This window comes from Anguilla anguilla, chromosome 13 (assembly GCF_013347855.1).
Source record: "Anguilla anguilla isolate fAngAng1 chromosome 13, fAngAng1.pri, whole genome shotgun sequence".
NCBI classification, from domain to species: domain Eukaryota; kingdom Metazoa; phylum Chordata; class Actinopteri; order Anguilliformes; family Anguillidae; genus Anguilla; species Anguilla anguilla.
This window is the reverse complement of record NC_049213.1, coordinates 23,041,581-23,163,476: the sequence shown is the minus strand read 5'-3', so window position 1 is coordinate 23,163,476 and position 121,896 is coordinate 23,041,581. Positions and strand designations below refer to the sequence as shown.

Below are 121,896 nucleotides of genomic sequence, written 5' to 3'. Positions count from 1 at the left end.
TCTTATCGCCTCCAAACAAAATATGGCCCCTCACCAAATTCTGTATGCAAGGAATGTGTACTTCCCCCAGCTTTGGTTAATGCAAGCATAAATAACAGAAAAGTATTTGTGCTATCCAGGGAGAGAGTCCTTAGCACTGGTGAACTTTAAAAGCAGCAAGTTCCGACGCATTGTGACCTTATCGTCGTCGCCATTTTGTAAAACTACGCATGTGAGAAACAATGCCCATCTTACCCCTGCCACTTACTGTGAGGAACATCATCACCTGCTGGCACAAAACCAAACCCGACACAGACGCGTCTCCCGGGCCAGCTCTCCTCCCCCCGTGGCTTTCGGCTAGCCAAGCAACAGCGACATGTCAGGGGCGCGACACCTGGCTTCCATTTCAGCCTTGAAAAAAGTTTTGAAAATAAATAATGAGCGGGCAAATTAGAAGCTAAGAAAAACAGGCAGAACAAAGCCCAGGGATCATTAAAGCACGCGGTGAACTCTGACACACTGCTCTTCTGAAACAAAAGCCAGTGCTACAGCTAAAGGAGAAAAATGCATCCAGATGTTATCGCTAGAAGAGGCAGAAAATGTGGAGCCCCCCCCCAACCTACAAGCCTCATGGGCCACACGTGCTGTGAAAGTCAGAGGATCTCTCTCTGTTTCTTACACACACACAGGCCTGCCAGCACTGGGGGAGGGCAAGCTCAAGAATGCCGGTTATTGAAACCAGTCTTTACAAGCCCCTCCAAACTCCCCCGCCCCCACCCGCCAGCAATCCCTGGCTCCTAAGCCCAAAAGAGGGGGGGTTTGTTTTCTCTGCGAATGAAGCACAGCCTAGTCCAGTCCAGTCCAGCCCAAGCTCAGGGCCCCAGACAGGAAGGAAAAGAGTGGGCCAAGCTCAAGAATTTTGGTTGTGTTCTCCCCCCCCTTTCTCTCTCCCACTCTCTCTCTCTCGCTCTGTCTCTCTCCCTCCAAGAGTTGCACTCAACAAACTCTGCACTAAGGAGGCAGTGTAGAATTCACTCTCTGTGGCTCACTGGCACACACAACCACGCCCCCTCCCCCCTGGGATCAATCAGAGCACACAAGAGCCTCTCGCACACACTTCAGTGAGGTCATCTGTCTGGCAACTTTAATGACAACAAACCCCTTGATTTGTTCACTATTTTTCCCCTTCCTTTAAACAAGAAGTTGGCAAAGAGCTTCACTGTGGGATTTGAAGAGGGATTAAAAAATGTTTTGGAGCACTTCTGATCGTTAACCATTAAGAGTCGACTCTTCCAAGTTCTATTTCTTTCCTGAGCAAGAAAAACAAAACTGTCCCTAGGAGAGGTGTGATCTGGTCATTTTCCAAAGGTCCTCTTCATGAGTCTGCTATTTAAATGTGTCTCTGTAGTCTGTTAGCCACGACCCTGATTTCCCCTCCTAATGTTCCAGATATGAATACACAGTACATTATAGAGTGATCTATGAAATAGCACATTAAATGAAAACCCACTTACACAGGCTTGTATAAAGTGAACTACGAGAGGTTTCAGTGAATTCCATGCAAAGCAGTAAATCTCTTCAGAGGGATGCCTAGTACCTTTAAGGAAATATTCTACACACAAAAGTAAAGCTATATGCACTCACTGATTTTAAGATCCTCCCAGAGGAGGAACTTTTTAAAGACTTTAAAGATCTGCCTCAACGTTACTCTGTTGTCATGTTGCTTTTCCAGCTTTGTGGGCATCAGCTTTTGGCTGTGGGATAGGGCTGGTCTATGATGTAAATTTTAATGAAGTATTTACATGTTTAGTTTCAAAAAATCTGCTGATTCCATGTCTGTTGTGAAGACTCGCCGTTGGGCTGTTGGGATGGGTTTTTGTGAGCCTCCGCTTTGCTTCACTGCCCTCGTCCGCAGGGTGAGCGGACGTCCTGGGACACGGGGCTCAGACACCATGCAAAGGAAATATTCCACGCTGCCTTTAAATTAAAGCCGCACTCTAACTGCAATACAGTCAAAAAGCAGCCAATCTTTTTCCCTTTTAAAGGAAAGGCCCTTACAGTATTCCAACATACAATATCAATGTGTGGGGCATTGAAAAAATTCTGACCTCTGGAAATACTGACAATAAAATTTAATTAAATTATAAAAAAAACAGTATAAAAACAGACTGAATCAAGCATATCAACACACATTACTTATGAGAAATGACAGAAAACTCATAAAATCATATTTTAAAATGGGACCAGAGAAACCACTTAATTTATCGCACAGCCTCTAAAAATGAAGTTAAAAATATCACAGATGATTTGAGCAGTTAAAAATGACATTAATCTAGTGGATTTACTGCTTTACTACTCAAACTATGAAGGCACATGAAGGCTTTTCCCCCCTCGTTTTCCACGGATGTCGTCTTCGTTGGGACCTCACACCCGTGTGGTGTGGTGGTATCTCCCAGGCGTGATCGCTCCTGGGCCTGCGTCATCCAGAGACTCTCCGGGGGAAACTTATTACATACTTACTCAGCGAAAAAATGACCCGCTCTCAGCAAAAATGCTAGTTCAAAACCGCTGTTTAACTTTACGTAAATCCATATGCATCAGAAGCACTTCCACGAGCCTACAACTCTACTGACTGACAAACACTCCATCACACCCCCCCCCCAGTTCTAGTTACCAGGAAACACACAAAACTTGGACAATGTTCTTCACCAGAGCTTCAGGACCCCGCCCCCCCCCCCCCCCCAACTCTTGCCACTTGATCATGTTAACTTCATGTGAAGCTCATGGGTGTAAGAGAATAAAGTATAGGGGAGCACAGCACACAGCATGGATCCTAACTCAGACCCCAACAGTGTGCTGGAGAAAATGAATCACAGGGGCTGGTGGTTGGTTGTGGCTGAGGGTCGGCTCAGTTCATTGGGATAAAACATATGAGACAGAGATAAACAGAAACAGAGGGAGAAGGAGAGAGAAAGAAAGACGGGGGAGGGAGTGAGAGAGAGAGAGAGAAAGAAAGAGAGGGAGGGAGAGGTAGGGAGAGAGAGGGAAAGGGAGGGAGGGAAGGAGAGACAGAAAGAGTGGGAAGGGGAGAGAGAGTAAGAGAGAGAGCGAGAGCGGCAGGGAGAGAGAGAGGGAGAGGGCGGGCCAGGCGCCAGGTCTTCCCCCTCAGGAGCAGGGCCCTGGGTCTCTGTGCTGTAGCTGCAGGCTGATCTTGTGCTGGTTGTCAATGCACTCCTTCAGCTTGTCCTCCGTCAGTGTCAGCCTCTGTTCCAGAATGGCCACTGTCTGCAGAGGGAGGGGTGACAACACAGCGTCACGTCAGAGAAAAAGAGCGCCAGAGAAATCCATGAATGCGTCTATTTTAGTGGCCCAACAGATGTTCCGTTATCTGCGCGGACAATCCCCCCGATTATGAGCGCCCAATCTGAAGCGCTCTCGTGGCGCTCGCCGAGCGTAAACACGGCGTCCTCTATTTGGGACAGGCACACGCACGCGCGCCCGAGAGCCTCTTAAGAAAGCCCCCTCTTTGTGAGCACGGCGGGGGGGTGGAGGGACGGCGGGGGGGACGGGGGGGGCGGTGTGGACCGAGCCCTCGTCCGCGCTGACGATCGCGGCTCACCCCGAGGCACCCCTCTCCGTGCCAGCCCGCGCCGCGGACCGGGCTGGGGGGGGGGGGGGGTTCTGCGTAACCCCTGGAAACCACACACGGAGGGAGGGGGGCTACCCCGCCATGACGAAACGCAGATGCGTCCCAGCCACGCGACCCCGTACACGACAGCGCCGCTCTCGCGAACGGAACGCAGCGCCACAATAAAATATCGATAGCAGACCCGCGTCACAACACGGCAGCCGCATAAAGAGCTGATCTCATTCTGTGTTCAGGCTGCACGAAGTAATCCCAGGCAGAGACACAGCCGAAGGAACGAGCTGGCAGCACGGTGACGTTCTGAGAAACTAAACCCACTAAACCCGTGTGCAAGCAGAGACCCTCGCTTCCGGCAGGTTCTACAGGCTCATTCAGCTTGTCCACCTGAGACGCTGCGTTCTGGAGACGAGGCGGTTAAACACCAGGGCAGCGTGAAGACCGAGGCGGCGGTGCTCCAGGTGCAGGGGTCCAGAGGCCCCGTACCAGCAGCAGTGCTCTGGGTGCGGAGGTCCAGAGGCCCCGTACCAGCAGCAGTGCTCTGGGTGTGGGGGTCCAGAGGCCCCGTACCAGCAGCGGTGCTCTGGGTGCAGGGGTCCAGAGGCCCCGTACCAGCAGCAGTGCTCTGGGTGCAGGGGTCCAGAGGCCCCGTACCAGCAGCAGTGCTCTGGGTGTGGGGGTCCAGAGGCCCCGTACCAGCAGCAGTGCTCTGGGTGCGGGGGTCCAGAGGCCCTGTACCAGCAGCGGTGCTCTGGGTGCGGGGGTCCAGAAGCCCCGTAGCAGCAGCAGTGCTCTGGGTGCGGGGGTCCAGAGGCCCTGTACCAGCAGCAGTGCTCTGGGTGCGGGGGTCCAGAAGCCCCGTAGCAGCAGCAGTGCTCTGGGTGCGGGGGTCCAGAGGCCCCGTAGCAGCAGCAGTGCTCTGGGTGCGGGGGTCCAGAGGCCCCGTAGCAGCAGCAGTGCTCTGGGTGTGGGGGTCCAGAGGCCCCGTAGCAGCAGCAGTGCTCTGGGTGCGGGGGTCCAGAGGCCCCGTAGCAGCAGCAGTGCTCTGGGTGCGGGGGTCCAGAGGCCCCGTAGCAGCAGCAGTGCTCTGGGTGCGGGGGTCCAGAGGCCCCGTAGCAGCAGCAGTGCTCTGGGTGTGGGGGTCCAGAGGCCCCGTACCAGCAGCAGTGCTCTGGGTGCAGCGGGTCCAGAGGCCCCGTACCAGCAGCAGTGCTCCGGGTGCAGCGGGACCAGAGGCCCCGTACCAGCAGCAGTGTGCGTCTGCTCGCTCGGACACGGCTCGCTCTGGATAAGAGCATCTGTTAAGAACATGACGGCTCCTGTCCTTTCCCCATCACTAAAACACACAGGACGGCGCAGGAAACGGGCTTCGATGGTTTCCACAACAGCGTGCGGCATTCTTTCATGCTGAATCACCGGACACGGTGGGTCGGGGGGGGGGGGGGGGGGGGGGTTTACCGGTCGAACCCGCAGACGCGGTGATGCAGGCTGAATTACGATGAGACGGTCGCTGTGACTGATGTCACTGTCCGTTACTCCCCCCTGAACACGGCGCTCAGGAGACGAGCGAAAGGCACGCAGGGAGCTGCAGGAGACAGGGGCAGAGGACTCTGAACACCGCCTCAAAAACGAACAAAAAAATATTAAGAAAAAAAATGATCACTCTTCTGATTTCAAATTTGTAGACAATACCTATTATTACCTCGTTAAAATGAAAAATACATATATAATACTGCCTGGAAAGGAGCAAGAATTAGAACCTTTTGTACAATCTATTTGAATAAGTCCTAAACTAACTTCACGCAGAAAGGCACGACTTCTTCCTCAACAGAGTAACGTCTGAACGAGGGGAAAATGGCCTGAACAAGTGAGCTGAGCAAACCGGGTGTGAGCAGATACATAAGGCAAATAAGTGAGTCAAATTTTAGATCAAGTCTGAAAAACGCAATGTTGTGAGCCGGAAGTGGCCGGACGTCAGCAGATGGGAATGTGGGCACTTATGGGGTAATCTCCATAAGAGGCTTCAGTTTCCTCTGTGGTGCGGGTGGGGGGGGGGTCATCTGAGGTCCAACTCCAACACACAGTGAGAGAAGCACACCAGGACTATTACAGTTTAGTACAAACAGAGAAAGAACATTACAGAAAAGCATGTGTGTGTGTGTGTGTGTGTGTGTGTGTGTGTGTGTGCGGGTAAATTTCTTGCATACAACTCTGTTTTCATGAAGTCCCTGAGTGGTGTTATTTTTGCCGTATTGTAACATGAGTCACAAACTGTGCATATTTTTTTTTTTAAATAGTTGTGTTCTCAAACAGAAAGGAATAAAAAGTGCTCCAATGCGAGCGGACGCTGAGCTTTTAATTACATGAATAAGAGCATCTTCAGCGCGTTTACCCGTTACTGTCAAAAACCCGTGGGTGTAAAAGAGCTGCGTGGGCCTGCCAAGCCTATCTATTCATGCCAGACAGGCAGGTAGGGATCTCTGAAAACAGGGGAAATAAGTTCAGTCTGTTCAACCAGAAAAAAGAACAAAAAAAAGGCAAAATGGAGAGTTCAATGAGATGACATTAACAATCAGCCCCGCATCCAGTACTCAGAATTGCTCTGCAGACAAGTGTTACTTGCAATGTAAGCAGGTAGCAGAAAAAGAAGAAAAGTTATTTTAATTGTATTTTTTAAGTGCAATTTTCCCTGACCCAGTAACTGAGTGGTTTGTGCCTTTAGAACACAGCCAGGCGGGCAGCTCTGGGTTATCACAACCTCGGAATGATCCGGAGCGAACGCAGAGCTGGGAACGCAGAGCGCGAACGCAGTGCTGGGAATGCAGAGCTGGGAACACAGAGCTGGGAACGCAGAGCTGGGAACACAGAGCTGGGAACACAGAGCTGGGAACACAGAGCTCGAACGCAGAGCTGGGAACACAGAGCTCGAACGCAGAGCTGGGAACACAGAGCTCGAATGCAGAGCTGGGAACGCAGAGCTTGAACGGAGACGCGGGAGAGCAGTCCGAGGTGAGCAGGCTTCCGGAACCTTCCCCCCAGGGACCCGGGAGCCAGAGCAGGATAACATCTGCTGGTATACTCTGGGGGGGGGGGGCAGGGGGTTTGTTTCCTTCCTTTTGCAGTGTGCTTTTCCAATCAATACACAGTGTTTATCACGCCACTCGGAAAGAGTACCGAACAAAGCCCGCCACCAGCAACACAACTTTCTCTGCTGCCACCAACCTGCCCGGCTGCAGTGAAAGCAGTCACTGAAGTAGGCTGACTGCTCTTACTATTATACATCTTTTTAAAAAGGGAAAACATCTGGAAACTGCGACGTCTCTGAGCCGGCATGGCTGTACTGGGGGGCCGTACTGCACTGGCAGACATCAAATGCATTCTGGGAATCCATCACACTGACCTGCTAAGAATTCAATCTGTTCTACTGCCATTGTTCAGAAGGGCTCTACCCTGGCACAGCCCAATGCATGCTGGGTAACTGTCCCTACCCAGAATCCATTAACACCATTTCCAGATAAATACTTAAAGAAGCACCTTTTTCGACAGTGTTTTATTTAAGTTTCAACGGAGGGTAAATTATCTGGAAAGTCTTTGCCTGGCTCCATCACAAAATCACCCAAAAGGAATGCAGCACACTTCACGTGTGAAAAACAGAAATGAGAACTGAACCGTTCTGAAGGATGAGTTTATCTGGAATCATCTGTTTCCCTGCCAGCGAGTGGCCGTCTGCTGAGGAGGGAGGCGCGGGATTGGCCAGGTGTTCCAGGGCGCGTGGAGCCCTGCGGTCGAGCGCACCGCCGGACGCCGCACGCGCCCCCCGACTCCCGAGCCAAACACCGCACGCGCCCCCGACCCCCAAACACAGACGGAAAACAGCGTCACCGGAGGAACAGGAACCAGGGAAAAAAGGGCTGGTATACACGAGGGAAGAGAACTGGAGAGAGAGAGAGAGAGACTCCTACACACTGATGGACAAAACAGAGAGAAGAAAAGAACAAATTACACACTAGAGCCGACCGAAGCAGGGCAAGGGGGAGGGGAAGAGAAAAAGTTTAAGTTGAAGAGAGAATTTGCAGGATGTACCCGAAACACTACAGTTTACACAGAGCAGCGCTCATGAAAGCGTTGTTAATATCTCCCCCCGCTGCTCGATTTTCCCTTTAAAGCCCGTGTTATGGGGCCGCTAAAGCCTCGCCGGGCTTGATCCTGCGCTATTTCTGCCCGGCTGGCAGCTGGGTTTGGCTCTCCGCTTTGCGGTCTGGTGTTGGGAGCTGGCGCTGGACGTCTGTCTGGCGACCGCCGCGCTCGTTGAGGGATGCTCTGAACTTCAGAGCGCCTTTTAATGCGCTGCGTATTAAAGACTGGAAGACGGCGCAGCGAAACGAGCTCGCAGAGAATGCTTCTCATAATAAAGCCCATTATCTGCGTGAGGAGGGCGCGGTGGGCTCGGCTACACAGCTCTGTGGGACGAAGAAGTAAGAAATACAGGCTGGCGTGCTTACACACTCTCACACACAATCTCTCACTAACTCTCACACACACACACACACACAGCCTCTCTCACTAACTCACACACACACACACACACACACACACACACACACACACACACACACACACAATCTCTCACTAACTCTCACACACACACACAATCTCTCACTAACTCTCACACACACACACACAATCTCTCACTAACTCTCACACACACACACAGCCTCTCACTAACTCACACACACACACACACACACACACACACAGCCTCTCTCACTAACTCTCACACACACACACACACACACACAATCTCTCACTAACTCACACACACACACACACACAATCTCTCACTAACTCACACACACACACACACAATCTCTCACTAACTCTCACACACACACACAATCTCTCACTAACTCACACACACACACACACACACACACACACACACAATCTCTCACTAACTCACACACACACACACACACACACACACACAGCCTCTCTCACTAACTCTCACACACACACACACACACACACACAGTCTCTTTCACTAACTCACATGCCGGCCTGCTCTCTCTCTCTCTCTCTCTCTCTCTCTCTCTCTCTCTCTCTCTCTCTCTCTCTCACACACACACACACACACACACACACACACAATCTCTCACTAACTCACATGCCTGCCTGCTCTCTGTCTCTCTTTCTCTCTCTCACACACACATACACACCATCTTTCACTAACTCAAATGCCTGCTCTCCATCTCTCTCTCACACACACTCATACACACACACTCACACAGTATCTCACTAACTCACATGCCTTCTCTCTCTCTCTCTCACACACACACACCCACCCACACACACACACACACACACACAGAAAGTGGTTGCTTACACAGCAGAATCCCCAGCATCAGGTTCAAATGTGAATTATTCATTCCTGCCTCCAAGCTACTTGATACATGGGTGAGTTCAATAAAAGGTGTAAGGCAGTTTTGTGTGTGTAGCAGAATATTCATTTCCAGGGACAACATAATTTGAGACCAGTAATGCACACGTGTAATCACAGCAAAGACATGTGATATAGTGCCCAGGGTCCTGGACCCCTTACTGATGAGGGTTACGGGTTCCAACCCCCCTTTTATAAAGATAAATGGGGGAAATCCATTCATAGTTACACAAAATAACATATCGAGAGTAAAAATACTGAAAAAACATCTTGAAAATTGTTGTTGACCAGTTTTGAAACAAAATTGAAGTTTATGTCTAAAGTCTAAGTTGTTTCACGTGGTAGATACAGTATAGGAAGCTATCCTCCCCAGAATAAAACAAATAAATAAAAACGTGCACTTAGATTACCATTAGAGGATGCCAAGAGACGATAACTCATCCAGATAAATTCAGAATACACACTCAGTTGAATGAAACCTTCACTTTGAAGCCTTGACTTGAGAGAGCGGAGAATTGTAGGCAGTGGAAACTGTTGGCAGTTGCACCTTTAAGAGGGCCTTTATGTACAATTCATTACAAATCACTTGACATTTCCACTCGCGTGTCCAGCGCTGGGGGTGTCTGAAGTCTGGAGGCGGCTGACTTCACAGCGGTGAGCGGCGACCGCGTGGCAGCTGCCGGCTGCGGTGAGAGGGCCAGATCAGGGCCCGAGGCGGGATTAGTCTGCAGGCAGACACCCTGGACTCAGGATCAGTCTGCAGGCAGACACCTTGGACTCACCATTAGTCAGAGCCAATGATGCACTCAGTATTAAACTGACGATCGGGTCCCTATTGTAACTGTTGAACTGCAATGACTACACCAGCGGTTTAGACCGTCATTTTCCAGCTGGACGTTATTTACTTTTTGAACCATCAGAGCCTCCATCCAATGGGATCCCCCCGTTTCTGTCAGGGCCCAGGACTGCGGCCGGTGTGTCCAATGGGGAAAAAGAGACTGAAAGCAGTTACATAATACGTTCATACTACACAGAACAGCCTGGATCCTCCTTTAATTATCGACGAAGTGCGCTCTTGCAAAAAAAAAGATTCATTCGATAATGTGAGAAACGTAATGGAGGTGTGGCTTCACCCTGCCCCACCCGCACAGGCCCAGTCTCTCAGGGTTGTTTTCACAGAGCCGTGTGTTGATTGGTTTGTAGGGAGGCTTGGTTTGGCTTCTATCATCGATCAGCATGACGTCAGGCTGACAGAGCTGCCCAAAATGGAGGAGGCAGCGGGTCTAATCGCAGCTTTGCAGAACCAGCGGGAAAGTGCCAAGGCTGACCAGACGGCACTCTGGGGTTAAAGGTCGCCGTTCCTCCGAAGCGGGGGGGGGGGCGGAGGGGGGCTGGCAGGCCTTGAACGTCAGTAAACGCTCCCAGGTGGGCCCGGGCCTGAGTGGAAGCCGGCTCCCGCCAAGGACAGAGTTATTTAGCACATGCCCCTGGAGGAGCGCTGGGGCGGCGGGACTTCCTCCGCCGTGGAAACCATCTGCTCGCCTTGGCCCCCGAGGCAGCGCGCCGACACCGCCATCCGCCGGCGCCGCTCAAAACGCGCGGAAAGAGGAAACGCGCTGGCACGCCGCTGGAGAACATGGCCGCCGGCCGCGTGCGGAAGCGTGGGGAAGCGTGCGGAAGCGTGCGCGTCCCCCGGGGCAGGGAGAGGGCACGCGGCGGACCTGCCCCAGCATTCCGCACCACAGCTCTACTCCACACAGGTCTGCAGAACAGCGCGCGTCCTGCAGACTGCGCCACACCGTGTCTCACATAAGCCCCAGACTGCTTAGCCTCAAGTTAAACAATGCATACTTCACATTTTCCACTAATTAGGGTCTGCAAATTAAAGCCCGTTTTTTTTTTTCCATTGGGGTTATTAAGAGAGTTTACTTCAGAGATGTCGGGCTGTGAAACGTTAGCTCCAGTGTTCCCACCGAGCTGGAGCTCATTTTCTGAATGAGAAAGTGAAGGAGTCTTCAGCGGTAACCTCGGGGAGAGCCGCTGCAGACGGACAGCTGCAGTAACCCGGACAGAGCGGGTTTTACGCAGGTCACAGCCAATCGTCTGACTCTTCTCCCCCTCCCGCCCCCCAGCATCAAACCTTTGCTTTTCCTTTTCTGCTTGCGGGACATTAAATATGAATGGGCTCAGTGAGCACTGTGAAAGCATTGTGTCGGCGCTAATAGAGGAATGATGCGTTTCCCTACGAGCCCAATCTGCTCTCTGCTCCCGACTGACAATAAAACCAGGCCTGCCGGGGCGGAAGAAAAAAATAACAGCGTTATTTAGGAATTAAGATTTCAGGGTCGATGTGCCGCTCGGGCTGAAAGATCAATGGCTGCTCTGGTTTGCAGAAGAACACGGCAGCGCTAATGACCTGTTACACGCAGCACAGAGCGCGTAGCGCAGTGATCACCCTGCAGCTCCGCCCCGGAGGGAAGCCAGCAGCCGCGCCGCGCCGCGCGCTCAGGACCGGCATTCCGCCCGCCGCGTTCCTGACAGGACGGAAGCCGCGAGACGCCGCCGCTAACCACCGACCCCCGACGCCGCTCCTCAGAGCGCGGGCTAGGCGGGCTAGGCGGTGTCGGCGTCCTCGTCTCTCGTCCCTAATGGATGCTGCTCCAGAACGCCGTCTTCGGGGCTAACAGGATTAGCATAAAAGCCTTCTCCGCGGAGCACGGCCTGTGTGGTTTCGCATTAATGAACGACGGCCGCCGCAGTCATTACCGTCATTATCGGGCCTGTTCTTATTTGTAATCGTTATTATCACACTAAAAGCCTGGCTGTGTTACATCATCGCTTCGCTCCCGAACGCCTCGGCTAACCCTGCTCGCATAATAATATCCACGGCATGAAGAGCTGGCACACCCGCGCTCTGTCCCGCCCGCTATTTTTAGAGACCTCAAGACCCTGATGGCCTTCTGAAGTACCTCCGTGACCTGAAAGAATAATAATAGAAAAGACGCAACATACACATGCAGCTCTTATCGACCGTTCTGCCGGTACTGAGGAGTTCTACCGCTGGCGTGGACACAGAGATTACACGGTCGCTACTGTAGCCCCACCAGTGTCAGCTTTTGCGTCTTTGCATTTCTAGTACTGGTCGAGCTGAATGGAATCACAGCAAATAATACGGTTTAGTTTGACATTTGCATCATGATAACATTCATCTCTAACATAAAATCACAATATATCCATTTCCTTTAGCACTGGGGAAACACCTTTCCTGAACAGTCAGGACATTGGTTTTAACGTTTAATCCCAAAGACGAAATCTCCTACAGCACAGCGTCCCTATCACTGCACTGGGGCATTGGGGATTATTTCACCAGAGGGAAAATCGCCCCCTACCCACCCACCAACATCACTTCCAGCAGCAACCTAGCTTTCCCAGCACTCCCATCCAAATACAAAGCAAGCCCGCTCTTACTTAGTTTCAGCCATTCAGCAGGAGCAGGGTGCATGATGGTACGGCTGCTGGCTGGTTCACTTAATCATTAAAAGTGAACTGAGGTACTGCATTGTCCTCAGTGCTTCAGAAACGAGCCACAATGTATAAGGTCACCTCTGCCTATTTCTATTCTTAAAGTCAGTAGCTGAGATAAATTAGCCTGTGAACATCATCAGGGTATGTTTTGATCACTGCAATGATCCGCCGTTAATGCAAGCCGTGGCATGTTTAAGGAGTTTCAATTCAGCTTCTTTACATTTTCATACGTAGGCTATTCTTAAACAACTGTACTTTGCCAGGTTAATGTGTATGTTGGGTCAACACATGCTATCTACAGAACGCCCATCAAACCCGGGAAAGGTTTGCAGCGATTTTTACATTCCAAAATTGTAAACTGTCTCTGAATGCGATGAGCGGGCTCTGGTCGGGCTCGGGCTGAAGGGAACGTGGGCTCAGGTAGGGTCGGGCTGACAGTTTTGGGCCTGCTTAAAGCTGTACACCAGAGGACAAGGCGCAGTCACCTTCTTATCTCCTCCACCTGCAGGCTCCTGAGTTGCCCAATCCCGTCTCAACGGCACACGCTAATGCCCTTTCAGACCCAAGATTAAACAGAAAAGCAACGCGATAGACAGCAGTTACTATCTGCCCTTGAGCGAAGCAGAAGTTCAGGATTAGAGGAGGGCGGGGCCACGCTGGTGGCAGCGGCTGTGCCTAAAAAGGCCTGTAGCACCTCTGCCACCAGAAGGGGCTCTAAAGGGGGAAAAAAAGTCTCATTTACTTCCATTCATTTGAAAATGTCCAGATCTAAAATGCCTGAACCCGAGACCTGAACAATCGAGTCTTACAGCTAAGCCCAGTTATTATTTCGCTATTCATTCATACGGGGCAGGACCATTTCCCCCGCACTACGGCAGCACTGACCCACTCTGAGCCCATTCACGGCACGGCAAAATGGCCAAAGCAAAAGCAGGGAGACGGCGCTCCGAAAGGCTAATCGAGCTCACCGGTCTCATCAGCTGCGCCACACAGACTCTGCATGGACCGCCTCAATCACAGGCACACAACGGCATCCACGGCTTTCCAAGGAGCAAACGAGGAAAGCGCTCCGTACTTCGAGTGGGCCAAACACACAGCGCCTGCCATGTTCCTGAGGCCAAGGCCGCTCCCCGTACGCTGTGCACAGCTGAACGGGAGTGCCAGGACGGACATGTCGACACGCTGTCGATGAGCTGTTCCCGTGTAATAGGAAAGGGACCGTGAGCTGAGGAGCTTTAACGGTTTACTTACATCTGAGACGTTCTCAGTTCAATAAGGCAATTACCAGGGCCTGCAGACCTATAAATCTATGCATGCGTTTCCTTCTCAACCGAAAAAACACGAGCGACTAAGTAGGAAACAGCAGAGCAATGTCAAAGGATTAAGGGACCCTGTCCTGAAACAGGAAGGACTCCGTTTGGCTCGATACGCCTGTAGCTAACGAGCGGGAGGAAACGCAGGACGCTTCTCTGAAAGGCACAGCAAACACGCCCGCCCTGCGTTCAGCGAGGCCGCGCTTCGGGCGCTGTCGATCCGAGCATGCTCAGTCTGCGCCCTCTGGAAGTAAACAAGAATGAATAATTCAGGAAAGGACTGATCCGCCCTTCGCTGAGAGCCGGGGAATCTGACGGGAAATTATCCGAGGTCACAGGGAAGATGGCACATCGTTACCCTCGGAATCGATCGCAAAATGGAGGCCGCAGCTCGAGCGAGACAGGAAACTCAGCGCCAGATCTAAGGTCAGCGGCGGGTCATCTGAGGGTAAACGGTTTAGCTACTCTCCTTTTCTCATTTTTTTAAATGGATCGTGTCCATTAAGCATTTTCTCTATCTTTAATGTACGGGTTCTTAATAGTATTTTCTGAGGGATGATCTCATTTTAAGGGAGTGCGCTTCCTTTCCCAGGGGGCTCGGGGCAGAGAGTGAGAGGGCTGTCAGAGGTCCAGCGACGCTTCACTTAAAGGTGGTGAACCAAAAAAAAAAAAAAACACAAAGTAACTTCATTAGGGCGAGCTCTCCGTACGCTCCCTGTCTTGCAGCGCCTGGAATCCTGCAAGACGAAAGCGACACCGCTCCTCCGTTAGAAAGTCGATAAACTCCAGCTCGGTGGATGGAAACGTGGTTTCAGGCACGGTTCCAGAGCGCCTCATAAAAGCCCGATCGGGTTCAGGCGGTGAAACTCGGGTAACGTCAGCGTCACGCTCCTCAGACTGTTACTGCACTGGGCTCCTGCTCTGTGGGGGAGGGAAAGGCAGCCCACTCCTGCAGCGAAGCAGTGTTTTAAAGCCAGGGCAGGATGATCACTCGGTATCATTAACACACTGACACTGTGTGACACTGGCCTTGTTCTATAAGGTTAAGAGGGCGCCTGAACAAACTCAGGAGAACAGGCCTCAGTGCTCACAGAAGCACTGCGGGTATGAGGGGCGGGGCAGGCGTGTGCTTACCTGTGTGAGGACGTCCAGCTGGCTCACGATGTGCTCCAGGGTGCTGGCCAGGGCGGGGGGCATGCCCTGCTCCGGGGACCGCCGGTCGGGCTGCGGCTCGGGGCCCTGCTGCGGGTGGCGCTGGGCGGAGGAGGGGGGTCCGGCGCTGGGGCCCCTGGAGGCCTGCGAGGGCCCGCTCAGGCTCCGGCTCCGGCTCCGCCCCGGCCGCGACTCCCGGCCGTCCCACAGCTCCGCCGGGTTCGCCGCCTGCGGAGAGAGGGACGCCGCGGTACTTACACGCTACGGGCGAAAGAGACGAGAGGCCCTTCTGCAGAACAGACCAACTCCTCTCACTCAGACTCACCGATACGCAGATGGGCCTCTGCCATGTAAAAGCTAAGAGGACCCAGTGCTTCAGCATTACATTACATTATTACATTTAGCAGTTCAGTTACATCTGATCACAGTCCAATAAGACAAGTACCAGGGCGGAAAACCTAAAAATATCATAAAACATTATTTTTAAACACAAGCTTCAAAGTAGGAAACAGCTGTGAGTGGAGTGAGAAAACAACAGTGCCCTGTCACAGAATAAAGTAGGGATGGTGACTTTGCAATTATTTTACAGATCGAGGGATCGCATAATGTGCTCGATTTCAAATCGATTCCCACCATGGGGAAGAATGTTTAGAACGCATCTTGGCCGGGCGGTAATACTGGCCGTATAGAAAATGCATGAACGCATAACAACGCACACTAGTAGCCAAGTTTTTCCATCATAATAAAGTCTTAATCTTTAGTTTATTGTGTCAATAAACACAGTCAGTGTCAGATATGACACAAGGAATTTTATTTTCAACTCACAAATGTAGCACACCCACAAAACCAATACACAACAGCCTGGCTAAACATTTGATTCTGATTGGCTGGGACAGGCGTATTATTTCCCCACATACGCCCAAGTATGGAGTAGCGCCAGCAGAAGTTCCGTCGCCGTTCTAAATGAATGCGCAGAAAGAGGAAATGTGTAAGAGAGAGCAAGCCAACAGTTACGATATCACACTTGCAACACAGTCATATTAATGTCCATGAATGACGGTATAAAGGGCAGCTAGTCTAGTTAAAGCTTGACTACATTTATAATTTAGTCCGTTGCAAACCTAATTCAGTAGTTCACTAGCTAGCTACCCGTGATAAAAATAAATAAATAATAAAAAATGCTGTGGAACCATTTTGACTTATGACCAAACTGAATTTTATCATTAAGTAACCCGACTGAGGTAGTCTACTGGAAAGATGCAGGGAACTCAGTTTGGCTCAATGCACCTGTAATTAATAAGCGAAGGAACAGGACTGGACATACATGTGAAACGCACAGTGAAACACACCCGCCATGAGCGGCTCGATAAGACACAGCCTGCAAGGCAGGTTTAAGCAAAAGAGAAAAAAGGAACAGGCTATCCGGGAAAGCAGACAGACTCAGCTGACAGAGCTGAGTTTAGCCATTCAAGACACTTTGCTTACATGTCTGCCATGGACTTAAACAGTTATTCAGCAGTCGTGTGGGAGAGGCAGAGACCTGTTCCAGGTGTTCGAGTCCAGGCCAGGGCAGTGCTGGCTACCCTCTGTAATGCGCAGTAAGACCAGCTCAGATGGGCCGAATGGCCTGCTCTCCTCATCGTGTGTTCTCACACTGCAGCTAACGTTACGGCTTGATTAATGAGGAGAGCCTAAGGAGAGGTGATGATGTTTACTCTCCATATTTCGGTTTACTACCCTGCCTGAGTGCAGAAATAGGCGCGGGGGTCGGCTGGTGCGGGGGGTTGGCTGGCGCGGGGGTTGGCTGGCTGGCGTGGGGGCGCTCGGGGGAACATGTGGCCGGCAGGTGTGGCGCGGGCCGGCTCCCCGGTCGCCAGGTGGAGGGCGTAAATATTTGCAGTGCATCCCCTGGCGCTTTCCGGGCAAACAAGAGGAGGCGGACACTTCAGGTACGATCCTGCGTACCACCTGGCGCCCGGGTTTCACTGGTTAACACACTACCCCCGGGCCCTGTGTCTGCAGGGGACCCCTCTCTCTCTCTCCACGGGCCGCCCCGGGGTCCATGAGCGGTCCTGCGGCCGGCGGAACCCGGCTTCAGAAGCCCGACGACAGCAAAGCCACGCGGGGAACAGCCTGCCTTCGTTCTCCGCCGGGCGGACTTTGGTCCGGCGGCAGGGCTACTGTACCGTACAGTAGCTTCCTGCAGGTGAGGGGGCTGGGAGGGGGGGGGGAGGTTCCAGATCATCACGAGAAGAAAGCAAACATTTCACACTCTTCGCCGAGTGAATCATTAATACACGGGGAGCTGAGATCATACCCTTTTCACCCACGCAACCTGGATGACTAACCCCAGTGTTCTTAAAGACAAATCCATTTGAGACCACAGAGAGAGGGAGTGTTGGGGAGGGGGGGGTGTATCATTTATCAAAACCAGGTTCCAGCACATTCAAAGGGAGGGGAAAACCCCCCCCCAAACCTGCAGTCACTTGTCATTTCCCAATAAACACTTCCCGAATCTCTATTGGCCCTTCAGCAATGGCGCGATGTGGACGGAGGACAATGCCCACTTGCACCGCGCGGTACAGGCGCTGCCTTGCCAGTTTAAATATTTACTTTCGGGGAGATATACCCTTACATAAACCCTGTGCAGCCAGCGCAGAACCCCGCGCGGCTATATTTATCCAGCCGGGGACCTGCCAGAGAGCACAGGGCCACCGCGGGATTCCTTTCACACGGAACAATGGCGCACTGTTGGCCCGCCGTCCAATCGCAAAGTCAACAGCGAGAGCGGCCGGTCACCTACAGGAAAGGGCATCGGCTCCCGAGGATAAGGCCTCCGGCGGATCCGGTCCCCTGAGGCACTGAACCGCAGGTCCCCACACTGAGGCCGGCCCCATGAGTCTGTCCCCAGACCCCTCCAGCCTCGCTTCCCTTCAACAGCCTTTCTCCAGAAACAAAATGGCCGGAGCTGGACGAGAGCAACGTGGATCTTATTGTTAAATTCCCTGAAGGGGAGAGGCTTTAAAGAGGCGCTGAAAACTGAACCCAACTAAACGATGACAATAGCGAGTTTACGTGTGCATTTCAGAAGAGCTTCTTCCAACATCCCTGCACAATAAAATGCAGAGTCTTCAGCTTCAGCAAGCCTAATTACTATGAGTGTGACAAAAAACGCGCCCACCATGACACCAGCTGAATAAGGAGCGCACACACACACATACACACACACACACACACACACAGTGTCCTCTCACACAGAGCAGGGCTCCGACAGAGCTTTGAGATGTCATAGCGTTACTTCACACGCATCCGAATTTCAGACATCAGGGAGAGTAGGGTACGGATGTAACGCTCTCTCACATCCATCCAGGTTTTAAACAGAAGCCAGAGAGTGTGATAACAGAAGTAATGCCAGCAATCTAACATAGGAGTTTGAAAAGGTGAAGTCAAAAGAGGGGTAAAAACAGTTGCTTCACATCTAGCCAGTTATGTCAGTTAGAGTAGGGTTATAACAGTGTTCTTTCATCCCAGTTATGGACAGTTATGTCAGTTAGAGTAGGGTTATAACAGTGCTCTCACATCCCAGTTATGAACAGTTATGTCACGTAGAGTAGGGTGGCATCTCAAAGGAGCATTTTCCTCTATACGGTGTTGAGGGCAAAGAGCTCTAAACAGAAATGTCAGCCACTGCTCTTAGACCAGGAGGCAAATTCATTAGAGCAACAGCATCTACCCAAAAAAACACCAGTCATGTTTCTTTCTCAACCGAAGAAAACATGACTAAATTGTTTAGTTTTTTTTGACAGAAATTCGGCGCCCATCTCACAGAGGATCCGTTTGTAGCTCATGTACGCGTTTCAGTTGGGCTGAGTCTTGTTGCGGGGGCTGAACGTGGAAGAAGAAAAACCCGTGAAAGCTGTGGAGCTTGTGCTGAGCCAACAGGCTCCAATGAGGAAGGATTAACTCCTGGTCTGTAGAGGAGCTATTTGCAGGTCAGCAGTGAAACATCTGCTATGACACACACACACACACGCACGCACGCACGCACACACACACACACTCACTCACTCACACACACACACACACACACACGCACGCACGCACGCACTCACACACGCACACGCACACACTCACACACACACACACACACACACACACACGCACGCACGCACGCACGCACGCACGCACGCACGCACGCACACACGTACACTCACACACACACACACACACACACACACACATACATACATACATATGCATGCACACACACACACACCACTCCTTAACACCCTCCAATTCAGAGAGACTCACACTCCGATTAAACAGCGCCAATGAATCACCTGGACTGGAAAAAACAACAGTGGAAAATTTCCTGGGGCCCAAATGAAACTCAGAATCACACAGGCTTGACAGAGCCATCAATACCCCCCTCCCCGCACGCAAAGCCATTCATCAGCCTAACACGCGCTTTCAAAGAACAGGAAGATGTCCGGTACACTGCACACACACCGGAGGGCACGCGAGCGTTGGGGGGGGGAGGGGGGGGCGGAGTCATCTCCCTCATAGTGCTTTCATGGCGGGAAACGCCATTTTCACCCTTCAGAAATACTGGATCAAACACTGCCTGTTAAAGACCTCACAAACAGTGAGCGTAACATCAGATCTTTTTTTTTGTTTTTAAAGTTAGTAGGAGGGGACACGTAAAGACATGGTGCATGAGGCCATCTGAATAACCAGACCGCATAACCCCGAGCAACGTCACAGGGCTCCAGCATGGAGCTGGATCAGTGTAAACTGCACAGAGCCACACACAGAAACACACAGTTCCCTTCCAGGTTTCATGAAGTCCATCTATCTACAGGGCCAGAGTGGTGACATTGTGGAGGAGCAGAAAAGGCTCTGTCTGAGTTGGACACACAGTACACGCCGAGAGCTTTTCTTCAGTTTGGCGGAGGAAGGATACCTTCGTAAAGCGAGCGTTTTGATCATTTCAAATTCCTGCGCCCGTGGCAGGTTCCCTCTCCTCTCCTGCAGGGGTGTGACGGGGGGACGGGGGGACGGAGGGGGGCTGGACGCAGGACCCAGGGAGGCTCCAGGAATGTACGCCTCTGATCGGCGTAATAAAAAGGCCCGAGTTTGAAGGACCGTCGGAGCGCCCGCGTTTGTCAGCTGTTCAGCTTATCTGGGGAAGGGGGGGGGCTGCAGTGGATTGGCCTGCCGCACCTTCACTCACCCTCACCCCCCCACCCCCCCCCCCCGGGACTTTGAGGTGCGGGCCTGCCACCCTGTCCCTTTCAGCATGTCCTTATCAACGCCAACACAGCTGCCCTCCAGGAGAGACCCACACACCCAGAGACAGAGAAGTAGTGGCCACAGTTCGCTGCCTGTCGACCAGGAAGGCAAGTCTTTGCAGTATTTTCATGGCTTCACGCATTTTGGGCTTGTAATCTATGTAACCTGTATATATTCAGGATTGCATTTTGGCTCTTGATTTGAAGTTTATTGGCATTAGTGCATTAGCGATGCTGCATGTACTTGCTGGTTTGTGAACGTTGTTAGCCAGATCTGACCCTGTTGCTCGTATCAACCGGATGGATGCGCTGCAAGTCTCTCTGAATGAAAGCCTCTGCTAAATGAATGTAGGGTAGAACAACGTAACCAAGGCTTGCTACTGAGCGCGCTCTGTCCTCAGAGGTGGAGTGGAAGAGCGCCCACCATAACCGGCCCCAAAAGGGACAAAAGGGTCACACCGGAATTCAACACGAGACCCGACCAATCAGGGTTCAGGGCCGGTTTCCACACCAAACTCAAGGCCCTCACAAAAGGACCAATGGAGGCCTCCAAAACAGCCCCAACCATGAAAACTGCGGTCAGGTTTTGCATGCAATATCCATGATTTATATATTTATGACAGATAATATTACGCCAAGTATTTCTAAATTACTTTAAGATGCAATCAACACTGCCTCAGTGACAACCCCTCAAGCATATTAACCCTTTAAGGTGTAAGATCACAAATGTGTGAATAGAAATATGTTCTTAAGTGAACATTCTAATGGTGATGTAACAATCACTACTGGTAACTGAAAGCAATGGAGTTCTAGAACACTGATTTAAAATTTAAAAAAACATTCCAAAATAACCTACTCTTCAAAGGGTTCACCAACGGATCCAATAGGCATGTTGAAAAACAGGAACAGTACATATCACGTACTTCCTGTTTTTGATGGGTAACAAATCATATATCAGTGGTCTTAGAAATGTGTTTTCCCAGCTTCCCCCTGTTAAAATCTTACCTTCCCCCACCCAACGAAAACAAGCGCAGAAAGTACACGCAGCACTAATGAGATAAAAATAGCACAGCATAATAACTGGCAGAACATTATAAAAATACAAACACATTAAATGAGCTCTCATGCTAATTACTCCTCATAGCAAAACAAACACACCACCCGACCTAACAACAACTGCATACTCACAAACACAAAACATTTTTACTTTTAAAAAATCTATTTTAATTATTTTATGCAGCTATAGTTTGACCTTTAATTACAGCAGTAGGTATCCTACTAACAGCAGATCTAAAGCACTATTTTCTGTTCTGCAAGAATATGAATCATTCAATTATGGTGATGGTTATATTCTTTTTTTTATTTTAAAAAGAGGAATTGGAAACCTTACCTAGGGTTTTTGGTTCAAGGTTCACAAGATGGCATCCAATTGTTTACTGAATACAGGTTTTGTTTCATCAAATCTAACCACAGAGCTTCGGAGGTTTTGACCTTCGTCGTGTCCACACTAGCATCGCTACTTCCTGTTCCTGCACACGAGGCACTTTGCGGGCCACCCGTACTTGTGGGCCAGGGGAGGGGGCCACGTGATGTTTCAGGGGCCGATGCCTTCGTGCCGAGAGCAGCGGGGGGTGGGGGGTGGGGGAGTGACCAGCTGACTGTGAACGCACACCCCCCCGTCTAAACCCTCGCAGGAAATAAAGGGCTGAATTTATACATCAAGCACAACTTAAACGGCTGAAAGAACCGCGGCGCTAAGCAGACCTGGCTGCACATTCAGCCTCTCGCACTCTCCCTTTCATCAAAACCCAATTTCAAAGCCCATTACAGCCCCAATATTGTAAAATGAATAATACATTCAGTCCCAGAGAACCTCACATGAACATAAAAGCAAAAAAAGCAAAAAAAAAAAAAGCTAAATCACCTGCCTTTAGTTAGCAAGCATGACCTGAAATTTTCAGAAAGCCAGCTTGCTCAGGGCTCTACAGCGCATCCGTTTTAGGAGCATTTGCTCCTGAAAGTTGATGTGCTCTATCTGTAAGAATAATTTAGGAGCACCTGTACTAATCGGGATACATTAGCACGCTCCTGAATCTTTCAACTGAAGAGCTCATGTGCTCCTTGGAAAAAATGTACGCGTACAGCTCTGCTACTGCAAGCCGAAGAAGATGCATCTGTTTTCACAAGGACCATTTTGAAAAGATTCACTGAAAACTAACTTTTGAACAATAACTGTGAACACAATTTTTAGAGTAATTATGTATATTATCTTCCTTGCACTGTACCTTCAGGGATTATGAGTACAGCATAACCTGTGTTCATAGTACTGGCACTGTGAACACAGCTGCCGCTGTTGCTGGTGAAGGGGTTTAAGATCCCAGCATGCACTGCACACCCCACAGTTTGAAGACTCTGATGTGTAAGAGCTTCTTAAGATGCATAACTTCTGGTGTGCAGCGGATACCGCTGCATGAAAATCATTGGAGCAGGGTTGCTAGGGGGAAGGAAAGGGGGTTTTTTTTCCAAAGGAGGGGAGGGATTAGTGATGGAGCCGCAGCACTCTCACATCGTTTCACAGCTCCTTCTCCGAGTTTAGTGTGACGAGGCTAAACAGATGTCTGCTAATGCCTCACAAGATCCCTCTCATGCTCACACGCTGCTTCACTTTCAGTCCTCTCTCTCTCTCTCTCTCTCTCTCTCTCTAACACTCTCATACTCTCACCCTCTTCCTCTCAATCTCTCACCCTCTCTCTCACCCTTGGAACACAAAGACCCCCCCCACCCCCCACTACAGCAGGTATTGTGAAAATCCATCTTTAAAACAAGACTGAAGACTGTTTTATTAGGGAGAAGATTGCAGTGACAATGATAACAAGCGTAATTCCTCAATCCCACCCCCTTACACACACGCACGGGCGGGCGGGCAGGCGGGCACACACACACACACACGCACACACGCACACACACACACACGCACACACGCCCTCCCCCCAGCAGTGTGCGGTGGGAAGCCTGGCGTGCAGCTCGTCTGTCTGTGCACGTGAGCGGGAGGGAGACGCAGATGTGGAGCGGGGGGATTAGAGGGGGATGTGATCAGGGAGCTCAGCTGTCTGTCAGGCTCTGGGTGCCTGGTCACCCAGCCTCCCCTCACCTCCCTGCGCCTCCCCCTGCCCTCCCTCCCTTCCCCAGCCTGCCTGCCCGCCCATCTGCACTCAGCAAGCACAAACCTGCCTTCCCCTTTCCCCCACCTCTCCATTCAACAGCCCCTCACCAGCACCGGGCACCGCTGACCTGACGGCCAGGCAGGGGGGCTATCAACTGTCAATAAAATAGTGAAACAAACAAAAAGCAATCAGGCCAAAATTCAGGATGTGAAATTAGACACCACTGAAAAGAACCCATTCTTTTTTTGCATCTACAATCAAATTCTAATCCTAATTTGAAGATCGGCCATTTGCATTATGCTGCAATAAATCCTTATGCCCCTCTGGGTTTGGTAACGGTTCAAAGTCACTGCAAAATCAGAGTAGGGCATATGCAGTATGCATGTGCAGCTTATGGGTCTGGTCATCATCTAAACCATTTCATATCCCCTGATTGCCAAGCTTGTGAGTTTGGCTAAAATAAAAAAAAACTGAAACACAAGGAATCTGAATGTTTTCCAGATGTGCAGGCTTCAGGCTTTCTATCCACATCAAAACAATCCCGCTTTCAGATTTCGTTACGCTGTGGCTGTAACTGAAGTAATGCCCCAGTGACGACGCGCTCCGTGTCCCTTACGCCGCCTGTGGAGGCGTAGAACACTCCCGGACCTCCTGCCAGGAGGTCCGGGAGTGTTCTACTACCCCTACTACTGAGGAGGCAGCAAAAAGGAGACACAAAATCTCGGTGTACTGAAAATCCAGAAGAATAAATCAGATTGATTTCTTAAACATGTTGGTCCCAGTTGCAGGAGCGATGGAAGAGCATCACAAGGCTGAGAGACGAGTGCGGGAGCAGAAAATAGCCGCGCAGAGTGGATTTCTCCCTGCCGGCGGCACGCGGGCTTCACACAAGGCCTTTCATAAGCGGCGGATCACAGGCCTCGCGTTAATAATACACGTGAAACGCTGCATGAAACGACGGCCAGAGAAGTCCGCATTTCCAGGTGACTGCATAGTCCTACCGGGAAGGATCCAGGTTTTTTTTTTTAAAGGAGGGTGTTCACACAAATAAATCACCCACTGCCGAAAATAAAGCAAATGCATTCAAAACTCCACCCCTCCCCCATCCTCCCCACCCCAGTATTAGTTATTATATTATTAATGAATTTAAAAAAGCAAAATCAGAGCAGCATCTCATCTCATCTCTCAGCCCACAAAGGTCTGTCTGAAGATCTCTAGTGCAGTACACAAGTTTCAAAGCCCTGGGCTTCTTCATAGCCAGTGAGTTTAAGGGAGTTTTATATCTACAGTAATTCATGTTTTAAAATGGCACAGATGTGAAAAGCAGATAGGTGGACAGGACACCCGGAGCCCTATTTTAAAGAATGCGAATGCTAGCACAGACAGAGAAAACTCATATCTGAATCAGTACTGACACTCTGGCCATGCGAATGCACGCGCTGCATACGGCACACGGTCAAGCTGGGCGGGGTTCATCTCCATATAGAGTTTGAAGGTGTGGCTGACAACTGGCCAATCAAGACGTTTTCCACACTCAAATGAAAAAATGGTGTTGCTTCACAGGTGCTTGTTTTCCTTTGTTCACGTAGCAATGCTCTTTCCTCTGCTTATGCTTGGTGCAATACTCAATAACACAGCTTCTGCTAATGAATCCATAATTACTAATAAAAGCCACTCATTATGTTTTATTTATTTTGAAAATGTATGCTGGATTTAATTAATGCAGCTACTCAATAACCTATACGGTCATTTCGTTTTTTTAAATAGTGTTTAGTACTGCTCATCAGGGTTAAGACTGTTTCCTGTTCTTGGGGTCATCTGTAAAATGGCTGTAGAGAGGTCAGTTTGCCATGACATTAAAGGTACAAGTAGACCCAACATAGTCCAAATTCATCTGAAAACTGACAGAATAAATGCTTTAGAATCTAGCATTTAGAACCTACCCCCATCTATTGCTGCTTTAGTACACATGCAGGTTTACTTTGAAAACCTGCATTTGAAAAGATACTCCCTTAAATGGGAGGTTTGCACAACTTCTTTCTCTTAATTACCTTCAGTAAATAAATATTCATTATATTCAAGGATTTGAGCTGAATAACGCCTTTGGCAGTTGTAAATGATCAGCCACATCCTAGCAGACTGCTTTCACCCAAACAGACTCAATGGCAGGGAGAGGAGCATGGAACACAGGTAGCAGCAGAGCTGTGTGTGCGTGCTTCAGCGTGTGTGTGCCTGTGTGCGTGAGTACATGTGCGCGCATGTGTGTGTGTGCCTGTGTGTACATGTGCGTGTGTGTGTGCGTGTGAGCGCATGTGTGTGTACGGGCGCGTGTGTGTGCCTGTGTGTACATGTGCGTGTGTGTGTACGTGTGAGCGCATGTGTGTGTACGGGCGCATGCGCGCATGTGTGTGTGTCTGTGTGTACATGTGCGTGTGTGTGTGTGTATATGCGTGTATGTGTGTGTGTGCGCATGTGTGTGTGTGTGTGTATGAGTGTATGTGCATGTGCGTGTATGCGCGTGTGTGTGGTGTGTGTGTGTGTGCCTGTGAGTGTGTGATGCCAGGGTGAGAAAAACCTCAGCAGATAATGCTTTATTTAGCCGGATGCTTGAGGAAAGGGCAGGCCGGGCTCCCACGCTGGTCTCCCACACGCAGGCCGGGCGCTCTGCCAGGCTGCAGGGAAGCGCCACGCAGCGGGCAGACACCCAGCGCCGCCAGGAACGCCCCGACCAGGAAGGGGCATCAGCTATCTACCATCTCCAATTACCACCCCCCAAACCAGGAAGTGAGCTCTCCACAACACGCATAACCCAGAAAGGACCTTCTACACAGTAACCTTCAGAACCAATTATGGCTGCCCCCAGCTCAGCCAACACTCTCTGTTTCCAAGGCCTAAATTGGCTGTTGATTGACAGGAAATCACAAAACCAGCAGAGACCGCGGCCCTCCCTCCAGGACCTGCAGTTTGAGGTCCCTGCTGTAGACTGTCAGGCAGAAAAACTGTCCTCTTCTAATTGCACAACCGTTTCCATTTCCATTCCCTTCTAACAGTCCGATATCAAGTTATCAATACATACATACGGTCAAAATAAATCATAGCAAACACAACAATGGAAAGTGCGGGCTGCCGGACAGTTGGTGAAACTGTTAACCAAAGTGCCCCCCCCCCCCCCCAGGCCTTGCTTTGCTGTGACGAGCAGGAGCCCGCAGCTGCGACAGCTGCGCATAGAGTGCAGCACTTCAAAGCAGCGACTGCGCAGCTCAGGTGATGATAAGAACTGCCAACAGGGCAGTGCCCGCGCTAGTCCGCACCGAGGCTGACAAACATGTATTGACTTTAAACTTTAAAAAATATGGGGAAAATTTTTTATATAAAAAAAACTGCGTAATCCTCCATATACAGAATATAAGAAGCCCATTCAAAAACGCTGGGCCCTTTAAACAGAGAAAAGCACCAAATCCACCTGATATGAACAGAATGGCATCAACCCAGCTGGCCTACTTAAGTAACTCCCCCCCCAACGTCAATTACGAGAGGCGCTTTACTCTGACATATTAGCCCTGCTCTGACAAAGAAGAGAACTCCTGGCAGCGTGAAAGAGGGACAGGTAACTTCATATCATCATCACATTAAAATCCCCCGAGCCGGCAGTGCTTAGTTCTGTAATGACCTGGGTCCACACTTCAGGCAGCTGTAATTACTGCTGACAAATATAAACCTATTAGAAACCATTAGAGAGCGCTGGCAAATGTGAAAGGGAATTACAGTCGGCATAAGACCTTGCGACGGGCATTCAGAGACCGGTCTGTGCTTTTCAGGACCATTCTTTCCGTGACACCGACCAAAATTACACTTACAAGTTTTCTGGAGAGGATTATGAGATACAACCCTGGCTTTCTCACTGAGCTGCTCTGCTAATGTGTGAAGGTGTTCCAACACTGGGATTTGTACTTGTTCCAGTACCTGTGTGCTTGCCACACACTAGAGGCCGTTCAGTCGGGTGTAATACCTGGAAATCCTTTCAAACACTACGGCAGCCAAGGCCGTCAAGCATAAAATACACCAACTACTCTGCTGCTTTGAAATATATGGAGTTGCCCATTGGTGATTTTTCCCTTAAATGTGAGTACTCAACACCCACATTTGGAAAAGCTGCATCGCAAAAAAATAAATAAAACTAGTAAACAGATCCAAGGTAAACTGTCGGGCACAGTCAAAATAACGTCTCTTTCAATTAACATAATTTGGCTGCCAATTCTGTCCATTTACTTTGTGTAATCCCCTAATGTGGGACCGTTTGCCCTTTGCTAAGACTGAAAAGTGTATGTGAGAAGTCCGTACTCTGTTCACTGCACTCTATCACTTTCCTCATCATCAACCATAAGTGCATGTACAGATCTCCCGGTATAGTTTTAATGATGTAGGTAGAGAGAGACACGTGATCCATGATGGGGGCCTGGGGCGCTTCAGAGCTTCACTCACAGCCGGTTTAGCAGGGGGCGCAAGCTCTCACTTGAGCTGCACCGCCACTTAGCTCAGAAACGGGTGGTCCTCGCCGGGCTGCGCTGAATCTAATCAAATTAGCTCGTCCTAACCCACGCAGACAGATGGAAAAACTACTCCATTGGTTTTTCCTTTATAAAAACCCATTATCCAGTGCCACTAGGCATGGGTGACTTTAATTATGAAATAGTTGGCAGGATGTACATTCAAAGGGGTCTTGTTTCCATACTTCAAGCGCCCAAATCCCAAAATGAATAAGGGTTAAACAAGGAGGCATGCACACATAAATGCACATGTAACAGGCCACTATTTCATTTGGGCATTAAAGGGGAAGAAAACTAAATTAAGCAATGTTCACTGGAACTAGAAGACACGGCAGAGTTTCCAAAAAGTTCTGCCTTCGCAATTACTACAGCGATTGTGCTCAGTTCAACTGAAAATTGCTAAAACAAATAAGAGAAATATGAGACCGTGTGAGAAAAACATGGATGATCTGCCAAACACCTTTGTACTTAAGAGCTGCACGTTAGATGTTGGTAAAAAAATTAAGCAACACACCCCATGCTTATTCAGTTGTTTTATATATATATTTGTGTGTAAAAAAAGGTACATGCATGTGTGACAAAAAGAGGAAGAAGAAAATGCCACAGAATTGCTGGTGTGAACAGTAATTACACACTGAACTCTGCTGAACTCTGCTAGCTTACGCTGGGCTCGGCACTGCTCCCATTTTACAAGCATTTGCTCCTGAAAATTTGTGTGCGCCGTCCGAAAAAATGATTTAGGAGAATATCTACTAATTGGGATGCATTAGTGTGCGCCTAAATTTTCCAACTTAAGAACTGGAAAACATAATAGTGTAGAGCCCTGTTATACAATGGCCCAAGCCGTGCATATTTAAAACAAGTCTGCCAATGCATAGATTAAATTCTAGGTATTAATTATAGAGGCATACAATATTTAATGTCCTTATTAGCCTAACAGGCTACCAAATGTGGTTACATTCAAATATTTATTTAAGTGTTTATGGCGATCTGCATATTATTGTTTTTCAACATAAATGTCAAAACTCATAACTCAAATGGACTGAATCAATTTTATGAGTATTGCATGCAAAACCATTTTTGGCTACTTGGAAAGAAATGTTGCTGTAATTCCATATGCTGACCAATAGGTTTGCCCTATGTCTTTCCACCTTTCCAAATCACAAGCCAGGATGGGTGAAACTCAAAATTCCATAGAACAAACCTTCAATGAGATTCCAGCCCAAGTGCACATCGCCGTCTACAGCACTCGAGGCACTGAACTGAACCTGTGCAGAAATTCAAGTTAAGTATGTGCATCACAAACCGCAATAGGGTCCTTAACGTTCAAAATGTAGGAACTGTATGTATCATAGTGCATTGCCCCGTTATGTTGCCAAACAAACGCCTCAGCCTTTTTAAAGGCAAATGACAAAGGTCAGCAATTTGGAAGCAGGAATCAAAAGAGAGCTATTCTTTAGTTACCATTCTCTGCATTTTCGGTTCATGTTTTTTAGGTTCCCTTAAAAAGCAGGCAAACCTGGGTGCATATCAAAGCATGTGTGCGTACGCACGCACACACACACACACACACACACACACACACACACACACACACACACACACACACACACACACACACACACACACACACACACACACACACACACACACACACACACACACACACACACACACACACACAGACGCCTCAGAAGAACGTCCCTCACACAGTGACAGGAATAGCGCAGCAGTTTCTTTTTGCGTTTGGTCGATGAAAGGCACGGTTTGAAAGCTGGCCGTTATCGATCGGTGAAAGAGGAGAAGGGAGCGGGCGAGGGACGCCGTGCGCGCTGTGTGAGAGAGAGAGGCCCTGGAACCTTGGCGGTGCCCTTGTTGTTGTAAAGCAACACGGCTGGGGTAACCGCGCTGAAACGGTACACCTGCAGTCCCGCGCGCCCCGTCCCGTCAGCCCGCCCGCCCGCCAAAACTGCTCTTTTCACGCCGCCGACACCCGAGCAGCGTGTTTAATATTTAAGCGCCGCTAATGGCCCTGTTCCGTCCGTCTGCGCTCTCACCCGAACGCCACCAATATCCAGCGCTCTGTGAAAGGGACGCCGAACGGCACGCAGCACTACGCTAAGGCGAATAAACTCGTTTCGGTTTGTTCTTGCTTTATAATCAAATACACAAATAAAATCTTAACAGCTTTAAGTACCTCCTCCCCTTGCCATTTACTCTACACAGGTCCAGAGAGGACGCCGAAATGACCAATCATCTGGAATTTGACATAAAGTCAGTTTATGTATCTTCTCAACCCCATCTGAAGCCATGTTGACAAACACAACGGGACATGTATCATTCATATTAAGCTTTGAAACATACATAATGTTGTGAAATTAAACAGTTACGCTTGCATCTGTGAATTGTAATATGTTGGCGCGTGGGTCATTGCTGAGATCCAGGTCTGGGCCCACCGGCTCACAGTCCCTACACTGCGGTGGGAGAGGAAGAGGAAGCCCAAGCCTGACTCTGTCCTCAGCTACCTCACCAGCGCTGACAAACTCAAGCCGCCATGCGCAGATGGCGCCCGGCGCTCACCCGCTAGCGTGTAAGCCATCGCCAATTACACAGGTCACAGGCCCCGCCTCCCAGTGCTCGCTCGCCCACTCTCCCCACGAGAGCCTACTCTCCCGCCTGCCAAAATGTACAGCTCACCCCTTTTGGCCTGACAGAAGGGGGCCATGCTCCCATTGCAGTAGGTTTCCCCTTCTTTGACAAGTTTTTCTTTTTACCTTTTGCCCTTGAAATGCATTTGGCAGCAATGGGTGAATGGTAGAGAATGGTTTGAACCAATCATTGTGTTTTGTTGTAAAGAGTAAACGCAAAAAATTTGACTGGTTCGAACAAGTCAGTGATTGACAGCTAACTGTAGCTCCACACAAGTGTCTCCGTACCTCACTCTCCCACCACCACTTATCAGGCAGTGGTATCCGGTGGATGCCCCACTTCCCTCATCACCTCTAAGCAACTCCAAATCCCCCCCCCCCCAATAAGTCCAAAAAAAGAGCTTAACAGCTGGAGCCACCCAAGAGCTAGGCTACATGCTTGTCTTTGATAATGCCCTTGATACAGACACTGTATCCCTGAGAACAGCACCAGGGTGCGTTGCTCCAGACTCTCGGCTGTTGGGCTGCAGGCACAGGCTGCAGCAGGCTGACTCACTGCAGACCTGAGACAGAATCTTGGAATGAATAATCGGTTACGCAAGAATCTCGGCCAGATGGCTCCCCCTTCGCTAGATGCAGCATGGAGACGGTCACATGACCCGCCGCTCTGACACGCTTGTTTTGCCGTTCCAGTGTGTTTTTTCGCTTCTAAGGGACAACAGACCGAGAGCACCCACCGCCACGTTCGGCAAGCTTCCGCCATTACCGCCGCCGTGGTCTTCTTTCCGACGGCGGAGCTGCAAGACTGCAAGGGATTCACTTTTTCATACAAATGTAACCATAATACATCTCAATGAGCTTCTTACCATTAAAATGAGTAAACTGACGGCTACACCCACGTCCTCCCCGTCAAGGTTACATGCACTCCGGAGAAATTTCAACATAAAACCATATTATGTCCCAATGGGACATTACTGTCGATGCATCAACCCATTCGCCTTAAGAAAATCACTGTGGTTCTATGATATTATACAGTATTCATCATTATTTGCATGTCTGGTGTGAGCACCGCCCACACAGAGGGATAGCAAGGTCTGCTTCAGAGCTCTGAATCTTACACTAAACGCAGGTCTGAGAACACACAGCAGTAGAAAAATATAGCAAAGCAAAAACAAAAACATATGCTTAATTATAAAAACCTCCAGGCTGGAAAAGCCCTTGTGACTGAGGAGGCTTGAGGCGGCAAGCATCTGTCCTGACACTGCGAGTCTCACATCAATTCACCAGCTGAATCACACAGTCTGAATTACAAATCCCAGGCACTGGACAGATCTGGGTTTCCAAAGTCCACACTGTGTCATCATAGTTCTTGATTTGGTGCACAACGTGGGGCTGGGCATGTTCAATTCCCACCCTAATCTGGAACGGCCGACTGTGAGCAACTGCAGCCGCGCTCATGCACAAGCCCCATTGGCGATTTGGATTGGGGGTAGACAACCGCAGTTCTCCTCCGAAACACAGTGTTGCCAGTCCGCTTCTTTTCAGACCACAGACTACAGCTAAGCACATGTAGAGTGGAGTCAGAGGAAGACCTTTCACAAGTCACTTTAACATGCAGCCCACGGGGGCCCAATAGACCAGCAATGAAACGTAGACCCCTAACCGACTGAACCCTTTATGCCCTGACGCAATCACCAACTGCGCCGTGCACTATGGAGCCAACGGCCACAGTCAGCGCTGGCGCGGTCCAGACTCGATCCGAGACCATGGCGCTCAACCACAGTGTGGTGCTTTAACCGATGAGCCACCCAGCAGCCTCATCGTCAGTAGTAATTTATATGACTTTGAAAAACACTATCCTACAAAGCAGGCCATTGGACTGGAGAAGAAGTGGCGACTGGCACACATTCAAATGCACACCAGCCTGAGCTCTCCTGAATGCATGGAGGGTGCTGTAGTGACGGGATGTGCCAAAAATACAGACAACAGTGACACGGAATTCAAATGTTTAATCTACCACTGCTCAGTGACACCTGGGACACAAACTGAATAATGTTATAACCAGCATTGAAATGAAAAGGTTTTTAAAAGGTGAAAACTTGCTCTAAAAAGGACCATTTGCAGCACAGCACAACCATGCATCTATGCAAATCCACTCACTGAATAAAATCTTCAGTTCTGTATCGTGGAAACAGTGAATGGTTAACAAAAGGAATGTGCATGCGTCCAAGTGAAGAGAGTACATACACACTGTATGTAGATTTTTTTAAAAATTTTATGCAGTAACACTGGTTAGAGTTTTATAGAGCAGTATCTGTACAAAACTACGTGAATCTATTTTTGAATTAGCTGTTAAAAAGAATTTTTTAAAACTGAATATAAATAATTAAAACTGAGTTTGTTTACGAGTTTGTTTTCCTTAAAGATTAACCAATTTACTTGTGATCATTTTGCTAAATTATAATACACCACAGCACTTTAAATACCAATCATTAGTATGATTAGTTCTGAATGTCAAGGGCTGTTGATAACTAATTCAGTGCAACAGTGGAAAATTAATTGGGCTGTCAAATGAGCGTGATGTATACTGCAGACTGTAGAAACATCCACGTGCCGCTTACGACATACCATCCAACGCATGACCGCGAAAACAGGCTAACACAACGGATTATAATGTTTTCTGTTATTAGCTGGTGAATATTCATTTCAAGGGACACCTTACTGAATGCAATGCAGCTTATCCCAGAGGGAAAGAGACAGAGAGAGAAAGAGAGAGAGAGACCAGTATGAAATGCAGGGAAAAGGCCAGACTGTTTGGAAAAGTTGTGCCTCTGGTCCACAGCAGTGGCGTCAGGTCCCTGGCTGATACTGATCTACGTAGGCTTTTCCTCTCTCTCTCTCTCTCTCCCTCCCTCCTCCCTCCCTCCCTCCCTCCCTCTCACCACATGCCCTCCGTCCTTCCCGCTCGTCAGCGCCACGGGGGCAGCGCTGGCAGGCTTGTGTTTGGGTTAGCGCTGAGCCCGGGTCGAGGGCCAGGGTCCACCGTGAGGAGAGTTCCCTTTTCCGCTCAGCTCCAGTGACGGCGCACGCTTATGGGGAGAGCAGAGCCACGGAGAGCCGGCCCGCCTCTGCCTGCTGGTCTGAGGCCCGCAGCGGCCTCTGTCCAAAAACCACCTCACACCCTCCACTGAGTCCCCCTCACGGCCTCCACTGAGTCTCCCTCACACCCTCCACTGAGTCCCCCTCACACCCTCCACTGAGTCCCCCTCACACCCTCCACTGAGTCCCCCTCACAACCTCCACTGAGTCCCCCTCACAACCTCCACTGACTCACCCTCACACCCTCCACTGAGTCCCCCTCACAACCTCCACTGACTCACCCTCACACCCTCCACTGAGTCCCCCTCACAACCTCCACTGACTCACCCTCACACCCTCCACTGAGTCTCCCTCACACCCTCCACTGACTCACCCTCACACCCTCCACTGACTCACCCTCACAACCTCCACTGACTCACCCTCATGGCCTCCACTGAGTCCCCCTCACAACCTCCACTGACTCACCCTCACACCCTCCACTGAGTCCCCCTCACAACCTCCACTGAGTCCCCCTCACAACCCCCACTGAGTCCCCCTCACACCCTCCACTGAGTCCCCCTCACACCCTCCACTGAGTCCCCCTCACCACCTCCACTGAGTCCCCCTCACAACCTCCACTGACTCACCCTCACACCCTCCACTGAGTCCCCCTCACCACCTCCACTGAGTCCCCCTCACAGCCTCCACTGAGTCCCCCTCACGACCTCCACTGAGTCCCCCTCACACCCTCCACTGAGTCCCCCTCATGGCCTCCACTGAGTCCCCCTCATGGCCTCCACTGAGTCACCCTCACGACCTCCACTGAGTCCCCCTCACACCCTCCACTGAGTCCCCCTCACACCCTCCACTGACTCACCCTCACACCCTCCACTGAGTCCCCCTCACACCCTCCACTGACTCACCCTCACAACCGCCACTGACTCACCCTCACACCCTCCACTGAGTCCCCCTCACACCCTCCACTGAGTCCCCCTCACAACCTCCACTGAGTCCCCCTCACACCCTCCACTGAGTCCCCCTCACACCCTCCACTGAGTCCCCCTCACAACCTCCACTGAGTCCCCCTCACACCCTCCACTGAGTCCCCCTCACAACCTCCACTGAGTCCCCCTCACACCCTCCACTGAGTCCCCCTCACAACCTCCACTGACTCACCCTCACACCCTCCACTGACTCACCCTCATGGCCTCCACTGACTCACCCTCACAACCTCCACTGACTCACCCTCACGGCCTCCACTGAGTCCCCCTCACACCCTCCACTGACTCACCCTCATGGCCTCCACTGACTCACCCTCACAACCTCCACTGACTCACCCTCATGGCCTCCACTGACTCACCCTCATGGCCTCCACTGACTCACCCTCATGGCCTCCACTGACTCACCCTCACACCCTCCACTGAGTCCTCCTCACACCCTCCACTGAGTCCCCCTCACACCCTCCACTGACTCACCCTCACAACCTCCACTGACTCACCCTCACACCCTCCACTGAGTCTCCCTCACACCCTCCACTGAGTCACCCTCACACCCTCCACTGAGTCACCCTCACACCCTCCACTGAGTCCCCCTCACGACCTCCACTGAGTCCCCCTCACAACCTCCACTGAGTCCCCCTCACACCCTCCACTGAGTCTCCCTCACACCCTCCACTGACTCACCCTCACACCCTCCACTGACTCACCCTCACAACCGCCACTGACTCACCCTCATGGCCTCCACTGGCGCACATTTCCAATTTCATTTATTCTTTTTTTAAGTAATGAGATGTGTGAAAGGCATCGCTCCACTAAGGCTTCAAAAAATCATGAAATGTCATATTCACCCCATACCCCGCCTGACTAACACATCTAAAGCCACTCCATCAGCTCCAGAGCAGAGAAAATAAAGATTCCAGAGCAAATAAAAAGTTCTAATAATAATTTCAAAGAAAACATGCACTTGTGGCAAATCTCAGATGAGTGGAAAGATTCTGGTGGAACAATTTAGTTCCTGACTTATGCTGCATTTACACCATGAACCAATTCCGATATTTTTGCTCACAAATGGCACAGATTGGATACGTACTATGAACGTGTAAACAGGAAAAAGCACATGGAATCGGATATTTTCAGATCCGTTTAGGGCCACATTCATATGTGGAAATGAATCGGATACTGTCATCTAAACGCACATCAAAAATTCCCGGCCATTCCGATTCACACGTTTAAAAAATGTTCAATGAGGACGAAGGCTAAAGTCCAGTGGCGAAAACCAAAGTGACATCCTTTTAAGTATGTGGGGCAAAGAGTCAGTATAGGCCAAAATACAGGGGATGCTCGTTGCGGACCAAAGACGCTTCAAAAAGCAACATCTTGAATTATTATTTGATCTCTCGTTTTGTGTCCATTGTAGGAGGCGATACGGTCATGGTGCCGTGGATGTTTACTTTCATATTGTAACTAAATCCTTGCGTGTGCATGCGGGTTGTTTCTAGTGCAAATCGTTACAGCACAGGTATCGGACATGGGTCACTTTAAAAAGTAGATGTAAACAGGCGGACAATAAAATCTGATATAGGCAAAAAATGGGAACTGGGCCTAAAGACCTGCGGTGTACACGTAGCCTTAGACGCGTTGTGAAAATGAGGAGAATCTGAAAGCGCTGTTCCGCGACTTCATTAGCGCCAGCCACCCCCCTCCCTCCACCCCAACCCCAATTGTCCTGCTGGTGCCGGGGGAGTGGTTACCTGGTTTGGTTGCTTGGCAGCAGAGCCGTACAGCGAGGTCTTGCCGTGGGAGTCACCGTTCAGCGCCGCGTCCCCAACGCTCCCTGATCTCTGCTGAAGACGCAGCACCTCCCCGTAATCCTCCACATCGAAGTTAGTCTTCCACACCATCACCTGCACACAGAGCCAAGTACTATTCACCATCACCTGCACACAGAGCCAAGTACTATTCACCATCATCTGCACACACAGCCAAGTACTATTCACCATCACCTGCACACACAGCCAAGTACTATTCACCATCACCTGCACACACAGCCAAGTACTATTCACCATCACCTGCACACAGAGCCAAGTACTATTCACCATCACCTGCACACAGAGCCAAATACTATTCACCATCACCTGCACATAGAGCCAAATACTATTCACCATCACCTGTACACAGAGCCAAATACTATTCACCATCATCTGCACACAGAGCCAAGTACTATTCACCATCACCTGCGCACAGAGTCAAGTACTATTCACCATCACCTGCACACAGAGCCAAGTACTATTCACCATCATCTGCACACACAGCCAAGTACTATTCACCATCATCTGCACACACAGCCAAGTACTATTCACCATCATCTGCACACACAGCCAAGTACTATTCACCATCACCTGCACACAGTCAAATACTATTCACCATCACCTGCACACACAGCCAAATGTCATTCACCATAACCTGCAAACACAGCCAGATACTGTCCATTTACACACACACACACACACACACACACACACACACACACACACACACACACACACACACCTAGGTTGCTGCAGTCACAAGCCCAAATACCACACAAATACGCCAAAAAACATTCCCAAAGCATTGGCATGGCCAAGCGTCATTTGCATGCAATTCTGAGATCCAAATCACTCGAACAAAACTGCTTCCTTATGTTTCATCACATACTCTTTGAAAGAGCAATGAATGCTCTGCACATAATCACCCGACAACAGTGCTTTGTCTTGTGGTTTGATTCATGGTGTTGATAAAAGTAGAATAAAATGGAGGAAAAAGTGTTTCCAATTACCAGACAGAAACAGTTGCTGCAGACAGAGAATAAAGAAACGCTCCACCCTACTCCACCCTTTTTAAAATTAATTAAACTGAAACAATGGGCAACATGATTTAAAACACAATAGCAGAACAGTAGACAACTTTGGTTAAAACAGGTTGTATCCAGCCACAAACACATCTTCAAAAGGACTCAGTTCTCGAGTCACAGATGATAAAATAACAACTTTACAGAGAAGTGAAATAAGTTCTCTTCTGAAGGTTGTCTCCGTTATTTGATTATTTGATCACTGCCCTGTATGGTGGGTTTGGAGTCTCCCCGATTTTTGCCGTCTCCCTCTTCCTAATGGTTTGTGTATGTTCTTAATTCTGTTAAAATGTCTAATGAAAACTTGTTTAAAAAATTGCCGTCTCCAAGCATTCCTTTGCTGTCAGCTAGCTCGCTCCTTTTTGTAAAGGAAGTGCAAGGGAGAAGTGATGGAAACAAATTAAAAGAAAATCTAAACACATACAAACAGAAGGAAATCTGTCTCTCTGAGCTGGCTTGGATACGAGCCACAAAGTTTTGTGCAGGGAAGCTGTTGGGTGGGGGGAGGGGATGGGGGGGGGGAGTGGTACAGTTCTTGGGTGCATGTTTCCACTGCACATTACTGCTTGCAGGGGCGAGAAAAGACTTTTTGTGAGTGGATCAGTCGCACTGGGAGTGGGTCAGTGGTTCTATGAGCTGGTCAATCGCTCTGCAAGTGGCCCACTCTGCAGAGTAACTCATGGAGCCACTGACACACCCAAAGCCACTGACCCACTCACAGTACCACTGACATACTCACACAGCCAAAACCCACTCCACTGCCCCACTCACAGTACCACTGACTTACTCACAGAGCCAAAACCCACTGCACTGCCCCACTCACAGTACCACTGACTTACTCACACAGCCAACACCCACTCCACTAACCCACTCACAGTACCACTGACTTACACAGCCAACACCCACTGCACTGCCCCACTCACAGTACCACTGACTTACTCACACAGCCAACACCCACTCCACTGCCCCACTCACAGTACCACTGACTTACACAGCCAACACCCACTGCACTGACCCACTCACAGTACCACTGACTTACTCACAGAGCCAACACCCACTCCACTGACCCACTCACAAAGCGAGTCACTCCCCCCCCCCCCCACAGCAGTGATGTGCGGGGACACCATCCAGTGAAAACACACCCAATAACTGCACCACCCACCTCCACAGATACTGCCAGAAAAATAACTATTTCAAAGAAAGACAAATGAATGCTGTTATATTACAGTAAGGCAAGGATAAACAAAGTTCAACCATAAAAATGAATCAGCACGTAGTCACCACCCATGCATCATTCATTGAGAGTGCAAATGAATGTGAAGTAAACCACAGCGAACTCCACACACCAACGCACACACACACAAGCACACACGCACACGCACACACACACACGCACGCACACACACATACACATGCACACACACACACACACGCGCGCACACACACACACGCGCACACATGCACACACATGCACACACACAGTGCCCGTAACTCAGGGGCACTACAGAACAGCTAAACGGGGGGGGGGGGTTTTACCCATAATCCCCTGCATTCACTGGCAACGGACGAGATGAGAAACAAAGACTCACCTGTTCGTCGGAGCCACCTGAGGCGAAGAAGTCTCCGGTCCTGGAGAAGGCCACACACGTCGCCGGGCCCTGGGGAAGCACAGGCACACGCCAAACATCAGGGGGGGTCAGAGCGCTGAGAGCACCTGCTCCTCTAACTCTGGGAGCGGACAGAGCAGCGGGGCAGAGCAGGGGGCAGAGCAGGGGGCAGAGCAGCGAGGCAGAGCAGCGAGGCAGAGCAGCGAGGCAGAGCAGCGGGGCAGAGCAGCGAGGCAGAGCAGCGGGGCAGAGCAGCGGGGCAGAGCAGGGGGCAGAGCAGCGGGGCAGAGCAGGGGGCAGAGCAGCGAGGCAGAGCAGCGAGGCAGAGCAGCGGGGCAGAGCAGCGGGGCAGAGCAGCGGGGCAGAGCAGCGGGACAGCGCAGCGGGGCAGAGCAGCGGGGCAGAGCAGCGGGGCAGAGCAGCGGGGCAGAGCAGCGAGGCAGAGCAGCGGGGCAGAGCAGCGGGGCAGAGCAGTGGGGTAGAGCAGCGGGGCAGAGCAGGGGGCAGAGCAGGGGGCAGAGCAGCGGGGCAGAGCAGGGAGGCAGAGCAGGGAGGCAGAGCAGGGAGGCAGAGCAGGGAGGCAGAGCAGCGGGGCAGAGCAGCGGGGCAGAGCAGGGAGGCAGAGCAGGGAGGCAGAGCAGGGAGGCAGAGCAGCGGGGCAGAGCAGCGGGGCAGAGCAGCGGGGCAGAGCAGGGAGGCAGAGCAGGGAGGCAGAGCAGGGAGGCAGAGCAGCGGGGCAGGGCCATACACCGAACATCACCGTTTCACTCACTCCTACGGTCAGAGAACACAACACCAGTTACTCCCCTGACCGGGGAACACCAGAACCTGGAAACCCAGACCCTGTGTCTCAGCTCCCCCGCTCTGCAGCTGCTGCTGTGTGCTGCTCAAAGGGTGTGTGTTACAGTTTAACCCAAGGGTACCGCAAACTGAGCTTCCATGGGAATTCACCTTACTCACACACACCCCTCTGAGACTCTGACCTACAGCCCAAACTGTGTAAGTACATTAAGCATGCACTGAGTAATAAGAATACATCATGATTAGGGTCAAGTTCATTTCAACTCAGTCAACAGAGGACATGAACTGAAACTGAATTAATGAAATTGAACCCTGGCTGATCTAGAATCCCTTCCTATATCCACCCAAGCAGTCCTTTCCTATGCAATGCTATAGCATCCGTTACCTTATTATGTGGATTTTAGCTGTGCAATTGTATGATTTGCCATATGGTTCTATGTGGGCACACATTTACTAACATTTATTACTAAGGATGTCCTACATCTGTTTGTTGGTTTGGGAGTGGTGTAAGCCAGGTCTGGCACTGTTGCTCATATAACTCAGGTGGATGTTCTCTTACACCGCTCCGGATAGGAGCCACTGCTAATAGAACGTAAAGCAATAAGTAATGTAATCAAAAAATCACCATGAAGCTCCCTGGGAGTTTTTCAATGAATCAATCTAATTTCAATTAATCTCCTTAATTTAACGAACTGGAAAGGCATAGCCCACAACCCTGGTATAAAGACTGTTATGAGCAACAAAAGACAGGCACGTTCAACCAAAGCACTTCCCTCAGGTTCACGTTCACACAGAACGATGAAAGGCACCTTTCCAGCTGTGGACCTGGAGTTTGCCACAAAGCTTAAAAGCAAACGCTTCGGAGGCCTCAGTGTTTACAGAACCCTGTCGCAGTTAAAGGCACGAGAAACAGAACCTATTTCAGCTCTGATTCGAGCATCCCAACACACGCTTGCATCTTCCACCTGGGCGTGTGTTAAGAGAGTGTGTGTTTGATAGCAGCACTCTCAACCTGCCTCCATGTGTGCTGAGTGCCAGTGTGGCTGACGCTTCTTCGAATCTCGTGGTGAGGGGGGAGCACAGCAGTCACACAAAAAGCCAGTCGTGCTCCAGTGAGAGGGCTCACGTGCACCCGTCACCATTTCTACCCAGCCCCCCATTATTCCGTGACCCATTTTTCCCCCAAAAATAACATTTTGTTCCCATAATAAACAGCACGCTCCCTCTCAATTTGTACGGATTATCTTTGTACGTTCTTCATTACAAGAATTAATCGTCATGGACTGCTAGCTCATTAAATGAGGCGAGATTGTTTGGCCCAACTGCGATTGTGCCATACAGAATTACATGTTTTCAAAAATAAAACTTAAAAAAAAAAAAAAAGACCATGACTGGGAAGTCATCCATTACAAACATGATTCTTTTTCATTACATATCAAAACATAACAAGCCTACAGTTGCAACATTTCAATTTAAGGTTTGCTCGTCTGACCGCACCAGAGCCATGTTACCAAACCACCTCTCAAATTAGTGCGACGTTTACCAAGAAAACTATCAAAGGCAAAACAGCAAGAGACAAAAAACGAGGTTTTCCATATAAAAATAGACCGTTTTAAGAAAAGCAAAAAGGACTGTAGGAGTGCGCAACCCCACACTTATGGGGGAGGGTGATCACAAATAGATCTTCAAGCTCACCAATCAGCAAATGGTATTCTCAACTACTAAGTGCAGGTGAGCAGCAAAATGTTGACATCAAATTGAAGTGAGAAGTAGTCAATTTTGAAATCTTTAAATAGTTCATTACCTGCAAAAAGTCCCAATCTTATTTTCTCCATCCAGTCAATGTTACAGGTCTGAAAATACACACTGCAAAAAACGCGCTTGGCAGCAAACCTTCTCGCCGTTTACTTTTAGAACTGAAGCAAGCCTCAGACGCCAGCAGAGACCAGACCAGGGCGCTCCATATTTTTTGTGGTTGCCATGGTTACTTTTACGCCTAATTTGACTTCAAAAAAGAAACTAGGGTTACTGAGGGCAGAACTACGGTTGGTTGCACATGAGAGGTAACATATCTGGTAAAAAAATAAATAACACTTGTTCAAAAAGTATGGTCACTCCAACTTCCTGGAGAGCAGGGGTGGTTAGGACCTAGATTTTGCCAGGCCAACTGCACAAGGCGGTTCTCTGTTTTTCAGCTTCACAATCTGATACGATTCCCCATACGCTCAACAGTCAGTTCCAGTGATTGAGGAAAAACCCACCCTGGCAGGGATCGGCCGGTCTGGGCAGACTGCAAACGGGGGTGCAGACGGCCTCGCCAGCACCCACAGAACCACAGCCCAGAGCCAGCCCCGAGCCAGCCCAGAACCAGCCCAGAGCCAGCCCAGAGCCACAGCCCAGAGCCAGCCCAGAGCCAGCCCAGAGCCACAGCCCAGAGCCACAGCCCAGAACCAGCCCAGAGCGAGCCCCGAGCCAGCCCAGAGCCAGCCCAGAGCCAGCCCAGAGCCAGCCCAGAGCCAGCCCCGAGCCAGCCCAGAGCCAGCCCAGAGCCAGCCCCGAGCCAGCCCAGAGCCAGCCCAGAGCCACAGCCCAGAGCCAGCCCAGAGGCAGCCCAGAGCCAGCCCAGAGCCAGCCCAGAGCCACAGCCCAGAGCCAGCCCAGAGCCACAGCCCCGAGCCAGCCCAGAGCCAGCCCAGAGCCAGCCCAGAGCCACAGCCCAGAGCCAGCCCAGAGCCACAGCCCAGAGCCAGCCCAGAACCAGCCCAGAGCCACAGCCCAGAGCCAGCCCAGAGCCAGCCCAGAGCCAGCCCAGAGCCAGCCCAGAGCCAGCCCAGAGCCAGCCCCGAGCCAGCCCAGAGCCAGCCCAGAGCCAGCCCACAGCCAGCCCCTCGGGTGGAGAAGAAAAGGCCGAAGCTAGTGCGGCTACACAGGCAGCAGTTATCGCTGACCCTGCCAAAACTACAGTTTAGTTTGGCCAAAGCGCTGTAGCTAGTTTCCCTAGTATCGAGGTCGTCTGGAGACAAGCAAAGCTCTCTGAATGGACCTCAGGCGCGCCATCCCATTGGCCGCAGGCCAGATGAGAACCCCAATCAGAGCAGCCAATCCTGTAACCTCCCGCTGTCAGACAAGCCTCTGGGCCACTTTTCAATACAACACAGTGCACACGGTAATCCTTTCACCTGGCGACAGAAGAAAACGAAACATGCCAGTGATGCACAAAAAAACACACAGCTTACTAACAAGTGGATTCCTCTCACAGTACATAAAAATTATGAATTGGAAACATACAGGAATAAGCACATAAAGCACATATAAACACAACCCAGTGATCAATGTAATTCAGCTTAACCTGCTCTGCACTACTCCAAACTTGCTTTACATCAAAGCTATGAAATTCACCAGATAATTAAATGCAGGTAAATTAATATGCAGGCTAATTAATATTCCAGCTTTTAATCACATTTGCATTACACTTGCAAACTGCTTGATGGCTCTGATTTTCAAAATGCAAATCTCGCATGCCTATATTTAGCCCGTATGCTGCATATTTTGTTTCATGTTTATAGAGCATATTGTGTCACTGTTTTTTTTCTGATGTTTACTGGTGCTGTTATGCATGCACGCTGTTTTTTAACAGAAATGTCTAGGGCAGTCCACATGATCAACACAACAAACGGCAAGAAAGTAAATGTATGCAAGGCGGTGTTCTGCAATTAAATTCCTTCCGTGCTGCACGACACATAACTAAACGCATAAAGGCCAGCGTTCGCTGGAGCGTGGAGCTCTGTGTTCCCCGCTGTTTTGTTGCAGACCTCTGCCCTGCGTGAGGGGGAGGCTCTACTAGGAAAGGCAGGAGAACACCGGTTCTCGGGAGTTCCAGAGCCCCCTCAGTCCAGGAACATTTTCACAGACGCTGCCTGACAGTAAAAAAAAATAAATGAATAAATATAAAAGGCGTTTGAGGTCCGTGCCCAGGCTGTCAGGGGGCCGGGCTCCACGGTGAGTCACGGTGAGTCACTGCTCTGACAGCTCCTGGAAGGACGCAGGCCTGCCCTGGCCCCTCCTCCGGACCGCACTACCCAGAAACCACGTGAGTGCCGGTAACCAAGCGCACAGAGGCACTCGGCGCTTACGCACCGCCCCGCTGGTCGGCCCGCTCTCACTGGAGCGAGCGCTCTGTGCAGCGCTGCCGTTGGAGCGCCGCGCTCCTGAGCAGAACGCACGCGGCTCAGCGCTGCCGCTTCACACAGCCCGCCATAAAATACAACAGAGAATAAGCAAAACAAGGCACGAGAGTGCTGGATTGCCTCTGTAGCCTAGAAGTCACAAATACACCATACGGCCAAAAGTATCTGGACACCCCGTGGTCTGAGGCTATTTTTCATGGATTGGGTTAGGCCCCTTAGTTCCAGTGAAAGCAAATGCTACACCATACAACCACATTTTAGATGATTCTGTGATTCCCCAACAATTTGGGGATGGCCCTTTCCTGTTTCGGCATGACAATGCCCCCGGGCACATGGCGAGGTCCATATAGAAATGGTTCTCGAGAACGGTGTGGAAGAACCAAACTGGATTGCACAGAGTCCTAACCTCAGCCCCATCCAACACCTTTGGGATCAATTGGAAAGCCAACTGCAACACCTAGTATGAAGCCTTCCCAGAACAGTGAAGGTTGTTATAGCAAAGGGTGGACCAACTCCGTATTAATGGCCATAAATTTGTATGAGACGTTGGATGTCAGGTATCCACATACTTTTAGCTATATAGAGTATATTAAACTACCTACATATCTCACACCAGAAAAGAGGCCAGCCGACAGTCCGACCTCCTCATGTATTTTTTCCACTTTGTTCAGAAAGGGGACAGGCAGAGAGGGTTACAGGTAAAGATGCGATCACGGTACAGAGAGTGTCATGGCGAGAAATCGAACGCCCGGCCCCCTGGGAGACTCCTGTATGGGCTGAGCGTCAGCGGCCCTATGGAGCGAGTGAGTGAGTCAGGCAGTCTCCGGGCAGCCTCCCTGACATCACCAGGCAGGCGAGCTCTCACCAGCGCCGGTGACCACAGGAGCGTGCTCTTAAACGGGGGCAGGACACAGGGACGGAACCTCCTCCACTCCACCGCTCCTCCACAGGACCCCGATACTCACGGATTCAGGGTCGCCGAGAGGCAGGCACGGTCGCCCAGCTCGCCGTGTCACACACACCTGTTCACAGCGTGACCCCAGACAGGTCCTTCCAGCTGTACTCTGCTCTCCATGGAGAGAGAGAGAGAGAGAGAGAGAGAGAGAGAGAGAGATTCTCCTCCGGAGCCTGAATCCGGCTGCAGCCATCACACGTTCACAAGCAGCCAGTGAGGCGCAGAGGGTCCTTTAGACTACTGAGGGAAAATGGGGGGTGACTCACATGCGACACATTTTGTCATCTCTGCCTGAAAATGACACTCTGAAGCAGGTTATTTTGTGTTCTTTCTGAAGAAAGCTTCTCCAAAGAGGTCCTGACTGCACCAACCATCTCAGCATAACAGAAAAATAGAAATAAGACAGGATAATAATAATAATAGCAATAATAATTATATTTAAGCACTTTTCATACAGTGCACTCAAAATGTTTTGCAAGAAAGAAGGGCAGAATGTACAAAGATACGCCATAGAGGTTAAAGTCACACTAACAGTACTGTAAAAAGCAGTGCTAAAAAGAGATATCATAAATTAACAATGGTACTGACGAGGTGCCTGTTAAGTTTTGAGCATCCACGATGCTCCCCCACATTTCCACAGATTCTTAGAGAGAGGCCTGGCCGTTAGCTACCTGGCATGATTACAGGGTTCTATAGGTCTCGCTTATATGCTCGTCAAAATAAAACGTTTTGATTGGCTGTCGGCAGTCCCACGCAGCTGAACAGGAAGAAGTTAACATCTTGAGCCTGCTGGGGATCTGCTCTCCGCTCCTAGGCAGTAACCCTCACTCTTAGGCACCTGATGCATTACAGAGCGCAGCATGAGAGACCAACCCGCCATTTCACCTGTTTGTAATCAGACCTTCATTTGTCCACGGAACAAGTCCTCCGCACGGGCGACCTGGCCAAGAGGCACCACATGTAAAAGCACGTAACATTACAAAGAGAGCCAGGCTTCTGATTGGCAGGGGGTTGGGAGCAGCGGTGAGCCCGGACGCGGGAGGGCTGAGCCAGGCTTCTGATTGGCAGGGGGTTGGGAGCAGCGGTGATCCGGACGCGGGGACGGCTGAGCCAGGCTCACGCTGGGCCGCGGGGCTTACGTCAGACTCCATTATCACCGCGCAGAGGGACCAACAGGAAGCTGCTAATGAGAGGGGCCAGTGCAGGCACAGGCCACCTCTAACCACACTTCCTGTATTTTTCATCTCTCCCCAGATAAGACAGGGAAGAAAGGGGAGGGCAACGCACGGGGCAGAGTCCACCGGCTTTACATAAGAAGATTGGATCAAAGACTAATCCCTTCAGTTCAGTGAATGGAACTGCAGATTTGTACTCTACATCTGGAGGATTTTTTCATGTAGTGAACACGGTCGTGATTACATCGCGTCAATTATTCTCATTCACCGCTAAACTTTAGAGGAGAACATATCATTTGGATTTTCTAAACAGTTTATGCATGAATAAAATGCTATTGCTGTCGAGTACATTTTATGCGAACATCCACTATATACAATGAGCATGTAACCACTTAATTCTGATTGGTTTACATCTTTGCGATCCGGTCAATGACCGAGATACAAATGAACTTAATTTAATGCAAGTGTGCTGTGACTCAGAGGCGAAGAACTCCTGAGTAAAATGTAAATAACCGAGGCGGCTTGTTCAGAGAGAGGTCCGTCTCTATTATTCACATCTATTTAAGTTGTTCTTGTGATTCACACACATGAAAAATATACTTTTCTTTCATAAGCCTATATTTAGTCAACACCATTGTACTACAGCCAATTGTAGACTTTTTCATAATTGTGGAGGAAAAAGAAGCTATTACAGGTCTCTGTGAACTACAAGCAAGATTACTGTTGGATAAAACACCTGATTCTATAGATGCTCTGAACTACCTGCAATGTATTCATATTCCCACAAGACTAGTGTCGAACCTTTTTATTGACCTGCATTCAAACACAAGAGTGCTGTACAGTCCATGCAATATGCTTTGCAAGAGACAAAAATAACCAACTTCCATGAGAGTATACACATTTAGCCCACACAAACCCACTTACCCCATCTGTTCAGAAGACTTTATGGATGAAGTTATTTTGCCTTCTGTGAAGATTCTGTTATGAAGATTCTGAGGTACCATATTAGCACACTCAACAGCATGCTTTTGTTAAAATTCTGGTCAATGTTTTATTTATTTTACCATGGTGTTTTTCATTGATCAAATATCTTATCTGGGTAGAGACCATCATGATCATGATGATGATCATTATTATTATTCTATCTAAGGCATACAACCCCATAACACAATGTCCATTGCTAAAGGTGCATGTGTGCTTTTTGGGAGAAAACAAATACAAATGAATACAGCTTGTCGTCAGGCCTGTGGCCCCTCCAGCACAGCTCCAGGCTGCAGGCAGCACACAGGCCTGTAGCACTAATCACCGGCAGGAATTTAAACTCAGCAGTAGGGACAGCGTAAAGCAGAAAGCCTCAGCTGGTAGCTCACGCACGTTCAGACACCTTGCACACATGCATGCACATACGCACTGCACATGCACACACGCGTGTGCACATGCATGCACATACACACACACGCGTGTGCACACATGCATGCACATACACACACGTGTGCACACTCATGCATGCACATACACACACGCGTGTGCACACATGCATGCACATACACACGCGTGTGCACACATGCATGCACATACACACACGTGTGCACACTCATGCATGCACATACACACACGTGTGTGCACACATGCATGCACATACACACACGCGCACAAACACACACACACACACACACTCACACACGCATGTGCACACATGCATGCACATACACACACGTGCACAAACACACACACACACACACACACGCAGAGTCACACACGCGTGTGCACACATGCATGCACATACACACACACACACGCACACACGCACACACACACACGCGCACACGCGCACACACACACACACACACACACACACACACACACACGCACACACACACACAGGGTCACGAGATCACCGATCCGCCTCCTCGTGACCCAGGGGTCGGCGGAGGACGGGAGCCAGGCAGGCGTTACCAGGCCGACCCGAGGAAAACAGAGCAGGCCGCGCCGACGCGAGCGGGAGACGGGCTGCTCCTCGCCGCCGATGACTAAGGCCCTTTCACAGCCTCGCGCCGCACCGCCAGACTGTCTCTCAGGTCTGTGCGCCCGGCAGGCTGCTGCACCGCTGTGCGCAGAGGCAGGAGCCCCGGCACCTTCCTGCTCAGCTCGCTCCACACCAAACCGGCCACGCCCCCGCCAGCCCCCGCCAGCCCCACGCCAGCCCCGCGCCCGGGTCCACTAAAGCGCTCCGCACAGACACAGCCGCCTTCTGCTCTGTTCTGCCCGTAAGCATCTGGGCTATCACGCCACATTACCCTTGTATCTCTGGACAACAGTGTTGATTTAAAAAAATAATAATAATAATTAAATAAATAATTAAAACAGAGTCAGAACATAAGTAAATGACTGATCTTTGTCACATAAAAATGTATTCCATTTCAATAAAAGTTGGAGAGAGATACCAAATCAAACACGGATTTTAAAAAACGCTGTTCGCTGATCATCTTAATCCATATATGGAGAACTGGGATGTATTAAAGCATGTTTGCCCTGAGTGAGGAAGTGTTTCATTCAGAAAGGTGAAACCTGTTCTTTGGGCATTTCTTTTTTTGCTTTCCTGAGAGGGAAAAGAGAAGTGGTAGAAACCATGGAGCAAGCTCACTTCATCAGGAAATCTCCCCGGTAAATCTCCTCAACAGCACCGAAAAGTCAGACTGCGGAGAACTCACTTGGGGTTTTTTTTTTTTGCGTGGTCTTGCCTCATAACAGGACATGAATGTGATTCATACATTAGAAACAAAGAAGCCAACAGATCTCCTGGAAGCTCCTTAAAAGAGGACCTTCCCGTATATGAACTGTGCTGAACTCCACTGCCCTCGCCTGACTTCAGCTCAGGCCTGAAAGCAGCCAGCCCAGCGAAAATGCTCTGCATCACAGCTTCTGTAGGAGTTAGAAACACTGACCAACAAGATTACACAAGACCGGAGGCCACTTAACGGAAATTAAACCCTTCTCGAGCGCCCCCAAAGAGTCTGGAGAATTGTTAGCAGCCCCCTCTCACAATTCAAAAGCATCAACGGTGCGTGCTGTCTGACTGGGTCACAACCACCATGTTTACAAAGCCTCGTGTTATCAGACTGTCATCTCATGGGAATTATTAACAAAAGTAAGTTTGACTTCTTTTTTTTTTTTTTTCCTGTGTTAACGTTACACAATTTTGCGGTCAGTTTGGAGGCTGCTGGGTGACTCTGTCCTGTCCAGGCGCTGTTCTATCGAATCTGAGCCACTGCCACCATCATCGGGCGAAGCACAGCTGGCCGTAGTGGCCCTGGGAAGGGGTTACAGTGCCTAACTGCTGTTGAACCACGCAAGAAATGCCTTCCACTGATCTCGCGCGTCTTCGCAAGCCCCGACTTGCGAGCTGCAGTCTAACAGAAGACCTCGTGTGTTCGGAGTACAGCCGATGCGTGTCGTGCTCTGTTTTACCATGTCACAGGGGGAAGTAAAGACGGTCAGGGTATACTCCCCCTCTCCTGGAACCTTACAGACATTACTATTAAGTGAGGAAATCTGATGAGTAAATATTAGGATGTGCATGATTGTTTCAGGGCATTTAGAAGAGATGGCACCCAGCGAGATGAACATGTGGCGAGCACGTCATTTCACGAGCTGTTCCATAAAACAGGAAGTGGCTAATATGACGGGCTCCTACTTAGCTGACAGCACAGTACTGGACGAGAGCGCTTCATTTCCCTGCACTACACTAAGGGTACCATCTCATTGCGCACAAGTCTGGTGAATGAAAACCCTTAAAATGGGAAATACACTGAGTTGCTTTGTCAATCACACGCAGGTTAATGTGTATTTAGTGTGTGAGAACGGAACATATAAAATCTCACCAAATAATCATCCCCTACCTCTGACTAGAAGCACAAATCATTGCAATCTCTAATCATGTTGAGTCCCCAGGTCCCCACTGCAAATGAGAACTGAGCTCTCAGCTGCTTAATTAAAGGTAAAAAAGAAAGCAAATAAAACCAGAAGCAGGATTGGATAATGGAATCTGACTGCCCCTTGTTTAACTAAGTCATCTAACTGGGCGTGGCACCTGTACACGCAGCACAGAGGAGACAGAGGTGACTGGGGCAGATTCCTCACACCATCACCACGGTAACGCAGCAACACCTCCACCTGCTCTCCGTGTGGGGGCTTGTTCTTCTGGGCTCCTCCCACAGCGGGGACGTCAGCCGTGACGGGGAAAGGAGACTGGAGCGGGCCTGCAGCTGTTCCCCTGCCTCCGAGGGCCCGCTTTCATTCCTTCCGGAACATTCTCCACCTCGCGCCTCTCGAGCCCGCGCGGCACGCCTTGCCTGAGTGCCGCAGGCGCGGCCCGGGCCGAGAGGGCGAGCGCGAGGGCGGGAGCCAGGAGCGTGGGTGAGGGAGGGGGGCAGGGGCCCCGGGGGGAAGGCGGCGGGGGGAGGAGGGCAGGGGCCCTGGGGAGGAGGCGGCGGGGGGAGAGGAGCAAAGTTGGCGGCCGTGGGCGGGAGGCGAGGGGAAAAGTGTGAGGGTTGGGCCCAGGAGCGGGGGGTGGGGGGGGGGGGGGGGACTTAGGCGCGCGGGCGGGAAGAGGGGTAACAGGAAGCCGGGGGCGGAAGTGGGCGGGGTAAGGCTCCAGCTTAGGTGCGAGGGCGGGGGCGGGGGAGCCCAGCAGAAGGAGCAGGCTGACCTGCTTCAGCCCAAACGCTCAGCAATCCAACATGCGAAAGCAATCACACAACAGGCGGAAAGCTCCCAAAAATTATGACTCACTCCGAGCGGGGAGGTGGTTTCCTTGACATTCTTTTTTTCTTAAATACACTTCAGGAGGCAGAATTTTAAAGGAACTACAGAAAGGGAAACCCAAGATAAATGAAGCCGACGCTCTGTGTGTCAGACTAACGAGGGAAAAGAGGGTTTCTGTGGAGAGGCTGACGCGGGTCAGAGCGACAGCGCGGCCTGAAGGAGCGACGCTGGGCACAGCTCCGCCCGCAGCAAAGCCAGCTGGGATAGCGCCTCTCACACGAGGGCCGCAAGCCCCATTAAGCCGAAGGGTCGCAGGCCGCCATGACTTTACTGAAGACTACACTTCGCTTCACCGCAACAGATCGCCAGGAAGACAGACCTTTTCCACTCCCAACAAACACAGGGACACAACAGTAGAAAACGTAGCAAGAAACAAATAAAATATTTTCCCCCAACATAACTGCCGACTCTTTCTGGAAGACGGACAAGGAGAGAAAGGGGTGTCTGTCTGTCTCAGTGCTCCAGAGAAACGTTGTTACGGACCGCCTGTACCTGATGCCCATGCAGTGTGTAGAGCAGCCTTCCCTCCACCAGGTCCAGGATCTTCAGGGTCGAGTCGTTGGAGGCGGTTATGAGGTAGTTCCCAGAGGGGTGGAAGGACAGCCCGTTCACTACAGCACTGTGCACTGCAAACACAACAAGTACTCATCACTACAGCACTGTGCACTGCAAACACAACAAGTACTCATCACTACAGCACTGTGCACTGCAAACACAACCATTACTAATCACTACAGCACTGTGCACTGTAAACACAACAAGTACTCATCACTATAGCACTGTGCACTGCAAACACAACCATTACTAATCACTACAGCACTGTGCACTGTAAACACAACAAGTACTCATCACTACAGCACTGTGCACTGCAAACACAACAAGTACTCATCACTACAGCACTGTGCACTGCAAACACAACAAGTACTCATCACTACAGCACTGTGCACTGCAAACACAACAAGTACTCATCACTACAGCACTGTGCACTGCAAACACAACAAGTACTCATCACTACAGCACTGTGCACTGCAAACACAAACATTACTAATCACTACAGCACTGTGCACTGCAAACACAACAAGTACTCATCACTACAGCACTGTGCACTGCAAACACAACAAGTACTCATCACTACAGCACTGTGCACTGCAAACACAACAAGTACTCATCACTACAGCACTGTGCACTGCAAACACAACAAGTACTCATCACTACAGCACTGTGCACTGCAAACACAACAAGTACTCATCACTACAGCACTGTGCACTGCAAACACAACAAGTACTCATCACTACAGCACTGTGCACTGCAAACACAACAATTACTAATCACTACAGCACTGTGCACTGCAAACACAACCATTACTAATCACTACAGCACTGTGCACTGCAAACACAACAAGTACTCATCACTACAGCACTGTGCACTGCAAACACAACAATTACTAATCACTACAGCACTGTGCACTGCAAACACAACAAGTACTCATCACTACAGCACTGTGCACTGCAAACACAACAAGTATTCATCACTACAGCACTGTGCACTGCAAACACAACCATTACTAATCACTACAGCACTGTGCACTGCAAACACAACAAGTATTCATCACTACAGCACTGTGCACTGCAAACAAAACCATTACTAATCACTACAGCACTGTGCACTGCAAACACAACAAGTACTCATCACTACAGCACTGTGCACTGCAAACACAACAAGTACTCATCACTACAGCACTGTGCACTGCAAACACAAGTACTCATCACTACAGCACTGTGCACTGCAAACACAACCATTACTAATCACTACAGCACTGTGCACTGCAAACACAACAGGTACTCATCACTGCAGCACTGTGCACTGCAAACACAAGTACTCATCACTACAGCACTGTGCACTGCAAACACAAGTACTCATCACTACAAACACACAGCAGGCACTCAGGTCTCTGATCGCCATATGCATGAGCACTTGAAAACTAAAACGAAGAACTCAGGAAGTCATCAAACACATGATCGGATAAGATCCTGCATGTGACCAACAGACACCAGATGGCTGCACATCCTAGAATTAATCTAATCACCAAAGCAAAAAAAATGCCCTCAGCTCAAAATTTACTACACCAAATATTCAACAGCACCATGGGAGAAAGCACTAAAATGTTTTCACATGAGCATCCAAAAAACAGTCAAACAGGATTACCCAGCTCAAATACAATTATCTTAATTTCTGAGCATTTAAAAAAAAGTGCAAAGTCTCTAAAAAGTAAGGGCCCTATTCACATTTTGACTGGTCTACATAAATCAAATTCTTCATCCAGATGTTGTGTTGCCAGCATTTTAAGGACTTTTAAGTAAATATCTCTCTCTCTCTATATATATATATATATATAAAATAACTGTCAACCTCACTTCAAGCCAATTTACTCTGTACAGTGGATGAATGTGTCCTTGTTCACTGCTGTTCGTTCAGAAGGCACCAGAAACCCTCTAGAGGACGTCTGGTGACATTACAAGAACAAGAGAATGATGGGGATTGAGATTCAGTTCTTTCTACGTTAATTAAATCTAGGAAATGAGGCAGGGAAGAAAGTGAGTGAAACTGCATCGTGTCTTTGCATTAATTCATGAAGGCTGAAAATACACAACACATAATTTTGACAAATCTTTAACTTGGCAGCTTCAGAAAAGTCCATGCATTTCTAAGGAGCACAGACATTGAGTGAATATGACATTAGGTAGTGGGGAAAGAAGTACTTCCCCCCCCTACCTAATTTCATATTTGAGTACCGACATACCGAATTTGGCTTTTAAAAAGGGTTGTAATGTGTCATTATGCTTGCATTTCCTTTTATGAATGACAGAGTACTGTCAGGGCTCGGGCGCTGTCAGACTTGATGTGAGCCACAGAGCAGACATGGCTGATTCCAGTCTCATTCACTTATGCAGAGTGAGTGGGTGCACCGCGCTACACTGAGTGACTTCCTGACTGAAGGGACAGAAATAATCAGCACTGGCAACGTCTTCTCGTGAGCTTGGTTTCCTATCAGTCTGAGTAATGTTCCCCTGCCTCTACGGGTTAGCCTGTTCTGCAACCATTCACCCCTTGCTTTACACTTACCGGTGTCACACATTTTATCTGAAATAGTTCAACCCCTTACACGCCAGAAAACTACTGCATCTCACAGACGGTTACAAAAAACAATCTTTTCTCCCCATTTCACCGATATCTAGATCTTTCATACGATGACACATTTCGGTGAGACAAATCTCAGGGAATTTCAGGAGTATTCTCAAATTTCAAACATGTGTAAGGCTGACAGTGGAAGTATAGCTCTGCTGCACTGATGAACCCTCCGCCCTTCTCCCCCAGGCAGATAAAGCAGCGGGGTCTCTTCTCCTCCGCAATGTGACGGTGTGACCCTCCAGTCGCTAGTTTGCCAGAGCAGTGTGTGATTAGAGACGGTACACAGCCTTCTTCCCCCGCCTGGCCTGCGACTGCTTGATAATAAGCTACAGACAATGGGTTGCGTAATGCAACTGACATTTATGTTCTTCAGCGGCATTTCATCTTAAAAATCTTACATAACCGACAGGGCTGTGCTGCAACAAATGGGGCCAACCTTGATAAGGTCTTTCCAATTATTCTGCAAATATTCCAGGAATTTCCGGCACAAATCACACACCTTACTTCCGACTGCATTACAGTTCGTAACCTGAATGGTTGCGATGTTCATTTAAAAACAGCTTGGTGCTTTTATTTCCTGAACGTTTATATTTTTGGAGGGAAAGCCCAGTTACTGACCAGCCTTTTTTTTTCTTTAAACAAATATTTGAAAATTTGTTATAGACAACAACACGTTCTAAAGCTATGGAAGGCAATCTTGAAAGTTTTCTGTAAAAATCATGCCATTTTTGTTCTAGGACCACTGACAACCACAGTTCAGACGACTCTCGATAGGATCAGCATGTCATAGATGTCACACAGTGGGGGAGCCCAGCTCTGCAGCAGAGCGCAGAAAGCTTTCTGATTTATACCTCTATTTACACACAACAGCCCTGTTTCCACTGGTCTCCCTCAGCTACGCGTCAGCTACACTCCAGGTAAACCACAGGTGCTACTACAGTGAAATAACCCAGGCCCAGGGCATGCTGGGTAATCCCAGATACAATAGCTGGTTCACCCCATGCCTAAAGTTGGTGAATTAATCTGAAAATGGCTCTGCTCGCCCAAGGAACACAAAGTATTTTTCAAAGGTTTTTATCTCCATTCAGGATTTTTACACAGAACCTTTTCAAACACATCCCTCATAAGCCATGAAAGAGGAAATGAGGAAATACACAGAACTGAAAGAAAATGTAAAAAGGTGTTGCAATGATGGGCTCATATCTGTTTGCCTAATATATGCATATAAGGGACAAACAGGAAGCCTACTCACCAAAAATATCACCACAAGTTTACACCATGACACACACAGCACTAAAACAGACACCTGACTCTAAACAGTCTGAGAAACACTTCACAGAACAACTCCATTACCAGATCTGGGCTTCCGACTTCGCAGGACGATGCCACGAAACCAAATTCAAACCGAGTCAACAGGCTCCAGTCAAACATTAAACCAAGAAATGTCAAGACATACAATTCAAATCGAGCATGTACATCCACATTCCCACCAATGACAGTGTGAATCAGTGGTCCTCCACCCTGGTCCAGGAGAGGCTGAGTCTGCTGCTTTCAGTCTTCACTCAGCAATTAACTGATGGATTAAAGCAGTCGTTTACGCTGCTTAACTCACCTCACCTGGTTTCATGTGTCTGAAATGCCTGTAATGCTTCACAGTGAAAACGAAAATCAGGAGACCCTGTGCCTCTCCATGAGCGGTACAGAAGGCCACTGCTGTAAACTTTTCCACAATCCTTGTAATATTATTTTACCCATAATGGTGGCAGACAAAATGTGTGAAACACACATACAATAAATGTCCATCATATTTCATCAGCTCTGCATTATATTTCTGTCAGTAAAAAATTGCATTAGTGTTTGAGTGTAATGGTGTGCTGATGTTTATACTGCCTTGTTAACTTGTGCTACAGCAGCACTACAACATGACTGAGGACAGAGAACGTATATCATGTAGCCACTGTAACAGAATCAAAAACTGAAAGCAACTACTAGCCTAAATATTACATGATAATATTACTAAGAAAACACAGCTGGGATGACAGACAATTATTGATTTGCTGAATGGCATGTAGTTTTACAAAATGGAGAAAATTACACTGTACCTGTTGGCAATGACAGTTATCCAACCTTGTGTTTCACGAATGTAAGTTTTTATGAATGCACATATAGTAACAATAGATAGCATTAAGTTATGTTTTTACATTCATGTTTAGTGTCATTTAATCTTATTTTTATTTATTTGATCATGGTTTAGCTTTTAGTATATCCTAAAAATATCAAAATACATAAAAAAGATTTTAAGCCCTTTATTTTACCATTTTTTGTTTTTTCTTGGAATTGTTTTGCTATATCGTGTTTGTATAGTACGTTTTCCAGTAAGAATTCTGACCTTTAAATGGGTTGTATGAACGGTCCTACAATAATTAAACTTGTTAATTATTATTATTTCTGTTATAGCTTGTCAAAGGCAGTAGCACAGCTGCAAAGCATTAAAACAAACAACAGGTCTGAGCACCCTTGTGCTCTGGATGGTTCTCACTGGCTAAATTACCTGTATATAATGCCCCCTTGTGGCTCATGTGGTAGTAGCATCACAAATGCAAGCCAGGGTAGAATTTCACTCCTCACAAATCATCAGCACTATCAGTATTAAATGCTGGTATCCACACAGCATGAAACAAAGCCAACTGAAGAGCCCCTTCTGTAGGCAGCACCGTCTTGTTCAAATGTAATCGACAGTTTGCTCTAGAACAGAAGCAGGCTCCCCGCCCACGCTGTACAGCAGATCTGTACACTGCTCACAATTCACAGTACCCGCTATTCTTTTATTCTGTGTGCTTTGGACTCTGTGATACAGGCATACACAAGCATCGCGGTTTCCTTCTGCAGCCGCAGGGGTCTGCACGCCTGCGTCTGGACCAATGGAAGCACTTGACGGCACAGTAACCATGCCTCACCAAGACTGCGGGACTGACAGGGGAGTGGAGTTGGAAGTAAAACTGGAAACCAGCCCACGGCGCAGCCTCTACAGGACCAGGGTAACAGGCTGTTCTAATCCACCATCTCAACCGAAAGTACGAACTGTGAGGGTTTGTTTTAAAATAAACCGTCACATGCGTGTGTATGAGCAGCAGAAGGAAGGCAAGGCTCTAATGATGTTCCTGGACGAGCAGCGGCGTACGGGCGGGGGAGTCCCGGCGAGAGCCGAACCGCCGCGGCGGGCAGCGGTACGGCAGCACACGCCCCGCGCCCCACGGGCCGGACGTCCCGGCAGAGCGGCCTTACCCTGGTAGTGCTGGAGGAGCTTGTGCGTGCGGATGTCCCACACCTTGACCGTGTTGTCTGAGCTGGCCGCTGCGATGCAGGTGCCACTGGGGTGGAAGTCCGCGTAGGTCACATGACTGCGGAGAAAGGAAGCAATAGACCGTCATGTCTGCTCACGTACCAGCATCAAGCGGCATTGACTACAACAGGAAGTGCTGCAACCACTAGATTAGACTACAGAAACATTACACACCAACAGCATTAAAGGAATAACAATTTTACCTCTTGACATTTAACCGATTAAAATTTAACTGACAGGGCTAATGAAAAGAATCGTGAATACGAAAAAAGGTCCGTTAACATGTATGAAAAATTCGTTTCTATCTAATTAGGTATGCTAAATCACCATGATATAAGGGATTTGTAGGTTAATATTCACTGGGGAAGTGTGTGTCATTACAGCAAATAAAACAAACAAGATACAGTCGTTAAACGGACCTTTTCAGTCATTGCCCACCGCACTCTGAGTGGGCGAGAGAAAGCCAATTCACTCTCCTCTCAACCAGAAAGCAGGCTATCGGTCAGCACAACAAAAGAAACGTACACAGACTCCAGCGCAGATGCATGCTGTGTGACACCAAAGGCCCTGGCGCTTCCAGCACTCAGCGTATGTGTGGTGCCCACGCACGGGGCACTCCAAAAGAGGCGGACATCTGGGAAAGGCTGAATGAAGCGGCGCACTCACCCGCCGTGCTCGTAAAAAGAGTGTATGCACTCGCGGCTCGTCTTGTCCCATATCTTCACCGTTTTGTCGTCGCTCGCTGAAACTATTAGTCGACCATCTGGTGAGAACCTAAAATCATTTTTAAAAAGAGGGACATGGACTCAAATGAGATACGGACTGAAATGTTGTCAACTTCCACACATAAGCATAGATGCTTACAGAAATCAAGAAGTATTCCATAACAGTTATACTGCGATTGGACTGTATATTTTACTTTCCGTAAAATTTTTCATTTCTTGCATACTGGACTTGTATAGAGAATCTAGACTTTGATATCAATAAAAATGATAATATAAAATGAAAAGGTTTCACCTCCTGCATACGATACCAAAATCTAGATTTTAATGTGAAATTCATAAAATGAAAACAGTAATCAAGAACAAAACTGCAACAGTATTAAATTAAGCTTTTCGGTCAAAATAAATTCATTTGAATCCAATACCATGACAAGAAATATATAGGAGCCTGTGTGTTTTTTATTTAACCTTTATTTACCCAGGGTAGGTTTGCTGAGCACGGATGCTCTTTTGCAGCAACGCCCTGCTTCACACTCATGCACATTCACACCTGGGAGCTGCCCAGTACAACCACAATCCCCTATTGTTGACCATTGAGCAGCTCCTGGAGGAGCTGCTCAGTGGAGGGAGAGAACATTTTTTTTAGCCAATTAAATCAGGGGCTGATTAGATGGCAAGTTTTTGCAAGAGCCAGATCTGGGATTTTAGCCAGGACACCGGGGAACCCCCTACTCTTTGCAATAAGTGTCATGGGATCTTTAATGACCACAGTGAGTCAGGACCTCGGTTTAACCTCTCATCTGAAAGACAGCATCTCCTACAGCACAGTGTCCCCGTCACTGCACTGGGGCATTGGGGTTTATTTGTCCAGAGGGAAGATTGCCCCCTGCTGGCCCACCAACACCACTTCCAGCAGCAACTCAGTATTCCCTGGTGGTCTCCCATCCAACTACTAACCAAGCCCACACTTGCTTAGCTTCAGCCAGTCAGCAGGAGCTGAGTGTGTGGTGGCCAAAAATAATTATTTAATAAAAACAACCGAATTATCACTTCTTTCAGATATTGCAAATTTTTTTTTTAAACACAGTTCCATGAAATTCATCTTTGCACTTCTGTAAGTTGTTTTGGTTAAAAGCATCTGTTAAATGGCTAAATTATACTTTTTTAAGTCCACATATTTGCAACATATTACAGTATTTTTCATTTCTGTAAGGTATAGAGACACTTGGGTAAAGTGACAAACTTTGCGATTAAAGAGTTAATGGCAAAACAGATCACACTCCCAACAAACCTAACGAGTCATGACTAATTATTAAATACTGGCTGGAGGATTCACAAAACAAGAGAGGACCAATTACAAAACGTCTGCTAGAGACGGTAATAACATGCCTCACTGTCAGAGAGCAAATTACTGTATATTATAAAATGGGTGATATTTAGAGCTTATCGCCTGGAAACAACAAGACCCCCCCCCCCCCCCACACACACACACTCAAGTGTTCTTCAGATGCTCTGACTCACAGGGGTGGCAAGATGAGCAATTAGCAGAGTCTGAAAAGGAGCTGGAGAGTGCAGTCTTCCTGCCGCTTCAAAAGAAAGCCCCCACACACACACACACACACTGTCTTTGCTGGAGGATTCATTCACACTTGCACTGAACGTCCCGAAAAACAATGGCATCAATGCCAGCGCTTTCACTGTGACTTACCCCTGACTGAGCTGCGTTTCTGCTCTGCTCTCTTATTGGGCTACTTTTGGGCCCTGACTGTTCCCAAGTGCTATCACCACCATTCATCATTCTGGTTAATGGATGATGAAAATATGTTAGCCAGTGGTCCCATCGTCCAGTAAAGAAAATGGGAAGACTATACCCTGCGAGTAGCAATATAAAACATTACAACAGATTTTCATATAATGCTCCTGGTCAATATGGTTACCCGATTTTATTTGATTTATTAGTTTGTTTCCATATGTTCAATATTTTAACTTTTTTTTGTTTGTTTGAACTTTAAGTCAGTTAATCTGGCCACTCCACCTCTCAGTCACCCCCTGCAGTCATTTCAGTGCTGATGGATGACGTGTGATTACCAGCCATAGTCATGACAACCATCCACACAAACAATCAACAGCAATGCAGGTAGGAATGAATCCACACCTCCACGCATAAGGCCACCCTCAGGCTTCTACCGTGCATCACATTCAATGCAACAGGCCAGCCTAAATGTGCCTATGCGTCTGAGCAGGTAAGAGCGTGAGATTAAGCCAATTCTAAGCTACTCCAGCCAAACTCTAGTTCATTACGGCAGGAGTTCCGCTCCACTTTAAATTCAAATGGAGCTGCACCCTTTCATTTACTAAACCACAGCTTTGGGGTGGAAAATGTGGAACTTTTCTGCTCTGAACGCTGGCAATGCCTATGACAAGCTGAGAAAAGATTCAGTGTAATGAGAGAAAGTTCTTGGCCTAATTAAAGATCCCATGCAAACAAAGGCATATTTTTTAGCAGTTCTATCACACATTGCGAATATTGCGACGTTAAGCAGAAGGGAATAGACGCGGTGCGATGTTCGCCCTGCCCAGGACCTACTTGGCGCAGCGCACCCAGTTGATGTGCAGATTGAGGGAGAAGAGGAACTTCTGCCGGTGCACGGTCCACACCTTGACGGTTTTGTCGTCGGAGGCGGTGACGAGGGACTGGCCGTCGCCGGAGAAGCTGACGCTGCGGACGGTCCCCGTGTGGGCGCGGAACACCGTCGACTCGCCCTTCCTGGGGGGGAGGGGAGGGGAGGGGAGGGGAGAGATCATGGCCAGTGAGTAACCATCCTTTTCAATAATAAAGGCAACCAAGGATGGTGAGCTGGGTGCCCCAAATTAATCAGCCTCACATCAATCTACACATCTTCGTTTTGTGTGTTTTCGCTAAAATCAACTAAAATGTCAAACAGCGCTTCACAATCAGTCTAGTGACCACAGTGGTTTTCAGACCTGTAGTTTAAGAAAAGGCCAAAGGCTAAATGAACCATTTCAAGACATGCGAGTCAGCATTGTCACAGACAGCTTTGAGGATGAATGAGTGAGATCTGGGTTTACCACAAAGAAATGACAGGAGTTACACAACACAAGGATATGGGCAACGTAGGAATGGGCAGCACAGGGTATGACATCAAAGCGTAGCTTGCTATGGCGCAGTCAGGAAGACAGACAGACAGAACTGGGCCGGACAGACGTGGGCGCGGCCGCAGCTCACACTGGCTGAACAGCATCCAAAATGATGAGGATGAATAACAACGATGATGAATCCAGCAAAGATAAACTGGGCAGCAGGAGCCGGAGTGACAGCAGCTGCTATTGAAATGCACGGCCTCTTTTGCATTTCTAAAAATAAACAGGAATACAGCTTCAGAGTTCATCACAGAGATGTTCCCCATTTGCAATTCAAGCAGCAGTTCCCACTGAGTGCTATCACTGCGACTTAATCACCATTTTGTGTGAATTCTCTTACGGTACGGAAATCACCACCGCGGCTAACAAGCAGAGTCAGATAATGAATCCATCACCCGTCAAGTGAGCTGCTGCCTCTGGTTTCGATCTGGAGAATTCACTATGGCAGCTTAGACTGCGGGTGGTTTTGCGGACCAAATGCAACTCCTAAATACATGCACTGTAACAAAAGCTCATTTTCAAATAGCACAAGGGACATGCTGTAGTCTGCCAGCCGGCAGCCATCCCACCCTGTACCCTTCTCATGGCAAACCGCTTAAGCTAAGCAAGGCCGCTTACGTGCAACAGCCACTGAAGCCCATATAAGGGAATGGTCTCTCGCTCTCTTCCTACATTCTTGGCAAGGATCAGATTACAAAGCATGCGCTACACACGAACACGAAAATTAGCCAATGATAGGTACAGCAGACACCTTCCTAGATAACATCCAAGGAACTGGCTAATTAACTTGTTATTGTCATGTCACATTGAAGCAACATTACAAACCTACCCTATCGATTTAGCATATTTTCACATATTTAAGTAGTTACACAGCTTTAGGGCTTGGAATCATAACTATATTATGACACAAAGACCATACCAACGTACCTATCTTCGTGACATACACACAATTACAATTACAAATTATGTAAAAAAAGAGATGAAATCATGGCTAGGCAATATTCCTATAAAGCAAAGTCAAAGTTCTTTGACTAAGGAAGAAATCATGGTCTTGAATGGGCTGCTTTAGCCGTGGGTTAAAATGAAAGCTTGCATCCACACCGGCACTTCCTGGGTACGACTGGACCCTCCTGATCGAGTGAATGGAAGGTGCCCTTTGTTTTGCGAATGATGCCGCAGTTCATACTTCACTTAACCGTATCGTTAGCGCAAGCCGGCACAGAACGGCGGCCACCATGGCCCGCGACAACAGAGCTACTGCATGACAGCCCCTGCGTTCAGTTCAGCCCGGTATCATGTGTTCATCAGCTCTCAATTCTCTTTCTTTCTCCCTCTCCCTCTCTCTCTCTCTCTCTCTCTCTCTCTCACCCTCAACAGAACACAATTATCAGGTTCTCAGGAGCTATTAATAACTTGTCCTTCCCACCCAAGTCCAACACTTCACCACTCCAGAGTAACACACCTTGGAGGATCACTTGTCACTCCAGCTATTAGTTTTGTGTCCCTTCAGCTGCTACAAAAAGGAACCGGAAAGCCTAAGACTTGAAAGGCCATCTTAAAAAACATTATGCTTCAATACTAGCCTACGGAACCAAGCCAGATTTTTTTATCATCACACATTTATTTTTAAATCGTTTCACAACACTATTGCCAGAAAATAGCAAATTAATGCTTTAAAATACTCCTGAGTGAAATGTCTTATTTAGGGAAAGTGCAGAAAGAGGCAGAAAGCATTTCCAAAATTAGGCTATAAAAGCAAAGTGTGTCGTCACTTTAGCCAATCAATGACTTGCATTAATCACATGGGTTTTTATTTTAAAAGCTAAATAATCTTTATGGTTTATATTTATTTTGCAGCCGGAGCTTTGATTCTCTACACTGCTCATGGTGATTGATATTAACGCTAATTCCACAGGGACATTTTCAATTTCAGGTCAGGGAAAGAATTTTTTGTTTGTTTCTTTGTTTTTTGTGGTTCTTTACTTGAGGCAATTTATGATAATTTCCTCACATAGTAATTCACCTAAATTTTATTTAAATGAAATTGTTTTGAACAATTGTTCAAAACTTCATAAACAGACTTACAGTAAAAAAAAAAAGTAAAGTAAACAAATAACAGCAATTAAGCTGCTAATAATGCAATAACAGCCTTCCCCTGGGTGAAAACTGTACCAGGTGTTCAGGAAGCTGCATTTCTCACGACTGTCTGACCCATTTTTCACCCTGCGACCATCAGACTCATTTTCTCCATCTGTGTTTTTGTGAAACCGTCAGGTAACAACGTCAGTACTGAGATCATTACGTACCAGGCACCACAAACACACAGGCCAGACCCTGCCTAGCCAATGCCAAAAAGCAAGACATGGACACGTTATGTGTTGTTTTTAACATGTTTTGAGAGTGCATGCATTCCTCTACATGCATTCCTCTACTGTCTTCCAGTGGGTCACCAACTGACCATGAAGTGTTTCAAAATCTTCAGAAACGGACTGGAGCGTGCTTTCAGACAGCGGCAGAAGCACACGCAGCTGCTGCACCCATGAGCTGTAATTTAGAGTAAAGGGGGTGGGGGGGGATGTGAGAGTGTTGCGCAAAATGGCCCAGGGTCTTAAGAGGTTCCTACGCCACGTCATGCTCCAGAAATCTGCGTGAAACGTGCCCTAGCATGCGGAAGCGCCCGGCGCTAGCGCCGCGCCCGGTATGTAACCTACAGCACGTCTGGAATCCGCCTGACGTCACGGCACTCCGTCTGGAGAGAGGCGCGCGTCAGCAGTGGGCTGATCGCAGGGAGCAGCGCGAGAGGGCCGAGCAGCCGCTGCCTCTCACGCCCACGCGGTGCGGCGATGGGTGTGTTTAAAGACATGTTTGGTGTTCGTGTTCTCCTGGGCCTTCGCGCTGAAGCTGAACAGCAACAGCACGGCAGCAACGCAACGTGTCAACATCTGCTGAGGGAACAGAAAGGCTTCTGCTTTCACTACAACGAGTCACCTGTTTACCGATGTATAGATGATGCTCACCCATCGAAACCGTGAGGAACTGCGAGTTATTTCACAGCAAATTCATTGAGTATCTGTTCTGCGAGTGTGCGCGTGTGTGAGGGAGTGAATATAAGGGTGACAGTGAGAAGTTTTACTCTACTAGACTGATAGAACGGTGCATACACACAATAACATGCCTTTTTTTTTCACTTCCCCACCAGCTCAATTGCATGCCCCAAAGCACCAGGCAACTTCACGAGCCATATTCCACCCACATCTAACAAGCACACTTTTCTCTTTACCTTAGTGAGGTCACTTCCTGTAACTTCAACCTCTGCGTTCAATCTACAATTACCTTTCATACTTCCAATTGGTAAAATGGTGTGGCCAGACCCAGCAGGAATGCTGGTTTGGTCCCTACCTACACTGTTGGAAGTTTCCGGCCGATAGATTTTGTTTAACGATACAGCAGGGAGACAAAGCAGAAAAGGTCACAGAGCGACGGCAGTTCCTAGAACAGACCTCCCTCCAAACAGGCAAGGAGACGCGGCCTGGTGGCTGGACACAAAGAAAAAGGCTTAATGCATCACAGCCTCCGAGGGCCCCGTCTCTCTTCATGCTGCGCGTTAAATATAAATCCCTCTCCTGCGCCGCAGAGAGTGCACCCACTCACACATCCCTGGTGCCTCAGGAGGCCATTATCACAAGCAGAACCTGGGATGAGGACTTCCTGATATCGGTTTCAAGCAGATATACTCTAGAAGGGGGACAGTCAAACTACACGAACATCTGGCATCAACATCGGCTTAAAACAGTACTTAAACTTCAACAAAATTCAATAGCCTTTGATAAATTTATGTAATCGACATAACGTTACATATCGCAGTCGGGCTACTGTTTTGCCAACCTGATGTGGGGAATAATGTAGCCTACCTGTACAGTATAATTGTGGAGCCTTTTGAATGACAAAAATAAAACATTTCAAGACATATGAAAATCCTAAATACAACTATTCCTGTATAATGACCCCCTTACAATCTGTAAATCCTTCAGTACAGGCTATATTTTCCCCCCAATTCTGGCGCTTACAATATGTAACCGTTCAATAAATATGTAAATTGTTCCAATTTTTTTTTTATTTTGTCATAAGTTTCAGTTTTTAAGCCTACATTTCAATGCGGTCTCTTGAAGACCAGAACTTCACATTCTAGATGTCGCTAAATACAGGGAGAAAATGCGTCAAGGTGACAGCGGCAGTAAAGCCGAACAGACCCCAGACACTGTCACACAAAATCACCATTTTTATCAAAACGCTGATAGGCTCACTTAATCTTTCCACCAAAACCAAATGTTTACCATCATCACAGTCTTAGCACAAGGGCCCCAAAAAATTGTATTTCAAATTAACTATATAACGCATGAACCAAAATACAAACCCCGAATGTACATATATATGTGCAACAAGCCATGGAAAATCATTAAACAAAAAAATATACAATGACCAGGATTGACACAAATTATGACCAGTCTACTCCAGGTTCAATTCGATTCCGTTTTTTTGTAGCTCTTTTAACAGAGGCACTGTCACTACCTTTACAGGGGAAGAAGAACACAGGGAGAAAGACCAGGCCTGAAATTGCAAAACACCAGCAAGTGAGGTGTAAAACAGTCCCTAGTGAGAAAAAAAAAAAAAAAACCGACGACTCAAAAAGTGTTGAGTAAAATACTCCCTGGTGGGAGGCAACCTGGCCTATAAGGGGAGCCCATCCTCCACTGACCAAACTGGTGACTGTACTTAAATCTAGGCTGAATGGTAATTGAGTTAATGGGGACTCAACTAGGCGAATAATCATCAATCACCGAGGTTGTGTCAATCACAGCCCAGGGTAGTGGAAAAAAAGGGCCCATCCTCGCAGAGAAGTGCATATTCATACACAGATCAGGCAGCAGCTCAGCAGGGTGAGAAGAGTCACTACACAACACCCTCACACTCATACTCAGGAGCGGGCACCCCTGCTGCTTTAGGCACTACCGGATACATCTGTGTATGCCGCTAACCTGCTGCACTCGAACAGTACGGAATCCCTAAATCGGGTGTAAAATGGATGGGTAAGGCCGGACGCCCCAAACTCATTAAAAACGCAGTAAATCCAGGGATCTGTTCCATAACCAGGGGAAGGCAAAACCGAGAAATCTGTTTCAATGTAAGCCCCTGCACTTTACTGAGGCTGCAGTTAGTGGAACTCTATTTAATTTCAGCTGCTTAAATTATTCATAAATACACGCTGCATGCAATTTATTACATGTGACACTTTCTTTTCCTGTGTAATAAGACAATGGGCTATAAGCTCCTCTTGCAGTCAACATCTTGCCCAGTAAGTCAGAAGAGCGAGAAATCATAGAATGGAAAGTACCACCCTTCATCCGGTGATTTTTAATACTTTAATCAACAGATCACATCTGCACAGATGAACCAGCAGAAAGGCAAGACTTCTGCCTACACATTACATTGCACTCATTTGGCAGACACTCCAATCCAGAGCGACTTTCAGTGCAAGAGAACAAAAGCATATCCACAAGTGCAGAGTCACATGGGCTACCAACGTTCCCAGCCTAGTGAGTGTACGTGCAACATTGCTAAAGCACTAAACCAAAGGTAACCTAGAAGCATAATACAAAAAATACATTCATACAGCTAACATTCATATAAAACCAAAATCATGATATTACAGCCATAAAGAAATGACATAAGAAAAGAGCACCAGGGGCAAGAACAGGCAGTCGAGATGCAGGTTGAAGATGTGCACTTCATAGAATCATAAAAGAATACTTATTGGTTAAATCAATCGATTCACTGATTTGTTAGCCTGTTGGCTAAAGAGTGACACTTAACTCAATTAACCCACTGCTTATTGACAGTGGCTCAGTACCAGGTATCGACAGTTATATGTGCAAATAAAACAGTAACACACCATATAGCAAAAAAGAAATAAAAATGGGTCCCAGGCCCTGAAGTGAATCTCACGTACATCTGAATGAATGAATAAATGGATGGATGGATGTGTGAATAAATGAATGAATGAATGAATGAATGACTGTAAAGAGGAGACATGAATTCAAACAATGACAACATATGACATGAAACGACATTGCCACCTTGTGGAGAAAGATATTCACCACACCCATTAAATACAGTTTCAAATGCTGAGAGTAATGGATGTGGTTAAGAACACAGCGGATAAAAGAGGAACCACAATAATCATTTCCCAGTTATGTGGGTTCTTCCATCCAACTCCAACTAAAAAATCGTTTTTATCATCCCACTTCTAATTATCGCATTTGTAATGCATCACATATAATTCTTTATCCCGCAACAAAGGACATGCACAGAACACCACCCAGCCCAGACGAATGACATCACCCAGGTGTAAGGCCTCCCCGTACCCTACCCCACAGCATAAAATGAATACCAAAAATGTCAGTGGAAGCTGCAGTTCAGATTAATATATGACAAGAATCTACACCTTCAATTATGTGTTACTTATTGCCATTGTTATTGCAACTTAAAAAAAAAAATTTTTTAAACACACTTTCCGCCATAGCACAACGTCACTAGCATGATAATCACTTCAAATATTTCTTTGCAGATAGACAAAAGTAATGATTCAAGTGCCAAGACAGAAAATTCTTGAACCTTGTGCACTAAAATGAAGGGAGCACGTAAGTTACATAGGTGATGGTAGAGTGCAGCAGTGTGTGACACTGGGGCTCCGACTTACATGCAGGGTACCCAGAGGCGGACAGTTTTGTCCCTGGATGCTGATGCCACAAGGTGGCCGGACGGTGAAAACTGAACAGACATCACTGCGCCCTTGTGTCCAACGAAGCGATAGGCCCTCATCTGAGGCTTCGTATTCCAGATCATTAAACAGGAGTCCATGGAGCCAGTAGCTAGGAGAAAACATTCAGTATGTCACATTCAGGACACAAGAGATAATATATGAAATATATGCATGACCACTCACAATCAAGCCTGTAGAGAATGGAAAATATCTTACCTATTTGTTTCATATTGCTGTTGAAGTCGACACTGGTTATGGTGTCTCTATGGCCTTTGAAATGTCTCTCCAGTGTTGGGTCTTCCTGCAAACACAGAATAATAAATAGAAACAAGTGGGATATGAAGCAACTGAAAAGGCTACATTTTATTTTAATCTAGGCTAGTGCCTTGCTATATGTCGTTTGATAACTTACTAGTTAGCTAAGCTAGGAAATTAAGTACGTTAGTATACAGTTTATAAGCACTCATCAGAGTGTGTCAAATTGTCAGTATTCATGGCTGTATCAGTTAGTCGTATACTTACACAAAGCATGGCAAGTAAAGCCTGGGCTTTCTAAACAAAATAACTATTAGTCTTATCAGCAACGTTTCTAAATGGCTGGCAAGAGAAACAGGTAAATTAGATTGCTCTGGTAATAAGTCTAGCTGGCTAACGTTAGATTTAGCCGAAACGTTAGACAACACAAAAGCTAGCCAATCAGTTATTACTAGCTATCGATACTACCATTAGCTTCTGAATACGTTAGCTAATTAACCTGCTAGTCTACATGGCAATGTCACAGAAAAAGTACTGCCAACCAAAAAATGCAATCAGCTAACATTGCGTAGCCAGATGAGAAATAACAGACAGTAATTTAGCCAACATGGCTAATTTCGCTGGCTACAAAGTTCGTAGCTAGCTAGGTTGCTAGCCAAAGTTTTCAATCTCGCAAAATCAAACTTTCTTAACTCTGAAAAGTGATAAACTCACCAAAGCGGAAGTCATTTTACAGAAAAATAGCTACTGCAACAACTACAGTTTTTATTCCCTGGAAGAGAAACTACGGGAATTAACTATATATTAACTTGTATGCTAATCACACTGCATCATAAGTGATGGAACATTATACATCGAATTAGAAAGCCACGTTGGATATAAGTTCACTTAACAAAACAACGAAGATTTGTCATGTGGATTAAGATTTGAAATCATCTTTGTTAAAATCCTAGGAAGAATCATGTGTTCCCACTTTTTCCAAGTGCCGGAAAAATAAACAACGCAGACTAGCTATAAACTGCCGTTTCAGTTTACGCGCGGTATTACGCGCCAGCACTTTGCGTCTGAAAATTAAAGGGAAAGTAATGACAACACATGTTTGCCGACGAAATACAATTTTGCTCCGATGCAATACTTTGTTGAATGAATTGGTTCCGGTCTATGATTAGTTCTCAAAACCCTTCTAGAAATGGGATACACTGCTTTGCACTGCTTTGCAAAAAATATATAGTGATAAATATAAATTTCAGAGCAATGTATTTTTAAAATATGTAGTTCAGTTTCTGAAAGCTGAAATAATTTGTGCATGTGCCTACATTACTGTTATTGCATTATATTTTTCAATATTGGTAAAATATTCTATTCTAATATAGCCTCTTAAGACCCCTATAGGAGAAATGAGTCTTTGAAAATATTAAAAAGCCAAATATTTTCACTGCAACATGTTTATGCCATCGAACACACTTGTATTATGAGAAGAAATTAAAATATGGGTCTCAAGAGGATATTTCAGTATTTATTAGATTTATTAGTGGGAAAACTACAAGTTACAAACTTGTATTTCTAAAACCAAGTGAAAAAATTACAATATAATTATGTTATAAAAATTATTGTTATAGTTGTAACAAAAGTTTTCTCTTTTGCAATACAATTATTGAGCAGTATACAGTATACCCACCGACCATAAATATTCAGTACATTGTCACTGTTCAGACACCAGGGGGCAGGAGACGCACAAAGCATGCACAGTCCAGCTCTCGACGAAATTAATTCAAATCCCGTTCAATTTTGAGCTGTTCACGAAGGAAATATCACTGAGCAGATTTAACAGAAAATTTATTAGTCAATTCATAATTCATAGTAAGTTAATTCATAGGACATATAAAGTAAAATGAAAAACAATACTTATATTTAGTAAGGTATCATTCAAGCAGTGTGTTCTTCAGTTATTATTGAGCAGAAAAGGGGTGACACAGTGCACTGGGTCTCCTCACGGCAAGAAGGTCCTGGGTTTCTGTATGGTTTGCATGTTGTCTGTGTGTTCGGTTCTCCAGTCCGAAGACATGTGTGATAGACTGACTGCCTCTCCAGGGTGTATTCCTATCTCTCACCCAATGCATTATAATCTGCAATTATACAAAATATTTTAAAATCATAAGGCGGAAATACTGTGTATCTCCATTAACGATCATTTAGCTGTATGTTTTCAGTTATATGTCATGATATTGTACATTTTTGGAGAGAATGCATACTGGAAAACAAATTGTATATTTGTTTTCAAACACATAATATTAAATTGTGTACATGAATCTGGACCAATGACAAAACAACAGCCAACAATCCTCTTTTGCAGATCTTATTTTTGTTTTGATATGTTTGACAAAACAAGTCCATTGTTTCACCAGTTTGAAACAATACTCATTACCTTATCTTTTTCATGCCCGTAAAATTGCAAAAGACTGTAGAATATATCAGTCATTAAAGTGAAGTTATCCTTCCAAGAAGCTGCCACTTAATTATATCTGACTGCTTAGAAATACACCTATTCTAGGTACCATTTCACCTCAAGGAATTGCAAGCATTAGGGAAGAAGGCTATTCAAGCAGGAAGCCATATGGCTATGAGATAATATATAATAAAGATATGCTTTTATAACTTTGCCTCATGACAATCAGCTGACAAAGAATCTCACCCAGAACCTCTCAGGGTGGAAACCATTGTTATTACCGTGCTGGTTTATTACAGAATGGGAAAGCATCTTGGATTGATTTGCAAAACTGTGAGATGGAAATGTCTTGTAGTGTGGATTTGCATTGACCCGTTAGAACTGCATGTACTTGATAACATCATCTCTATGAGAATACCAAATTGATTTTCATAATGAAGTTAAAACAACATGTTATTCTATCAAGTAAAATTAGCAATTTATATTTTTTAAATCTATAATTAACTATAATTAAGACACTGGGTGCATAAATCATGTTCATCTGTGAAAAATGTAAATGAAACAAGGTTTCCATGCAGGTTTATATATTTATTGCTTTGTACTGACATTCTCTATTAATTTTTCATCTTATTACATTTAAAGACACCATATAGGCAAAAAGACATATAGCAAATCTTGACGATAAATAACAAATATAAACACAAGATAGAACCAAATTTACACTGGTTTAGTTACTGGTTATGAAATACATCTATCAAATGTGTCATTCCTATTTTACTCAAAGTTTAAAATAGGTCAGTTTGACTTAAACCAAACATAAGGGTTAATTGAATTGTTTTTCTACTAAACATGTACTCAAAATGTTAAGATTCAGAGTGTTCAGAGTGGTGGAGGCATATACCTCCAATGCAGCTTGTTGAGAATGTATTTAATTACTTCAGCGCTGGACTGATGTTATCTGTGGTAGTTCAAACCACACTGACCACTTCATCTGCAGGATCATACCTCAGCTTTTAGGGCCAAACCCTAACGACGCTCCTAAACATACCACGTCAGAGGAAAGTGCAGTGTTTTGACAGCGTTAATTACACAAAAGGCACATGAGTCACAGCTGTAGTCATATAGCACACAAAAATGTCATCCATGTCAGTCTTATTTCATACATGGCAACCTGCAAGATTTGTATATGGAAGTTTAAATTCCTTTATAATTTCTAATGTAAACATTTAAAAATTGGGTATTTTCACGCATCAGTCACCAGAAGTTAGGAAAGGCATTTAACTTTACAGTCAAGCATTTCAGCACTAAAATATATTATGGCTGAGGTAATAACTCAAGGCAGATTCTTTTGTAAATGTTGATCATTTCTTTTGAATGTTGAAAACCTGGCATTTTGCATGTTAACTGAGCAAAATCTAAATATGTCAACCCACATTTAAGTATGTTATGATAAATTCTCTTTATGTACACCAATGCTTGGGTGTTAAATTAAAACTTTGACCACACCAACAATAAAATAAGTTACATTTTGAATTTAAAGAATATATTCAGGAAAATGGAATACAAAATTAACTGATATCAAACTCATCAGCATGAAAGCTTCAAAGCAGGTCAGTTTTCAGGATGTGAAATAAATAATAAATGATCAACAGGCCTATCATTGCTTGCAAGTCATTGCAATATGTTTTTCCTCTTTCCCTTTTCCTGGTTTAAGCTTTGTGCTAGGGTGTTCAGAGAGAGATTATTTTCCTGTTGCTGTAAACGCTCATCTTTATTATGTCATTTAGCAACACCATTTCCTGCTAAGAACATTTCCTTTTTCTTTAATTTTGTTTGAAATGTCCATGAGGATAAATATCAGCTTCCTTCTGAGATTACATTACGTTACATTTATTTGGCAGATGCTTTTATCCAAAGCAACGTACAATAAGTGCATATCAAAGGTCATTGGAACAACTACAAAACATAGGTCCGATACTCATTTTGTAACAGTTATTCATAGCCATAAACACACAAAGTCCAGTTCACAAAGAAAACATTACTCTCTGACCTAACCTATGCCAAGTCAAACTGGGAGGCATGACAAGCTACAACATCAAGATAATGATACAAAGTACAATATAAGTGCTGGATGGCAGTACATGTAACATGAAAGTTCTGCCCAGTTTAGCATGCCCAATCATGCTAATGCTGCATCGCTCATCACAACCTCTGTTACAGATTTTGGAGAGCACGGACAAGCACGTGATGTAACCACTGCTGCTACTTAGTACGGCACAGTTTGTAAGTCAGATTCTCACAGACATGAGTTTTAGGAAGACACTTTAGGAAGGCACTTCATGCGCAGTTCAGCAGACAAACCTGCTGGTGATAAACTAGTGGGGGTTATTGGTGCTTGATAAGAGTCTAATCCCAGCTGACTGAAACCTTCTCTTCCCTGGGTAATGCTAGATCCAAGTGTCCATTACTCTGTGGGGCTACTGGCCACAGTCAGCACTGGCACGATCTGAGTTCAGTATCCATGCATTAGAACAGCGCCTTAACAGAAGCCCCCCAAAACACTGTATTTTAACAGTAACACAGTAACACATTGGCGTTAGGGAAGATATAAGCACATGATTGTGTTTTGCAGTTACAACTTTTTATCTTTTGAATATGACAAACTGCATTTTGGGAAGAGCGGCATTATGAGGATTTGAGGTTCTTTTGCATAACCATTTTAATACAAAATTGTCATGCTAACATACACGTCCAACTGGTCCAGGGAAAATGCATTGGATTTAATCATTATGACCACAATTGCTGTAACTCCACACCTAGCATAATTAGTGAAGACAATATTTGTTTTGATTTGTTTCCCAGAAATACTTCTCCAAGATATGGGTGGGATTCAAATGCCTCAGATTCACTGAGATAAGTCCAGTTTACTCATTATTCTTGAGTCAAACTGCAGTCAGATTCTAATTCTAAAGTTCCAAATTTGAGAGACTACTGATCATAAGTCATGAGATCTGCACAGCACAAGGATAAAGGGTATCCAAATTTCAAATGAGACCAACATTGATGTGTCAGACACAGAATGGTGGAGAGACTTGCCTCGGCTTCACTGTGGCTTATGGCAAATCTGTTTAAATGCTTAAGAGCCAGGCTACACAGCTGTGGTGTTCTTCCCTCATATTGTCATGTAATAGGGTTAGCCCCACCACCTGTCACCTCTGAAGCCACACTGACCATAGTGTTATGTCTGTTCTTCTGGGTCTGCGCACTAATGACACCTTTCTGAATTCCCTGTCCGAATAACCAATGTGTTTTGACAGGGATAATGATAAGCCTGTTCTGCTGGTTACATGGGAATTGGCCATAGACATGGTCTTTGCCATAATCTTTGAACATCTGATTTTCAGGCATAGCAGTTTGATTTTTGATTTTTAATGTGGAAGTAAACAACAAACTGAAATATCAATGTTGTTTCTGCATTTTTTGAGGGGAAGTACCAGAGTGACCCATGGAAAATTATTGGATATATAATATAGATTATAGAATTTTCTTTGTTAAATAAGATCAGACCACTAAATCCATATAACTGTAAGGGGTGATGCTGGAATTAGTTTCTATCATTGTCTCTATCTACATACTCATCAATTTGATTAAAGTCTAAATTCCAGGGAAGGATTCTGTACATAGCAGCAGCCAATGAAAGCATGTCTATCTACTGCAGGATGGTGTACATTTTCAGAAAATAGCCAGGTTGTGTGATTCTATCATGGAATGAAATCCAAAACAAACAACAGGTTTCCTCATTCTGAAAAACTCGTCCTGCTGGTGTAACACAAGGTCACAAGAGGTATTGTATTAAGCTTCTTTCAGCATGAAATCTTTGCTTGTCTTGATAAATTTAGCAATGGGTGCCAGGTTTTTTGTTCATATACTAAAGAATGATTCATATACTGAAGAATGTTTTAATAAATGAAAATCACTTCCTCCATATGTCCACTAAACTGATTTACAGTATGTATGTGACTTGCTTAGAAACAAGGAAATGAAAACAAACCACAGTAGTGAATAGATCTTTGTTTTATCAAATTATTAAAACATAATATTTTATTTATTTATTATTGAACATGTAGTTTTACTGCATGTCATTACAGCAAAGTGTTATCATATTACTTCTCTCCTGTCATGAATTCACAAAGTCTACAAATTACTCATAGCTGATTTCCACAGAAAGTCAGGTGAACATACACTTATTTTACTATGATAAGTTAGTAAATGAAGATGGAACCCATTTCCCTCCACAAAATGTCCTTTGAGACAATTTTCCAGAAGAATATTGTAAGTCATTATACAAATTCTATCATACTCTGTGCAATCCACGTAAGTACAATTCATGTGAATAAGCATTTCACTGCTTTAAAACTAGTCTGCTTGTTTTCAAACATATGACAAATAAACCTGAATTTGGGAAGCCAAATCTACTGTGAACTGCGTGTACTTATACTCTTGAGAATTATTGTCCTTCTTGCGTGACTGAGTTTGTTATCATGCTTATATTCTACTGCAGACTCTTCCGCCCATTACAGAAATCCTGCAGAGCTTGGCACGGTGTCTTGTTTTGGCCAGAGGATAACTGACCTCTCCCAGGAAGCTCAGCAGGCTGCTTTTGTTATGCACGCACAAGAGCCCATTTCATTCTACAGAGCACTAGCATTGTTGTTTTAATTGCCTATGTGTGTCAGACTCAGCTTACGCAATTTGCTGAGCATCCAAGAGCCCATTCAAGTGAACCTTCAGGACAATCTGTGTATGGAATGTTGACCAGGAAACACAACGGTAAATATTCATAGTGAAATAACCAGACGGAAGTCCTTTAAACAATGAGCCAGACGGAAAGGAACTGTTTGCCTGATTGATTCAGGTATAAAGGGCTCTATTTTCCAGCCTGGCACATCGCTTTTGGTAATTTTGCGACTTGCTCTGTGGGTGGGGGATGGGGTGTCAGTCAATATCGCGTACCACAGTGCAATTTTGGTGAAGCTCATCAAAATTTTTAGGCAGTCTAGTCTGTCCTAATTTGCGCTGTTCACCGCCTGTCAGCTCAAAATACGTCTAAGGCATAAAGTGCAAGTTGTGTACAATTTCAGCAAATGTTAACATAGTCTCATACGTCAAATAAAACCACACAAATTGTTAATATCGGCAATTTTTACAGGACTCAATTAATCATATTATGCCCAAGATTAAGGCCAATGCAGGTCTCAGATATCATTTTAGTCCTTGGCCATAGATAATAGGAGATAAGGCCTCAAGGTCAAAGACTCATGGTTTGCAGGCTTTCCCTTTGCAGAATATGAATGCGCCCAGTGAGGAGCCAAGTTATTTCCCATAAACCCAGAGTGGGGGGAGTGAGAGGAATTTCCACCTGGCCTTGCAGGACATCTGCTCTGCTGTATTAGCTCAGGTCCAGGCAGCCCTCTGTCCCTGAGAACACCACACAGCTTAGGCCAAGATGTCACTCATATTGGACAGACTAAGCCTTTCTCAGCTTACATTTAATCACACCCCCCCCCCCCCATTTCATGAACTTTTGTTCTGACATTATACTTGGGTGGGTTTTTTTCTCCCAGTAGACTACTGCTCAAATCACACTTAATATATACTGTACATGTCAGGAAAAAAATACTGATGAGGAAAATGATCTCTGTTCACTACCGGGACAGCTGTTAAAAAAAGACAAGGCAACGTCAAAGACAGCTTTTATGACACCCACTATTAAGGTCATGATGGTCATGGCATTTCTACTGTAAAACAAAACAAACAAAAAAACAGTACCCCTTATACTCACTAGGAACAAAGGTAACTAAAGGACAAATGGGGAAGAGAGGAGAGGCATGTATATGGTGAGCGTGGAATGAACAGCACTCTAACAATCCAGGAAGTAATAGTCTAACCACTCCAGAGAGAAAATGGGTCAGATGAATTCCTTACACAGCTACGTAGCTTCAAATGTATGCCTAGTGCTTGGCGTAGTATTTTACTTGTTGTGTGGGCCAGCTTTTTCCTCCCTGTTGCTTTGAATATAAAAAGTCCCCCGCTTTAATAATTAGGTCCTTGAATGTAAGGGGTACATCCTGGGAAGTGAAGACATGCCCATATATGGCTTTTGATAATGATCACTCCCTCTCTTTCATGAGTCAAGGTTAATGATAACATGTTGGGTGCGGGGGGGGGGGGGGGGGGGGGGGTGAGGGAGGAAGAGTACTTTTCAGTAAAATGTGTAAACACAACGTCCAAAGTTCCTGGAGGAAAGATACGAGAAGGAAACAACTTTGCACGTGTGCAGTGAAAGCCAGTAAGCCGAACAGTGACAAGAGCAGGAGAATGCCTAAGGGGCGTGACGCTCATGTGTGTGTCGCAATACTGGAACTACCAGGCTGCTTTTCACAGACACGTGTTTAATGACTAGACTGGAAAAGGTCATGCAGTTCCTTTGTTTGGTAAATTCTCCCTGCCTATTTTACTCTTTTCCAATTTGTGTAACTTGTTTTTTTTCTGTGAACCCTAGCTGGGTATCAGAGGGTCACTGTTATTTATCATCATATCATCATTTGTGACATTTCTTAAACAAATTATGAAAATGTATGTGCATACAGATAAAGGTAACAATAGACACAAAATAGAACTTAAATTACATTACACAAAAATGTAATATTTTGTGATGCAACCAAGGAGGTATACTCCCTGCAATGAAGCCACTGCTTTGGAGATATTTGTACTGGGGAAAAAGGCAAGAAGTGATGAACTGATGATCATCACATGATGATAATCATTCACAAATAAATTTCAGGTAGAAACAAAATAACAGAATCTATGTCAAATGAAAGTTTCTCTGAAAGTCCAGATGACATTATCATTGTGTCATTTACAAAGCCTTAAAATGCACTGAAGTTTCAAAATGATGCGGTTTATTTGGAAATTACCAACACTTCAACTCTGTTGCATCAGGGCATCTGTGGGAAGTTATTTCTCCAAATTTCTGTCCGAATACTTTAAAGAATAATAATTCTTATTTGAAATTTCCAGAATTCTAAAATAATTATAAAATAAAATAAAGACAATCTTTATTGAATGTGTTGTGTGTGTTATTCAAGATTCCTTGGAATTTGAACACAGAGAAGGTCATATAAGCACATTCCATCCTGAGGCCCTTATAACACAATGACAGGAGAGCCCTGATGAGGATCTTAATTAGTTCAGTATTACAGAACACAAAGAAACAGTACAATTGTGAAAGACCTTTCAGGTGAGGAATATTTCAGTGACTTGGTATGCTTTCATGTAGAAAAAAGCTCATGAAGAAGCTCATTGTTTAAAGGACTTATTTCATAAGCTTTCTTCAATTTCAGTGTTTCCTTTCCTACTAGGGAGTTTTTACTGCACTTACTGGATTTTTGGGGGTCAGGCCTTGGGCTTGCCCAATTTTTCCAATGCCCTGGTTTTCTGTAAAGTGTTGCAGTTGACTGAATTAGATCAGCATTGAACTCAAAAATGAAGATGTAAAATAACTTCTCTCTAAGTTCTTGTGTTGCAGTGCACACACACACACACACACACGCGCGCGCGCACACACAGGTTTGAAATTCAAACACGACATGTAAAAAAAGGAGGAAGTGCCTCTGGAATGCATTTAACTGCATTTGCCTCTTTGCCCTCAAAGCCCATTGCTGATGGCTGAATGTTTTCAAGTCAAGCATGTTAGAAATGCTTGCTGTGCAGCCAAGGTTTAATGGCTTAACCCAGGGGAGAGCGTTGCCTAGGTCTTGAACAGGATGTGTTGCCGTGGATACAAAAATGGGTCAGTGGAATGAAGCTATCTACACACAGAGACCCTTCCACCTGGCAGCTGGCTTGATCAAATCAGATAAATGGTGCAAGTGGCGCACGTAGTCTATTACGTAGTATTAACAGAGCCACTCCCAGAAAGCATAGGGTTACCACTTGCTTTGGTCTTCTTCGGTACAAAGCTTTAAGTCTCTAGAAACGGTCTCTCCAACCTCTGTTAGAACTAAGGCAGGCTCTCTGTGCCTCTGTCAAATGAGGCTGTTATTATGGGTTTGGCCTAGCTTCCGTTGTGAGATAGAATCTTTTCAGATTCAGGGCTGACGTATGCATGTAGGTCAGCAGATCAATGTTTCACACAGGTGCACCATTAACAAACTTTTATTCAGTTAAATTCAGGTGGCACGGTAAGCAAAATACATAAGGAACTGGGCTTATACTGTAACTCTGAAGCTGTAGGATTGACTGCAACATCAGAGTTACAATGAATTTGACTAAGAAGCACTGCCGTTATATCCTTAACCAAGGTATTTACTCTGAATTGTTTTACCAAAAGTTTAGCTGTATAAATTAATTGAATGTAAGCCGTGTAAGTCACTCTGGAAATTTGCACCAAATATGTAATTTGGTAAGAGAAATGACACTGTAGCCAACTCCACATTTAAACAAAGCAAGTAACCCACTGATATTCAGCATGCCACCTCTTTTAACCGATCATCTCTCAGTGGACATATATGCATGGGTTCCCTTTTCATGTAGTGTAGAATGGACACATCTGACACATCTGAAATCCCTCTTCCTCTTTCTGGACTGGGTCATATCATCTGAGAGGAGACCTCACATTTCACTTGAAATGAAGCAAGCCTTTGAGAAACAGGGTGTGGGAAATTCACTTAAAATGAAGCAAGGCTTTTTGAGAAGCAAACAATAACGAGAACACTTCTAAAAATGTAGATTTCAACTTTCGGGCCTCAACCATTATATATAGATATATACATAAAGATATTCAAGCAATGGCTTCAATTAAATGTCATAGATTGCATTCAAACTTAAAGTCAATGGAAACCATGAACCTGGTACATTCTGTAGCCATGCTGGGCCTCTGGCCCCCAGTAGTTTTGATGTTCTGTGTTTCTTTCAGAAGGTAAAGCAATAGAACTTTCAAAGGAAAAAAACTCCAGGGCACCCCAGGTTTGTGTAGAGATAAGATCTGCAACATGACTTAATTGCTCCAAGCAGGTTTCCTTTGATATTTGTGGAGGGGAGAACAGATAGAGATAAATCCAACAACCCCTATGAAAGTAGGTCATCTGGTCATTCAATTCCATATCATTTCAAATAGACCTTCTACTGTATTTTGATAGAAATCTAGGCCACTGCGTTTTCGTCGTAAGTAAGGCGATTAGAAATCCAGGTATAATTTTGTCATTGCTTTGTTACAGAGATACATTTATTTCTATTTTCTGTGACTTTCCCCAATGAATATAGGTCACCACAGCTTCATCCCGACATTTTATATACAGTTATTGTTACCAAAAGCAAGCTGCACATGGTTACCTCCATCCACCCTCTTCCAAGTTGTCAGGCAAGACTTAGATTGAAGTTTTTTTTATGAGGAAGCCAAGCTTTTTGTACATAAGGAAGAGTTTGTTATACCAAGTTAAAATTTGCGTTTCTTATTAATACTTTTATATTAAACAACAATAAGGAAGCTTAAATTGTGTGTCTTTCTTCCTCGCATATGCCACAATGAAGTAAAGCATTGTGATTAGAGAAAAGTACTAATAAATAAAATTAATAAAAAAAAGGAATACTTCAGAATGATTAGGAGTACACCGAGCATTAAATAAAATGAAAAACAAAAGGGAAGTGCCATAGCTACATTTCATCAAAATTAGGACCTAATGTCACATTTTGCATTTGCTTAACACACCATGTGTCACCCCTGGGAGGGAGAAGCGGCAGTTCCGGGTTTTCACCACAGACACAAAAACAAAAAAACAAACGCCCTTTTCCCTCATGAGTTTTGGGCAAATGTAATCAACAAAAACATGAATGACAAAACAAACCAAGCACAGTAAAAGCATTTCATTTCAGCGCCTAAGCTTTTCAGCAAAATCACTTCTACTTTCTGTAAAATAATCTTTCTGCCACACAAACAGACCTGCTCTCTCTCAGCGTATGTGCTCCAGCTCTCAGCCCCATACTGCGGAGGGGGGCACATCTTTAAACACCTGGGCTCATTAGCTAGCACAACCCAGGTGTGTGTGCTCACTCCACCAGGTGTGGCCAGGGGCACCACCAGGGATTTTGGGCCTCATGAAAGATCTCACACTGAGCCTCACCACCTCAGAAAATCCTGTGTTTCAATATTTTTTGAGGGCCCCTGTAAGTTTCCCCCCTCCTTATAATGCCCCTGGATGTTTCAGAGACTAATCTGACTCTTTGCTGGATAGAGCTCTTCAAGACCAGGCTTGATACTGTGTTAGATAATATCTAATCTGCAGGTAATCAGAGCATTAGGTACAATTTAGTCAGGAAAATGGCGAGTATTGTTGGGCTGAATGACCTGGTCTCATCATTGTTATCTCAGGTGCATAATCCATTATTATTTCAGCAACTAAAAGTTTGGCTTTGTTGGCTGAAATTAACATCAGTATTAAGAACTGGTCGTTAAACACCGTGTACATATTTGCCTATAACATGCCAACTTTTGAAAAATCCAGCACACTCACACTTCTTATTGTAGACAGTGCATTAAGACAAATACTAAAATGTAGACTTTGCATTGTCTGAAAGATGGTACATGTATGCTTTTACAATCCATTTATGGATTCCTGATGCATTATCACTCTTTGGAAGTGATAATGCACCAGGAAGTGGTGAGCTCAGAGATTACCGATTGGTCAATCTATTTCTAAAAGACAGCATTTTAAGTTGCATTTTGCTGGTCTTTGCCATCCATACAACTGTAAAACTAAGTTTTACTCACTGTTTGTTTAGCAGCTAGTTGATTATAATTAAAAAAGAGAAACAGCATAGGTAGAAGTAGCAGATTAGTACTGGACAAACAAAAAGGTAGTTCCGATTTGGTGGTTGATTAGTTTCAGGAGTTATAAGTATGTGCGCACAGAAAAAACACAAATTACATTATTACCACAAATAGCAAGAGTATGAAATCAGTGCACAAATATTTTGTCAAAGTTTAGATTTTCACTTTCATTTTATTAGTCAGAACAAAAAATATAAAATGTAGTATTCAGTGTAGCTGGAAAAAGAAAAGTCAACACTAAGCCAGGTGGTTCAGGAAATGTCTATATGTGCTGATTTGCATGAGGGGAGCATTGCACTTCATAAACATTTTAGAGTGCCTACTGTGAAGCCTAGTAGTGTAGGTATCTTTTTTAAATTACTCTATAAATATCAAAATATGGCAGCTGATGAATAGAACTATGTCTTCACAAACCTGTGGTTCTGACCTGTGAGTTTGTGTACACCCAGAGGTGGATACAGGACTTAATGAAGCCACTAGTTATGCCATAGATGTCCAGGAGGGCAGGTGTCTGCTAGGTTTCTGCACTCACTCATCCCAATTTTTGATTGGCTAAAGAATTTCATACACATTGTTAATTTGTTAACTTTGTTAACTTAATTAGCTGCTGATTGAAAGGATACCACAAACGCCTGCAAGTGTGGGCTAGAACAGTATGAGGATGAAATATCTTGCAGTGAATGAAAACAAATGAAATACTAGAAAGAAAACTGCATTACAGCCACCACACCTTACAATATTGTAAATTTGTATGCAACATTTTAAAAAATGTAACAAAAAATGTGCCCGCCTTTTACTGGAAGTCTGCAGATGACAAAGACAAAACAAATGCAATTTTGCATTTCCGGTTGAATGACATGTTCTTCCTTGCGAGAAAAACACACGGAACAGCATTCTTCCTCTCTGGCATTTATTTCCCATACATACAGTATACATTGAATTTTAAAATAAATAAGTTATGACAGCTGAAAAAAGAAGAGACGGGTGGGCTTGTAGAGGGGGGGTGGGGGTCAGGCGCAGGCGCTGATGGGATGGCTCATCCCACTGAAGTAGGACTTCTCCCTCTCGCTCATCAGCTCAAAGTGCAGCGGCTGCCGGCAGAAGTTGCACTCGGCGGTGGAGTGGGGCTTCAGCTCCAGGCCCACCTCCTTCCAGGTCTCCACCAGCTTTTCTGTTGGGAGATTCAAATGAAATTAATCGCCTGAAGCCTTCAGTTTATCACTTTACCGTATAAACGCTGCAGTGTAACGGAAGCCTTGCTTTGTGAGCAAGGCAATGTTTTTTCTGCCCGTTCCAACAAATATTTCACTTACACTTGTGACGCATGCATTAGGTTTCCATTAGTTTTATGGTGGAATGTGACTGAGCAGAGAACTGGTTCCCCCCCCCCCCCCATTCAGCCTCCTGAGAAGTATCCAGACATCTGCTTATCCCCCACCCTCCATTATCAGCTGCTGCACTAAAACCATTATCTGTAATGAGGGAGGTCCTTCTGTAAACGCGGTTATCTGGTCAGATTTGGTAAGCCTTTGATGGCAGAAATGGTCGCAGAAGTCTTTTCTCTCTAATTTTAAGGGGAAAGAAAGACTCTCTTTGGTTTTCTTTCTTTCGGCGAGTGGGTGTGGGGGAATTTGGCTGCCAGGAATCTTGTACAAGCATACATGGCTTTGCCTACATTTCAGTTAATTTGCCTTGGTTGTAATACAATGGTTCAACTGTCTACCATGCCAGACAGAAACTAATTCAAGGTAACTGGAGTACAATGCTCAAATCCTCACAAAACGGCAAAACCTAAAACCTCATGGTACCCACCAACAAAGTAGTTCATCATCTGTGGGGTGTGGTGAGGCGTGGGGGCAATGCGGAGAAGCTCGTCCCCCCGGGCTACAGTAGGGTAGTTGATGGCCTGGACGTAGATGTTGTGCTTACTCATCATGATGTCACACACCAGCGTGTTCTTCGCTGCGTCTGAAACCTGCGGGAGCGAAAGGTAGGGCAAACTGAAACCGGGCACAATGCGCCGCTCCCACGCGGAAGCTCGACACTTAACGACGGCCTCCCCACCGGACCACGCCCAGAAACTACAGCAGTTCACACTTAACCCTGCCTTCACCACAGGACATTCCAAGAAAACAGCAGGTCCACCCACACTCAGCCTAAACACAGGTTATTCACAGCACCTGACCACCCCCCGCCCCTCCCCCGCACACAGCTCAGAGACGACGGAAACCCTACCCCCTACCCCCTACCCCCCTACCCCGCATGCAGCCCAGAGTCAGCGACCGTGTACTGACCCTGACTGGAATGATGTGGCTGGGGCAGTGGACCACGGGCAGGCCCGAGTCCATCAGCATCTGGCGCAGCAGCTTGACGTTGCGCTGGTGCTTGCGGCGAAGCGCGCGGCCCTCCTCGCCCTTCAGCGTCTGCACCGACACCTTGGCGCCCGCCAGCAGCATGGGCGGCAGCGAGGTGGTGAAGATGAAGCCGGCGGCGTAGGAGCGCACTGTGTCCACCAGGGCGGCAGTGCTGGCGATGTAGCCTCCCACGCAGCCGAAGGCTTTGCCTGTGACACGCAGGAAACGCTTGCTTTTGAAAACAGACAACGATCCGTTCAAAAAGAGCCAAAAGGCTTTTCAGAGGAGGAGGGCCACAGCTCTCTCACCTTTCCCCTCCCTGATACAAAGTGCATACCTTATTATACATGATACAACATGATCCATGTACAGGGCTAGTATTCATTATGAATGACCCCATCTCTTTTGCAGTTTTCCCTTTTTTAAGCAGCCATGACTTGGAATATCTGCGTAGGAATTGTTTGCTTTTACCCACCATTTTGTTTTATACAATTTGTAATGCAATTTGTTTATACAGCCTGAATGTTACATTTTGTGCACCATTTTATATTATGTAGTGTACTCTAACCCTAAACACGTTGTCAAAAACTTTTTTTAAATTGATATACAACTCAACTAGTGCATCTACACAAATAAGTCATGTCTTCTTTAATATGACGTGGAAGCAGCTGAGCCCTACTGAGGCTTCAACCTTTCACAGAGGCAAAATGCCAGTTAAACAGAAGTGTCTCCTAGCAACAGGTGAACAGCCTCTGTTCCCCGTTTGCCTCTGGCCGCATTAAGTTACAATGCCAGAACCGGCCCATTTTCTTTCAGGCAGGAATCTTGTTACAGCGCACAAAGCATTCAGACCCACAAACAACCATCAGAAAGAAATGACATTATTCCAGAGCTTGAATACCTGTTAACCATTAATGGCCTTCGGCGCATACGAGCCTCCTTACCGAGAGTCCCAGAGATGATGTCCATCTTCTGCATGACTCCGTCGCGGTCTCCGATCCCACCTCCCCTGGGTCCATACAGGCCAACTGCGTGCACCTCGTCCACAAATGTGATGGCGCCAAATTCATGGGCTACGTCACACATCTCCTCCAGCGGACACACAGCACCTTCAGCAGAAGAGCTCACTTAAGCGCCTATTCAAAGGGCTCACAAAACCCATTTCTCACGGTCGCACGACCTTACAAAACAACAACGCCATTGTACAACAGGGGCGCTGAAAATCCGCGGCGGCTTCTCTGACACACTACACCACGTTTCAAATAACCGCACCACAAAACCCCTCAGAAACCAAGGCCCTGCTCACCATCCATGGAGTGCACGGTCTCGAAGGCCACGATCTTCGGAGCTGAAGGATTAGACTTCTGCAGCAGCTCTCGTAGGTGATTGGCGTCATTGTGACGGAAGACAAACTTGCTGGCGCCACTGTTTCTGATGCCCATGATCATTGAGGCGTGGTTCCCGGCATCGGAGTAAATCTCACAGCCTGTGCAAACACAAGTACCACTTCAGAAAATAACGTTTGTTCCCTCACTCACCCTCACATGGACACACACACACACACACTTCTGAGAAGTGGTAGAAGGCTGATTACCATCAACACTGCTCAAAGGACTCAGAGATGTATCCCCCCCCCCCCCCAAGGACTAACACTGAAACCCAGCTTTAAATCTGGGTTTCACACACTGTGTGAAGATATTACCTGGCAGCATCTTGGCCAAGGTGAAGAGGGTGGAGTCATTTGCCACAAAGCAGGAAGTGAAGAGCAGTGCTGCGTCCTTGTTGTGCAGGTCTGCTAGCTCGTGCTCCAGGTCCACGTGAAACTTGCTGGTCCCGGAGATGTTCCGCGTGCCCCCAGCTCCGGATCCGTGCTTCCGTAAAGTGTCCCTGCAGGGAAAAAGACATTCCCGTCAGAACGTCACATGCAACAGGCACCTGGATCAGAAGCTTCAAGGCACCCCCCCCCCCACCCCCCTTTCCTTTTTAAACCGTTTTCACGCGCACACACAAAACACTCACATTATAGTGTGGATGACCCGCGGGTGGCGGCTCATGCCCAGGTAGTCGTTGCTGCACCAAACGGACACGTCGCGCTTGGTAGTGAGCGTTTCCGTGTAGTCATCCGCCATGGGGAAGGTGGTCGCCCGCCTGTTCACAGTTTTAAACACACGGTATGTGTGGTCGTTCTTTTTGGCTTCGATCTTCTTCTCAAAGAACTTGTCGTAGTGGAAGTTTGAAATTGCTGCAAGAGAGAAACAAGAACCTTCAACTGCAATTCATTTCTTGTTGGAAACCCAGTCATTCGATATCAAAAGCTTATACGGAGAATTAACTGCAGCATCAATATCTACCACTAGATATAGTGGAAGGAATATACTTTTAAATAAATACAAAAATTTTATGGCTGTTAAATAAAAAATATTTTACAAAATGTCAATCTGATGTTCAAGAATTCTGTAAATTAACCATGTATTGTACTGGGAGATTTAAACACTGCACTGCATCCTTGGTTTAATGTGCAAGTCAACTGCACAGTACTGAACAATGCCTTAAAAGGGTGAAAATGGTTGTTAGATACATACACTGAGACCATTGCAGGACTTACATTTGGGCATGTTCTCCTGCAGCAGATGAGACACCCTGGTGGGGCGCTGCTGCAGGAGCTTCTTCAGGAGGTTGTTGGGGTCCTCCCCGTCAGCCTTGGTGACATTGACCATAGGGGGGGTCACAGGGCGCTCTGCGTGAAAGCACAGGATCAGTCATGGCTGCAGCACATAAACGGTCAGCTTTGCTAAGGACAATGCTTGATGACCGATACGTCCAAAGCACTGGGGGTGGGCTCAGTTCCATTTCAATTCATGCAAATTGGAAAACCACCCATAATGTTCTACTAGCACTGCCATTTTCCAAATACTGACTCAAAATTCAATTTATTACCAAAAAATAGGAATGGAATTAGCCCGAACTCTCATACAGACATAGATGTAGTCAGAAAGAGGTACGGAAGAGGAACGGGTTGGTCTACCTTTGCGAAGAGCATCCATCTCCTGGACATCCTCCTGCAGCTCCAAACTGGCCTGCCGCACCACGCTGCTGTTCTTCTGCCCCATCTCTGCCACCAGGAAGGGGCACTTAGAGGCCACGGCCTGGCCTGCAGGGGGCATGGGGTGCCCAGGGGGCATCTTTGGCAATCCTTTGGGGCCTGAAATTAAATCAACATCCAATGAGGACAACAGCACAAAAACACAGAGGACCCATTACCATCACAAAGTACAAGCGGGTCCCCAGGGAGCGATGATCTACTTAGGGTCTTCTGCTCTTAATCATTCAATGAGTCCAGTACATTTATCTGACATGCATATGCATGAGCTCTGGCTGCGGACTGCGCGTGTGTTGCGGGTGGAAAATGTTTGGTTGGAAGAAAAGCTGGGGTGCCATCCAGGCCTTGAGGCACGCTCGCCTGGTAAAGAGGGCATGGGACTCACCCTCACTGGTGGAGCTAGTGTCTTCAGCCTTCTGGCAGCTAGAGGAGGAGGAGGACAGGGCCCGGGCGAAAGGCCTGGAGGCCAGATCCATCATCACGGGGCACTTCTGCGCGTACACCACCAGGGACTTGCGAGCCTGCTGCAGAAAGGCCTGGGGCACGCGGGACAGGAACGGGCAGCGTCGAATGATGGTGTCCATTGTTGATTGTCCAAATCTGAAACCAATTACATCACCCCAAGTGATTAACTGATGTAAAATATATGCTTTTTTTGCCACATCAAATAAAGCCCCATAACTGGTGAAATATACCTAGCTGGTCTCTAGGTATTAAGCAAAGTAACTTATGAATGATCAGATCCATAACTGCTTAACAAAGAAACGTTTGATTTCATGGGCGAGAGCTCTCAAAAGACATGACATCGGCGGAAATCAAAGCAGTAGACAGTAGAGGGCGTTGCCTTTCCATATTAATGATATGTACGTCATATGCTCAGAGTGCTTCCTATATTGAAAGGTAAAATTAACGTAAGATTTCACGTAAATCCGAAAGCAAATAAACTGTGGATTTCTTTGCCCCAACACCCCGCCCCCGGAGGGATAGTGCCCTTGGCGACCGCCTATGCTTAGAGCCTCCCCTGAAACTAGTTTACTGGCACACAAGTTCCCTAGACATTGCTGGATCTGATTATGTTGATATGTAACTTGATGCGGAAACAAGTCTCGCGAACCCAAAACAGAGCTCACTTTGCATGGCAGCTTTAACTTAAGCAAGTGCAGAAACAATAGATAATGATCAAGAATAATGTTCCTCATCACTTGCAATACCGTTCCCGATCGAGTTCGTGCTCGCATTTAAAAAGGGTCAAGTTAGGTCGCAAGAATGGCAGACGTCCATTCTGAAACTACGTCACATGTAACAGGTCACACCAGGTTACACAATATACAGTATAGCTAGTCATTTTATTCGTTTACAGTTAGTTAGCCAGTAAAAGTATAGGAACATTACCGTAAACCGCGTAAGCGAAAAAAGAATCTAGCGTTAGCTAGACAACGTTAAGCCTAAACTAGATTGTAGTCAGATGGCTTGCACACGGTAAGTGTTGGGAAAATAATGCGTTCACTAACGTTAGTCAATGTTAACCAAGTATTAAATAACGTTAGTTAAATGTTATATACCATTATACACATAAAACCCTAGACTGAAATGACCAGATTGGAACAGCCGATTATGTTAACAAGTAGCATAACGTTACCAACGTGAATTAACGAGCTACGCGTTACAGCAAACACACTTCACCGAGGCTAACAGTTATGAATAATTTATCTACGTATAAAAATGTATTTAAAAATACTAGACTAACAAGGCTAGCAAGACAAGTTCATAGCTTTCGTTAGTTTAATTCAGTAATGCTAAAGTTAACCGTTACATAGCAACGCGGTGGTCTGGTTAAGCACGCTTTTTCACTTGACTAACGTTAGCTCACCCCGAGTTGGCTAGTCTAACCCATCTAAAAACTGCAGTGCCTGAACCGGCAACTTGGCTAACACTGTCGTCATCACCGACAGGAGCCGGTGAATCGTTAGCCAAACTTGCTAACGTTAGAAAGAAATAATCTATCCGATACAGATCATTTACAACAATCAACTTTGTGACCACAACTAGCAAACTACTTGCTATAATACCTTACAAATGAACGGTTCTTCTAATAGCTCGCATATGCTTGCTAAGCATAGCTAAGCATAGCTAAGCATTACAAGTTGCTAACGAATTGACCATTTCCACGTTACGGGAACTTGCTAAAGCTTACTTAACTAGCATTTTAGCGAGACCAATCGCGTTAACCTGATTTTCTTCCTTACCTCGTGATCCACTTGTGACAACTTCAGAGTGGATGTGGTGTGCCAAAGTGAATCTAAAGTGCTTTTTACGGGCAAACTTCCACTACGTTACTGATGTTCACCGTTATCCTTCACTGAGGACGAACGAAAGGACAAGCCCAATGCAGTCAGTTTTAAACGATCGACGCCTTACATAGTCTCGCGAGAAATGTGGACCTACGTCAATTCCCACTCAGCTTCCTTGTTTTCTCTCGAAGTAACAGGAAAAAAATATTTTACCCTGGGTTTTCAAGTCAGCAGGTAATCTTGACATTTTTTTTATTGAAAAAACTAAAACCCGATAGATAATGAAACTAAATAATGAAATTTTATCACATTTATTACCCCTTTTTGTTTATATTTGTATTTATTTTTGTTTTCCTATTCAGTCGTTGTTTATATTAATTACATTATTGAGATGCCGTCATCTTGAAGAAGTATTTTCATCAAAATATTTAATGACATAGTACGTTGTGTTAATTAAAAAAAATACTTTGCTTCCATAACAGAAAATAAGATATAGGCTACCCTTCCACCTAATGTCTATCCCCAGTTCTCAACAGCAGAAGTCCTGGTACCTGTGCATTTTGATAATGCATTTCTGGATCTCCACATTGCTTGTACTGGGGCAGACATACCATTGCTCTAAAGATTGTGGGCAGTCCCCTTCACCATAGTGTCCAAGGATGCTAACTTTAGAGTTTTGTCAGTTCTGGCCTGCCGGTGGTGGAATGAGCTTCCCACTGCAGTCAGGATAGCAGATAGATACCCTGCCCATGATTTCACACATAGGCCTACTCAGTGGGTTTACATGATGTTTGAAAAAGTCCATTAATTTTTTTTATTTTTGGCCAAGCGGAATCGATAACGTTTCAGAAAATGTATTTTAAAAGATTTAATTCAATCTTCTACTGGAACTTTTGCCGTTTATTGAGGGTGTGACTGAAAATGTCGGTGCCGCTGACTATATTCGGTGCCGTTCGATTGAGCAAGTACCATTCAAAGTACATTTTTATGGGTTAGTGCTGTTAGTGCTGTCCCATTGTGTTAGCTACTTCACATTAACTTTGTTCGGCGATCAATAAAGGCTAATAGCACAGTAGGCCTACCACTCAATTATTGTCACTTCTATCACCACTGTAATGAACTAAAAAAAGGCGACAAACTACCTTTTCTGTGAGAAATGCATTTTCGAGCTTGCGCATACACTGCTGGCGACTTTCTAAAGCTCCGTTTTGCCATCCCTGTCATGGCGGAATAAAAACACATTTCTGGACGGACTGTAGGAAAATGTTGAGACTCCCCATGATTGAGATGACGTCACATGTTAAAGTTAGGGTATTCCCATCAACGTTGATCAAATTGTTTCCTCCAAACTCTCGATACTTCATGATAAAAATATATCACATGTATAACTATACACTCATATACTCAATATGTAATCCAATAAACCTATATCAGTAGTTGCAGCTAAGCTTATGGAAACGCAAGAAACCACAGTATCCACTGTAGAAAAAAAAGCAAACGCAGAAGGCTTAAAAAAAACCATACTTACTCACTCAGCAGAAAACACTAACCAAATACTAATCATACACTACTGCCAAGATACAGCAGAGAACATTAATCCAAAACTAACAAAGCTATTGCCAAATAAAAGTGCTAGAAGACGAATATTTTTCCAAAACTAACAAAACGCTATTGAAGTGCTAGAAGACTAATATTTTTCCAAAACTAACAAAACGCTATTGCCAAGTAAAAGTGCTAGAAGACGAATATTTTTCCAAAACTAACAAAACGCTATTGAAGTGCTAGAAGACTAATATTTTTACAGTGACCCTTATGTAAACTGAATATAAATGGAAAATTACAGGAGGCTATAAATCCTGTAACTTGTATGCTTAAAGAAACATTACAGAATAAAGACTAATATTTGTTTAAGGGAAAGTTGGGGTAACATTCCGCAATAACGTTATCATCTAAGAAACAGAAAATCATTTTTGTTCCAAGAAGGTCAGGCCGACCCAAGAGCAGGAAATTAAAATCATTGTGGTGCCAAGAAGGACAGATGGCTGGTATTTTAAGAAATGTGTTAAGGGGAGTGTGGGGTACATTTGTGTATAAAATGAATGTAAAACTGACAATTGAGGTTCAGTTCTGCAGAGTTGATCCGGCTTTATGCACCTGTGCAAATAAAGTCTAACTTTTCTGAAGAGCTTGCTGCTGTGGTGTCTTTTCCCTCGTGAAGTAGTTTTCTACAAATTAATGATTGGACTTTGAATTCTGTCGGTTCCTAGACACGACAGGACGAGGAGACCAACTTCATGCTATCGCAACTAAATGAGTTAAATATCCTAAAATACATGGATGGAAGAAAAACGCGGAATGGCGAACTATTCAAAAAAAGTTGCGACAAAATTGGAGGAACCAAGATTTATAAGAAGCCTTCGCCAGGCACACCTCGGTGAATAAATCGATTCTTTCCGAGTCATGTATATTGGGACAACGACAATAATCTCATCTTTGGCCAAATCGAGCTATTAATATAGATCGATTTCAACTGTGCATGTAAACGCACTGACTGTCTCAGGGCTTCAGATTGCACCATGGCTTTCCTTTTGGATAATGTCATACAGTTGTGTTAAGATTATTTTAAGGTTAAGGTGATCTGTCTAGTGGTACTTTCTTTTGTCACGATTACAATGACTAGAAACAATGGCAGCTTTCATCCCCCTGGACTGTGCCATTTCAGCAGTATGTCTCCTCTTCTTGCCTCTTCCACGTTCGCAGGCATTACCAGAAGAGGGATGGCACACCTTCTGACACTTGTAAACATATTTTAAGGAACAACCCTGAACATTCACTCAATCCAGGGAGAATGAACATCGCATTGTGTGAGAGCTCAAGGGTGGATTTCAGGATGGGGTTAGTGGAGACCTGATGTGTATGCTTGTGCAGCTTGTGCCGATGAAACTAATTGGATTGTGGTTTAAGTGCGCCCCCTGGTGAATATACTTAGGCCTTATTTCTACTATTTCAAAAGGAGACAATCAAGTCAGTCAAGCCAATAAAATGGGTACATCGAGTGCTAGATGATTTTTTGATTAACAAAAACACAGACATGCATTCGTTTGGGCTTGAGGCAAACAATATGGACACACCACTGTTTTTATAAAAAATGTCCTCTGGAATAGATGTCCTTACTGTTTGTCAATATTTGTGCTTTAAATGGACTGCATTTTTATATAGTGCTTTTATCCAAACAATTTACAATTTATGCCTCTCATTCACACACACACACACACACACACACACACCAATGGTGAAAGGCTGCCATGCAAGGTCTTTGGGAGCAATTAGGGGTAGGTGTCTTGCTCAGGGACACATGCCCAGGGTGGGGGAATCAAACCGGCAACTCTCCGACTGCCAGACAACCGCTCTTACCTCCTGAGCTATGTCGCCCCTATGGTTGCTTTAATGGTGTTTGCAATGGTATTTGGTTTTTATAGTTTGCCAAACCAGAGGAAAACTCCTCACAATGAATGCAGAGCAGCATGAGCAATTTCAGTTTTAGATTTGCAGACAATAAATAAACTCAATTTTGGATCCACTGAACCCGGAAACTGAGGTGGACTCTGGATTTTCTGACAGGAATGACAAGAATGACCTCCCAAACTATGGCTTTGTAAATATATATTCTTCAGGTCCACCAATCTATCCCCCTTCATCAATCTTATTGGGGCAAAGACAATGAACTTAGCTTAGTATGTTGCTAACAACAAGGACATGTGAAGACGGCATGAGTTAATCCACAACAACCATAGTATGCTCTTGTTCTTAGACAATTTTTGCAAGCTTTTAATGTGCTTGTTGTGGTTTTGTGAAATCCCCGCAAACTACTGCACTTGTTTTGCCACAGATTTGATAGTGCTGATCAAATTGATGTTAATAAAGATAAAATGTATCTTCAGTAAGTTGCTACACAACTGTCAGCAAACATATGACTAGCAATAGAAATGTATAAGTGGAATTAATTACTACTTGTATTTTTATTTATTTTTATTTTTCCATAGATTGCGTTGTTGCCGTTCTCGTTGTTAGTGTTAATCAGTTTAACCACCAGGGTCCAAGTTGAACTATGCGGTTGTTCCCTGTACTTGGACCGGTACTTCTCTCTAGGGGTTTCGTCATACTTGTTCCTGGTTATGGTTATACACTTTGTTGTACGTCGCTCTGGATAAGAGCGTCTGCCAAATGCCTGTAATGTAATGTAATGTAATGTAATGTAATGTAATTTGCCTTTTGGATGTCTCTGTTAAAGATGTGATTTATATAAATAATAATAAAGGCATCATAATAATAATAAATAATTTATCTGTGAATGATCAAAACAAAAACAGGATTGCATGCTGTACCTTATTCATATTTATCATTTTGAATTGACATTCCCAATTATTTTTCATCTTTCTCATATGTTCAGAGATCATATAGGCAAAAAGACATAAAGCGAATACAAATGAATGAATGAAATATTGCATTTATGTAGCACTTTTCCAGATACACAAAGTGCTTTACAGTGATCTGGGGGAAACCTTTCTCAACCACCACCAACGTATAGCACCCACCTGGGTGATGCACAGCTGCCCTTTTGCACCAGAATGGTCACCGCACATCCACAGAAGTGGAAAGGGAGAGAATGATTTTTGACCAATTAAATCAGGGGACAATTAGGTGGCAAGGTTGAGAGAGCCAGGTTGGGAATTTAGCCAGGACACTGGGGAAGCTCCTACTCTTTGCAATTAATGCCTTGGGATTGTTACAGTGAGTCAGGACCTCTGTTCAACATCTCCTATAAAGGATGGTGTCTCCTGTCACTGCACTGGGGATTTATTGACCAAAGGGAAGATCACCCCCTGCAGGCCCATCAACACCACTTCCAGCAGCAACTTACAATTTCCCAGGAGGTCTCCCATCCAAGCATAGGCCAAACACACACTTACTTAGCTTTAGCCATTAACCAGGAGTATGATCCAGGTTGGCATGGCTGCAGGCTATGGTGCATAACAAATAAAAACACAAAACAAGAACCAAAGTTAAACTGGTTTAGCCACTGGTAATGAAATACATTTTTGAAAAGTGTCACCAAAAGTTAAAAACAGGTCTATTTGACCCAAACCGGGCTATTATTATTATTATTATTATTATTATTATTATTATTATTATTATTATGCCTTTAAAGAATCTCTGAAACCATATGGCGTAGAGCTACCAAATTTTGGTAGATAGCTTGTAAATGTCACTCTACTGTCATCATGTCATCAAAACCCATAGACAATGACCACATGTTGGCGCTATAGCAACACATTTTATATTTTTGCCTATATCTCACAAACCGAAAGACATAGAAACATAAAAAAAAACACCTCTTTTTTAGACAGATTCCTGGGATAACACATTCACTGTTTACAATTTCTGCCAAATTAGATTTTTTTTTTTTTTTACAATTTAGCTATATATTGAGAAACCAATGTTTTTGAACTGCTCCTACACAGTTTGGCCAATTGAGCCTTTAATGGCTGAAGATGAAACCTTACCAAAATAATTTTTCTGCTCCAAAGCATTTAACCATACTGCTGTCACAAAATTTGCAAAGAATACATAGTAAATAGGAAGTGAGGTATAACTCCTGACCACTGCAGCGAATGGAACAAAACTTGCACAGATGCATTTGGCTGATGGCCACAAGGAATTTGACCACAGTTGTTATGCTCTATAGCACCGCCTTCAGGTAAAACATGTTTTGTGCATTTTTGACCATAACTCTGACATTCTTTGGCCTAGAATGAACATGTGGTGCCTGTACATTCAGTAAAGAGAGCTGAATAAGATTGACCCAGTTGGTTAATTTCTGTAAATTTCCACAATTTAAAATATTTCATTCCACAGTCAAAATGAACTCCTTCGAGACTGGTGAGCCAATGTTCATGAAACACAGGATATCAAAAAAAAATTGGTAATTCAAAGCGATCAGCCACAACACACTTTCAAAATTTGTGGCAAATATGAGTAAAAAGAATGTGTTACCTCAGAATAACACATGCGACCTGGGCGAAACGTAAATTCCCATGTTTGTCTGAAGTCAACAAAGCATACTGATTACAAATAGTTGTGCTCTAGTGCCACCATCATAGGAAGCATGTCTTTTTCATATTTTTGGCTCTAATTCCTCAACTACTTTGTCTAAATTAAAAATTCTTCCATTCCAAGATGTATCAGAGTCAGGTGTTTTGTGTCATTCATTACATTCTGACAAATGATGCATAAGACTGTGCAGTTATGCACTCAATGCTGCTTGGGCCCCATTAATAGCTGCTTGTGGATATTATTATTATTATCATTATTATAATAATTATTATTATTATTATTGCAATAATAATTCAGATTTTTCCTGTATTCCAGATGTTTTTTTAATCGGTTTGTTATTAGAACTGCGTCTGCGTATATTTCCTAGATGTATATTTGCGTATATTCGGTTACTAATTGCTGAAACACTCTGACACACTCGAATGTTAATGCTTGCAGTGTCTACACTGAAGGAATAACACATATACTGTAGCGATTTGTGTGCAGTAGCGTATTCCATCCTTGTTTGTATTATGCGCAGGACGTAGGCACAGCGGAAATCTGGTGAGATCGCTTGCACCAAGAACGATGTGGGACTTCTCATATTTCACTTGAGGGGGAAAAGCGCTTCAGCTGAAACACGGCCATGGCGTCCACATCTTACATTATTTTTGTGCTGTGTCTGACTTTCATTCCATCTGCTTTTGGTGAGTTTCTACTCGTACGTTTATTTAGATAATTGTTAACATTATCAGAATATGTTTCTCCTGTGTGCTATGTCTTTAAGAAAGAAACTTATTAGCCTTTGTCGTATAGCTACTGTTGTAGCTAGCTAGCTGTCCGATATGTATGGAAGTTGGGCTTGCAAGTGTCTTAGCCCAGACGAACATGTCCCAAGCTTGCCCATGCTATGGAATATGTTATTCTACTTAACTACATACGCAGTGAAATCTACATATCGTGGGGGAAATAATTGTTTTTCTCTCCCATCCCCTCCCACATAGGCTATATTTAAATTATATTAATTATTAAGATAATTATCACATATGTGGTGGCTGTGCTAGCTATCTAGTAAACGGACACTTGCGTCCCTGATAGCTGTTAGTTAGCTAGATAAACAGACCTATTAAAACGCATGCACGTTTACCACTTTTATAGCAAGTTCATCTTATTTGGGGCGAAAATTTGGCCTCAATCTAATGTTGAATAGGCTAGTTATATTGTGGTATATCGTTTCCGGTCAGGGGACAACGGAGGTAAAAGGTACGTGCAGGTTCCAGTAGCTATGGCAGTTCATGAAAACAACAGGCCGTTGAAAACTGAGTACTCCAGAAACTGAGTTTATCAGTAGCTAAAAAGTCAGTGTGTTGCGGTCTTTTCAACTGCTTGCTTACTTTTTGTGTTTCCTGTATATAGCCTTTCGTTTCTTGATCACTTGCCATCCTTGTCATGATGAGCACTAAAGGTGCAAGGAGGCAATGGGAGGTTGCCTTCCTTGACATAATCAGTAGCCTACTTACTGGATGTTTTCTGCGTTAACCGTGGATGACGTTTAGCGAAAAAATTACGTGAACAGTACGTTATTTGTTTAGCCAAATTAAATGACCAGACCTAGATAAGTAGGGCCAGTCATTGCTGTACCATGATAATCATTGCTGTATTTCTTTCAGAGTTCTCTGTATTTTTACCGACACATTTCTGTACACTGATAATCATGCTCAACAACCCCCCACCTGAATTCCGAGGCCGAGCCGTCGGAAATCCTGGTTCTCAGACATATAGTCTTTTTGTTTTATTCCAGGTGATTGTGATTGTTCGTTCTACCAGCAATGCTGTGGCACCTGCTTTAACAGATACTGCTGCTCCGATCCTAGGAGTCGTCTCGACGAGTCCACATGCCTCATTTGGTATGTAGACCACACACACAACTTTCAGGACAAAGTAGTTGTATGTACACTTAGCCATTAAGTATTTTCATAAATCATTTTCAGTTATGAAACACAGTGTCAACAGAAGTTCCCCATTGCCATATTTATGTAGGATGTGGTTGGAATAAACACCATAAGTGATAGTTTCGTTCTGTGTAATATCCATTCTTGAACCACCATGCTTGTTTTAATTTTAAACACAGAGGGGTCTGTCCATCAAAATTCAACCACAATTTATGCTTTTTACAGACCTAGGTTTACAATTTTCCTCATATATCTAATTCCTTCTTTGTGTATTCAAATTAATAAAACTTTAGGTTACTATCGTAACCCCAGTTCTTTGAAACATCGAGTGGAGAGATCCACCTATGGGGAATGACATCCGGTCATGACTCCTCAGAAGCATCCAGTTGCAGCAAGTCTGGCTCTGACAGACAGTAGCACGTCCAATGCTACAGGAGGCACCGCCTCCTACAGCGCTACTACTCATTAGTGAACATATTCAGTTATTGTGCGTGCCAAATGTGGCAGTCTTGGTGGATCTCACCACTCAATGTTTCAGAGAACCGGGGTTACAAAAGTAATCTAAAGTTCTCTTTCATCATCTTGTGTTCGAGATCCACCTATGGGGAGATATGGACAACTCCCACATTGCCTTATGCTCACAGCTGAGAAACTGACAGGCCAGCAAGGGCAGCCTCCCCCCTTGAGGGGAGGGCATGTCTGGCACATCCCATGTAAGGAAGTACTAAACACACAGCAGGTGAGGGGAGATGCGTGAGCTTCACACAGAGCTCACCCCCAGAACTGCGTGGACTACCGGAGTCCAGGTAACATCCAAGCGGTAGCAAAGGTATGTGGAGAAGCCCAGCCTGCAGCTGAACAAATCTCCTGCAAGGAGACCCTACGGAATAGGGCCCATGATGCAGCCATGCCCCTTGTAGAATGAGCCCTCAGGTCTGAGGGGGGTGTTATCTCCTTTGAGTCACATGATATAGCAGTGGCTTCCACAAGCCAATGAGACAACCGCTGCTTAGAGATGGCTTTCCCCTTTGCAGGGTGGGCCCCAGGCGACAGCTGGTCGCACTTTCTGAAAGCCTTAGTCCTTGCCATATACGTGTGGAGAACACGCACAGGACATAGCATATGCAGCCTTTGATCCTCTTGAGAGGAGTAAGGCAGTGGATGAAAAGCGTGAGCAGGGGGGTGTATCGAAGGCGTGGGCTGCCCGATACAGAAGGGAACTAGCAAGTGAGGGCGGAAAGCTAGAGACCTACATCAGCACTGACCGAACTCTCGAACCTGCGGGCAGTTAAGTGATAGGGTTCTTGTTGTGAGATGCAAGGTTGAGGGTGTAAGCTCAGTTCGGATGATCACGAGAAGCGAATGTCAACTAATGAGTAGTAGCACTGTAGCGTCCTATATGCTCTTACAGGAGGGTGGTGCATCCTGTAGCATCGGACGCACTACTGTCTGTATTGGTGCCAGACTTGGTGCAATTGGATGTTTCTGAGGAGTCATGACCGGATGTCATTCCCCATAGGTGGATTTTGAACACGAGATGATGAAACAGAACTGAATTTTTGATGTGGTATCATGCATAGAGGGATAGAGGGGTCTAAAGACGTTCTAAAATGGCTGCCTGTTTAGGGTGTTACCACTTTATATGATTGTATGTAACGATACGAGAAATAAAATGATGCAGTGGGAAGCACTGTCACATCACAGCAAGAAGGTCCTGGGTTTGAATCCTGGCCTGGGCCTTTCTGGGTGGAGTTCATGTAAGTCTCAGCAACTGTGCAAGGACTTACCAGTTACATACTTGTGGCTGCATAAACAGTTTTTTTGTTATGTTGACCTGCCAAGTGTTTGTTTATCTTACAGTTTTCAATGGACCAAAGCAGAGAGCTAACTCTTATTGCTATTGTTTTTGGTGCTTATAAGTGCTGATTAAGCTGAGTCAATCTGTGTGTCACCTGCAATGATTTGTTATTTTTTAAATCTTTGTGCTAAAGAAACAAATGCAGTTTTATAGAATTTCCCCATACAAGGCTGGACTGTGGACTGTAGCTTGATGCTTCTCTACATACTGAGTCACTGTGCAGACGGGGGATTGAGTCCTGGCCAGGGTACTTTCTGTACTGTGATCCCATCTAGCCTATGTCTGTAGCTCTCTCTGCTTTCCCCCTGTCTGAATAAAGTGGGAGAAATACATAAGAAGGGCAGTCTGTCAGCTGTCTTTAAAAAAAAAACAAAAGAAACACTTTGATTGAATAATATTTCACTGTAAATTCAATTGTAGACAGAAAAAAGTTAAGTTTCAGGAAGTTCGTAAGTCTTGCTTTTGAAGTGTTTTTTTCTCCCTTGGTTAGGCCTTTTCCTGTGTGAGCCCTGCAAACGGTATTGCAGTTTCTAGTAATCTGTTTCACATGGTCTCAAAACAAATTTCGTAACAAGCTTGATTTAGTTGCAAAAATATGTTTGCTGTCTGTGCAATCTGAATGACAGTACATTTGATTTATATCCTTTTTTCTTACATCTCTGTCATACCCTATGGGCCTCTATATAATGTTTTTACTTGGTAGTACTCGTTATGTCTTTTCTACTTAGCCAATACTGCCACATTAGAATGTCTGGATTTGTGGTGGGACTCTGTTAGGGCATGGATTTGGTAGGCTGGCATGACAGGAAGTCAGTTTATTTTGTTCCCTCTACATTTTTCCACAGGTATAATTTTATTTGGCCTTCTGAAGTACCACTGTCTAAACAAACCTGGGAGAACAGGCATGAAAACACCAAAAAACACTAACTAGCCACTGCAATGACGAAGTTGAAGAAGCACAAGTGCAGTGAAGCGAAATAACAGCCCAACAGGGCTCATTCAAGAACCAGAGCTAAATTTGGAATTTGCTATTCCTTGATGACGTCAGCAGAAAAACAGAGATAAAAATAAAAAAAAATAAAAACAGATATCAAATATAACAATGTATGTGAGTGGGCGGGGTTACGGACAGAAGAGGAGACTTCTTTGATTGTAAACACAAGGCCCATAGCAAAGCCAAAAATCCTGCGTAGTATGCCTTTCATCCTCTTTTTAGGCTCATTGTTGCCATGGATTACATTAAAAAATATTCTTCATTAATATTAGCTGTTTTTTTCCTCCAGGAGATCAGATGACAGCAACATTGTTACCATTACGAGCTCTATTGTGAGCTTCGTCATCTTCATCATCCTCATAATTTCCTGCTGTGTCTGTCCCTGCTGTTGTCTGTACAAGATTTGCCGAAAGCCAACACGTGAGTCCCAACTGTTCAAGATTTGTAACTGATTTAGCACGATGTGGTCTAAAACTTGCATAATTATGTGACTTCTTGGCTAAAAAACTTTAAAGGATGATGCATACCATATGACATGTTACTATGATGTCTGTGAATGAACAGGAAACCCATTTTAAATGTATAATACAAAACCCTTACACCAAGGATACGAATACGAGTACTGATAATTGTCTTTCCACCTGAGAGTGTTGATTGATGAATCCTATTGTTTGGCCAGAGATTCCAGTCACCTGCCATCTCTGTCCCAGGTCTAAACCAGTCCTTTATTACTGGGGAAGAATTAAAATCCCCAGTACTGCTGGCCTCCAGATCCAGACTTGAGTATCCCTGCTGTACATGTTGCCTTGCTGGAAAACTGTACTGAATGCATTGTGGCAGTATAGTGCTGCACAGTTCATTAGTGCCATTCAGCAGACGTTCGTGCCCGGAGTGACTTAAAGTTCAAAGACCAGGGATCAAAGTGCTGTAAGTCCCTAGAAGGGGACAGTACAGTCCACAGAGACAGAAAGTGCAAGTGCTGACTAGGAGTATGTATATATTAGCAAGAGATGGTGTAAAGAAAAAAGTATATTCCAATCAGTCAATACTGAACAATTTAGCTATAAATCTATCCAGCATTATTTCACAGTTATATAAGAAAAGACACCTGGAAATTCAAGTGGGAATTGGTGTCATTCTCTATCAGGGTTTTGCACCTGTGGTTCTGGTGAGTCGCAAAGTCTGCTGGTTTTTGATTTCACCTTATCAGCAACCAGCTCCATGGGCTGTGGGCTGCAGCGTTAAAAGAAGCAGAATAGCAAAACCACATGTTTCAGTGGAGCTACACTCTCCCAAATTGAATCACGCATGAATACGGCTGCAGATAGCACATCGTTAATTGGATATGTTCAGCCCCACGTTGGGTGCCAATATTTAAAAAAAATAATAAAAAGGAATACATCAATCAGATGCCAATTCAGACCCAGGACCCAGGCCCAACCTGGTCAGATGCCGTGATAAATGTGATAAATGAAGTGCTGATTACGAACAATAAATGGCAGACCACGGTTGCAGACCTCTGCTCTCTATCTTCAATGCTGGTAGTAATTGATTGGCTAGTAGCTCTATTTGAGTATGTGTGTGGACCGTGGTTATCACCATAAAACTAAAATGAAAACTGTGTGAAAAAACCTCATCGTAAACTGAAACAACACTTTTGAAAAATCTAAAACGAAATGGAAGTGAACAAATCCTTGTTGAACGCTACTGCACTAGATGGTGTCACTGTGATGATGCCCTATAGATAAACAAATTGGTCCGCTATAATGGTGGGCTCTGTGATATTGCAGCAAAGCCAACTCACTGTGCTTGCATAACAGCAGATGTTTTATGTATGAGATGGGGTAACAGTTATGCCATGACTTACTTGATGCTACTTTCTCTTTTAATTATTTTTTGGTCAGAAAGAAAAATGTTAAAATAGGCACATAGAGCCTTAAAGAAGTTTGCCTGTGTCGGTTTATTTCAGACAGCCACATACATGCCAGAATTTTGTATCTGGGATAAGAGATGGCTGTGCAGGTTCACGGATTGACCAATGAGTAAAATAAGTTGTGTCATGTGATAACAGTCGAGTCAGTGTGGAAAGTGCCATATACTACAAGGGTATGCATTTATTTTATTATTTTTTTACATTGGAAGTCATGTTTTGTGTATCAGCCACAAACTAAAACGGATCCACCTGCTTGAGGGATCTAGTCAGATTGAACTTCTGCTTTTAGGAAGTACTGTGGGTTTAACCTGTGCTCTTTCGTTTTCCCAAACCACAAAGCACATGATGCTGAGTCTGACGCACAATACCGTGCTATAATCCGAAAGTATCTTTTTTCATGCATTCCATTCTGTACAATGACAAGGCTGACTGAAGTACAAACACCTTAACATCAGCATGCTCTCACAAAAGTATTGATATCCTATATTGATGACCTCACTATGATAAGCATTGCATACAGAAATAATGCATGGAAGGTTTAGTAGGGGCTAGTTTTGTGTTCAGTATTTTTAAACAAACACCAGTATTTTTCAGCTAAAACCCAAAAACATGAATTCAGTGCACTCGTTCCTAAGTAAAACATGAAGGCTGAACACTTACTAAATAGCCAGTCAATTGCGCATTAAGCTCTAAAAAAAACAGTTCTCTTGACACTAACATTCCCACAATGTATCCTTGAACAGGCATGTAGTGAAGAGTCTTATCACTTCCCCTAGCTCCCCTCCTAGCAATGTTGCTACCATGTGAGCAGGGCTTCCTGGCAGCACTAATCATGATTTGGATTGCGCAAATGGAAAGCAGACACTGGCCTGCCCATCCTGTCTGACTCACAGTTTCCAAGACAACCACAAAGGAGGGGGAGGGGAGGGGCGAGCAGACAAAGGTCTGTCATACAGAAAGTGGTCGCATACTTGCATTTGGTAACTTCCTGCCGCAACCTGCACACAAATTACAGCAAGGCCTTGTCTCGGGTAGAGGCAAGCTTCAGCCGCTCTAGAGAATGACAGAGCTTGTAAACAGAACTGGGTTTGTGTTCCAGAGTAGTTCATTTCAGGAAAGGCCAGGACCAAAACGCTTTTAATAGCAATTAAAAATTCTGTGCCTAACTAGATGCAGGAAATTGTGAGGAAAAATACACCGTACATTTAGTATTACATATAAATATATTATCTACTTCCTAATGACTACAATTTCTACTTTGGTCCTTTAGACAGCCCTAAAACAAAAGATAAAAACAGGCATGCACACAAACAAAAAAGTAAGAGAAGCATCTACTTGTGTATCTACTTTTATAAAACTTTATTTCAGTTTTCTGGTCTAGGTTGGCAACCAACAGCCCAATTCAGGCTATTAAGCATACATTAAACCAAAATCTTACAGTGACTCCTGTAATTTGATATTTGACAGGAAGTGTTCCCACCCCATGAGCTGTAGACACAGGAATGTGGTTGCTGTTTGCAAGAAGTGATAGTTTTTAGTATGGTTCAGTTACTGTATTTTTACCCTCTCTTTGTCCTATAAATTCCTGCTAGACGCTAAATGGTGCTTCGAAGGATCCGTGAAAATTGATGTTGGGTACCGTACCAGGAGAAACTCTAATTTGATGGCACTATTAATGACTTATAACAGGGGATAGTCAATTAAATCAAGCCTCTGAAGCCAGTCATACTGCTGGTTTTCATTCTTCTCCTCTGATTAGGAACTGAATTGGCTCCAGTGCACCAGGTGAGTGGGATTTCTGGCCAGTCAGTGACAATCAATCAGTCAGGAAAAGAAAACCAGCAGTATGCCTGGCGTTAAGGGCCAGATTGGGGTATCTAGGTCCTATAGCATGAGCAGCAAGAACTGTACCTCGGTGTAGCAAAGTAAGAGCATTCTCTAGTTGTCTGACTGCATTCTTTAAGATACTGTCCAAGGACACCAGTGTGTTGCTATGCTCCATGTTCAGCAATGTGTGCGAGCATACCCCCATGAATTTGGCTCAGTTTGGATATTTTTTTGTTAATTTGTCTTCTAAAGGTGAATTATGTGCAATGAGAGTTAAAGCATCCTATTCTTTATGTGCACTAAATCGGTTTCCACAAAAAAATGAGGCTTCATATGCTGCTAATTTGAAGTCTCAGCTGAAAATTCAGCTTCAGTGAAGATTAATTTAGTTATTGTTGATTGTATTTCTGTTTTTCTTTTGTCCACATATTTCATTTTTAGTGTATTTTTCATTCTAATATAAAGCACATTGAGTTGCTTGTTTCCTTGTATGAAAGGTCCTCTACAAATAGTTTGTTATTCCACAGCTGTGATAGCGACTACCACCACCACAGTGGTACAGTCGGCCTACCCCCCGCCACCTTCTGCCTCCCAGCCCTACCAGGGCGCCCAGTACCCGGGGTACCAGCCTGTGCCTGTGCAGCCAGGGTATGGAGGTCAGCCCGCTGCACCATACCAGGGCCAGCCTTTCTCACCAGGGTACCAGGGCCAGCCCACCGCACCATATCAGGGCCAGGCCTTCCCACCAGGATACCAGGGCCAGGTCTCTGGACCTCCCCCGCCCTACCAAGAGGCCGGGGCAGGTAAGAGCAACACAGCGCTCTCTCCCTAACTGCCTCACTGCGTCCTGGTCCTTCTTACCAGTTGGGAATCCCGGCAGCTGCATGCTGCGAGAATGTGCTCATCCAAAAACGTGAAGGGGAGGGAGAACATGCAACGGCAGGGGTGTGTGCAGGTTTTTGTTTCCACCAATTACCCGCTGGTTTAAGTAACTAATTAGCCACATGCTTTACTGTTGGTTCACTTGTAGACTGAATCAGAGTGAAGTGTTACATATGGGGACAAAACGATCTTCAGTTGTCTTGTATCAGCCATAAGTCAAGAAATTGACCTTTAAATGTCAAATTGTGTAAATGAATGGACTAATTTAATAATCAGTAGAAGTTGCCCTGAAATCCAGAAACAGATACAGCCCTCTTTGTTCACTCCTGTGTTAAGGAATAAGGGAGAACTCTTCTGGAGGGTCGTCAGCGATAACATCAGAAATGAGCACAGTACAACTGCAAAAAAACAACAAAAATCTGTCCACAATCTTGTTGTCTTGCTTCTTGATATCACTGTGGTAGACTGCAAGTAATGTTTTCAGCATTAACGTTTGGATTTATTGATCGGAACTGCTGAAGCATACGGTTATTGGCCATGGCCAGTACTGTCGTGTTTACATTGACTCATCCTTTACTGTTTTAGGTTATCCTCCAGTCCAGGCACCCTACAGCCAGGCTGGGTACAGTCCAGGACAGATGGCCTATCCTCTGCAACCCCCAACACAGCCAGGCTACCCTCCCCAGCCCGATCAGAGCGTCGCCCAGCCTGCATACAACCCAGCCTTCGTGGAGCCCCCGAAGACTGGCTACTGACCACAGACATGCCTGCCACTGCATATTCCAAACACTTCAACGATCCATCCTGGTCAGCGTTTCCCCTCATCTCAAAATGTTCTGGTGTTCAATCTGGTTTCATGGCCCAAAATCGAGCATCTTTCATATGCAAACTCATTTATATAATGCCACTTTTTTTTTTTACCATTCATGAAAATTCATTTGAATTGCATTCTAATTAATTCTGAAGACCATCATTTTTCCTTTATCAACATTAACAAACGGAACCTTTTTTAAATTTCATTTTTGTGCCCTCTTTGTTAACTAACCTCAAAAGGGAAAATGTCTAACAAGCCACGTTGTCGGTAAATATAACTTTAGTTTGTCTAGTTTAAGTACAGTGGCGTGGATGAGTGAAACATGTAAAGAGTAACTATAAAGTGTAAAGGAAATGAAGTCCTCTGTAAAGTGGGAATTAATCATAGACATTGTTAGTATAATTTCAAGTATGTTGTGCTTGCAACCAGTCTGTGAATAGATTAGGCATTGGAAATGACTTGACAAGAACTGCGTTTTGCTTGTGTGAACTGATGCTCAGCTGTGCCATAGTTAGCCGTCTGATGACAGAAGTGCGGAGCCTTGCCTTATAGGATCCACTTTCTGTTCTGTTGATTCAGGGTTTTTTTTTTCTTTTTAAATGACATAGCTTATGAATGTTGACCTTTAGTGTTACAATGTAAAACCTGTTTTTATTTGTCCTGTTTCGAAAATGGTGAAAAAAAAAACCTCCAGAATATGCCTTGCTGTTTTTATCTAGATGCATGGTTACACTGGTGTCAAAACAGGGAATTCAGCAAACAGTTGGCCCTCGAAGACCAAACAGAAACCGTCTGCCTTTATTACACATTGGATTGGTTTGCACTCATCATGTATATATACACACCGGGTGTGACTTTGCTCACAATTTAGCCTTAAAAAACCTATACTTGCCATAATGGAGTCCCATGATGGCACTTCAGTTTTCTGCATTTCTGTCCTGCTTAAAGGAGTAGGTTTCAGTGATTTCACTTCCATTGTCTGTTTGTGGTAATACTTTGAACAAAGGCTGTACAAATTAAAATACAGTTCAGCAGCCACTGTTTTTTAATGTTACAAAACTGTGTTTATGTTTGTTCAAATAAAGCTTGTTTTTTCAGTTAAATGATCATTTATTTACATTGCTTCATACATCTGTCATGGATACCTTTTCTTTAGTCACTGGTTTCCATGTCAACATAGGGTATATTTATTCTGTAACAGGAAATTCTTGCTTGGGGGGGGGGGGGGGGGGGGGGGAGAAATTTATATCATTTTACCTTGGTAAAATGCTTAGTAATTCAGGGAACAGGCAATGTGATACCTGAAGCTCAAGTTAATCACCTGGGTTTGGAAGCAAAAATGACTCTGGAGGTAGCCCCACCCAGGTCATTACTGCATCATCCCCGTAGGGCTTGTTACACAATTTCAAACAAGCATATATAAACAGTGTAGGTATAAATCTGTGTGCTTAAAGGAAAATTCCAGGCAGAACACTTGCGTCATTGGTAAACGTGTAGCAGCAATGAGCCATGCGTTCCAGGCTTTATGTGTGTGATGCGTAATATATTTTACTTCAGTGCTATTCACAATATTCTTCACTTGCTATCCTGTCGGGCTTCTTCTGGATCTGCTCCAGCATGTTATTTTCCCATGTTACCCAGGACACACTGGCATTAGCTAGCTAGCTAGTAGTACTTAGCTAAAAGTAGAGTTGTGGCCATGCCCCAATCCCCTGTGAAGCCACGCTGTTACATTCTGGACTATTGAGGCTGCTAGCATGTCAAAAATCTGTATGTCCTCTTGATGAATGATTTCACTGCTTTGATTAGTGGGGATACAAAGCGAAACCCCTGACTTGTCCCTATGGGGCCATAAAACCTGATACTTATAGCGAGTTGAAGAGAGACACGTATTGAACTGCACTGCACCTGCTGTGGCAATATCACCGTACGATATCACCACGTCATCGACGGAATTATTTTCACTGCGAAAAAATGGAAAAGTGACACGCCCAGAGGAAGGTGCCCAGGAGACATCCTTATCAGATGCCCGAACCACCTCAACTGACTCCTTTCAATGCAGGGGAGCAGTGGCTGTACTTTGAGGTCCTCCCGGACAGCTGAGCTCCTCACCTATCAAGGAGAGAAAGCCCTGCCACCCTACGGAGAAACTCCATTTTGGCCGCTTGTATTCGCAGTCTTTCAGTCACAACCCATAGCTCGTGGCCATGGGTGAGAGTGGAGACGAAGATCGACTGGTAAATCGAGAACTTTGCCTTTTGGTGCAGCTGCTCCTTCACCACCACAGTCCGATACAATGCCCGCATTACTGCGGCCGCTGCAACTAGACGGGGGTTGATCTCCAAATCCCTCTTTCCCCTCACTCGTGAATGGGACCCCAATGGGACTCCTCCACCTGGGGCAGTTGCTCCCCCCTTACTTGATAATAAAAATGTCAAGGTGTTTTAGCCTGGAATTTTCCTTCAAGTGTTCTTAATAAAAAGTGAAATATTCAAGGGATTTTAAATCTGCCATCCTATAACGAGTTATAAAATTAACTAAACACCAGTGACTTCTCACTGAAAAATGGCTGGAGGATATGATGTCAGTTTTCTACAGAGAGATCCTATGATGCTCATTTGATTTGATTACCGCAGATCATGTTTATGACCTTCATAAATGTGTTTCTTTAGTGAGCCAAACTGCAATTATTTCCTCTAGCAGTAAATTACACATTAAGCAACTAAATTCATAAAACATTGCAATCAATGCTTACTGACTTACAGTGGTTTTCCATAATACAGTTTTAAAAAGTTGGTGCAAAATATGCAATCCTGAAGAGACTTGACCCTTTGACAGCTGTGGGTGTGGCACTATTTAATGAGTCAATCCTGTTATTCAACTAATTTTTTCAGATTTTTTCAGTTATTTCTTCTGAAAACAAGGCCCACAGTGGCTAAATGATAATCCATGAACATTTTGGTAGGTAGCTATTGGTAGAAAAGGTGGAACAAAATATGATCAAGTCAGGCTGAAGCCTTCAGCAATGCAAATCAATTTTTTCTGACTTCCTGGCTTGGTGCTCTAGAATATGGAACTCACTAAACCTGTCAAATCCTAACTGTGTTGCTTATGAGGTACGCTGCTAAATATGCCAACCAGATGCAGAAATGGGGACATAAAGGCAACTACATGAGACCTTTGGAAGTTCTGTGAAGTGACCATTTATAAATGTTTCTGAAATGCAGGGAAGCATCGGTAAGCAGCAGTCATACAAATCATGACTGATAGGATTAAGGTACATCCTACACTAAGGCAATTAGTTTCGTTACTTTAACAACAGCACATTTCTTTATTTTCGCAGACATTTCTTAAAAGTGATCTATAAATTCTATGAAAATGGGAAAGCAGCATACCAGCCAATCAAGAGCCAGTGTCAATATCCATATCTTCTGCATCTTCTACTTCAGGACGACTGATTTCTTCTAGTGCCAATTCTAGTGACAGGAACAAGAAGAGGGGGGGGGGAGGGAGATTGGAACAGAAATGGGAACAAAACACATTAAGATCAAACACCATTCAGCAGAGACGTAGTGCGGGAACTGAAACTCCGAAAGGCTCCGAGAAGCCTCGCCTCAAAGGCACGGACCTTCGCTCTCGGTCAGGCAGGGGATCTTGCGGAAGGTGTCCCGTATGGCGGGGAAGACCTGGTCGTACATGTGCAGCACGTCCAGGCAGTGCTCGGAGAAGCTGGCGTCGTTCAACAGGAGCCAGTGCAGCAGTGTCATAGCCTCCCTCAGCAGCTGCAGCCCTGGGCCGGCCCAGGCTTGGCTCCGCCCCTCCTGGTACTCCCACCTCCTCGCCTTCAACCACTGCCTGTGCAGGAGCACCACCAGGGTCCTTACCACCTGCTCAGGCACACGCAGGCATTGTTAGCACAGTTTACACGACAACTCTGTATCAACAGAGTATCAACTGTGTGACTGTGTCAACAGAAGTAAACCCTAACAAGGGCACACAGAGCCAAAGCCCTGGTTCCACTGTTATATACGTTTATGAGCACAGCGAATGTGCAACCTCCTTCTTCTGGACCTCTTTAATGGCTGCGTGTACATCTGATTTACAAATGTATCATACATAGTATCACACATTCAGGTGAGCCCTGTTTCTAAACTAAAAACAAAGTTTTGTATATGAATGCACAAGCTATCAGGTTCACTATCTCTATAGACAAGGGGCACGTATAAGCACTATCTGGAAAGAATACAATGTGGGAAAGCTAACAGTGCAGGGTCAGTACAGGGTCAGTACAGGGTCAGAACAGAATCAAACAGTTTTCCAAAGACAGAGATGGCGGTTTACTGAAAAAGGTCGTCCTTCAGACTTGGAAGGAAAAAAATAAAATAAAATTAATTTTGCACCTCACTGAACTTGTGCGGTAGTTGATTAAGAACGCAATGAAGTGCCGTAACAGGCTTTTAGCAACATTAAAGTTAACTGTTTAGCATTCAGTACTCTCAGGCTGAACACAGAATTCAAGCTATTTGTTACATTTAACTGATAAATTCCAGTTTGCAATCTGATTCAGTTTTGTATGGAAATGAATGACTGAAACAGACAATGGGGCTAGATCAGATTTGCACAGTGAAAAGGAAAGTAGCGCCATCTACTGTCATTTTTCTTAATTACATTGATATTCTTGGTAGTTTACAAGATGCACATGACCAATTAAGATTTTTAAGAAAACAAGATAATTCATGTTTGTTAAAAAGGAAAGTCCAGCGGAATCAAATAAACCAAAATGTTTTCATAAGGGAAGATTTTCTATTTATTATTCTAATGATTTCTTGCTTCTTGTTTGGTATGTTAAATATGCAGTTACAAGTACACATCCTCAAATGATTTTAAATAATGAAACCATATGAAACAAATGTTTGTTCTGCATCTACTGAAATTATATTTATACAACTGAAATGCTTGAGACTGCAATTCCACAACTCAAATACTTAAATCTCAATCTGTATTTTAATACCACTAAAACACTGCTCATAACTGGTCATTTTAGATCTATTTCATGTAAATAAATTGAAATAATGGGAATGAGCTGTAACAGCACTAGAACTGCAGAAAACCTTGAAATGTATTTAAATAAGTAATGTGTTTAAATAACTAATCAGTACGGGAAACTGCACTGGGACGCTAGCTGTGGAACAGATCTTATTAAACCATATTGCTTACCTCATTGTTGCACTGACAGGAGGACTCAATGAAAGCCAACCATGTGGACGTTCTCTGAGTAAAAAGCATCGTCAGGAACCGTGTAACCTGGCCAAGGAAAAATAAGATGAGTGAAGAAAGAAGAAAACAAAAAACTTTGATACAGTCAATATATTTTCGGCGGGTGTCACTGTACTCTGCACAGTACAAATCTGTTCTCTGAAATGGAAACTACCATTAGTTCAAACTAAAGCTTGATCACCTCCAGCTCCAGATGAGACCACTGGCTCTCTGTGACTGACTTGTCCGGGCGGGTCGTAACGTACTGGAACATTTTGAGGAGAGGGCACGGTTCTACAGAGAAAACAAAAGCTGTTTTTCAGGAAAGTGGGTGTGTCCAGGATTTATTTGCCACCAATTACTCCCAACCCAATTGGCTACCCCAACCCACCTGGATACACCAACAATGGTTTGACTTGAAGACCATAGCAAAATATTTCACATGGCCGCACAAAGAGAGTGTTCAGCAGTCAGAAAATTTACTAAAATGGCGCATCACATAAATGATCAGTGTAGTGAAATACAGCAGAAGTTGGTGTGAAATCCAGAGACAGCCCTTCTTGCTCACCCACAATCTTCAGCAGGGGTGTCAAACTCCAGGACTGGAGTGCCACAGTGTCTGCAGGTATGTGTGCTTTCCTTTCAATCAGCAGCCAAATAAGGCCTTGAGAAAAAGGTGTGTGGACAATATAGCCAATCAATGACTTAAATGATGAAACACTGAACACCAGCAGACACTGTGGCCCTCCGGGACTGGGGTTTGCCTGCCCTGACCTAGAGGTTGAAGAGCATGGATGTGTCAGTGTGTTTGGTTTGATGACAGAGTGAAAGGGGTCTGAGCAGGAACCTCACCCAAATGTGAGCACAGCAGAGAGGCCACCTCCTCATCACTGGCGGCGACAGCCAGGAGACTGACGGAGAGGGACACAGTTCTGTAGGAGGAGTCCAGAGACAGGCACCGAGCAGCGAACGGGCTTGTCACCACCAGCTTCATCCTGTTAATGTCAAACAAAAGGACAGCACATCCATATATGGATGCCTGTTTGGATGCTTTTCACGGCTGGAATACCCTGAGGAATTTCCATAGAGCGGTTGTTTGTGTTTGGACGAGCAGCTGCTAGTACGGGCGTCCGCATCTTGGGGAGGGGCAGCTTAACAGAAGATGGAGGAAAACCTTCTCTCAGAACAACCGTAAAAAGTATAAAATATAAGCTTTCCCTTTTTTTGAGCATATATCACTCTGTTGTTTATTTAATATATCCTTTTGGTCATTTTATAATTTTGGACGTTACCCTGTGTGTGTGTGTGTGTGTGTGTGTATTTGATTTATTTTTGACACACAAGATGTCACACACTGCTTCCTTTCACACTGCCGCCTGCACAGACACGCGCAGGAGGAAGACACTGCATGTGCAGCTTTAAGAGGCAGACTGTGAGCACCCCGCTGGCTAGCTGGGGCCGCTCGTGAGCTATGAGTCACCCCAGCTGAATGAATCACTCCCTCTCACTCGCATAGTCCAGATTTCATACCAGACCAAAGGGACCATCCACCCACTGGAAAAGTATCCTTAACAAGACAAGCCACCCAGCAGACCAAAAATCTGCTCTACTTTTGACTCATCACAACAGTGTGCCTTTCACAAACAGAATAAGGCAAGCCCTGCAGGTGTGCAGATAACTGCAGACTGAAATGCGAGGTTCAGGAGGCAGAGAGCCGGGCCTTTACCTGCAGCGCAGCTGGTCTCCGGCTCTCTCCGCCAGCACGTTGAGCGCCATCAGGCTGGCCGACAGCACCTTCTCCCTCTGGCAGGCGGGGCTGGTGAAGGCCGGGTCGGCCAGCTGGAGCAGCCTCCTGAGCAGGGGGTGCTGGGACGGCGCCCCCTGCGGGTCCGCGGGCGCCTGGGAGCAGGCCGGGCGGGCGGCGGCGCGATCAGTCTCGGGCAGCCCCGGGGCATGATGGGACAGCAGCGCGTGCACGGCCTGGGTGCTGTGGGACAGCAGGTGGTAGAGCGCTCTCAGCGCTGCCAAGGCAAACTCCTCCAGGCCTACCAGAGACTCCTCCAGGCTGGAGGCCACGCTGCCCTCGGAGGAGGAGCCGGACACGGAGCTCCCCCTCAGCGGGCTCCTCCCGGGGCTGTCCGCCGCCTCCAGCGCCTGGCAGAACAGGCCCACGTGGTGCTCCAGCAGGGGCAGGAGGTGCACCGCCCCTGGGCACCTCTGGCTCGCGGCCTGCCCGTCTTCGCCCCCGGCGCTGGGCGTGTGGTGCCTGAGCGCCAGCATGCTGAGCCCGGACATGGCGAGGCTCTGGGCCTGGCTGAAGCCGCTCTGCAGCTGCTGCACAGCCTTGGGCTCTGAGGAGCCGCTGGACCCCGCTGAAGACCCCCTGGTGCGGCGGGAAGAGGGAGGGAAAAATAATTATCTAGATGATGTGGTACTGAGCCAATAATATGATTTTTGGCACACAGGGGCAACTTTAGGCAACGTAGTATAATGTTTAGGGAACTTAGCTTAAAACTCAGAACTTGCACGTTCAATTCCTAGGAGGAGCGGTGCCATATCCTCGAGTAATGTTGAAGTAATCTTAGTTGCTTCAATACATATCCATGTTAATGGGTTGCATGTAAAATGTATGTTGTGTAAATCACTCTGGATTTGAGTGCCATGTGCCTAAAAGAAAACACTAAACGTACAATTGCATTACAACCATTCAGCTATGCAAATGTGTCAAGTAATGAGAACACCTATGTCCCAGCCCTCGCTGGGTGGGAATGTCAAGGGCAGGTATCTCTGCTGAGAGAACGCAGCTGTGGCACTGGGGAAGACACAATTCACGGAGTGTCCGAGGCCTGCTTACGGGCTGAGGTAGCTGTGCTGCATTAGGAGGCCGGGCAGGGTTTCTGGGCTGAGGCACAGCAGGTGGCTCAGGCCTAAGGTGCTGGGGTCCAGCGGGTGCTGCAGCAGCAGGTTCAGCAGAATCCACTCTTCGCAAAGAAAACAGCACAACAGCAAGTAACAAATCGGTTCAAAACCATTTTCTTGATGCTTAATTTTTAAACGGTGTACATCTTGAGAACGGCTGAGACGAGTCACAAAACGGTTGCACTTCTATGGGACACGTAATTTAAAAGTTTTCTCAAAACTGAATACTTCTCAGATGTGTTGAATGAATTTGAACTGTTTTCACAAAAACACTGAAAATACCTTAAATGGTATACAGTGCATGGACAGTCTTTTTTTTGGACTGGCTAACGGATTTCACTTCACTGCTGGGAAGACAGATGTAAAGCTACCTTGACAGCTGCACGCGTCAGGACCGGTGAAACCCTGCTTCCGGAATTTTGAATCGTTGCTGACGCTGTTGTTGGCCTCACTGACAGGTCTTCCACCTTGATGCAGGATTACATAAGCAAAGAGAGAACAATGCCTACAGTGCAAACCACTATCATACAGAGGGGGTGGCAAAGAGGACTGTGACACTGAAATACTCTTTACAGGCTTAAGTTAATTCAATTTTATACAAGTTTATACAAACTCTCTTTAAAGGCGACAGGAATATTGAAAAAAGAAAAACAAGAGGCACTTGGCCTATATACAATTTAATGCACCCAAACTGGACTATAAAGACAATACTGACTGGGTAGGTCTCCAAAACTTCTGTCTGTGGTTCAGTTAATAAACTCACTGTGTAGGATATTTATCCTTTCTGTGATTTGCCTTGTGCCCAGCACTGGCGCTTCAACTGGGATGTATGGATTACACACCCGATTCAACAGAATGTCTTTTAAAAAAAAAAACTGTGATGAGTAGTAACTGCTTACCCGCCCCAAAATGGCTGACCCGGTCAGCAGTGGCTGGAGAAGCCCTGCTGGACAGCTGAGCAGCAAAGCTCTCCTTGGTGAGGAATGGGCTGACCCCAGGGGAGACTCCACTGCCCCCACTCCCATCCTGCTGCAGTGCTGCCGGGGAACACCTCCTGGGGCTGTAGAACCAAGGAGTTAGCATAGCACAACCAAGGAGTTAGCATAGTACAACCAAGGATTTAGCATAGCACAATTAAGGAGTTAGCATAGAGTTACATGGAGTTACAAAGCCATAAATAGAACACTACCTAAATGGGTGAGGATTGGCTAGATCTGGCATCTGCACAAAGGCATCAAACATATTTCAAAGTGCATTTTAAATATGTGAAAGTGGCAATAATTTCACATTTCAAATGTTAAGACATGGTGAAGTGTTGTAACAAGTCAATATATTTTATATATGTATATATAATGTATATATTCAATACATTTTCAGTATTCTATATCTCTAAGAGATCTGCGAATAAACATTTCACAAAGAACAAGACCAGGTTAAATCCTAGTATACGGCTGGACCTAACACACGTCATCCGGCTGACCAGTGGTGTAATTTCATAACTCAGCCGACCAATGGTGTAACTTCAGCACTCACTCAGTCACTCAGAGACATTCGCGTCTGTAGGGCCGCTGATGCGTTCCAGCCAAAAAATTAATAAATAATAACAGCATTTCCAAGAACTAAAACAAATTCCTAGCTAAGGTCAACATATTGAAACTAGATACCAGGTCTTTGGATTATGAGAGGAAAAGATGTAAACACTTGATGTAAACAAAAAAAAGAATGGACTGCAATAAAGCATACCTATTTCTTGCAGTAGAAGATACAACACGCTTACTTCCCCGTTCAGAGTTCTGAAGTTTGGTCTTTATTTCATTCATCTCTGCTTCTTTAAAGTGCAATTCTGACTGCAAGGATTTCACCTGGAAAGTCAGATTATTGTAAGAAATGATGCACCAAAAAACAATTAAATTCTACTGCCATACAAAACAACTTTTGTAAGTGCTCTTATGTGTTGTGATCAGATGACAATGAATTCTTTCAAACTAGACTTGCTAAATGGTTGCAATTCAACTCAAGTGAGCCTTTGTAGTCACCAGTATTAGCGCTTCATAGCCATTATTGTAGGTGGTGACCTACTGTATAGTCAAAGGCAGATCCTACCAGCCCCATAAATCCTGTGACAGCATAGGAACTTATTTTTAGGCCAAGAGAGAGGAGAAATTGTGTTTATGAAGAGAAGGTTTGAGCACTTCTGGAAATTAGTCATCTACTGTCTCCCTCCATAAGCTGAATTATTTTGACTTACTTGTGCACCAGAGTATCAGACAAATGATAACATGAAAAGTGAACTAAAAAGAGGATTCAGTCCTTCGATCTATATGTTTATATCAGACTGCTTGCAAGAGCAGCCCACAGTGGTGGAGTCACAGTTACCTTCTTCAAGAGCTCTTTCTCCTTCTCACTCTGGATGTGAGCTCTCTCCTTCTCCTGGAGGAGCTGGCTCTGTCTCTCTTGCTCCTTCTCCTGCTGGGCGTGCCTAATGGAGTCACGCAGGACACGGATCTCCCCATCTTTCATCAGGAGCTTATCCTCCACTTCCTTCAACTTATGAGATCACAAACAGGGAAACGGGTCTTAATTTGTCTCAAATGTGCTCCTCAAGGAGGCATATAGAAATGAGGGAGCAGGTCTGTGTGTAATATATCTGATGTTATTTCTGTATGGTTTTTTGTATGTGTCACAACTGCCACACGTAAACCAAATCTATTCAGCGTCCATCACAGGCAGTGTTCCAAAGACATTAACTGATGTGTCAATACCTTTTTCTTTAGCTCAGCTTGTTGTGCTTCCAGATTACCATAGGACAGGTCATCCTTGTTTTTCTTGAATTGCTGCTGTACATTCCCTGAAACATACACACCCCCAACACATGGGCTTACTACAAAATAATATTACATGCTTTCACTTCATGTCAGATACAAGACAGGTAATACAGATATGACATTGTACTCTTAAAATAAGCAAAAAGGCATAGGAATCATTACCCAGAAAACATGCTTGCATCCTTAAAATCACAACCCAGAAAACGTTTGAAACTTACCAAAAACCTCAACGGTTGGAAGTTGATAAATGCTGCCCATGTTACTCTGGCCAGGGTTGCTACTTCCACTCAAAGCAGAGGCTTTCCTACCCTCTGGAACAGGTTTTCTCTGGGCACCCGGAAGAGGATAAACTGCACCAAAAGTCTCTTTAGGACCTTTCACTCCCACATCCCCTGTGAATGCCTGAGAGGCAATAATATCAATCTCATCCAGGTCATCTTGAGTGAAGTCCCCGTCATCACCAAATGAATCAGTAGTGGATGGAGCACCATAATTTAGCCCTTTCAGTCGCTTCGTCGGTGGGCACTCCATTCTAGTGACCAGGCAGGCATAACCCAACATCAACTTGACTGACCGTAGCAATGGTTTAATTAACCAACATGTTCAAGTATTTGAGAAATTAGCATCTACCGTTAGCAGTAACGAAATAACAGAACAAAGGGCCTTATATGTTTTGTCGCTTACACAAGTAACGACACATACCTTAATGACTAAGGTATACACATCACTAAGAAGTGGTTCACACCTGATATACCTTAGTTGTACCCTGACCCAGGTGCAACTTTTGTCAGCCAATAGCGTTAATGGTTATAGGTGTTGTCAATGCATTGGAATTTGCGCAAAATGACATTCCTGGGAAAAGAAATGGTAAAATGCCAAGTCTTTTTACTACTGACTATCTAAACCAAAACCTAGTTAGTTGACATTATATATCTAACTCGCCAAATTAACCAGCAAGGCAGATCCGATTTCCATTTAAATACAACTAACGCTAATTGACCAGTTGTGGAACTGTTAGCTAACTATCTGTAACGTACGTAATTTATCGATAGCTAGCTAGTGTTCTTCGAACAGTTAGACTAGTTAACACTGTAAAGTAACGTAATTACTATCCGTCCTCCTTTTGCCAACCAGGCAAGTACAATATAACTTACCCTACCGATATATACTGACCTAGTGTTGCTCAGCTTGGCTAGGCATTACCACAACATCCTCTCGTAACTTGCTAGCTTAACTTCCAGCCAGTCAAACACCCATTCATAGCTAGCGGAAACTACGTGCTCTTAAATTTACCTGGTAGTTACAGGTAGCTATCTAACCAAGTAGCGGTACCGTTGATATTTTAATAAGCTAACCATCTTAGCAGGGGATCGTTAACATATAATGTGAGCAAGCTGCATCAGAATGTTAGCTAGCTAGCCAGCCAGATAAATTAACTTTGTATAAACTAACATTAGTTAACGTTAGATATTAAACAAGCCTTACGTTTGGGTAGCTAGCGAGTTATGCACAATCCATAACAGTAAATATGCGATCATTAATGCACAAAAAAACGTTAACACGCCAGCTAACTACTGCATTTGTTACCTAGCCATCGACTATTGTAGCATAAAGAGAGTACTGCCATTATTTCGGCCGTGTGTAGCTCGCTTGCTGTTTCAATGAAATTAACGAATCATATCACTTGTTGCATTCTATATGTAGTAATGCGAAATTCTATTGGACTACCGTGAAGAGAGGACGGCAGCAATTTCTACGGTAACCTACAGTAGACATACTGCGTCTTTCTTTATGCAGTTATCGCTTTTAGAAATTCTGGCCCTAGGGAAATATCGTTTTTGTTCTATTTTAATTAATGTAATTTACATAAACTCCTCAAAAAAAGTTTGGAAATTTGTGTTTGGTCGAGTGCTACTGTATTATTAGCATGTATCAGCATGTATCTTATATCATTGGAAAGCCAGTTAATTTCCCTTCACAATGATGTCCCATTTGTAAGGATCATGCATTTGTGGGATGAGCAGCACAGCTGATTATGTGGATGGGGTCCCAAGTGAAATGTGGCAAATTTCCCTGCCAATGTCAAACAGTGTATTCTCCTGTTGGTATTGACTCTATTGTTTTGAGTTGTTTGGGGGATTGGATGATTGAACTCTATCAGTAACAAGGAACAAACAAGAAATATTGGTAATTTTACGGTTTATTCATTGAACAAACAGTCAGGAGCCTCAGTAGCGGGTGGAAGAACCATACGCAGCCACAACAGCCTGGCACCTCCTCCTCATGCTGGTCACCAGCGTGGTCACGCGTTGCTGTGGGATGGCATTCCATTCCTCAACCAGGATTCATCGCAGGTCAGCCAACGTGGTTGCGTTGGTCACTCTAGCACGTACAGCCCGCCTGAGCTGATCCCACAAGTGTTCAATTGGGTTGAGGTCTGGACTGTTGGCAGGCCTTTCCATTCAACCATGCTGGCTGACCTGCGACGCATCCAGGTTGAGGAATGGAATGCCATCCCACAGCAACGCATAAAATCACCAATATATCTTGTTTGTTCTTTGTTACTGATAGAGTTCAATCATCCGTTCCCCCAAACAACTCAAAACAATAGAGTCAATACCATCAGGAGAATACACTGTTTGACATTGGCAGGGAAATTTGAAACATTTCACTTGGGACCCCACCCACATTTCAACGTAGTTGAAACAGTGAACTTTGTACTAATTTTTAATCTGCCGGCCCGGGGATTTTCCTTCGAAGTAAGCAGTCAGTTAAGGTCAGATTGAGCTGGCAATCGACCTTTCATATCTACATTTTATCTGCTATTGATATCTGAGGTAAAGAATGTGTTGTTCCACGCGTACTGTTGTTATCAACTCCACAGTCAACAATCTAAGTTTGTATACAACATATGGCCTATTTATCTTGAACAAATTATTTATCTCAAATGCATTTCATGTTCTAGAATGGACAATAAATTAAAGAGTGTTCCATGAAATAATTGCCCCCCTTACAAAAAATTCCTGCAGCTACTGCGAAGTAATACTGTAGTTTATCTAAAGTACAATGCAGTACAATCCAGTTAAAATGCAATACTAAAGAGATCTACCTCATGAGTACTGCACATGAAGTAGTGAAATGGCATTATAACCGCACTAATACTGCAATTGAAAAACAAGTTTGTTTAAAATATTGCATAATACTAGGGGAATACTGCAAAAATTACACTCATTACAACTACAATTGAATGACAGTTGATTTTTTTTTTGTAAGGGCTGGGTGGCCATGAGTCTGCGTGGAATGGTGGTGAATTTCTTTGCTGGTAATTAAAACTGGGTTTGTGTCAGCTATGTTGTGATGCCAAAGCATAACACAGGCCATTGTGTTGGAGGGTATAGAATTGTTAAAAATATAAAGCTGTGGCCAAGTGAATGAGAAATGTAAGGATATGTTTTAAAGAGTATGATTCCATAAATGAAACTTTCTGACTGACATAATAATGCAGGTCTAAATAAAACCAATGGCAATTCACTGTGGGTCTGTTCCATTAGACCAACTATGCTACAGCCATGCAGCTGTGAGGGTTCTGTGTCATCCTTTTAGTCCTCATGTGGCTTTGTCCATTACAGATGTCTGGGCCCTGATCAGGCCAAAGAATATTTCTGTTCTGCTGCCTAAACACTAAGCCACTCCTGCAGTGGAACATATTCCACAAGGAGGAGTGAGATAGCTATAGCCAGCTTGAAATAAAAACCTTCATAAGCTAGCTTCATGATAAATATACAACATTTAAGTAACATTGTGTATATACTGTATCTCTCCTTTGGTGTCTTGCCACACATTTTTCCCAGTTTTGAATATGTTGGGGAATCTTGATCCTGTCTTGATGACTGGAATCATACAGTGCAAAAGAAGAAAGATTCTGTTTAATTTGATTCTGTGCAACGCAACCAAACATCCAAACCTGTTTTCAGTTGTCCTGACTTTGGTGTGTGGTAATGCTACACTATGCTGATTGAATATACAATAGTGGACACACAGTAAATGGTGAACAAGACCAGGTCAAAACCTAGTATATGGCTGGACCTAACACATGTGATCCGACCGACCAATGATGTAACTTCATCACTCAGTCACTCAGTCACAGACATTCGAGTTTGTAGGGCTGGCCCCGCTGTTGCGGTCCAGCCAAAAATGGGGGAAACAAATATCCTAGCTTGATTTTTTTTTTTTAATCTACATATAAATTCCCCAAAAGTATCTGATACAAATATAGCCCACAATTCCAAGTCTCTGCAATTGATTAAAGTGAGGGTGAAATTGTACTTTATTTACATTATCTAATTTTCAAAAAGGTACATGGTTACATATATCATGAGCAGGAAGCAAGTATATATAAATTTTATGTAATCATTAAATAAAATTCACATGGTTGACTCAGGACATTTTCTATCGTTATACCAAAAAGAATGACCAAATAGAATGTGTAATAGAATGAGCAGTTCAAGGAATGGCAGTGAGCCACAGTAGCACATCTTGGAGATACTAAGAAAAAATGAGCCTTCTTGAGGATTACTGTATTCATTTTGAGTGAATGTTAATATTAACGTCCGATTTCATCCCACCCCCCCACCCCCAAATAAATAAATAAATAAATAAAAATAAAATGCAATATTTATTAAATGCATGAACATTGTTTTGTAAGTTGGTCTCATTAATTACTTCCAGTTCACTCCATTACACTAGCTACAGGCAGAAA

At 45.5% G+C, this 121,896-nt stretch overlaps 4 protein-coding genes across 8 annotated transcripts; 1 reads left to right on the top strand and 3 right to left on the bottom strand.

The window, feature by feature from the left end:
- Positions 1–2,514: 2,514 nt before the first annotated feature.
- On the bottom strand, positions 2,515–69,763 carry poc1a (POC1 centriolar protein A). 2 transcript variants are annotated; one of them, XM_035387009.1, is made up of 11 exons: positions 69,420–69,763; positions 68,667–68,751; positions 68,388–68,559; positions 61,056–61,235; positions 58,413–58,520; positions 57,689–57,804; positions 51,707–51,840; positions 39,255–39,323; positions 36,527–36,679; positions 15,032–15,277; positions 2,515–3,264 (listed from the first exon to the last, which is right to left on the bottom strand). In XM_035387009.1, exons 1-11 carry the CDS (start codon positions 69,432–69,434, stop codon positions 3,145–3,147), a joined length of 1,398 nt encoding a protein of 465 aa, XP_035242900.1. In that variant the 5' UTR covers positions 69,435–69,763; the 3' UTR covers positions 2,515–3,144. The 2 variants fall into 2 exon arrangements, with proteins under 2 accessions (XP_035242900.1, XP_035242901.1); XM_035387010.1 differs by having other exon boundaries at positions 68,667–68,747.
- A 12,543-nt stretch (positions 69,764–82,306) lies between these two features.
- On the bottom strand, positions 82,307–89,894 carry alas1 (aminolevulinate, delta-, synthase 1). The gene is made up of 11 exons (XM_035389144.1): positions 89,740–89,894; positions 87,879–88,093; positions 87,419–87,595; positions 86,999–87,130; positions 86,413–86,635; positions 86,096–86,280; positions 85,700–85,879; positions 85,338–85,502; positions 84,334–84,602; positions 83,852–84,014; positions 82,307–83,210 (listed from the first exon to the last, which is right to left on the bottom strand). Exons 2-11 carry the CDS (start codon positions 88,075–88,077, stop codon positions 83,050–83,052), a joined length of 1,854 nt encoding a protein of 617 aa, XP_035245035.1. The 5' UTR covers positions 88,078–88,093; positions 89,740–89,894; the 3' UTR covers positions 82,307–83,049.
- Positions 89,895–96,338: 6,444 nt separating this feature from the next.
- On the top strand, positions 96,339–107,240 carry si:dkey-42i9.6 (uncharacterized protein LOC558619 homolog). Its single transcript, XM_035389145.1, has 5 exons — positions 96,339–96,584; positions 97,679–97,784; positions 100,971–101,101; positions 104,969–105,244; positions 105,909–107,240. Exons 1-5 carry the CDS (start codon positions 96,524–96,526, stop codon positions 106,076–106,078), a joined length of 744 nt encoding a protein of 247 aa, XP_035245036.1. The 5' UTR covers positions 96,339–96,523; the 3' UTR covers positions 106,079–107,240.
- Positions 107,241–108,976: 1,736 nt separating this feature from the next.
- Positions 108,977–118,799, bottom strand: atrip (ATR interacting protein). Of its 4 annotated transcripts, none has more exons than XM_035389143.1 (14): positions 118,311–118,799; positions 117,356–117,669; positions 117,075–117,160; positions 116,689–116,859; positions 116,056–116,174; positions 115,212–115,372; positions 114,684–114,779; positions 114,248–114,374; positions 113,120–113,776; positions 112,246–112,388; positions 111,596–111,687; positions 111,355–111,441; positions 109,766–110,024; positions 108,977–109,613 (listed from the first exon to the last, which is right to left on the bottom strand). In XM_035389143.1, the coding sequence occupies exons 2-14, from the start codon at positions 117,666–117,668 to the stop codon at positions 109,540–109,542; spliced, it is 2,385 nt and encodes a 794-aa protein (XP_035245034.1). In that variant the 5' UTR covers position 117,669; positions 118,311–118,799; the 3' UTR covers positions 108,977–109,539. The 4 variants fall into 4 exon arrangements, with proteins under 4 accessions (XP_035245034.1, XP_035245031.1, XP_035245033.1 ...); XM_035389140.1 differs by having other exon boundaries at positions 118,623–118,799; XM_035389142.1 differs by having other exon boundaries at positions 118,725–118,785.
- Between the last annotated feature and the right edge of the window lie 3,097 nt (positions 118,800–121,896).

Coding starts and splice junctions, on each gene's coding strand:
- poc1a (XM_035387009.1), bottom strand. Junction 58,521..61,055: donor AACTGGGTGCGCTGCGCCAA/GTAGGTCCTGGG, acceptor AAATGATTTTAG/GTTCTCACCAGATGGTCGAC. Junction 57,805..58,412: donor TCTTTTTACGAGCACGGCGG/GTGAGTGCGCCG, acceptor CTTTCTCCGCAG/TCATGTGACCTACGCGGACT.
- alas1 (XM_035389144.1), bottom strand. CDS start 88,077: ATGGACACCATCATTCGACGCTGCCCGTTCCTGTCCCGCGTGCCCCAG. Junction 85,880..86,095: donor CTTGGCCAAGATGCTGCCAG/GTAATATCTTCA, acceptor GTGTTTGCACAG/GCTGTGAGATTTACTCCGAT. Junction 84,603..85,337: donor CATCATCTCTGGGACTCTCG/GTAAGGAGGCTC, acceptor TGCGTGTCACAG/GCAAAGCCTTCGGCTGCGTG.
- si:dkey-42i9.6 (XM_035389145.1), top strand. CDS start 96,524: ATGGCGTCCACATCTTACATTATTTTTGTGCTGTGTCTGACTTTCATT. Junction 97,785..100,970: donor GAGTCCACATGCCTCATTTG/GTATGTAGACCA, acceptor TTTTTCCTCCAG/GAGATCAGATGACAGCAACA. Junction 101,102..104,968: donor GATTTGCCGAAAGCCAACAC/GTGAGTCCCAAC, acceptor GTTATTCCACAG/CTGTGATAGCGACTACCACC.
- atrip (XM_035389140.1), bottom strand. CDS start 118,675: ATGATCGCATATTTACTGTTATGGATTGTGCATAACTCGCTAGCTACC. Junction 116,860..117,074: donor AAGCTGAGCTAAAGAAAAAG/GTATTGACACAT, acceptor TGATCTCATAAG/TTGAAGGAAGTGGAGGATAA. Junction 114,780..115,211: donor GGTCAGCCATTTTGGGGCGG/GTAAGCAGTTAC, acceptor TCCTGCATCAAG/GTGGAAGACCTGTCAGTGAG.